Source organism: Rattus norvegicus, chromosome 15 (assembly GCF_021556685.1).
Source record: "Rattus norvegicus strain SHRSP/BbbUtx chromosome 15, alternate assembly SHRSP_T2T, whole genome shotgun sequence".
Taxonomy (NCBI): domain Eukaryota; kingdom Metazoa; phylum Chordata; class Mammalia; order Rodentia; family Muridae; genus Rattus; species Rattus norvegicus.
The window spans coordinates 25,206,371-25,350,549 of NC_141548.1; the positions used below are offsets into that span (position 1 = coordinate 25,206,371).

Sequence of the window (144,179 nt, forward strand, 5' to 3'; positions counted from 1 at the left end):
TCTTTCCCTCCTTCATCTCTCACAGCCAAAAGTCAGGCCCTACAGTTTGAATCCTCTTCTCAAGCAACGCTTTCCTCAGTGACCCTGGTCCAACCCTGGACTTTTACAAACTCTTACCTAGGCTTTTTTTTTTTTTTTCAAACTGACGCATGTTACGGTTTAAAATGGAATAGCCCTAGCTCCCTTACACCATTACTATCTCATTTTAGCCTTAAAAAAACTGGTTTATTTGTTTTAATTTTATGTGCACTGGTGCTTGGGTTGCGTATATGTCTGTGTGAGGGTGTTGGAGTCCCATGAGTTGAAACTACAGACGGTTGTGAGCTGCCATGTGGGTGCTAGGAATTGAACTTGGGTCCTTCAGAAGACCAACCAGTGCTCTTAGCCACTGAGCCATCTCTCTAGCCCCATCTTTGCTCATTTTTTTTTTTTTTGGAGCTGGGTACCGAACCCAGGGCCTTGCACTTGCTAGGCAACCGCTCTACCACTGAGCTAAATCCCCAACCCATCTTTGCTCATTTTTAAAATGCATTTAGAGAGTTATTATAGTAGACATATAGTTCTCTGGACTGCTTAATTAATTTCTACTTATTTATATATATATTATAATAACAACAACACATAATGTAATTACATATCTATTATCATATCAATACTATATTATTAATATGTAACATAATATTATATAACATTATAATTATATAATTATACAATATATGATAGAATTATTATTTATTATATATTTATATTATTTTATATACTATCTATATAATTATTACATATTATACCCAATATATAAAAATAGTAAATACATGATATTTTTATATTATGTTATATAATGTATGATAGAATTATTATTTATTATTTTATATACTATCTGTATAATTATTACATATTATACCCAATATATAAAATAGTAAATACATGATATTTTACATTATATTATATAATATATGTTATATCATATATTTACTCATTTATATTTATTAGTGTTGTTCCCTAGTGCTTACAGCCATATTTCAGTAGCTGTACAATTTTCTATATCCAATTTACCCAAAAGCTCTAAGTTAGCTGTTTTCCTCAGCATCGCCTTTAAGATGATTTTTGCATGCTGACAAGTAACAAACGAAAAGCTTAATTTATGTAAATGTCCTAAGCTGGTATCACTAATGTTTAATGATATGAATATTTTATAGCTCTCGTTACATAATATTAAGTACTTTCCAAATCAGTGGGACTGCTTCGCCATTTATTTTCAAACCAGCCAGTTTTCGCAAGTGACATATGAATGAAGGCCTATCTTCTGTTCTAACTATTAATTATCAACCTTTTTGTGAATAAACAGCAAAAAGTGATATCACCATTTCAGCGCATATTCTCTTGAAGAACAGTGAGGCAAATGTATACATTTGCTTACCAATTATACTTTTTATTTTAAGAATTACAAACCCATGGCATTCCCCTTTCTTTACTGATAGATATTTTGCTATGCTACAATGCACATAATGAGTGTAAATTAATAAGCGATTTACACACCTGTGCTGCGGTCTGAACCTGAAATCTCCCTCACAGGCTCATTTTCAGACTGTTTCTCCCCCAGTTGGTGCTGACACTTTGGAGGCTATAGAACCTTAGAGAGGTGGGGTCTAGATGGCAGAAGTCGGTCACTAAGAGAGGGCCATTGAAAGTTAGACCACCCATGGCTCTAGCCTGCAGGCTCTGCTTCTTAATCCAAAATAACACACACACACAGCCTTCCATGTTCTCTGTCAGGTGTTGGTCACAGTGATGTACTGTAACTAACGTGAACTGACAGAACACAATTATAAGAGTTACTATAATGGTTTTTCCTGACAAGTCCAATATCTACATTACCTTGGAGTTGACATGGACACATATTGATTGTCCTATACCTGAGAAATGGGTCACAGTTTTTAGCTTCTTTGTAAATCAAGATACTCGGTCTTTAAAATAATAACAACAACAGTAACAATAACACAACAACAGCAACAATGTAGCAAAGTGATCCAGACACCCACATCAACCTCCTACCTCAGCACGTGACAATGAGGCCTAGTGCCCCACCCCCATGCATGTTCACACACCCATACACATCCCTCCCAGTGCCTCATTGAATTCAAGCTTCATTTCTCAGACAAGTGCAACATCTGCTTACTGTGGTCACCCCTTGGGGAACATGCCTCCTGTCCCTTGAACCTGAGCTGGGCCTGTGAATTGCACCGAGCAGCAGAATGTGTTGGCAGTGACGGGATTAAGCCCTGAGGAGACATTTGCTCTTTAGGGAGTTCTCAGAATTCCCAGTACCCTACACAGACACAGGGAGAGGTCTGAAGAGTAGATGGGGAGAGACCCAGACACCCCTGGAGTACAGCTGAGCCCAACCTTTTAGCTTGTCCCCAGCCAGGTGTTAGATGTGACCATGAGCCATCAAAAACATTCCAGCCTCAGCCACCATCTGAGGCGGCTTCATGATGATGTCCCAAGTGACGCCTGCAAGAGAACTGTCCAGCTGAGCCCCAGTCCACTCATGTGATCGTTTATTAAAAAAAAAACGGGTCACTGTCACACCATGGGCGTGCTGTGGATATTATGTAGGACTAGGTAACCGAAACACCGCATTAGTCTAAGAATCCACCTTACATTCAGCTTCCTCTCCTGGGAAACTGAGTAATAATTAGGCCTCCATCATACAACTGCAATGGTGGCCAAATAAATGGTGGTTATGAAACTTCCACCAAGATGGTCCCACCAACTAAAGACAGTGCATGACCTATATCTAAGATTTGAAGGATTTGGCTTACAGCATTCTCTACATACACGGTATTTCTTGGAAGGCTTGTGGTTCCATATTAAATCTTTCAGCCAATCTTTCTTTCTACACACACAGAGTGTCCTTGTAGTTACACTTTTAATAATTTTCTTTTGCAGTCACACACACACCCTGGTTGTCGCGCATCTCCATCCTTCTACAGTGTGCTGGTGAAGTCCTTGGAATATGAGTACCGCATTTGAAAGATGTATAAGCAAGGGAATTGCTCGTAAGAGGAGGAAGCCGTGGAGTGGTCCAGAAAGTCAAGGAAGACCTAGGAATCAGGAGTAGACTGGTTAGCAGTCAATTGTTACAAAAAGCCTGCCTTCGAGCACTTTCTATTGTTGTACGAGAAACCACGACCAACGGAAACTTGAAGAGGAAAGGGTTTATTCTACCTTACAGTTCGTACTCCTAATGGTAAGTCAGGGTAAGAAGCTCAGGGAGGAAATTGGAGGCTGGAACTGAAACAGTGGCCAAGGACGAAGGCTGCCTACTGGCTTGCCCTCCATCGTAGGAGAAACAGGCTTCGGCCACCTTTACACAATCGCCTGGGGCTGCGCAGCGGCAAAGGTGTCTCCTGCAAGAGGACCTAATCGAGGGCTGCCTGAGAGACCAAGAATTGCTGATGCAGACGATGCCAGCCAATCGGGAACTGCTGTTTAGAAGAGCTGCTTTCTCGGGACCAATGGGACGCGGGTGGAGGGTATTAAAGGGGCTTGCGGCAGCATTCCGATGAGTTTGCTGCAGTGGTTCTCGTCTGCTCCTAGTGTCTGTGTTGTTGATTCCAAGCTACCTCACCTCCAAACGCCAAGGGTAGGTAGGGTCGGGCAGGGAGTAGTCCAGGGCACAGGCAGCAGTCCATGGCTTGCTCAGCCTGTTTTCCTATACCACCTAGGATTACCTACCTAGGGGGTGGCACTACACCAGTGAGGCCGTGCAGACTCCATGCAAGCTGAGGTATTTTCTTAATTGACGTCCCTCTTCCTATTTGAGTATAGGTTGAGTCAAATTGGCAAAAACCTAAGCAGGACAAAGCCATTGGGTTGGATGACTTGTAGGTCATGATACTCGAGGCAATGGTGTGTTTCCAGGGAGAATCAAGGAACCAGGGGCTGATAAAAGTATGTAGATTGGTCCCCAAGGATATCTCATAGGAAAACAGAGCTTCTGTGGGAATAGGAACATGAAGAAGGTGTCTGTTCTCTTGAACGTCTTTTTAGAACAGAAAATGTTGCTTATAGTTTTAAAGACAGAAAGAAATGTAAAACTGGAAGAAAAAACTTCAAAGACATAAAAAAAGAGGAGGAGGAGGAGGAAGAAGAGGAAGAAGAGGAGGAAGAAGAGGAGGAGGAGGAGGAAGAGGAGAGCTCTAAAGACAGAATCGTGAGATAGTTAATATAAGTATGGGGTTAGCTTCAGGGGGTAGGATGAAGGGATTGGTTATGTAAGTGGAGAGAAAGCAGAGTATAAGAGAGAAGACACGGGGGCCTTTAGAAAGAGGAGGGAATGAAGAGAAAGCTCACATCCTGTGGTCTCAGTCTGTGTAACGCCAAGGTGTTAGCCTGAGTTCTGCCTGCCTCAGGGCTTGGCCTCTTGGGAGGCAAAGAGTGGAGAGTTTGACTGTGCTTATCGTATGCCACCGCCAGATTCAGAGAAGCACAGAGACACCTCTTCAGGGGTGGGACAGCAGTCAGAGATGTGAGAAAGCGGAAGCTGGTATTCCCTGGCTTCCAGGCCCCAAGCTGTTGAAGAACTCCACAGAGAAGTAGGGAATGAAGTATTGGGGATCCACAGCCTGAGAGGAGACCAGCACCAGAGGCCTCCAAACTCTTGGACATCTAGGCTCCACTGAGTTGCAAGGAATTGGGACCAGGGGCAGGGCCCCTGCAGGCTGAGGACGTTGTCTAGCCCAGGGCCAGGGGAAAGGGGAGCCCTGGCTTACCTCAGCAGTGATTGTCCTTAGCTTGACTACGGTTGTGACTGGAAGCTCAGAGAGGCCTTCTGTGGGAGATTTAGGCTGCAGGTGGGTAGTTGAAGACCTCCTCCATGCTCCCCAATGCGATTCTTGAAGAAACAGTCCATGGTTCTAAACTGTTTAACAACAGCTTCTCAGGGTGGACCCAAGATTAAAAAAAAAAAACGTTTCAGAGAGGAATGTCTGGGAAGGGAAGATTATTGGCTAAAGCCTCAGAGCCTGTAGGTACCTCATGAGCATGGAGAACTCTGTTCTGGGCCTGTGTGACCACAGGTCACGTTTCCTTATACAAGGAGTATGGCGCATGTTCCAGGCTAGGAATCTGGCAAGGGGGAACGAGTCACCGAAGTCTCAGGTGTGTACCCACTGAGTCTCTGGGTCTCAGACCTTACTAAGCTTCCTGGCACCACACCGTCCCACACCAGGGCACCTCGGAGAAAAGAGGCTTCAGGATTGACACATGGATAGGAGTCACTGGGAGTTGTAGAAATAAGTATTAATAAATCCCGGCGGCAGGCTCGCCACCTGCCTCAATGGTCTATGATAGACATATACTCAGCCTTTATATTTTAATATGTCTTAAACATCACAATAGCTGGGTCACTGCCTAACCTCCATGCTGTTAATCCTGAGTTATTACTTATTAATGTTCTATCTTGGCTGCTCTAGACTCAGTTGGGCAGCCCTCTGGGCCGTGCTTTCCCAGCTCCTTCATGTAGCAGCCATACCTCTCTGTCCTCCACTCCTCTCAGGCCTGGGTCTCTCCTCTCCTCCACACTCTCCTCACGTGGTGGATCTACTCCTTCTCCTGGTCCCAAGACCAGGAAATCCTAAAATCCTGCCCCCGTCTGTCCTCTCCAGCTATTGGCTGCTGACATCTTTATTTACCAATCAGAAACAACTGGGGGCAGGTTCCCCGGAGCTACTTCAGACAGTCTCATGCAAGCAGTTTTTTTTTTTTTGAAAATGATTAGCATTCATCATACAAACAGCTACAGGGTGTAAGCTAGGTGCCAAGCATAGGCAAGAGAGACTGGCTTCCAGTGACAACACACATTTATTGTGGTACCAGTCTTTGACTTCATTTAACAACTTTCTAGGTTATCAAGAGAAAGAGAGGGGGTTGGGGATTTAGCTCAGTGGTAGAGCGCTTGCCTAGCAAGCGCAAGGCCCTGGGTTCGGTCTCCAGCTCCGAAAAAAAAGAAAAAAAAAAAGAGAGAAAGAGAGAGGAAGAAGAGAGCCCTGTAGATACCTCCCAGCAGGGATATTAAAAGACAGGTAGGTTAAGAAGAAGTGTCACAGTGGGCACGCCCCCATTGTGACATCACTAGCCAGGGCAGTGGAGAGTGATTCAGGTTGACTAGATGAGGAGAGGAGCAGGTAACAGGAGCCAAGATCAGAATAGAGTAGTCATGAAGGAACTCTTGGTAGGGATAAGGGAGTAGGAAAGATCAAAGGTAGAGGTGTTCCACAGTCACGGATCTTAAAATGTGAATTGTATTCCAAAGGGCGACTATGGTCTGAATGGCTGAAATAGAATGAATGCACTTAATAGTTTCAGAGAAGTAAGACAGTGAGCTTGAAGATTCCTGTGGATGGTGTGATAGCCGTTTGATGTGTTGTGTCGGCCTGACTTCTGCTCCCGTCACTTGTCCAGACACTAAGGCAGGAGTTGCTATGAAAGCATTTTTTGCCTGCGATTGAAGACCATAATCTGCTGATTTTAGCCGAGCGAGAGAGCCCTAGAGAGGCCGGTTGGTCTGCCACAAGACTGAGAGTGGAGCTGATGCTTCCTCAAGGAGGAAAAAGTCTGCCTGAGCCCCAACACTTCAGCCAGTGCTGTTTGTCCTGATGCTGCTCTCTGGGATTTTGGACCTGCCTGGCTTGCCCCACAGCCACATAAAACATTCCGTCTGGTAAATCTCTGTGTGTTACTCCCCCAGTAAATCTCTTGTGTGCTACCTCCTGGGCTTTCTGTGTCTCTGATTGGGTCCTGAGCAACACAGAAGGGATGATCCAAGGAGAAGAAATAGAAGTGTTTTCTTATCCTGTCCGCCTTGAATCTGGAACTTCTTTCTTTAGCACAAAGACAAAAAGATGGATCTACTTACCCGGCAGGGGAGATACCATGATCATGAAGGTGGTTTTCCCAGGGCGAGGCTTATCCATTGCACTCTGGATGTGCTGACCCCTGCGATTTCCCCAACTGCGGAAAACTCGACTGCATAATTTGTGGTAGTGGGGGATTGCATTCACGCTCTCCCCTGGCCGAAAGAAAAAAAAGATGGCCGTCATTAAAGACAGAAAAAATAAAGGATGGGTTGGTGGGTGGGTGAATGGGTGGATGGATGGATGAATATATGGATGGATGATTAATATAATGATTAATATAATATAATGATGATAAATGATTGGGTGAGTAAAAGAGTTAGTATATAAATGATTAAGGAAATGGTGCTATATGCTACATAGAAGTAAATTCTGTGTAAAATAGAAGAAAAAATTCCTGCCATACACACATCTTGCAAACTTTGTAGCCCTGAAATAAATGCTAAACTGTATTTTTGAAAACTAAAATTTTTGGTAATATAAAACAATTGCTTTCTATGTTGACCATCAGGCGAAAGCATGAAAATCCCAGAAAACATTTTCTGTTTTTGTTTTTTTCCCCCTAATTCACCTAGAGCTGTTCTGTGAACTCCCCAGTGTTAAGCGTGATATGAAGACATACCATAGTGGAAATGCTGGTCTCTTGTTAAGTAGAATGGAGGGTTTGGATTCAGCACCAGACTATGGTACAGGAAACAAAAATCCTGCTCCCTCTCTCCTGTACTCCTTGAATTTTGTGGTAGAGAAATGAACGAGAACTTGGTGTTTTTGTTCAGCAAGTGTTTCTTGCCTGAGTGACTCTGTGATCATGTCAGCCCAACAGATAGGATGATGCAAGCTCAGAGAGAAGCTAGAAGTTTGTGACAACCACCTGATCCCATCCAATTCCCCTTCGGGATATTGAAAAGCCTTTGACTTTTCATCCAAAACTTTGAGGCACCTTCTGGGAAATAGAAACACAAAACATTTCTGCAGCTTGCAGGAACGTTGGAACCGCAGAGCATCATGGGACATCCTTTCTGAGGATTTGAGAAGTCTTCCCTGCTTACAGATGGAAGGAAGCCCTGTTCTACCTGATCCCTGGCTAATGCTAGGGTTCAGATTTATCTGCTCACCTGCAGGATGATATTACAGCAGCCATTGTGCATGACAGGTAAGAGAACCTGGTGAGAGAATGTAGCCTCAAGGAGGAAGAACGGGGCTTCACAAATAAATGCAGCCCTGGAGTCTGAAACCCCTAGGATCCAGTCAGAGAGAGGATGTCTGCTAAGAAACCAGTAATCTCCTCCTCCCCCTTCCTCCTCCCTCTCCTCTTCCTCTTCCTCCTCCCCCTCCTCCTCTTCTTCTTCTTCTGGATATTTTTTTATTTACATTTCAAATGTTATTCCCTTTCCAGGTTTCCTGTCCATAAGCCCCCATCCCCTCCCCCTCCCCTTCTTCTATAAGGGTGTTTCTCCTCCCCATCCACCTCCCTTTCCTGCCCCCCCACATTCCCTTACACTGGGGGTCCAACCTTGGCAGGACCAAGGGCTTCTCCTCCCATTGGTACCCAAGAAGGCTATCCTCTGCTACACATGCAGTTGGAGCCATGGGTCAGTCCATGTATAGTCTTTGGGTAGTGGTTTAGTCCCTGGCCAGAGTTGTTCTTCTAAACACTAACCATTAGACTGCACCATAGCAAGGCGTTAGTTAGCAAACATTGCTGAAACTAAAGGAGAGAACTGTACCTAGCTAATGGCCATGAATCCTGGAGGGTCAGGGTCCTAGGGGTGAGGTAAGGTCCTAGCTCTGGGAAGAACATGTACAGGGCCCAGAGTGAGGGAGCTTGTCTGAGAGTCCATAACAGGTGCTCACAGTGCTTCAGGAAGTGCAGTCTCTGTGGAAGGCATTACCAGCAGGGCAAGCCCAGGTCTAGGCACAGGTAGCATGAGGAAGGTGAGGTCTGGTGAGGATCCACCTAAGGATGGGTTCCTTTGCCACAGAAAACTGCGACTGCCTGTTGTGGATCTCAAGCATCTGCTCCATTGCAAATATTCCTTCTTTTTCCTCAGATGCTTTCTTTCCTGACTGCCCAATTTATTTCCACCTATAGCTCACCAGAGTGCCAGCCTCTCTCACAAGCCTCTGGTGTCAGTTGTCACTTTGAAGAAATCGAATGACAGCTGTTTCCACTGTCTTCTGCTATGAGGCTAACTATAATCCAGTAACCTTAAATGTCCCCGCCAATTCTACCTTTTGTCTTCTAAGCGAGGGTTGGGTAGCCTTGGTGCCCACCCTACCAACATCAGGAAATTGGCCCGAGTGGCCGTCAGGTGCAGCAGATGGCTCTGTGTGCTTTTGAATAGCTGCAAAACCAATGGACAGAACTTTCACCGGAAGTTCTCAAAACCCCTGTGTGTACAGGAATGGACTCCTTCCCTGCTCTGTTAAGTCTTAGCCCTCCTCTGTTTTTAAGGCAGGGATAGAGAATGCCTCCTGGGGTTTTCCCCTACCATAACGAGGTGCTGTCTTCACACCTGCCTTACTGAAAAAGACCTGAGCAGATTTTGAATACGAAGCAACGTGTTCTTGATTTCACCTTCAATTAACTTTCAGGATTTATTGTTCTTAGATTTGTATCCTCACGCAGAAGTGATGCATCCCTAAGACTTGGAATTATCTAACGAGAGGCCAGTTTCCTGCTTATTATACCTTAGTAACAAAGTCCACCGGCTACGATAGCCAGCAAATCAATAATGAATGCTCTTACGGCCTACGTAATGTGATACGTTGGAATTAAGTGAGTGATGCTTGCACGCAGGTGGGGAGAGAGAGGAGGAGCAGGCGGGAGACAGCAGCAGTGTGCTGAGAAAGGCCTCATGCCTTTCAGGTTGACACTGAAGAGAAACATCACATCCTCTCCCAGCTCCAACACATTCCTCGTCTGCGCATAAGAAATTACTTAAAGATGGCGAGAGCTTCCTGCGTGACCTTTGCAGCCACTTCTTTGCAGTGAGTTTTGGCTGCTTACTGAATGAAAAAAAAAAAGGATCCAGAGATGAACGGTCAGGAAATTGGCTGCTCTTCCCATTAGCTTTAGAACGTTCTGTACTTCATGTACTGGAGTGTGTGCTGATGATGAAGTGCTTTGTGGATGCCGCATGGTAACTCATATACTCAAGGCTATGCTTGCCAGCCATCACATTCAGGCTCCAGCTTCTCTGGCCCTGAGAGGTTTCCTTTCGTGCATTGCATTTCCCTGAGAACCTCCCTCCACAGGAAGCTGTAAAACACAAAGACATTTGAAGACCTCCTGAGGAAAACATCCAGCTGCTCTTGCTTCTCACTGATTGGGGAGCTTTGTAAACCAGGATCCTGTAACTATAACAAAATACCAGAGAGAGTCAACATGGAAGGAGGAAAGGTCCAGCACTGTTGGCTTTGATGCTTTGGGTCTGTGCTGAGGCCGCACTCTCCTGGTAGGAGCCCATGGCTGAGAAGGCTCTCACCTTAAGGAAGCCAGAAACAAAAGAGAAAGGAAAAGTAGAGCCCAGTGTACTGATATCCCCTCCAGGACATGCCCTCAATGATCTAATTTTCTTCCTCTATACCAAATCATATCTCCTGAAGTTTCCAGGACTTCTTGGTAGTGCTGTAGGCTGAGAACTAAGGGCTCTAGGGAGCCTATTAAAAATCAATCAATCAATCAACCAATTAATTAATTTATTGATACAGGCTTTCTCCGTGTAACAGCCCTCCCTGGCTGTTCTGGAATTCACTATGTAGACCAGGCTGGCTTCAAACTCACACAGGGGCTCCTCTATATGACTTGTCCTTGTCCCATCTGTCCAGCCACCACTCTCCATTGATCACAGAGGAACGGGGCAGTGCAGAAGGGTGCTAATTCACAATGAAGGCTTGGAGGTTATTATGGGCGGGAGGTAGTATTATGGGGTTGGTACAGTTACAGCAACCAGAAGCTACCAGAAGCTTCCAGACTACTTCTTGAAGCCTTTCTCGTGGAAAGGCTTGAAATCCATAGAACACATTGCTGCTCACCATTCATGAAAATGTTGGTGATCTTTCAACTCCTACTTGGAGATAGCTTGTCCCTTCCCTGATAGGTCTTTTGTAAAAGAGCTCCTTCCAAGGGCAATGTTATAACTAACCGAATGGGAAAGTTAAAAAAAAAATCCCAGTACTGACCTCGGTTGGCAGAAAACCAAGAACCTTGGTCCTGGATCTTTTCTGTGAGGAAAACTTGATGGCCTCCATGATGCTCCTTCACTAGAAAATGTTAAAGTTGAACAGATAAACAGCACTGTCTTTAGCATGATTTATGGAGGAAAATGTTGTCATTAGGGATCCTGTTGGCTAATCTGCTTTGGCCAAGTTCCCCTTAGAGACTATGGTTAATAGAAGGACTGGGCAGGGAATTAGCATACACATTGCTATTCAGAAAAAGGGGTAAAATGTTAATGGGGTACCCTCCCTGTCTCTGTTTCTCCTTATTTCTCTGAAACTTAATTAATGGCCGTGCTCAGCACTAGGAGGAATCTGCATCCAAGTCCATCTCCCTGCTAAATGCTATTTAGACAATTTCTCGGGCTTGGTCTCAAAGAAGCGCAGACCTTGCTTCCAGAGCTGCCATTTCTGTCTCCACACTGTGGACTCTCTCCTGAGAGCAGAGGATTGCTGCCATCCCACAGCTAATTAGCATGGCTACACAGCCTCTGCAGTTAGCAAGGTAATTAGTTTCAGAGATAAGTGGAGATCGGGGAGGTTTGAGACACAGCCTGTTTATTGAACGATGTCCCCTGGACAACACAACCACTGCCTACTTGTTAAAGAAACTTGAATTATTATCGGCACAGAGTTCCAGATCCCTAGGAAGAAGCAATGTGGTAACTGGGGCCTTTATGGACACAAAGGATAAAAACAAATTTATGATACAGGCAATAACCTTTAGAGTAAGGCCAAGGGATGCTTTCTGGGGAACTTCGCTTTCACATAGGAAGGGTAAGGGACTAAAAGGACATGCTGAGGCTTTGGTGGGGATTCCTGACATTTGGGGAGAGGAAACAGCTCAGATCGAAGTAAAATAGGTGGGAGTTGTCCCAGAGGAAAACCATAGAGTTAACCTTCACAAGGTATGCCTTTTCCAGAGAGGAACTGCAAGGCAAGAGGTCGGGTAGATGTCCACGTTCCTGTTTGCAGCCTTCCTCATCTGTAGAATGGGCATGTGATAGTACCTGGTGGTGAAGTGATCAGGAGGAGTGAATCTTATGAAGCACGAGGTGAGTACCACAGATAGGCTAGACACGACGACTACTTTCATTGCTTATCGTTAAGGCATGTCAGAGGCTTTAGGTAAGAGATTAGACTAAATGACTTGGAAATCTCAACTCTTTGGCCAATGACTTAGCAGACGAATGGAAGAAACACTTTGCATCCCAGAGATTCCCTTGTGAGAAACACTATCCGGCTGCTCTTTAAAAACAGCGATTATCTCCTGTGCGACATCCTTCGCCTATTTAGATCAACATGCATTTGTTTTTTGTTTACTTATATCCCCCTTTGTTCCTGAAAGATTTTAGGTAATACGTTTTCTTTTTAACTTTCACATTATGCTTGTTTATTTTTTAAATATTTACTTGGTTTTTTGAGACAGGGTCTCTCTACATAGCCATCGCTATCCTGGAACTCACTTTGTAGATCAGGCTGGCCTCAAACTCACAAAGATCCACTTACCTCTGCCTCCTGAGCACTGAGACTAAAGGATGTGCACCACCGTACCCAGCCGTGCTCACTTATTTTATTATGTGTGTGGTGGCCAGAGAACAGCTTGACAGAGTGAGTTCTTGCCTTCAATTGTCTGGGCCCTGGCGATTGAGCTGAGGCTATCGGGGTGGCAAGCAACTCTACCATCTCCTAGACCTAGGCAACATATTTAAAGCAACTGGGTATATTTTGTAACAAGTACTGGATTAAATACTTAGCTTTTTATAAAAGGGATTTTTCAAGCCATCATTAGATATGTGATAGGTTCTGGTAACTAGATCGACTATTTTCAAAAGCCATTTTTAGAGCTGAGAACCAACCCTTCGAAGTAAGCCAGCCTCTCTCTGCTGACTGTCTCCTCTGTACACCCCACTCATTAACTTCCTGGGGTCATCAGAAAGTGTCACCGGCAGCTGTTGACTGTCTCCTCATCAGGTGTGGGATGCTAGATGCTGCCTCATCCCCATCCATTTTACTGCTTCGTTGTTAACCACCATCTCCACCAACTCCTATGAAGAATAGTGTTCTACGTTCCCTGTAGCATCGCTCAGCTTTGTTGTTTAATCCTGGCCCCTTCCTGATGCCTGCTGTTCTAAAAGAGTCTCTAACTTTCTCAATCTGATGAAGGGCATCTATCTGACATCTACAAACAACACTATAGTCAATGGTGAAAGACTGGAGTCTGTTGCATTTTAAACACTTTGGGAAAAATCTGAAGATGAAATTAAAAACGTTTTCAGTTAAAACAGTATCAAAGACCAGTCACAAATAATAGAAAATATCTTGGTGTGACTCTAACCAAGCAAGTGAAAGATCTATAGGACAAGAACTTCAAGTCCCTGAATAAAGAAATCAAAGATCTCAGAAGATGGAAAGATCTCCCATGCTGATGGATTGGCAGGATTAATATAGTGAAAATGGCCATCTTACCAAAAGCAAACTACAGATTCAATGCAATCCCTGTCAAAATTCCAACTCAATTCTTCATAGAGTTAGAACAATTTGCAAATTCGTTTAGAATAACAAAGAACCCAGGATAGTGAAAACTATCCTCAACAATAACAGAACTTCTGGGGGAATCACCATCCCTGACCTCAAACTATAGTACTAAATAGTGCTAAAAACCTTATGGTGTTGGTACAGAAAGAGGCAGGTAGATCAATGGAATAGAATTGAAGACCCAGAAATGAATCCACACACCTACGGTCATTTGATCTTTGACAAAGAAGCTAATGCCATCCAATGAAAAAAAGGATGTCATTTTCAACAACTGGTGCTGGTTCAACCTGCAGTCTGCATGCAGAAGAATGCAAATTGATCCATTCTTATCTCCTTGTGCAAAGCTCAAGTCCAAGTAGATCAAGGACCTCCACATAAAACCAGATGTGCTGAATCTGATAGAAGAAAAAGTGGGGAAGAGCCTCACATACTTGGGCACAGGGGAAAACTTCCTGAACAGAGCACCAATAACTTATGTTTTAAGATCAAGAATTGACAAATGGGACCTCATAAAATTGCAAAGCTTCTGTAAGGCGAAGGACACTGTCAATAAGACAAAACTGAAACTCACCAATTGGAAAAAGATTATTCACCAACTCTTCATCTGATAGAGGACTAATATCCAAAATATACAAAGAACTCAAGAAGGTAGACTCCAGAGAACCAAATAACCCGATTAAAAGTGGAGTACAAAGCTAAGTAAAGAGTTCTCAACCATGGAGACTCGAATGGCTGAGAAGAACCTAAAGAAATGTCCAACATCCTTATTTATCAGGGAAATGCAAATCAAAACAACCCTGAGATTCCACCTCTCAGCAGTCAGAATGGCTAAGATCAAAAACTCAGGTGACAGCAGATGTTGAGGAGGATGTGGAGAAAGAGGAACACTCCTTCATTGCTGATGGGATTGCAAGCTCTTAAAACCACTCTGGAAATCAGTCTGGAGGTTCCTCAGAAAATTGGAAATAGTTCTCCCTGAGGACCCAGCTATATCATTCCTGAGCATATAAGATGCTCCAATGTATAACAGGGACACATGCTCCTCTATGTTCATTAGAAGCCTTATTTATAATTGCCAGAAGCTGGAAATAACCCAGATGTCCCTCAACTGAAGAATGAATGGATACGGAAATGTGCTACATATATACAATGGAGTACTATGCAGCGATTAAAAATAATGACTTCATGAAATTCACAAGCAAATGGATGGAACTAGAAAATATCACCCTGAGTGAGGTAACCCAGATACAAGAGAACACACATGGAATGCATTCACTGATAAGTGGATATTAGCCCGAAAGTTCACAATGCCCGTGATACAACCTTCAGACCCTATGGAGCATAGAAGGAAGGAAGACCAGGGTGTGGATGCCTCAGTCCTGCATTGAGGGGGGAACAGGACGATTGTGGTAGGTGGAGGGATAGGGGGACCTGGGAGGGAGAAAGGAGAGGAAAGAAATAAGGGTGGCAGCATCAGAATCTGGAAGAGATGTGAGAGAGGTACAGAGGGTCAGGAAATTGAGCAAAAATATGTAGCAGGGAGAATGAGGAATTGGTGATAGTCACCAGGGGGTCCCAGACACCAGGGAAATGTGAGGCTCCCAGCATCCAACTGGATGACTTTATCCAAAATGCACAGAGAAGGGGGAGATAGAACCTACTGAGACCACCTCTAGTAGATAGGCATGGCTCCTGGTCAAGGGATGGGGCCACCCACCCATCTCAAAGTTTTTAACCCAGAAATGTTCCTGTCCAAAGGAAGAACAGGGACAGAATATGAACAGAGACTTAAAGAAGGGCCAACCAGGGACGGCCCCACCTGGGGATCCATCATGTTTGCAGACACCAAACCCAACACTGTTGCTGTGGTCAAGAGGCACTTGTTGACAGAAACCTAGTGTGGCAGTTCCTGAGGAAGTTTGGCCAGCAACTGACCAATGCAAATGTGGATGCTTGGAGCCAACCATCAGACTGAGCTCAAGGAACATGGTAGGGGGCCTGGGAAAGGCACTGGAGGAGCAGAGGGGGATTGCAGCCCCATTGGAAGAACAACATAGGCTGGCCTGACCACCCAGTTCTCCCAGAGTCTATACCACTAGTCAAGGAGTGTACCTAGAGAAATCCATGGCTCCAGATACATATGTAGCAGAGGATGGCCTTGCCTGTCAGCAACTGGAGGGGAGGCCCTTGGTCCCAGAGAGGCTTGACACCCTAGATAGAGGATGCTGGAGCAGTGGGGCAGGAGAGTGTGGGTGGGGGAGCACTCTCATACAGGCAAAGGGGAGGATAGAGGGTAGATGTGGGATGGGAAGTTGTGGTGGAGGCGTAACCGGGAAGTGGAATATCATTTGAGATGTAAACAAATGGAATGATTAAAAATACATTTAATGGGATAAGACAAAAATGCTAACAGTAAAAATAGCATTAAAATAATATATGCTGGGGTTGGGGATTTGGCTCAGTGGTAGAGCGCTTGCCTAGGAAGTGCAAGGTCCTGGGTTCAATCCCCAGCCCCGAAAAAAAGAAAAGAAAAAATAAATAATATATGCTAATAGAATAAGAGTTGGGAAGAAAAACACAATTCTGTTCAAAATTAGAACTTATTCTGATTGAGTCAATTTCAAACCAAATTCTATATTTCTTGTGCATCTGTTATTCCAAAACATTAAAGGTCTGCAAGATTTATGCAAAAGGAACCCCCAAAACAAAATAATGTCAAAACAGAAAGAATAAATTTACCAAACAATTAAAAGCCTCTACAATATAACATGTAATATGTCCAAAAATAATGGAAATATCATCACATATGAAAAGACAAATAAACAACAACACACAACCAATGCAATCTTAAGAAAAAAAAAGGCAGAGGCAATGGAAACCCACCCCTGGGGACCTCCATGTTGGAATTCTCAGGCAAGGAGCTACAACAGCTAGGTATAATAAGTTATGTGTCTAACAGAGGAGATGGAAAAACTCAAGAAAATAGGATGCACTTGTCTAAAGTTAAGTGAAACTTCTAGAGTAGAGCACTACTACATCTAAACCAAAGATGCTGGGTAGGCTTGAAGGATAATGAAAACAACAAACTTGAAGATGGATGGGGAGGGAACTATCACAGGGATAGGTAGAGATTCACTAATGCACACACAGAGACAGCATGGACACAGATCGAAACTATTGGATTATCAAAACAGTAAGGGCAAATGCTAAGATAAAGCGACTAACTATAGAATAAAAGATAGAGATTGGGGGTTAGCAAGATAAAGAGAACTATAATTTCAAAGCATCTACATTTTATGTACAGTGGTAAAGTTAGAACCCTCCAGAGTCGGCAGTTAGATGTGTCTAGTAAAATGTAATCACTGTAGCAATTGTCAATAATAGTGCAAGAAGACACAGCTAAGCATCAATAAATTAACTAAAATAGAATTTGAGGGGATGGCATGATGGCTCAGTCAATGAAGTACTTGCTGGGCAAGCATGAAGACCCGAGCTGGCATCCCAGAACCCATGTACAAAGCTGAGTACCGCTCAGGTGGTGGTGCATGCGTCTAATCTCAGTGCTCTGGAGGTGGAAGCAGGCCAATCACCCGGTCAACAGAGTGAGTTCCAGGACAGCCAAGGCTACACAGAGAAGCCCTCAAACAAACAAACAACACCATCCAAACAAACAAAGACTGAGCACAGACATTTTACCCCAGCACTGGTGGGAAGGCAGAGGCAGAGGCTGAGACAGGCAGATACCTGAAACCCAGTTGCCAGCTGCCTTAGTTAGGGTTTTACTGCTGTGAACAGACACCATGACCAAAGCAACTCTTATAACGACAATATTTAGTTGGGGCTGGCTTACAGGTTGAGCGGTTCAGTCCATTATCATCAAGGTGGGAGCATGGCAGTGCCCAGGCAGGCACGGTGCAGGAGGAGCTAAGAGTTTCACATTTTCATCTGAAGGCTACTAGGAGAAGACTGACTTTTAGGCAGCTAGGATGAGGGTCTTAAAGCCCATGCCCACAGTGACACACCTACCCCAAAAGTCCACACCTCCAAATAGTGCCACTCCTTGGGCCACGCATAGTCAAACCACAACACCAGCCAAGTAGCAAAATCTATGAGCTTCAGATTTACTGAGAGGTCCTGTCTCAATATAATAAAATAAAATAAAATAAAAAAATAAAATAAAGGTAGAGAGTGATTGAAGGAAGATACCTAGACACCTAGCATCAACCATTGTCCTGCCTACATATATGCATACATGTGTACCTATACACACATGTGTGCATACACATACTAACAAGTCCATAAAGTACACACATACATGTACTAATAAGTACATGTTACATACATGGATACATGCACACACACGCCCCCCACTAGGTTACATTTATTACACACATACATACACATGTACCTGCATGCCCTATTAAATATATGTTATACATGTGCATATGCATGCACCTGCACCCACACTTACAAACACATATAAACATGCAATCACATGCCCCTGCAAACATACAAACATGCATGCATGCACAAGGATGTCTGCTCCCTATAGTGTTTCTTGCATATTTTTAAAATGTTTTCTTGGAAGGCAGATCAGGGAGACCAAAATAAACAAAGACTCTCAAGTTTTGAGGACATGGTTGAGCCTGTAAGGCAAACCAGCCATGAAGATCTCTCCAAATCCTGAACTTACCAGCAAGTGTAGGCCAATTACAGTCACTTAGTTTTCCTATCCCCTTTTCGTTCTTTCCTGTCCTTTTTGTTCCGTCCTTGTACTAGGCTATCACTATGTAGATCAGGCTGATGTGGAACTCACAATTCCTCTGCCTCAGCCTCCCGGTTGCCATTATGGGGTTTACAGATGTAGGCCACCAAGTCTGACCTAGAGTCAGTTTTCTCAACTTTTATTTTTCTCAACTGTAAGGATTCCTAACTGGTACTCAGAGTCAGTGTGGTTTAAATACAAACAAAAAGAGAACAGTTTCAGAGTGATGGTCCTCCATCACCTGTACGCTGTTTGAATTCATGTCCGAAGTGAGGTTATGGATCCTACAGGACAGGTGAATGTTCCCAACTTCCAACATCTTTTATCTTTTGCTAATTGACATTCTATTGGGCGCCTTGCCAAACTCCCTGACTATGGGCTCGTCTAGTCTTCTAATTGCATTCTCCACACAGCTGCCAGATTTACTTTTAAAAGAGAAATCACATCATTTTACATATTCACATCACACACACACGCACACACACACACACACACACACACACACACACACACACACACCCTCCCCATGCAACATCTACTTAGTATCTTCCTGTGGATTCTGATTGCTAACGGGACTTCGTTCAAACTTAGCGTGGTCTGCTTGGCCCTTAAGTGCTATCCCAGTCCCCTTACAGTTTCATCTCCGTAGGACCCTCTCCAACAAACTTGATGTTCACTGTATTCTCAATACATAAACTCTTACATGTCTTTTGACCTCTGTGTCTGCTGTTCTCAATTCCCTCAAGTCTTTCTTCTGTTTCCCGTACTGTGGAACTCCTGTTCTTCTCTGCAGACCCTCAACTCAAATATCATTTGGCTAAGAACTTCTGGGCAAGCCCCTAGGACATGCATGCTTTATTGAATGGAGTAGTTAGGCGGTTAAGCAACCCATGTCGGATCACTGTGTCTCTCTTCAGAGCAGGCAGTTGGAGATGGCAGATGAGAAGGCAAATTCAGATTTAGACTAGAATAGCCCTATGAAAATTAATGAGAGCGCGTGTTGTGTCCCATGCATCCAACCTCAGTGAAGCTAAGGCAGTTTGCCACAGCTCCTGGGTCAGAAGAACTAAAGGAAGCCAGCAGGGGCTGCTGTCCTTGTGGAGCTGCCTGTTGTGCCCATTCCCATCAGCATCAGAGGACCAGTGTGTGAGCCAGCAGGTGAGCGATCACATATATGATACTGCACAGCATCATGCCCTGCTCCAGATCGCCAATAAAACAGGAATGTGCCACTTTCACGTCTGCTTTTCATGTTTCCCATAAATCCATTGTGTGGTCGGTGGGAACCTTACACTGTTTAGGGGAAGAAAGCTCTTCGGAGCATAGAAGCGGCTCAGCTGAGACCACGCGGCACAAACCTCCATGTCTTCCGCGGAGAAGAAGAATTATTCTTTATGTCCCATTTACATGGGTGCATCTGTATCGGAGGTATCCAAACTATAATTGGTACTTGATGTTTAGTAAAAACAACAATTAGGAAACATTCTTATGAAATACCAAGTGGACAGAGTTATTAACACTAATTTTACACACATTATTTCTTCTATGTATTTTTAAATTACTATTATTATTATTATTATTGTTATTGTTATTACTTATCTGAATGTGTGTCTTTGTATGACACATGTGTGCAATTTCCAAGGAGGTCAGCAGAGGCCGTCAAGCCTTCCTGGGCTGGAATTTTGGGCAGTTCTGAGCTGCTTGACATGGGCGATTGGAGCCTAATTCTGCCTCTTTGGAAGAGCACCAAGTCCTCTTAACCTCCAACCCGGCTCTCCAGACCTTTTTCTGTGTATCTTTTTAGCAGTTGGAAAGCCAGCGTTTAGCACTTGTTTGCATAACCACCTGAATAGCATTACAGAAAATAAGAGATTTCTTAACATATATGCAGGGGTCGAATTCAGGGGGGGAGGGGCAAACCTGGTTTTGTTTTGTTTTCTCTTGATGTCATCTCCAGTGATGACAGAGCAGAGCCTTTCTTTACAATGCACCTCCAAGTCTCTCAGAGAGGTGGCCAGGGTCAGTTATTTTAAGCATTTGGGATTTGGCAACACTTAGGGCTGGAGCATACATCCTGGCTAGACCCAAGCTTCTGAGTATCTACACAATCTCGGCCAGTGGGGGCTCTCACAGAGAGCACAGCAGATGGCAGGATTTGGTGTTTCTCTGGAATCTTCTGTCAGGACACGAGTTACTGCCTTGTTATACACTCCCATTCTACTCAGGAGGAGGCTTCAGATCCTATAGAACTGGAGTTTTTAACCGATGGTTGTGAGCCACCATGTGGGTGCTGGGAATCGAACTCAGGACCTCTGGAAGAGCAGCCAGTGTGCTTAACCACTGAGCCATCTCTCCAGCCTCACAGTTTACTTTTAAAAAATGATTTATTAATTTTATTTTCATGTGCATTGGTGTTTTGCCTGCATGTATGTCTGTATGGAGATGCCCAGTCTCCTAGGACTGGAGTCACAGACAGTTATGAGCTGCCTGCCATGTGGGCACTATGGAAGAGCAGCCAGTGCTCTTAACCTCCGAGCCATCTCCCTAGCCTGGTAGCTTATTTTTAAAAGAATTAATCTTATACGACCTACAAGATAGCTGTGAGCATCTCTGAGAGACACTTTCAAACAATAAGAAAGGGCTGGTGCCGAGGTAGGACACTTACCAAACATGCATAAGACCCTGGCCTTGCTCTCTGCCCTGAAAATTAACAAGCACAGACCAGTAGCAAGGGATTTGAGCTCTGTATCCTAGCGCTTAGACTTTACATCACATCAAGCAAAGTTTCGTCTTAGAGAAGAGACGAGTTACCGTTCTACTGAAGAGAAAGGGGCCAAGAGAGAATAGCGGGAAGCAATCATTTCAAGTTTCTCTGGGTCTGTGAGCAGCTGCCATGGGTAACACACCACTCAAGAGAACCAAGTTCCTTTAAGCATAGGCCGGCTCTTAAGGACGTGATGGCGCCCCATTCAAAACTACAAAGATTTGATAGGCTGGAGAGATGGAAAGAGTTGACTGTTCTTTCGGAGGACCTGGGTTCAACGTTAAGCAGTCACGTGGTACCTCACAACTGGCTGTAACTCCAGTTCCAGGGAATCTGACAACCTCACCCACACATACACGCAAGCAAAACACCATTGCACATAAAAAAAAAATCATTAAAAAAAGGAAAGTACAAGTCTTTGTAGTTCTGTTCAGCCACGGACTCCTTTAGCTCATTTATGCAAATGATGCATAATTGTGTAGATTTCCATATTTACTCATGACGGATGGCCACCGTCTAGGTCTCTATAAGCAAATTATTTATGTTTGCCAAAATGTAATATTCATGAATTGACACATTAAAGGGTCTGAGGATGGAATAACGTAGTTCTTCTGCTGCGCCTTAATTGCTTAGAAAAGGCTCCTAGTGGGCATAAGACCCTCAAGATAATTAGAATTCTCGAAAAATCTGGAAAGAATGCGTTACAGAATATACACTCTTTGTAATTTCTCAGTGCAGAGTGAGATTTGCTTTGATCGGTTACTGTCCTCAAAGTAATCAGGTTGTACTCACGGCTCTTCCATTAAAAGCTTGCCGTGTGTGCGTGCGTGCGTGCGTGCGTGCGTGCGTGCGTGCGTGCGTGTGTTAAATATTGGTTTCTTTCTCCATTGAAAAGTGGGAATGGATGGATTTCCCGGCTCACAATTTGTTTTACTTAAAAGGACCTCATTCAAGCATGTTTTCCGCTGATATGGAGAGACCACAACCTCAATCATCAGAGGACAGAGCCAGAGCCTTGGCGCTGTCAGGGTGTAGTCTATTTTCACAGCCATCATCTCTGTTGATGCTTTTCTATCTGGTAATTGTTTTTAAGACCAATGCTAGTAATAAAACCATTTCCCAGGGAGGCAGCATTTAGCATCTGCACTCCTGTTCGGCGGGAGCAGGAGACAAACGCCTTCAGCATCTTGTCTCACACCAGGAGAGAGCGCCGGATGGTTTTGAGTAATAAATGCTCTGTCATGCTTTGCCACTTACATATTTTATATCCTTTAAGCTCTGCTAAAGGAAATGATGGTGAGAATATTTAACAGCAATGGCTTCTAGCAATGGCTTCTAGCAATGGCTTCTAGCAATGGCTTCTAGCAAAAGACAAATGACACCAGCCACTTAACTGATGATGGAGAAAGGGAAGGTATTACCACACTCAAGATGGGTTTATTATCTTAGCCCGGAAAATTGGTTGGTTGTTGCTAGAAAGGTGGAGCAAAAGAAGGTAGTTGTGAGTCAACTGAAATATTTGTATCTGGATTTCCTCAGAGGAGAGACGGTGGCAGTTTTGTTTAGTAAATGCCAGTCTTCAATAAGCCTGAAGAAGATCCACTATTCACAGAGCAAAGTCATTCTGTTCCTTCCCCCACTAATTATCTTGTGTGTTGGGTGGTGGGAGAATCATCCTGCACACTTAGCCTTATTTCCAGGGACGCTCTTGGTAGTAAAAGACAGACTTATTAGTCAGCATGGATAAGAGAATTTTAGGGGTTTTAGGAAACACCATAAATTTCTTTTGAAACCGAAGAGGGAAAATCCTCAAACATTTTGTCAAAGAAAATATTTTCATATTTAATATTAATCTTTCTATGTGTAGGAAAGTGGTCCTACTGTTTTGAGCCAAATGCTCACTTTATAGTCCAAGGTGTCCTTAAATTCACGGACATCCTTTTGATTCAGCTTCCCATGTGCTGGGATTGCAAGTATGGGTCACCAGACCTATATAAATATTAGTCATTATATCAACATAGTTGCTATATTTAATTTTAGGTTTTTATTACTTTTAATGGAAGAAGAGGCTCACAGAGACCAGTGTGTTATGGGGGCGGGGAAAGGGACAAAAAATATCACAACGCAGCCATAAGTGAGACTTCACAAATTCTTATTGATTGGAAAATAATGTTTGGACCCTTCAGCGTGAATCTTCATCTGTATTCAGTCATGTTCAAGCTAGACTTCAAGCAGGCTCATGTATCAAGCACAGAAGAGTGGGCAGAGAGGCTGGGATTGACTCTGATCTCTGTCTATCCAACTTTGTGGAGAGTCTCTTACTGCAAAGAAGGTTTCGAATTCTGTTTCTGGTATCTTGCTAACTTAACGATTCCATTATTCTAGGTCAGAGGAGGTAGCAAGAAGGAACTTCATTAAAAGTTTTAGATGTGTAGAGGAAAGCAACATTTGTTTGTTATTTCCTTGCCTTAGAGCAAGCATTCGGTCTCTGGACGTTAGCTTTGGGAGTGCTGGGCTCTCATGAACACACACCTGCGGGGGAGGATGGGAGGTGCGGGCAGTCAGGCTGTCTCTTCTCTCACATTCACATCCCTTCCCAAAGTTGTGATCCCTTTACCGTGAGAGAAGCTTAAAGATGTCAGCTAGCTGAACTGTCGACATTCTGTCAATTAAATTGTCAATACAATGGGCTATTCCAGGGCCTCCTAGAGTGACCATCTGCAGGGCAGGGTTGCTTACCCGGCTTCACAGATACCTATGTCCACAGAGCACTCAACTCTGAAAGCCTTGACGAAGCTCCTGATCCTGGGAGCTGGAGCCTGGGTAGGGCTGAAGATCCACTGATCCTCTGGTTCTTTTGTACAGAACCCAGAGTCAAGATGGGCATAATTACAGGGGGGCCCTTAACCCCAGCACCCCCTCAACCACCTTGGCCACATTCTAAGTCTATGAGAGAATGATTGCTAATGCCCAGTGTCTGTTCCTTCTGTGTTTTCTTGTACCCAAGACTGGGTAATCTACCAGGATGACGGCTTACCCTCCCAGTTCTGAAGGCTAGGCACCCCAATAAAGTGTCACCCCGATGAGGCTACCTTGCATATTTGAAGGGTGTCTTAATTAGGGTCCCTATTGCTGTGAAGAGACACCGTGACCACAGCAACCCTTATAAAGGGAAACAGTTAATTGGGGCTGGCTTACAGTTTAAGGGATTTAGCATGCAGGCAGACACGGTGCTGGGGAAGGAACTGAGAGCTCTACATCTTGTTACACAGGCAGCAGGGAGAGAACTGACACCTGACTTTCAGATTCCCGAAACTAATTTTCTAAAACCTCAGACATGGGTGCGATGTTTAGAGTTAGTCTATTGACATATTATCAGTTGTGGCTGGATGAGTCTTATTCCTCATGGCCATAGAAAAACAGCACCCAAGAAAGGATCTGGTGAGAGCTTCCAATACTATTCCTTCTAGTGTTGCCTTAGAAGAGAGCTCTGGACCTTCAGAAAATGCCTTCCAGAATCCTGTAGCGTGAGGGCTCAGCCGCAAGGCATGCTGGGACCCCAGAGGAGATTTGCATAAGGAGCGCGTCCAGAACGAGGGGATTTGGAGCTACAGGCAGGGTGGTCTGGTTGTTTCAGCAAAACCAGTGTTAAATGTTCTGCGTTATTCCCAAGAGCAGAACCCCAGGGAGAGGCACCAGCTTTGTACAACGTGCTCAGGAGAAGGAGGGACTTTGAAACTGGATGGGCAAAACCGATGTCAGAGTTCGGTGTCTACACCACTACTCCACTCGCTGGTGACGGCGATGACGCCTATGACTTTCTTCTCTGAAGTTTTGGTGTCACGGCCGTTTCGATGACAGCGAAGGCAGGAGGGTGTCGACCCTCTAGAAAGGGAGCTGCCTAGTCCCAGATTTATGCCTTTCTTTCCCAGAGAGGACTTGGGGCACGCCAGGAGTCTCTTTCTACCTCAGCGATATTCTGCATGGAAAACCACCCAGTCTGCTTCTTGGGGTCACACGGGGAACTGTGTGTCCACGATGCGCCATGCTGCGGCCTTGCTTTCGTGGCCAGCCTTTCCGTTTTCACTCTGAGCCTTTTCCCACTAACACTTACTGCTTAGTACAGTGTAACATAAACTGATTTATGCTATCATCGGCTGCCACATTGGCTTTGATAATGTGATAGATCCTGGGAGATCCAAAGCCTAACTGGACATTAACGACAAGAGTCCTTTCATCCCGCCATGCAAGCGTTTTCAAGCCACCCTTCGCCACCGAGCCTTCGTGTTTCCAAACATCCAATTTGATGTGCTTTGCTGTTTCTTTTGAGTCCTGATCAGACAGGGAGGTACCCTGGGCGCTGCGATTGAACTCAGTCAATATTTCTGCTGCTCTCTGCTTCACTACCTTCCATTTTCGTAAGGTCCTTTAGACAACGGGCAGTTCAGCGTTCTACTAATGGTTTCTGTTATGCTCTGGTCAGAGGAGGGGGGGGGGGTCTTGTTTACTGTTCGCAAACAAATTTGCAGGGCCAATAAAGCCGCGAGAAGCACAGGGCGCTCTGTAATGTGAACTGAACAGAGACCATGGGACGAAAACGTGCAGTCTGACTAGCCTGACTAGCAAGCATGCCCAGGCATTTGCCAAATGGATATCTTTTAGAAAACAACAATAACAACAAGAACAACAACAAGAAACACGAATATTGTTTTCTCGTTATGTAGGGACCTAGCCCTTCATTCTTTCTTGGTCCTCAGAGAATGATACCAGTGAGAATGATTGGGGGCAGAAGTGTGTGTGTGTGTGTGTGTGAGAGAGAGAGAGACCGAGAGAGAGAGAGAGAGAGAGAGAGAGAGAGAGAGAGAGACAGAGACAGAGACAGAGAGAGACAGAGAGAGACAGAGACAGAGAGACAGAGAGAGACAGAGACAGAGAGACAGAGAGAGACAGAGACAGAGAGACAGAGAGAGACAGTAACAGAGAGACAGAAAGAGACAGAGAGACAGAGAGAGACAGTGACAGACAGAGAGAGACAGAGACAGAGAGACAGAGAGAGACAGTGACAGAGAGACAGAGAGAGACAGAGAGGCAGAGACAGAGAGGCAGAGAGACTGAGAGACTGAAGGTCAAACCCAGGGCCTCATGCGCTAGTTGGTAAACATGGATCCTCTGCCCTGTATCGCTGCACCCAGAATTTATTGACCGAATGCCAGACACTACACTGAAAATTTGTTGCAATGCATCTAGTCTCACGATCACCTCAAGAGTCTGGTCTTTTCAATGTTAGTTTCTAGGTAAAGGATTGGTTCATAAATATTAAAGTCTTTAAAGTAACATAGTTAGGAAACAAAGGTCCTATTTATCAAATCAGCTTCGTTTTGAAACCTATTCTTTGTTCTCTGTTGCCTCAGGAGAGGGAGTCTAGTCAAATATACATACTTTTTCCAGTAATAAAAGCCTCAGCTCTCTGAATCTTTATGTGAGTGCCATTGTAGACTGTTATATGCCATATACGGTATAGAGTTATGTGTTGTGTAAATAACTTTTTTTTGTTTAATTGTTGGCTGCTAGATGACAATGTGAAGATTAGGGATCAATTGGCATGAATCCCGCCATTTATTAAACATCCAAAGCTAAGAACCAATGTGACACCATCCATAAAGTGGATTCCCAGCGAGGGAAGGGACTGGAGGGAACGATGCCTTTGAGACGAGAGTTGCAGTAGGAGTAGAATCTGAACTCACAGAAACGAGAAAGCAGGGATCCCAGAAAACAAAATGGTTTGGCACACAGTAAGGGAAACCACGTTTTATTGCGTATCCCTGGAGTGCCACAACTAACACGTTCTCTTGGTTAATTCTCATATGAGCCATATGGCGTTGTATTGTTGTTTGTCCAACAGAATGTTCAGGTTGAACTCATCACTTCCTTCTGCTCCATCCCGTCGCAGCTCCAGCATAGCCAGCACGTCTGCGGCTGCACAGCCAGCACCATCACTCAGTGTTGCTGCCTCAGCCTGCCCCTGTTCACGATTCCTGACCAACCTTCATGGTTCAGCCAAGTGGAGACCGGTCGAGTCAATGCTGCTGACATTTCTGGTGTCCCCTTAACCCTTTTCTGGATCCTGCATGGTTCAGGTGTTATCAGCACTGTTGTGACCACCTCCCAGAAGTCCCGCTCCTTCTGGTCCTGCCCACCATCCCTCTCATTTAATCCATTCTCACACAGCATCCAGAGAGATCATCACTGGCTCCAGATTGGATTACACTCCTCCTTAGGAAGGAACCTTGTAGTTTCCCTTCATTTTCCTTTGAACAGGACAGGAATGTTTTGGTTTGTTTGATTGTTTATTTTGGACAGGTCCTCGTGTAGCCTAGGCTGGCTTGGAACATGATATATAGTTGAGGATGGAATTTCTGATCCTCGTATTTCTACCTCCTGAGTTCTGTATGTCATCGGCTTGACTATGCAACGTTGGGAATTGAACCCAGGTGTTCATGCATCTTAACACTTTACCAAACTGGGTTACATGCCAAGAATCCCTGATCTCTCCAGCTTCCACTTACTGGGAAGGTTCGCAGTACCTCTCTGCATAGCCTCTGGTTATTCCTCACTCACTTAACCAGCAGAATGGAGGACATTGCCTCATCCCTCTGCTGCACTTGAGAGGGTGGCTTCCTGGACAGTAAAAACCGTGTCTCTCTCTGCTCAGCAACAATCCTTTTAAATGAGTGATTTAATGTCTAAAAGCTGAGGCTCAGGGAACTCGTTACTTTTACAAAGCAAAATAGCTCCTTAGTAGTGGGGATTGGGTCTGAACCCACTTGTCTGTACCCAAGCCTAAGATCTTCCTTGCAGCATCTCAGTATCTCTTATGGATGAACAAGTGTAAGCCACTTGAACACTGATTGCAGCTAGGTCAAAGCAGGCATACAAAATGTACCCGAGGGCAAATGGTGCAGGAAACATAGTCCTACAGCATAGGGCCTTGAACTCTGTCTAGCTTAAGGAATCAGGACTCTTGTCACGAACACTCTAGGAACTGGGTTTAACCTCTGCCTTCCAAAAGTGGAAATGATCTAAGGATCTGCCTCATGGGCATCCCGGTTCCAGCTACCTATTTCTGCCCAGGCCTTCTGGGCTTTGAATATGTCATTTCCTCTCTCGAATCAGTATAAGGATGATAACAATGACAGCGATAGTTATGGTTTGTGTTAGCTTTCTATAGCTGTGACGAAACTACCAGGGATAATAAATGTATAAAGTGAAAAGGTTAATTTTGTCTCGCAGCTTTAGAGGTCCATTGTTGTTTGAATCTGTGTCAGCACACGTGAGGGACACATGGCCGAAGGGGCTCATCTCATGGTAGATGGAGGGCAAACGGCAAGACTGGAAAGGGTCAAGATCTACAAGTGCTGGTGACCTGAGCTAAGCCCCGAACTTAAAATACACTCAGGTGTCCAGTAACCTTTTCTCCTCCACAACTGATGTTACAGACTGCAATACAAAGTCAGGGAGAGTGGCTTTGAGGTGTCGGGGATTAATTTGTTCCTCTAACACTCTGTAGCACAACAATTCATCCAGCAAATACCTACTGAATTGACTGGAAGTCCCTAAATTGCTCTCCCTGTGACTCAGCTCAGGGCCGAGGTATAGCAGTGAGGCAGAACCCACTGACGTAGAAGTCAATCACTCTGAATTCTATTCCCAGCTCTTCAGAAACCAACGTGAACAATATCTACAAACTAGCCCGCATTCCAGATGGCACCTAAGGGTTTCCCCCACTACCACTTCAGCAATAATTCTGACTCATCTTCTTATCTAATAGGTTCTCTCAAGCAAAATCTGAACATATAATTATGACCCAAACTCTCCCACACAGCCTTTCAGAGAACGAAGTTTAAATGTGCTCTCAACGAGATAATGTCATGTGTGGGCACCACAGGCTAGATCTTCCCAAATACTTAGGAAAAGCCTACATCAATGGAGCTGTTTCAAAATTATCACCATTAGAGAATATCCCAGTCCAATGTGACTTAAAATCACTTCCAGCAAAATAGCTCAGCTTGGCAGTAGATCAAACCTGATGACCCGAGTTTCCTCCCCAGAGCCCACGTGGTGAAAGGAGAGAACCAGTTCCCAAATGCTGTGACTCGAGAGTTAGCACATGCGCTTGTGCTCACACACACTCTCATGCTCACACACACATGCTCACACACACTCACATGCTCACAAATAGGCATGCTCACACAAACACGCATACTCACATATTCACACACAAATGCAAAAACACTTACATACACACCAACACACACCTCAATACACACAAATACACAGATATACACAGAAACACAATTCATATATACACACAAACACATACATTCATACATACACTCAAACAGATACATTCATACATATACACAAGCACATACATAAACACAGAAACACTTTTGTACATATACATAAACACAATTACATAAACACCAACACACACATCAATACACACAAATACACAAATACACACAGAAACGCAATTCATACATACACAGAAACACACACATTCATACATACACATAAGCACACACATATATACAGAAACACTTTTATACATATACATAAACAATTGCATAAACACCAACACACACATCAATACACACAAATACACAAATATACACAGAAACACAATTCATACATACACAGAAACACAATTCATACATACACATAAGCACATACATATACTCAGAAACACACCCTTATACATGTACATAAACACAACTACTTACACACCAGCACACACATCAATATGCACGAATGCACACAGAAACACACTTTCATACATACACACAAACACATACATTCATATATACACACAGTGTGTACATATACACAGAAACACACTTTCATACATATATACAAACACAATTACTTTCACACTAACACACACATCAATTACACATACACATGAACACACACATTCACACACAATATTTTAATAAAACAATTCCATGTTGCTAGGGGATTGGACATTTTTCGCAAATACAACAAGAACAATAACAAAACTGGTCCTTCAATCTATACGTCATGCAAATGATTTACGGAGTCTCTTCTCAGCATGAATACAAGTGTTCCCTTGTACCACATAGTAGCTAGCTGGTATCTGTGTCCAGCAGCAAAACCAGGGGACATTTTCTACTGGTCAGGCCTTGGAAAACTGTTAGCCAAACAACCTGAGTTTTGTCTTTCATTTGGTACACAGTGTGGAAGGCAGGATGCACAGGCATTTGCAGGCCTCTCAGTCAGAATACGATGCCACCTCTGCGCTCAGCTTGCATTTTTGTTGTTCTTTCCTGGTGGGTGTCTGAGAGATGAATCAGGAAAATGCAGGGAACCCGAGGAAGTGTGACCCCGTGAAACTGTCCTTTCGTTAGATCTAACAGGCTTCTTTATGCTGCGTACATTGGGCGCCTGCACTCCCTGAGGGAGACCGGGATTTGGTCTGTGGGTAAAATGTCATGCCAGTCTTTGCTTGCTTGGTGGCTGTTGGGTCATTACAGAAGCCCAGGAACAGAATTCAAAAGCCCCCGGCCTGGAGCCTACAGAGGGGACAGCAAGGAGGTCCGAGGGAAGTCCACCCTTGACTTTACCTGGCCACCTCCAGCCGATACCAGGAACATATTATCTGGGAAAGCTTGCTCTTGGTTAACAGGACTCCCAAGACATTTCGTCTAGACAACTAAGGCTCAAACGGTTAAAGGTTTAAGATAATAGCACTTAAGACATGTGCAGAGTTCTGTAGGAACATGAAGCACAGTCAGGATGAACATCAAGAATGGTGGAATTCATTGCTGCAAACTGGCGTAGCTGATGCTGCCATGTTCTGTCCTGAGGTAATGTGGGTAAAAGGAGAAGGCTGGGGCTCTGTGGAGTGTCTAGATGGGTGGGCTGGGAAGCTAACAGAGGTGATCTTTGAGAACTACAGCAGGTCCCATTAAGTGAAGGGGGGGAGGAGGGAGGAGGAGGGGGAGAGGGAGAGGGAGAGAGAGAAGAAGCGAGAGGGGAAGAGAGAGAGAGAGAGAGAGGAAAAGAGAGAGAGGGGAAGAGAGTGAGAAAGAGAGAATGAGAAAGAGAGAGGAAGAGAGAGGAAGAGAGGAAGGAAGAGAGAGAGGAAAAGAGAGAGAGAGAGAGAGAGAGAGAGAGAGAGAGAGAGAGAGAGAACAACACACAGGGTAAAGACTTGAGGAACTGGGTGAACACATACATATGGATGGGTGTGTGTGTTGGGGGAGGAGAGTAAAGTGAGGAAGTTTCTGGAAAGAAGGTAAGAAAAGGAGGTAGCTAGAGGTCCTGGGAGGTTTCTGTGCTCTGGTGCATTTGCTTTTTATCAGGTAGGAACTGGAAAACGATGAAAGATCCTACCAAGATGGCTTGAGCACATCTGTGTTCTCCACTTGCTCCTGGATCAGAGAACAGTGTGAGCAGGTCAGAGCCGGACGAGAACATTCCAGAGTAGGGTATTTGACCAACCACTATAATTACCCTGGAAAGGTCAAGAAGGGTAATGACTAGAAAGAGGTCACTGGGTTTGGCAGTTAGAAGGTCAGCGGGGACCAGGCCCAGAATAGTGCTCTGGGTACAGCTGATGTCCTTGGTATGAGGGGTAATTGTCAGGGAAGCAAAGGACAGACTCTGATTGTCCAAAGCACAGCAGTGTTTGCGGTTGTCACTCCGTCCGGGGAGCCTTGGCTCTGTGAGGAAGCAGCACGATATAGCAGAGTCTCTGGGCTGAGTATGGGCACTGGATTCCTTGAGAGCTGTACTGTGTGCCTGGGTTGGCAGGAGGTTTGTCCTCTAACTGTGGGAATCCAAGATGATTCCCCGTCACCCCTTACTTAGCTCAGGATTCCTTTCCTGCCTTGGCTGCCATATTTCCTGAGTTTGAAGGGCATAGCTATCCTTTGCCGTCCCAAGCAGAGAGATATGGGGTCTGACTCCTACTTCTCATGGGTTCTAAAGCATAAGGCTGCTCCTGGTCCCTTGTATGAAATGGTGTCATAGCTATGTATAAACTACGTGTATCTTTTCATATACACCAGTCACCTCTAGATGATTTACAGTGCCGGATGTGATGTAAATGTTCTCTAAGCAGATGGCAGCCATATTGTTTAAGTCCATACGTATTCAGTTCATATAAGCTCCCACCATCGCTATTTTCAATACAAAGTTGTTGAAGGAGGTGCCTGTGTGTAGTACTGATGGATACTAAAAGGCTGGCTGTACTCGGACTTTTGAGTTTTTAGCATGCAGCTTACAGAAAGAACCAGTTACAGTCCTCAGCATTTGGAGGGGAGCCCTGGAGCCCCCTGTCAGAGTTCTAAGGGGCAGGGAGGAGCTCTGAATTACTGCTAGCAATCCCTGACACAGGATTGCAAGGTCTAGGAAGGTGGAGTTACACCCCAGGGATCACAGCGGTTTCAAGTTCTGCTCCCCCACCCAGTGACAGAGCCACACTGCTATTTTTTCATGGTCCTGTGACCCACCCAGCCACTGTATAATCAATGTTTCCATTCTTTTCCAAAAGAAACATGTTGATGGTCATTTGCAATCAGGGAAATGAAAGTTTTCCATCTCTCTGTGGCAGCACCACTTAGTTTTGAAAACAAAGAATTTAGCAGAGGAATTTAATCTCTGGTTACTTTGTAATACATCTGTGGCCCTAGACCCCCAAGAGATCCGTTCTTTCCTCATCTTCTATTAGGTTCAGTTCAATTCGTCACTGCCTGGCCCCCACTCCTTTCTGCTTTGTTCAGAAGTATCAAACAGAATGGCTAGAGAATAGGACCGTAACTGTATCCCATTTCAGGATTAAGCAACGAGGAAACGGGAGCCAGACCTGGAAAGGAAAATGTCCTTGCAAATGATCAATCGCAGATAGGACTTAAAACACCCAGCTGTCATCGTGCCACGGGATTGTCTGCCACCTTTGAACAAACTGCTGAGGACTCTTTTGCATTTATATCAGGTTTTAAAGATAATAGATGCCATTCTTCCTGCTCAAATGAATTGTAATTTCACAACTGCTTTGAAGATAGCCCTTCTTTCTTTGTATCTGTGGAAATGAACAACCTCTTGCCCGGACACATCCCCAGCCTCGTACCTGTTTAGTAGAAAAAGGGTTTGTTTGCTCTGGTTGATTAGTGATTTTATTTCAGAAGGACAGGACTGATTCCAAGCGGTGCCGACACCAGGATCAAAGCTGGCTCTTCGTACAATATGCTGGGGTGTCAGAGGCAGGCAAGCTGTTTATGTATCCACTGGGCTAAATTAGTGTCATTATCACTTCGGCAAAGCTTAGATTTTACTGTGTTCTGTGCTAAAGAACCCAATTATGGTATCTGCTGGACGGTGTATTAAATGACACCATTTAATTAAAGCCTAATCTCTCTCTCTCTGGATAAGCAATATTTGAAGTTATTAAACATTCTTTCATTCAATTACTGCAAATCTCTGACCGTTTTGGAGAGCAGGAAAGAAACTCATCTGGCACCCGGAAGTCCCGGGAGAATGACTGCTGTTTTGTGTTGTGTTTAGGACTCGGTACCCCGTCACAGTCACCCAGGACAGAGCTTCCAGTTTGAAAATTCTACAGATTTGCTTCTCAGGTTTTTGAGCAGCAGAGGACCCTGTCTGTGACTCTCACTGGTTTTCTCCAAGGACTGAGGCCTAATAGAGACCTCAGAAAAGAACCCATTCAAAGGCATAAAGCCATTAAAGAAATACAATTCCCGTGCCAGGGGCTGAGCCCTGTGACTGAGATGACAGCAATTCATTCTGAATGAGTATCTCATCCTGAAACGCAAGAATTAAAATGAGCTTCGACAGTGAACTCTAGAGACAACCTGTAATAGAAGAATTTTTTTTTACTTTTAGAAGAAGAAGTGAGCTAAAGAGACAAAGCTAGTTGGTGGGCCATGAAAGGATCCTCATTCTCTTCAGTTACCTGATTTTGCCATGGAGAAACCAGGGACACGCAATTTAGCTAACTGCCAACAGTGGCCACTAGCCAAATACCAACAGCACGCAGCTTCTGAGGCATCGTGATGTCACAGCACATGCGGGGTGAAGGTGTTTGTCAGCCTTTCGGGCCAGCCATGAAATCCCAGCGAGAGAGGAGCCTGTGTGTCACAGAAGCGGGGCAGCCAGCTTCAACCCTAGGACCGAGAACCAAGCTTTGCTCATAACCAGTGTTCTGCTTCAGATCTGAGAAAGATTAATAGTCAGATGTGTTCATGGACATGGCCAAAGTGCAGGCTGGAGGTCCTGTGTGCATGGATTCCCTTGGTTAATGAATAAAACCTCATGGCACTTGTTTTCCTGGTGTTACCCTTTTATAAGGTAACTCCGATATAGCTTTTATGGGCCTGTAGTTAGGGAATGTATGCTGTGTCTGAAGTTCATTGTCACGGCTGAGGTGAATGGGGTAAGTCTAGGAGTCCTTCATTTAGTCATTCAGTTGACAAATGCTCTATGTTCCCACGATAGAGACAGTCCTTTCCCAGATAGACTCAAATTCGGATTCCCAGCCCGTCTTTGTTAACTGTTTGGTACTATGCGTCTTACTTAACTCTCTCACTGTGATACAAGACTAACAACACGCATCTCATGGGATTGGGGTAAAAATTGAGAGTCATTTCGGTGTCTTCTATGTGACTATACATAGAAGTGATAAATATGGGATGACTATTGACAGCGTTCTTCCTTGAACTGTACTCTGGCATAGAGGCTAGATATAGGAAGTTCCAGTTTATTTAAAAAAAAAAAAAACAACAACACTCAAATGAATCAGCGAAAGTTAATGCTGGCTTGTGTGGGGGACAACACACTTCACTACCGACATACACACGTATGCATGTACATAGATACAGATATGACTTTCTAACTTCAAGCATGCATATAATCTAGCATGCTTTCTAGTTGTTTACTGCGGTAAGATGTCTTTCTGTGCTGGAAGAATTTCCAGTATGGGGTGAAATGGCTGGATGTAATCATCAGGTTGAGTTACTTACACGAAGCCAGTTACTAGCTCTCTGCCAACTAGAGCTGTGCCCTCAGGCCCTGCTTGATTGGCAGCCCATTGCTATACTCCAGGGGAGCATAGTTCATCCAAATAACTTGTCTCTCACTTTCCAATTCTAACGTGAGAAGGGACTGCAGCTAGATGGTCTCTTAGTGATAAACGGACAATGGGTATTCACTGTCCTGCTTCTTGGCAGAAACAATGGCTAGGCTATGTACTGTGAGGATATTACAGAGGGCAACCTGAAGAATAGAATACTCAGGAAACTTGAAGCAGACTCCGAGGTAAGGCTGGTAGAAATGTGTCTGAGTGGTCTTGTTTATTGACCCCGGACTGGGGTTGAAAGGCAATAGAAAATGTGTAGAGATTGAAAACCGTAACACAACCTTAAGATGACGAATGAGTTGTGTTGTGCACAAGTCATGTTTACTGGGATAGAATGACTGAAATAAAAAAATAGGCATCTACAGGGAGGCCTGGGCACACTCGCTGGCGAGACGAAGGTGTATTTAGAGTCAGGAAGCTAATGATACAAAAAGCCTTTCCAGGCAGTGGTGGAACCCAGAGTGATTCATGGGCCTAGCTAATCTCTGCGCTGTTGAACTGGATCACCTGCTGTTTGAAGATTCCCACCTGTCCCTGGTTCTCGAGAACACATTTTCTATTAAACAGCTCATATCTCCATCCCTCCCTCTCTTCCTCTAGCCTTTTCACTTTTAATTTATTTGTTTCTTGAGACAGTCTTCATAAACAGTCCAGCTTGGCTTCAAACTCATGATCCTCCCACCTCCCGAGTGCTGGGACAATTGGCATGTGGTGCCATGCATGGCTCCCTTTTTACTTTAGACATTATATCAGCCTAGAATCTTCCAAAGCATGGCTGACAACCTGTTTACCAAGTCTGCTCTGTCCCACCTCCTCTAGCGTGCCCATTTCTCATACCCATCTTTGCATTTTCACTGATATCTCTAATCTAAAACCTGCAACTCCATGTATGAGCTATTGAGAGGGACCCTCAAGCGTCCCAGTTATTATTTATTTATTTATTTATTTAGTTAGTTAGTTAGTTAGTCAGCTTGACATAGTATAGATTCATTTGGTAAGAAGGAACTCGCCCCCATCAAATTGGCCTGTGAGCAAGGCTGTGAGGCCATTTTTTACAAACAGTTGATGTGGGAGGATCCAGCCCATTGTAGACTGTGTCTCTTCCGGGCCCTTGGCCCTGAGCTGTGAAAGAAAGCAGGCTGAACAAGCTCTAGGGAACAGGGCAGTAAGCAGCGCCCATCCCTGTCCTCTGCATTGGTTCCTGCCTTGAGTTCCTGCCCTGACTTCCTTTGATGATGGGCTGTGATGTGAAACTGAAACTATTCCCCTCATGCCCACAAGTTGCTCTTGGTCATGGTGTTTGTCATGCAACAAAAGCCTAATTAAGACATGGAGCTAGGACTTGGCCTCCTCGTCTTTCCTTGTTCTGGCTCAACCATCCATCCATACTGCTGGTTGATTTTTAATTCCTGTAGAGATGCTTTGAATATATCGTCCCCTTTAGCTAAACCTCCAGTGGTTTCCTAGCGCCCGTGGTCCTAACAATGTAAATTTCACCTTGCTCACTTGGGTTATTATTTAGTCCATCAAGAATTGCTTATGACACCAACCTTGCCTTTTGTGAACTTGCAGTATGCACAGAGTCTGCATAACCAAGGTATTTCTTCCTCTATCCAACAAGGCAATAAACCCCTTTGAGAGTGGGGTCGGGCCTCAGGGTTCTCTTCTCTTTCTTCTTCCAGCAGAACTCATTGAACTGGGTGCTGAGGGAGCGCTTCATATTCCCGCATTTGGTTAAGACATGTAGATGTGATCATTGGGGAATGTGGGAAAGAGACACAGCCTCCAGGGTTGTGTTAATCCTAGGTTAAATGATGTCCCCAAAACCCACAAAGTGAGGAGGCATCTGCAGAGATGAGTTGGTAGAAGACTGGAGCAGAAGAAGACACACAGCGGGCATTAGTGGATTTTGTCACATGGGAGCCGGCCCCCTCTCCAGCTACATCGTCCTTTTACTTGGTAATATTTCCCAATATTGTAAATTATTACAACTATGGATTATTATTATTATTACTATTATTACTATTATTATTATTATTAACCATGTCAATGCACATGCTATGCCCTGTATCAGTTTCCGAGTCAAAGAGGAGCACAGCTCAGATTCACTGGGCTCAGTAGGAGCTGGACCCCCAGAGAACCCTCTTCCTCTTGTGCTCCGGAGACTGTAGATGGACAGAAGTTGCTAGCGGTTGGTCTTTCTGCTACCACAGGCCAGAGTCTGTGTTCACGCGCCCAGCACAGAGGGGCGTGGGCCACAGTGGAGTGTTGCTCCTAGACCCAAGCTGCAGTGGAAGACAGTCTGACTGAGGGGTGTCCTTGATGTTGGTGCTTTGTCTTCCGGGTTACCAGACAGTGTACCTACCTCCTGTTTATTTTATATCTTCATATGCCACACACATGATTTTGGTGACTCCTAGAGGCTTTAAAGGTATAATCCTGGTTAACTGGAGAGGATTTTAGCATCTTGTTTCATTCAGTGTGATTTCCTCTAATGTCCGTTCTGCCTATAAGTGACCGGCAGCTCTCATTTGTTTCTTAGATGAACACCCTGGGGTTAATTTCCTTCTATGTGTGGCTTATATTTTACAGAACCTTGAGATAGTATCCACCTCTCTGGGTACCATAATGCAACTGAATCCAGAATCTAGAACCCAGAGATAGACCATTCGCCTAGCTTAGCGGGCAATTAAGCGAAGGGTATTTGGTAGGCGGGGAATGCTCAGGGTAAATCCTCTGTTTACATTAAAATGTAAGAATCACCAAACCATTGAGCTGCTTTACCCAGTGGATCCCACATAGAGATAATTACTGAATTTTACATAGACTACAGGAGGAAAGTATGTCCGGGGAAGTTTGCAGTTGATACTGACCACCATCAAAGGTGATGAGTGGCGATCGAGATGCCCCTTCCCTTCCCTTCCATTGGAGTTTACTGACTACAAGCTTACATGCATCTATGCATGAGTGCGTGGGACTCAGTGTTGAGGGAATACATGTGAAAATGAGATAGTACCGTTCCTTAGCCCCAGTCTTCTAAGAGGCAGAGCCAAGGAGGGAAAACGTTCAGGCATTATCTGAGAAGCACACACCCAGAGTTTTTGACGTGCAGACTGGGGAATGCATGTTTTGATGCTATGAAGTTGTTCAATGGGGCAGTCATCAGAGAGCTTGCAACAGGAAACCACACTTCACTGCCGTTTGTGGTAGAGTGGAAGAACGGAACTTGGATCCTTATGTCTCTGAGTAGTAGAGACTGACCCGATCAGCTAGACACGCCTCTCAGACTTCCAGGTTGCACTGCCTGGCTTTTGGGAATGTCACAGGAATCCTGCAGTGTGCGCTTGTGTCTCCATGTGAAGTAGAAGATGATTCAGGGCCTACACGTACGATGTGAGAGCCAGGCAGACTCCATTGTCTATGTGGACGGCCCTTGTTCAGGAGCGTGGGGCAAGGGTGTTACAGACACACTTGCAGTGGAGACAGCCTATGGGTGTCCCTGAAAAGAAGCAAACAGTCCAGAGAATCGGGAGACTACCAATTCGGTCTACACAGGTAACCCTGGCATCATAATTTTCCAAAACTAATTTACGGAAAGTACTGAGCACCATGCCTGGCATCACGGTAAGAGCATGAATTCTGAAATAGATGACCCGGGTTCCAACGACCTTGTCACGCATTGGCTGGGAATCTCTCTGTGGAAGGTGCAATAATGGTTCTCCTGGACTCTAAGAATTTTATAGAGAACTACATGAGTTACAGTGCCCCTTGGGTGGTAAATTCGTGTGTATGTGTATGTTGCAGTGTGTATGGTGTCGGGGGAAGTATATGTGTTTGACCTGTTACTCCTCAGGAGCCATTCACCCTGTTGTTTTAAACTGGCCTACAAATCGCTGATTCTCACAGCCTGGATGGTTAGCAAGCTGTGGGGATCTGCTCCTATAATCTACAAGGTTGAGATTTCAAGCGCATGATTTTTTATGTGGATTAAACTTGCCCTGGCACTTGTGCCGAGAGCTCTATACCCACTGAGCCATTTCTTCGTCACCAGTGGTCAGTTAATGTTAGCCACAATGACGATGATGGTGATGATGATGGTGATGACATCAGCCATGTTTCCACGGAAACCAGCACTGTCTTCCCGGATTCCCGGATTCTTATACTAAATCTTCTGCCTGTTCTGGAGTTATGTTGGATTCAACCAGACAAAATCAACACATTTGTGGTATTGGGGTTTTCCATTCATTAACGTTATCATTTCTGCGTAGCTGAATCTTTTTTTAAATTGTTATATTTTATTTTTAGAAAGGGTCCCATGTATACCAGTCTGGCCTCAAACTCACTTTGCATCAGGGATGGCCTGAAATTCTGATTCTTCTGCTTCCAATTCCCAATACAGGCATAAGCAAAGTAGCATCCAGTATATCTGAGTCTTTTAATATGGCTCTGCAATTTTCACTCTCCTCAAAACAAAAAAAAGGCTTTGTATACCCTCCACGCAATTTATTCTTATTTACTGTGTTCCCTGACACCAAGACTTATAAGCATATCAATTATATATAACGATCTGGAAGAGAAGCTTTAGCTCGATGCTGTTCTCTTGTCTGCTTCTCTGCTTCTTGTCATAGCCGAGTTATATTAAACTTTGTTTCAGTCTCTCTCAGAACCTTGGTTGATGGAAATTTACCCAGCGGCTGGACACGATAGTATCAAATGCTATGTAAGAATGTCAGCGCCCAGACTATCAAGCAGCAAGATCTCATAATAGACCTTCAGCCTGGCCTGAAGTTTAATGACTTTCAAGGCGGCCATAGTTGGCCAGTCAACCAAAGGCACCGACTTTATTAATAACACGGTGTGGCTCTCTATCTGGGTCTGCATCAGTGGGCACCCTGGCAACATAGCCCATCTCCATGCTGCCTTTACATATTTTTGGCTTTTGGTCTCCGCAATACTTTCTGAGTAGAGATAAATTTGTGTCTTTGACTAGAGGCAGGCTCAGATGCTCATCACTCAGAGATGAGATGTCTTTATGAAAAAAAAATAGCTTATTAAATACACGTGACTTCAGAGGCTTGTGTGTTTTCTTGGGAGAAACTGGGAGAGAAGTCATATAAAAGATTCACATATAGCTACAGGACAGATCCAAGGACTCGAGATGTTAGTGTGGCCTGCGCCCTTATAAAAGTAAAACCTGACCATAAACAAGGGTGAGAAGGGTACAGGGTCCCGGGGACTTGAAGTGGGGAGTAATACAAGTCAGTTCCCCAAGCCTGTTTCTGTCCTTTCTTTCTCCCTACACGCATCCCTGCCTCGTGTCTTGATCCAGGACCCAGCAACTTATAAATACAGACTTTTAAATGTTCAAACAAGCAAACGAAGTGTCTTACTTTCCTGGACCAAAAAGTATAATTCTTCATTTGAAGGAAGCAGCTCTCTCAGTAGACTTACACGGTAGATGCCTCCTGAGAAGATCTAGAGACTGGTTGAAACCATGGATTTAGACTCACAGAGATGTAGAATTCTATTCTTACACCTAGGATTCAAGACAGTGGGCAGCTCCTGAGTGTTTCTCTCTATTCCCCAGTGTGTTTGTTTCCAAAGCTGGGTTGACAAGGAAAAGTATTAAGTAGCACCTGCCTTAAGCATTTATGACACCCCCAAACTCATGCTTTGTGTCCCCCTTACTTCTTCCACCTGTCTCTACCATGATTAGAAATATATGCCGCCCCGCAGACACTGCTCTGTCCATGGTGGTGGCTGTCACACCTGCAGCAAATAGTCACTATTGTCAAGGCAGGGAAAACAGCCCTCTCCGTCCTGCCTCTTATTCATGCTGGGAACAGTTTTGGTCTCTGGCTTCCACAGTACTGCTGGGATGTGACTGATAGTCTCACCTGCTTTTCTTAGGCATGAAAACCTCCTTTATGTTGTAGGCTAGAGGTATCTGAGACACACTAATGGGAAAGATGCTTGGTCCCATCACTCATGCTCCTGAGAGGGGCAGAGCACACGTCACTCCTCCCTGCATTATTTAAGGCTATTGATTGGTCCAACCCCAGGTTTATTGAATGAAAGGACCCAGATCAAGAGCTGCACTACACAACCGGGGTGCTTGCAACAGGATGAATCTTGAAAGATATAAACAAAACCTCAAAGCCACTACATCCCAAGTCTTTCTGACTCGCACTGGATTTTCTTCGACATTGTTAAATGCTGCAGGGTAAGCTTTTCTGTGTCACCGGGGTCACAATGAGGTCTGTTTGGGGTCCAGAGGCTCAGTAGCTCTGATTCATGGCAGGCGATCCACCCCAGAGTAGAATGGCAGCTGCTGAAGACAATGAGATCCATTTCTACCCATGGCTGTAACTTGTCAGTAGTGTTTGAAAAGTGACTTAGCTTATAGTGCATTCCTTTCTAAATTACAGCATACTAAACATTCAGTGAGCGATTTTACATGATTAAACAGGCTCGAGAAGACTTGGAGTGCAGGCTATTGATGTAAAAAGCAGGTCCTGCAGTTAGATCACGTTCTCAAGGCCTAAGCCTGGCACAGATATGTCTGTGTAGCTTTCTCAAAGAAACACACGTATCTTAACTAATGATGGTTTTGTCACTGTTTGATTAGGCATGGCAGTCTCCGGGCCCGAGCAGTAGTCCATTGCCTGGTTATAACACTTTGTTTATTCATTCACTTTTTGGTGACTATTTGGGTTGTTTGGAATGATGCTGGGCACTGGCAAAATGCTTCAGTTGATAAAGTGATTGCTGCATAGGCGTGAGGACCTGGATTTGGAGCCCAGCACCATGAAAGAGTTGAATGTGGCAGAGCACGGCAGCGACTGTCACATTGGATGAGGTGGAGACAGGAGGATCCTGGACCTTTCTGGCTGCCGGTCTGGTTGATGTGGAAACCTCCGGATGACCCTGGGGACCCTATCAAAAATTGCAGAGTAACAGATAAAGGCATGGAACATCAACTTCTGACTCCACATACGTGCACACACATGGACACTGGTACATGCACACTGCGAGAGAGTAAAGTTGCTACTATCATGTACTTTGTAGAATTTCTGTATCCTGTTAGGTGTGCCTATAAGAAGCTGACAGATGTTCCCATGACAATTGTCATAGATTCTTACTTTTTAGCTTCTTACCAGCACTCAGGAGTCCCACTTACTCTGTATTAGCACCAATACTTGGTACTGCCCATCTTTTTGGTTTATCCACTCTAACTGGGATAACTGGTCAGTTGATCCTAGGCTAACAGCACAAAGCCATTGTAAGAGCAGCACTCACTCTGTACATTTGGACGGTGACCTTTTCCTGAACTAGCATGTACACTCTCATTGTCTTGTAATACCGGGAGTGGGGGTGGGGGATAGAACCACAGTGCCCCGACAGCCCTGCAATCGCCAGTGTGAAGAACAGTGCCATGGCAGTGCGCTGTGCCTGGGTGCAATGTTCAGTAGGGTGGGCATCTTAAATCATGTCCCCCTTCGGTTACTGTCCATTCACAATGGGTTTCTAGAGCACAGTGCCAGTGAAAGTTAAAGAACATGCATGTGTTTTGTAAGTCCCTGGATGGCGTTCATGCACATCCAAACCTAACAGCCCAAGACTGAGAAATCGCTCACTTCTCTGAACCCAAGAGCAATTCATGTCTTGAATTCTACCTCACCTCTGGGCCTGCCTCTGTTCAATCTATCCCCACTCTATGTCTGACAAGTAGACTTCCAAACCACCTCTGGTATCTGGACAGCCAACCTCCTCACCTGCCTGCCATGACTGCCCACTGCCTCTACAAGATCAGTCCAGGAACTCCCACAGGCCAACCTCATACCCAGACACCCTGAAACTGAGGTGCACTGAGTAACGAGATGTTAGGGAAGAAGATGGGGTTCGAATTCCAGACTGGGGGACCAGACACTCAGAGACACAAAGTAGTCTTGCACACCTGGGAAAAAGGAAGAAGTCTTGAAGAGTGGGGCTGAAGAGCAAACTTGAGAAGAGTTAGCTGGGACCCAGACTATGCAGGGACTTTGGGCATTTCCCTGGAGAAGGGCAAGGTGATGTGTTGGCTTCTGTTTCAGAGACGTAGGAGCCCTAGTGTCTGTGAGGAAATGAGCTCAATAGGAGGAGAAAGGAAGGATGAGTAGAAACCAACATCATCCTCCAGGTGTGTCTCTAAGACCTAGACCAACTTTTTGTTTTGTTTTGTTTTGTTTTTACTTTTTCTAGACAGGGTTTCTCTGTGTAGCCCTGGTTATTCTGGAACTCACTGTAGACCAGGCTGGTCTTGAACTCAAAGATTTACTTCCAAGCAGGCATTAAAGGCATGTGCCACTACCACTGCCCAACCCAAACCCAACTCTTTCTCACTGTGGTGCCTTAGAGCGGTAAATAGTTAAGGTCTGCTCTTTGCTCCTGGTGCATGTATGACTCTGCCTCTGCCCAAGAGCTCTGGATTCACAAAAGAAAGACATTTTAACATGTTCTGTCTTCCATTTCCAGCACTGACCCAGGTCCTGGATCTTCATCATGAAAATATCCTTGCTACAGTGCAAGCATGACCCATTGCAATAGCCTTTGACAGAGGCTCTCTCCAGGTGTCTCTGAGCTATGTGAGGTGGTAACATCCCAGCATTCCAGGCACGGCTGCCCCTACTCTCCACCACTCTGGCCTCCTCTGTTGCTCCCTCCCCTCTGCTCCAAACCCCATATTTCAAGTGCCCCAACTTTGCCGCTCAGCTGGCAGCTCTGTTCTATCTAGTCATGTCCTGCTTTGCTCTGAAGACCCAGCCTGTATCTTCTGCAAGATCATCTCCCTGGACCTTTCACCCAGGCACAATTAAACTTGCCCGCTTTGGGCTCCTAGCACTCCGTGACCCCTTTGAACACCTGGCTCTTTTTAAGCATCCACTTCAGTGTTGGCCACATAGCAGTTTCTCTGTAGTTTAATGAATTTTCAAGTATCAAGACCCCCTTTTATTTATAAAATATAAATATAATATTGTAATGCCTTCCTTTATTATTCTCTGTTGCTAGTTTCTGTGCTGTTGTGCTCCTATTAAGTTTTAAATTTTACCTGCAGATATGGGGTCTATACTTCAGTACTGGCCTCTCCTTCTTTCTGACCAAAGGTAAGTGTTCACAGCTCATGGGTGCTCTGGCAAGCAGGCTTCAGATTGGAACAAATCTAACCAACTTGCCTTGGGGAAACCACAGTGTCACCAGGGCCCTGCTGGTGTTGATTCTTCTGTTGACAGATGAGGTGACTGAGACCTCAGAAGGATGGTTCACCTTGTCCAAGGATACTTGGCTGCTAATAGCAAACTCATGACAGGAACTGGCTCCCAGTCCTTAGTATTACCGTCATTCTACCTGAGGCCATGTGCAGGTGAAAGGGCTGTGCTTTGAGTGTGGGCTTGCACTGTGGTGAGCTCATGGTGGTGGTGGGTGGTGGCTTGGGGGTGTGTGTAGGAACTAGGACATGTCTGCAAGGCTAGGGGGAGGGCGACCTTTTGTGCTCCATGTTCTCTGAATAGGATTCCTTGTTGGCTGATGTTCAACACCTCTTCTTGTTCCTTTAGTGTGTCAATCATTTCCTTAAAACAGGAGCACTCATTATAGCTTCCAAACAAATGGCCAAGGATTAGGCAACTCCAATTAGTTCACTCAGCATGTGAGGTCATTTTATGGGAGCTCGCAGGACTGAGGGACAGTACAGAAAAGGCACAAGCCCCTGGAATGAACTCTTTTTGGGGGAGAAAGAGCTTGCATTTATTGTGGCTGGGAAAGATACACTGTGGTGTATAAACTGGGAAAGCATTAGAAGGTGGGAGTGTGGAGGCCCCAATCCCCCTTGAACATTAGTTCTGATTTGTCTTTTCAGCTCAGCTAAGGAACAGCTACCCAATTACCTTGGACCTCATTTTCTCAACCAAATACCCCTGCAATCACCTCGAATCTTTGAGGATTTCAGTCCCGCTGTGGAACCCGCCTCGGTATCATCTTCACCATGATGTTTATCTGGGCAGTTGCGGTTTTTGAAACACCAAATGGGTTCCCATAAAGAAGTGCTTTCAGAGGTTGGGAATGTGGCTCAGTAGCACAGAGTCTGTCTATTTAGCTTCTGACATGCCCTCAGTACTACGTCTAAGGTTAAAAAAAAAATACGGTCGCAGCCACAGGATGTATACCACAACGACAGCTCTAAAATGTGCATCCGCTTTAAATGCTTCGAAGTCAAAGGCACACATTTAAGGGTAATTTTGTGTCTGCCCTCAGTTGCCCTTTTATTTTAGCAGCATAAGCTGCTTTTTGTTATCTATGAGCTTGCAGGGGATGGAACATTGCCCGAGAAACGTACTAGTTGGAAAACACATGGAAGACGGAGCCAAAGAGACGCTGCAGACGACAGTCGTCATTTCTAGCCGGGGAAGACTTCCAGGGCCAAGTGCGCAGGTGCAGGAGGCTGCCGGAAGACCGGCAGTTTCCTCTCCAACCCACCCTGACACCAAGCAAGCTTGCCCAATGGCTGGTATTAGGTCTTCTATGAAGGTCTGATAGAATTCTGCACTAAACCCATCTGGTCCTTGGCTCTTTTTTGGTTGGGAGACTTTTAATGACTGCTTTTATTTCTTTAGGGGTTATGGGACTACTTAGACAGTTTATCTGATCCTGATTTATCTTTGGTACCTGGTATCTGCCTAGAAAATTGAACATTTCATCCAGATTTTCCAGTTTTGCTGAGTAAAGGCTTTTGTAGTAGGATCTGATGATTTTTTTGAATATCCTGTTTCTGTTGTTATGTCTCCCTTTTCATTTCTGACTTTGTTAATTTGGATACTTTGTGCCCTCTGGTTAGTCTGGCTAAGGGTTTACCTATCTTGTTGATTTTCTCAAAGGACCAGCTCCTGGTTTTATTGATTCTTTGTATTGTTCTCTTTGTTTCTATTTGGCTGATTTCGGCCCAGAGTTTGACTATTTCCTGCCATCCACTCCTGTTAGGTGTGTTTGCTTCTTTTTGTTCTAGAGCTCTCAGGTGTGCTGTCAAGCTGCTAATGTATGCTCTCTCCAGTTTCTTTTTGGAGGCACTCAGAGCTATGAGTTTTCCTCTTAGCACTGCTTTCATTGTGTCCCATAAATTTGGATATGCTGTGCCTTCATTTTCACTAAATTCTAAAAAGTCTTTAATTTCTTTATTTCTTCCTTGACCAAGTTATTGAATAGAGCGTTGTTCAGCTTCCGTGTGTATGTGGGCTTCTGTCATTCTTGTTGTTATTGAAGATCAGCCTTAGTCTGTGGTAATCTGGTAAGATGCATGGGATTGTTTCTATCTTCTTGTATCTGTTGAGGCTCCTTTTGTGGCTGACTCTATGGTCAATTTTGGAGAAAGTACGATGAGGTGCTGAAGAAAAGGTATATATATGGATGAAATGTTCTATCGATATCAGTTAAATCCATTTGGTTCATAACTTCTGTTAGTGTCACTGTGTCTCTGTTTAGTTTCTGTTTCCATGATCTGTCCATTGATGAGAGTGGGGTGTTGAAGTCTCCCACTATTATTGTATGAGGTGCAATGTGTGCTTTGAGCTTCAGTAAGGTTTCTTTTATAAATGTGGGCGCCTTTGCATTTGGAGCTTAGATGTTCAGAATTGAGAGTTCATCTTGGTGGATTTTTCCTTTGATGAATATGAAGTGTCCTTCCTTGTCTTTTTTGATAATTTTTGGTTGAAAGTCGATTTTATTTGATATTAGAATGGGTACTCCAGCTTATTTCTTGGGGCCATTTGCTTGGAAAAATTTTTCCCATCCTTTTACTCTGAGGTAGTACTGTCTTTGTCACCGAGGTGTGTTTCCTGTATGCAGCAAAATGCTGGGTCCTGTTTACCTATCCAATCTGTTAGTCTGTGTCTTTTTATTGATGTTGAAATATATTAGGGACCAATGGTGGTTGTTTCCTATTATTAGGAAAATCATGGAATATCTTGGTTTCTCCATCTAATTGTAAGTTTTGCTGGACACAGTAACTTGGGCTGGCATTTGTGTTCTCTTAGGGTCTGTATGACATCTGCCCAGGATCTTCTGGCTTTCATAGTCTCTGGTGAGAAGTCTGGTGTGATTCTGATAGGTCTGCCTTTATATGTTACTTGACCTTTTTTCCCTTACTGCTTTTAATATTCTTTCTTTGTTTTGTGCATTTGGTGTTTTGACTTTTATGTGACGGGAGGAGTTTCTTTTCTGGTCCAATCTATTTGGAATTCTGTAGGTTTCTTGTAGGTTTACGGGCATCTCGTTCTTTTGGTTAGGAAAGTTTTCTTCTATAATTTTGTTGAAGATATCTACTGGCCCTTTAAGATGGGCATCTTCCCTATCTTCTATACCTACTATCCTTAGGTTTGATTGTCTCATTGTGTCCTGGATTTCCTGGGTGTTTTGGGTTAGGAGCTTTTTGCTTTTTGCATTTTCTTTGGCAATTGTGTCAATGTTTTCTATGGTATCTTCTGCTCCTGAGATTCTCTCTTCTATCTCTTGTATTCTGTTGGTGATGCTTGTGTCTATGACTCCTGATCTCTTTCCTAGGTTTTCTATCTCCAGGGCTGTCTCCCTTTGTGATTTCTTTATTGTTTCTATTTCCATTTTTAGATCCCAGATGGTTTTGTTTAATTACTTCTCCTCTTTGGTTGTGTGTTCCTATAATTCTTTAAGGGATTTTTGTGTTTCCTCTTTAAGGGCTTCTACCTGTTTCCCTGTGTTGTCCTGTATTTCTTTAAGGGAATTTTTTATGTTCTTCTTAAATTCCTCTAACAGCATCATGAGATGTGATTTTAAACCCAAATCTTGCTTTTCTGGTCTGTTGGGGTATCCAGGACTTGCTGTGGTGGGAGAACTGTGATGCCAAGTGGCCTTGGTTTCTGTTGCTTCGTTTTTTGCACTTGCGTCTCAACATCTGGTTCTCTCTGGTATTGCTGGTCTTGCTGTCTCTGACAGTGACTTGACCCTCCTGTAATCCTGTGTGACAGCACTTCTGGGAGACCAGCTCTCTCCAGGCGGGATTTGGGTACAGAGAGCTGTGGGACTGGGTCAGCTCTGGGTACAGACTCTCTTAGACTCTCTTTCTGTTTTTTTTTTTTTTTTAAGATAGGGTCTCACTACATAGCTCTAGCATTCTTGGAACTCAGTATGTAGGCCAAACTCATAGACATTGCACTACCTTTGTCTCTGCCTCTGCCTCTGCCTCTGCCTCTGCCTCTGCCTCTGCCTCCTGCCTCTGCCTCTGCCTCTGCCTCTGCCTCTGCCTCTGCCTCTGCCTCTGCCTCTGCCTCTGCCTCTGCCTCAAGTGCTAGTGTTAAAGGTATGAGCTACGTCTTAGTCTCTTGATACCTCATGAGCCAGGCCTGGAAGGATGGTAGACTGGTGGAGATCTAGGGACAGCAGTGGGCAGAACTGTGTTAATTGCAGTCACATGACTGGGCAAATAGAAAAATCACAGGATCATGGTGTCATGTGATTTTATTTCTTTCTGCCTGTTTCTTTTTATTATTTAAATCTCAATTTCTATTTTTCTTCCCCCCCTTAAAATATTACATATGCAAAAGACAGGTTTTAAGGCCTCCAAACCAAGAAAAGCCATTCCTAGTAGAAACCATACCAAACCACAACTTGATTTTAGGCCTGACAAAGGCAAGAAATGGCCTTTTAAAATACACTGCGTAGGGGCTTGGGAAGCAGAAAACGTAAAATTTCAGCCTCAGAAAGTGTGATTAATTCCGGGCGGGTGCAGTGGATCTAGCCATGTAGTAATTTTAGGCTTTCTAATTGGCACTTTAAAAATAGCACTAGGCCTCTGTTCTGCTGGTCTCTTTGTTCTGCCCTGGGCTGTGTCTTATGTTTAAGGAGCTTGCAAGGTTCCAGGCAGGCCTGGGAACTGTAAGTCCTAATGCAGATCTCCTAGGGAAACTCCGTTAGGTAACTCTGCCCTGAAACACCAAGGGGTGAGACAACCTTGGTGCTCTTTGGAGATCCTGCCCCGTCTTCAGCTCACAGACCAATCTTCATCGTTCCCTAACAACTAGATGCTTAAGGGATGGCTTCAATCGTGTCATTCCCTTCAAGCCACTTCTGAACTCCTTAAGTTGCCAGCTGAAATGTCATCATTTGCTTGCCGGGTAATAAATGGTTTAGGCTGGCACCAGGCAAAGGAAAACCGAGTATTTACCAAATCCTTTCCCAGATCTGAGTGAGCCCCGTTCCCGGGCAGAGGTAAATGTTGGCTTTCTGTCACTGTTTCATGTGGCAACAGAGACACCATGGCAGAAGCCGCTGTGTTTACCCCCTTCACACTTGCCAGGGGCTCCGAGGGTCTCGTCCTGTAGGTGTAAAGTCCCTTATCATGCCTGACTTCAGTCTGAGTGTTCCTTCTGGGGGATGCTTTCAGTTTTAGCAAGGGAGCCAGAAGAGACAGCCACATAGAGCTGTCCCCAGTGATGCAGGAAGTGGGTTTTCAAGCAGTGTTGGGGGTCTCCTGGGAAAGTCTCACATACCCTGCCTTGAGCATTATTTACATGGAATCCTGCCCAACTATTAAGGTTGCAAACACAGATTATATTAAATGGGCCAGTTCTAGACTGCCCTTGTCCTGGTCCAGCAACTGATGAGAGTAACCTTTCTCAAACCTGCCATTCCCAAATGCCCCATTGGAAGGCAATGGGGGCTGTGTCAGGGAGAGCCCTGCTCCATGAGAGGACATCCTGTTAAGCCATAGCACCTCCCTGCAGGGCCATCCAACTGCTACTTCTGTGCACCTTAGATCCTCTTAGCATGCAACATTTTAAAATAACAGGAACGGTTGTTTTGACTACTATTTTGCAGTAGAAGGCAGAGCCCACTGATACGATTTTGTCTTTCCTTCCAGGCTCTCAGAAATACATTAGACACATGTGCCTCTGTAGAGAGGCAAATGCCCTCTCTTCTGTTCCTGTGGAGCCAACAAGGAAAGAATTAGCCACAGGCTAGGCCAGTCTCTTTCCCTGGAGAGTAACAGTGAGGAAGGACCTCAGATCCAGGAAGGACAAGCCAGGCAGTCTCGGCTCTCCTGTCACAGGGCTAGACTTGAGGCATTTTGAATTGCCTGTCGTAAGTGGGACCAAATAGTCCTGAGTGATGAAGATGACGGGAGAATGACTCTGAAGAGCTCACAGGGAACACATTCTAGTGACTCTCAGTGGGCCAGGGCTGTGTGTGGCAGAAAGGACGTAGAACAGCCATTGAACCATCGTTGGTGATTGGGACTCATTTCCTTTTATGATATACCCAGGTGAGGTCTGAGACACCAGGAGTCCTATACTGCATGGATGAAGAGTAGACAGTGAGTACGTCTCTCAGCCCAATGGACCTGAACTCTGTTCCCGGGCTCTTTATGCCATCACACCGCCTGGGCTATGCTCTCATGGCTTTTCTCACCCATCCCTCCTGCATGGGTTGCCAATGAATCCTCCTGCAGGCATGTGTGTCCTTCCCTCTTCACCTTTTTCATATTTATTTACTATTATCATTATTACTATAAGTATGTACCTGTTCTCTCTCTCTCTCTCTCTCTCTCTCTCTCTCTCTCTCTCTCTCTCTCTCTCTGTGTGTGTGTGTGTGTGTGTGTATGTGTGTGTGTGTGTGTGTGTGTGTGTGTGTGTGTGTATTAAATTACCAAAGAAGAGATCAGCAGATAGGGTAAAGATAGGGTAACAGACCATGATTTGATATATACTAATACAAATTCGGAATAAAAGGACCCACATAAACTACATGTTTGTGAGCAAAGAAAGGAGTGACAAGTTGCAGAGTCCTCTCCCCCACTGCCGCCCTTCCCCCTTCCTAGTTTTCCCTCTGGTTGTTAGCATCCAATTACTTATGAACACACAACAGCCAGCGCGGAGGAAGGCTGTGGATAACCCAGGGCGCTCACCTCTGTTATCTCATTCAACAGAGACTGTTGAGCGGAGAGCCTTAAGGCATGACAAATGTGCATGTCAGCGACGATGCAGGCCCACTGCACCCCGCCAGGCCAGTTCTCAGGGACTCCGCCCATCTCAGAGTAGAACATCCGAAGAGTGGGGCTCGAATGGTCTCCCCGGTTCACAGAATGAGGGGAGTGGCACTATTTCCCATGTCCTTTATAACAAACTATAACAATTGCTCCAAACGTGGAGGGCTTGAAGCCACATAAATGTGTTATAGTACTATAGGTATATAGTACTATATTAAATTAAACGTATAGTTCTGGAGTCAGATGTCTGAAAGGCATCTCACTGAGCTAAAGTTTTTTTTTTCTTTTTTCCTTTTTATTAACTTGAGTATTTCTTATATACATTTCGAGTGTTATTCCCTTTCCCGGTTTCCAGGCAAACATACCCCTCCCCCCTCCCCTTCTTTATGGGTGTTCCCCTCCCCATCCTCCCCACCTTGTCGCCCTCCCCCCAACAATCTAGTTCACTGGGGGTTCAGTCTTAGCAGGACCCAGGGCTTCCCCTTCCACTGGTGCTCTTACTAGGATATTCATTGCTACCTATGAGGTCAGAGTCCAGGGTCAGTCCATGTATAGTCTTTAGGTAGTGGCTTAGTCCCTGGAAGCTCTGGTTGCTTGGCATTGTTGTACATATGGGATCTCGAGCCCCTTCAAACTCTTCCAGTTCTTTCTCTGATTCCTTCAACGGGGGTCCTATTCTCAGTTCAGTGGTTTGCTGCTGGCATTCGCCTCTGCATTTGCTGTATTCTGGCTGTGTCTCTCGGGAGAGATCTACATCTGCTGAGCTAAAGTCTGAAGTACTTCCATGGCTAAGCTGCTGCTGGGAGCTCTTGGGGGAGAAACACTTTTCTTGATTCTCCCAGATTCTGGAAGCTACTGAACTCCTTGGCTTGTAGCCCTCTCCTTCATTTGTAAAGGCTTCCGTGGTCGTTGAGACTTTCTTGTATGAGATCTTTCTGAGGTAGACTTTTCTGCCTCTGTCTTCTACTTCTAAAGACCATGGTGATTAAATTAAGCTTCCGTATATAAGTCTGGACAACCTCGTTTCAAGGCCAGCTGATTGGAAATTTTAATTCCATTGGCAACTTTAACTTCTCCTCTGCCAGGTTCTGGGAGGTAGCGCTCTGGCGTTGTGACAGCTCATTGGCTCATCGTGGTTGTCAACTTGACAGGCTTGGGAGAAGGAGCCTCAGCTGAAGAGCTTCTCCAGCCAGACTAACCTGTTGGCTTGTCTGTGCAGTTTTCCTGATTGCAAACTCATTTAGGAGGGACAAGCCCACTGTGGGCAGTGCCAATGCTGGGTGGGTAAAAAAGATAGCTGAATGTGAGCCTTGGAGTAGGCTAGGAAGCAGCATTCCTTCATGGGTTCTGCTCAAGCTCCTGCCTTTAATTATTGCCTTGGTGTCCCTTGATAATGGACCATGACTCGTAAGCCCAATAAGCCATTTCCTTCCCTCGTTGCTTTTCGCCATGGTGTTTATTTATCACAGCAACAGCAAACACGATAAACAGGCATCTTCAGAAGTCATTCTTCTGTCGAACCTAGGGGCTGCATTCCCGAGGTCCTTCCCTTATTACCTGCTAAGAAGTTGTACAAGAAGTCATTCCAGGATTTGGAGGTCAGAAAGAATGGGCACATCATGTCCCCTGGAACTTGGCAGCTCCACACTTCAGTTCCCATATCTCAGGCATCAGGCTAAGTGTGCACGTTTAGAAAGAAAAATCAGAATTTGAAGTAAAAACTCACGTTAGTCCATGACTCCAAAGAAGGAGTTCAAATAGTCTCTTCAAGGACTTTCTTAAAGCCACCGGTAGACCCTTCACTTTTGAGCATGGCGCTGAGGGCTTCTCAGTCGGGTCTGTCCCCATGCATGCAGGCTCTGGGAAATGGAGGCATCTGGCAAGGATTGCCTAGTTTCAATCCAGTGGTGCTTACGGGAGGGGTCCTGGTGACAGTGCCTTGAACACATGACAAACTTCTCTTGCACATTAGAATTTGGAAGCGAATACAGATCAGATGCCAGAGCAGAGGTCTCTGGATTCTGTGAGCTTCCCCTCATTGTCTCCACTGGTTGCTTCAGCTCTAGCTGTTGCAATCTGAGCCTCAGGAAGCCAATAGATGAGAGAAGAGATCCTCTGGGAGTCTCAGCCACTGACACAATCTGATTACGTCACCCATGCCACACTACATGTAAAGGCTGCTGAAAATGTTGGTTCTGTTTTCCCCCTGTTAGGCACTTTCGGTCCCCAACAAGAGAAGTGGAAGATGAGGAGTGGGTAGAAAAGAAGTTTCTTCAAATATTCACAGCTGACACCCAGTGCCGGAAGCCTGTCTGGAGATTCACATAACTGAATTCACATAATTGTGGGTTTCCGGAAGCTTTTCTATCCACTGCATTTCTCACTCGTGCTTCTGCATGCAGCTCTTTGCCTTTAAAGCTCTTTGGGGGTCCAAAGAGACAGCCCAGTGAGTAAAACAATCATTGCGCACGTGCAAGGAGGAAGTTTGGATACCCAGCACCCACGCCAAAGCTGGGCAGAAGTGGTGGCCTGTGTGTGTGGCCCCGGGAGGCACAGGGGATCCTTTGGGTAAGCTGGTTTGCCAGACTCACCAAGTCATTCTGAGCTTCGTTTAGAGACCTCACCTCAGTAAACAAAGTAGAGGACAACTGGGGTAAAGACCAGACAACAGCCTCTGCCCCACATATACCTGTGTATAGCACACACATGCTTGCCTGAAAACACTCATGCAAATGTAGCCTTGCGTGTGCATGCACACACATACCAACAGACATATACATGCAAAACAAGATAGAATTAAAAAGTTTTTAAAAGACATAAACTACCCTAGGGCCACCTGGATTTTAGTAGGTTCTAGACAAAATGCGCTTTCTGAATTTACCCTTGCAATGAACAGTAACTGTGGGTCCAGTGACCTACCAATCTTTTAGGAATACTATGCAAAAAGTATGTGTGTTGAGGGTGGGGATGTCTTAGCTAGGGTTTTCCATTGCTGTGAAGAGACACCATGACCCAAGCAACTCTTGCAAAGGCAAACATTTAATTGGGGCTGGCTTACAGTTTCAGAGGTTCAGTCAATTATCATCCTGGCAGGAAGCATGGCAGACATGCTGGAGAAGGATTTGAGAGGTCTACATCTTGACCAAACTGCACCCAAGAGGAAATGACTCTTCCACACTGGATGGAATTTCAAAGCCCACCCCACAGTGATGTAACACTTCCAACAAGACCACACCCACTCCAACAAGGCCACACCTCCTCCAACAAGTCCACACCCACTCCAACAAGACCACACTTCCTCCAACAAGACCACACCCACTCCAACAAGGCCACACCTACTCCAACAAGGCCACACCTCCTAATAGTGCCACTTCACACGGGCCACCACAGGGGAGGAGGGGCCTTAGCAAGCGCCAGGAGCACAGTCATTTCCCAAATGTTCAATGGCGGTGGTGACAACTACTAAGTACAAGTGTGACCACTGTTCACCAAGAGAAGCGTAGATACTGGAGAGAATCCAAGGCCCAAAGCACATCTCTAACCTTGGCAGTGAGAGTGGGAGCGTGGAGGCATGAGTTTCCGGTTTTCCCATAGGCATGTATTATAAAAATATATAAATCAGGGCGGGTGTCGTGGCACACATACCTTTAATCCCACCACTTGGGAGGCTGAAGCAGGAGAAGTGTGAGTTTGAGGCCATCCTGGGATACACAAGGTAAGCCTGCCTCAAGCAACAGCTGTCTAATAAAGTAAGCATTGCAGATTTCTAAACGTGGCTTTGTATAAATTGTTAAAGGTATACCGAGAAGAGAGTTGGTAGTCAGTAAAGCGCTTGTCGTGGTCACATAAGTACAGAGACCCAAGTTCATCTTCAGGGTCTATTTTTTAAAAAAGCCAGGTGTGCTAGCAAGACCTTATAATCCCAGTGATGTGGGATTATAGATGTGGGAGTAGACTGATACCTGGGGCTACTGTCCAGCCAGTCCAGCCCACAGTATCCTCCACGACTGCCTCAAGAGGAATCAAAAACTAAAAAGGTGATGGTGCCCAAGGAATGACACTCGAGGTTGTCATCTGGTCTCCGTACACACCTGCACACGTATACAAGGCGCAAGCACACTGAGATTCGCATCCAGTGGCACCATTCCTTGAGATGGCTCAGTAGACCTCTGCTGCACAAAAATGTGTTGTTCTGGAGCCCTTTGAAAATTGCTCTGTCCAGAGTGTGTGCATGGGTCAGCCTGGAGAGCAAAAGGCCCAGTTGTCCTAGTCACGGTGATGGCTGTGGACGGGGTCCTGAGCTTTCTGGCTCTCTCGGGTTGCGGGGTGAGGGTGGCTCTGCTCAGCCCGAAGCCACTTTCAGTGAGGGGGAATCTTTGCCTCTCAATCTGTGACCTGCTTGTTCAAAGCCCTCTCTTCTGCCAAGGAGATAGAAGGCATCTGGCCAATCTCTCTTGATTGCCACATGGTAAGCCTTAGCTCTCACAGCGGTTGCTTGGTCTGGAGTGATCCTGGACATTTGAAAGTGACATTGATATTTCCAACAAGCTGAGAAGACTTCCAGCCAAAGGTAAAAATTTACATTTCAATGGTCAGCAAGTTTTAGCGCATTTAAGAAACTGGCCTGGGCGCTCAGCGCTGTGCACAGGTTTTGTTAATCAATTTGGCAGGAGGCGTTGCATTCCTAGGTTAAGACTGAGAACAAAAAGGACCTGTTTTTCCCTGTGTAATGAATTGCTGAGAAATGACTTGGAAAGCCTCTAGCCAGCGAGCTCAATTCCCTGGGCCATGAATTAGATAAAGGACTTTTTTTTTATGAGCTCACGGAGGGAGACCTCTGAGGATTTATGTGGGTGAGGAGAGAATGTCCATACTGTGCCACCACCTCCTCCCAAGGGCCCACGCACAGTGCAGAAGCCCAGAGACCTCACAGGCCATTGCCAGGGCCAAGTAGAGCCACAGCAGGGATGGACTGGGCAGTATACATTACTAGTTGCTCCCACCTCAGAGCTACAGGGCACACGGAGCCCAGTAGGGCACTGAACCTGCCCTGTGCTGGGAGTCAGAGTTTCTAGGAGAACAGGACAGACTTCCTCACAACCCATCACCATCAAAGACATGTCCCTGTTTCTTCTCCCCAACATTAATTTAACTGGGAAGCCCCGAGCCTTCGGTGCCTCTAGAACTCTGGGATAAATATGGAGGATGTTTGAAGATGCTTTCACAGCAAGATCAGAATCCTTTGCACACACAGAACTCTAAGAATGACAGCTAAGGAACAGTGAAGAAGGCAGCAGACCTGACAGTCCTTTAACCAAGCTGTCCTAAGGATAAGGCTATCTATAGGCATGTGGAACTTTTCAACACAGTGATCTTTCCCCTCTTCCTAAGTGTTCTCTGGTACAAGAGACGTAGCCCATCTTTTTATGAGCAAACTGGATGACTTAGCCTTGATTACCAATGAGGCTGCATGCCTGCTGAGAGCCGTGAATGTCTGGATTGACTGGGCCTCGTGCTTACGGACTGCCTGGGTGTGCGTGTGCCCTTGGATTGTGCTTGGTGAAATGACCTGGCTCCCTCCAACTGCTTAGGCAGGAGGACAACCTGGTTGTGACATCTGTCAGTCCAATGATGGCCAAGACAGTCTGGCAACACCTACCTTGTTCCCCAACCCCCAAATGTTCCCCCCAAAAGACTAGCGTTCTCATGTGACTGGTGGGCCACGAAAAATACAAAGGATTTTCTGTAAACCTAAGCTATCTGGTACGAGGAAGAAATAAGCAAGTAACAGACAAGAGAGAGAAATGCAACAGGCAAGAGTGTTCTGTAGTATTGTCTCAGGTCACCCCAGTACAATAACTAAAAAAGATCAAAATCCTTTTCCTACCTGTGTGGGGATGTCCTTATTCAGATGACAAACATCTCCATCTTTGATATTCTATTATCTACCTGGCCAAAGCATAAAGAAAGCATACACTTAAGAATGCATGCTACTTTCTAAGAGCTAGAAGGGCAGATTAATACCAACAGGAGTTCTGGTAGATGAATCATAGAGGTGTGGCCCCGAAGCTGAGAGCTTAGAATCTTGCAGTCCACTGATTGACATTTGAACTGCCACCAGCCCCTGCCAGCCCCCTTTTCTTCCTTCCCTCCTTCCTTCCCTCCTTCCTCCCTTCCTTCCTTCCTTCCTTCCTTCCTATCCTTTTTATAAATATCTTTAATTAATTTTACATTCCAATCACTGCCCCCCTTCCTAGTGCCCCCTCACAGGTCACCCCCATCACCCCTCCACATAAACAAGAAGAGTGTTTCCTTTCTTCTTTTCATTCTAAGAATTTCCCCTTCACGTCTGATGCCTTTTACGAGAAAACTCAGCCATGTGTTTCTCTGCCATTGCTACCTCAGACACCAATGAGTCAGTAGCTCTACAGCCTTCCCTGGAATCTGGGATTCACCTGGCATCTGCTTTCCCTAGAACGAAGTCAAGGCCAACTGCCCAGTCTTTGCTTACTTGTAACATTATTGTCCTTGTTTCTTTATTTGTGCCCCACCCCACCCCAATTGCCCATAGGTGTGATGTTTTCCTTTAAATGCTAAGTCATTTCTTTGAGGTCTGCAGGGTTCACTTGGATTTTCCCACGGGGACTGGAACTTTCTAGAGTCATTGCTTCAGAGTAGAACCCCTATCCTACATGGGAAACAGATACAGTTTCTTCTTATGCTTTCTGAGTGCTGCAGACTGTTGCTACCCCCATGCCTGGAACACCTGGCCACTGAGTTTGTAGCATGCACCGAGGGATGATGGACCACCTGCCATTTTTGGCCTGTCCGTATTCATGCCATGCCCTGGCCTATTCTCTCAGCATGGCTCACAGGGCTCCCTTGCCTAAATTAGAGCTGAGAGCTAGGAGACACTAAATCTCGTGACAGACAACCTCCATCATCTTTTCCTGCTGTGATATTCCTTCCCAGTGACGATAGCTGCAGGACTGTGGCCTCCCAAGGTGACTTCCTCACTCTGCTCTTCCCCCAGATTTCCCAAACTTTCAAATCCAAGCCATCATCTAAAGCAAAGAGTTCAGCACCCACCCCATTCTCCACTGTCTCTCCCTGCCCAGTCCATTCACTTCGAGGTTGCAACATCAAGAAAGTTTCAGAAGAATAGAGAAAATAAGAAGTAAGTGTGTGTGTGTGTGTGTGTGTGTGTATTTGAGGGGAGAGAGAGAGAGAGAGAGAGAGAGAGAGAGAGAGAGAGAGAGAGAGAGTGTTTGGGGTAGAAGTTAAAAAGAACTCAACCTAGGAGGCGTCAAGTGATATTGAAGGAACCCCATTACTAGTCCTTGCTCTTAACTGGCCCATGGCAGGTATCTTGTACCTTTTCTGGTTAAGAATGTTATGTTATGGTGAACAGGCTTCCTCTGTATTCTATTCTATTCTATTCTATTCTATTCTATTCTATTCTATTCTATTCTATTCTATTCTATTCTTTATTATTACGTGTGTGTGTGTGTGTGTGTGTGTGTGTGTGTGTGTGTGTGTATGTGTACATGCACTCATACTCTGGGGTAGGAATGTTAACATTAAAAGGAAGGAGGTCAGAAAGTTAAGGACATTTGGTTGTTCTTCCTGCAGACTTGGGTTCAAGTGTCAGGACTCCAGTGGCGACTCACAGCTCTCTGTAGCTCCAGTTCCAGGGGATCAGACACCCTTTCCTGACCTCTCTCATCACCAGGCACATACAAAGTATACATACATGCAGGTAGGCAGAAAGTCACCCATGCATATAAAATAAAAATGAGTCATTGGGTTTTCTGGGAAACTATTTTGCTTACTTTATGTAAAACCTATGCCACCAAGGAGGAACGCCAAACTTGAGAAGAGACAGAACAAACTTTAGATGATGTCATCAGCCCCAGACATTTCCAAAACATCACATGCCCCGGGCTATTCAGTCCAAGAGCAAATACTGTAGGTTCTTACTGAGTTAGCTAGAGTGAAAGTCCTCTCCTCTTAGATAAGAAGCATTCCCATAAATGTATGCATTACCATTAGGATAATGAAGACTATGCAGGGACACAAAGACATTGTGGGGGAGACAAGTGTGGGTGTTGGCATGCTAAGGGACACTTGTAGTGAGTGACACACAATGCAGGCTCACAACAATCAACAGGCTTAGCTTTTCAAAGTATTTATTCACCCAGAGGGAGGGTGACATTTAAAAACAAAGGAGTTCTTTTACCATAGAGCCCAGATAGTTATGACATGAAAACAACAGTTTTCAAATCTGCTGACTAAGGCTGTTGGACATTGCTATGTGACGAAGCCTCTTGAAGGAAACCCAACTGTCTCTCAAGCATTGGGAGCCAAAGAGGAAAGAATAAACTACAGAGGGACGGCCTTACTGTTGACTGAGCATATCCCATCGTGATCTATGATTTCTTTTAGGTTGGGGCTGGTTTGTAGGGTCCATTCATTGTCAGCCCCAAAGAGACAAAGTAAAACTAACAGCGATTTAAGAAGGACAGGGACTTCTGTCTGTCCTCAAGGGAGCTGGGTCTCTTCCAGCTCTCTGCTCTACCCTCTCCTGGAGCATCGGGTTGGTTTCTTGAACTCCAGTTATCACTGCTCCTCTCTATAAAGCTAGGGGATGCATACTGCTAGCCAAGATTGTAGCTCGCCCTATTCAGAGACTTCCCCCAAACTCACAGGGAACCCTACGACCTACACTTAGCATGGTTACCCTAATTATTGTACGGGTCAAAAGTCCTCTTTCAAAGATGGCAGCCTGCCCAGCTAAGGGTCAGAAATTATATAATTAAGAAAAAGCACAGTATTTGGGAAGCCAAGTAGAAGTTGCTGTATGCCAAGACCTGGGGCGATAGGTAGGGACCAGAACGAAGGATCCTGAAGTTTTCAAGATGGAAAATGTCACTGCTTTCTACACTAGATACATCTTAGCAGAACCTGGTAAACTGCATTTGACGATAACTTGATCTCTGAAAATGGTGCTGTTCAAGCTCTCTCTGCTTTGTCCTTCATAAAAACCAAGTTCCCCAAATATACTCCCGAGAGCAGCAGTTCTCAACCTTCCTAATTCCATGACCCTTTAATACAGTTCTTCATGCTGTGATGACCCCCACCATAAAAATATTCCATTGCTACTTCATAAGTGTAACTTTGCCACAGATATGAATCCTAGTGCAAATATCCCATATGCAACCCTGGGGGGGGGCATTGGGGATGGTCATGACCCACAGGTTGAGAACCCCATACTCTAGATGTTTCCTCTACCCATGGCTTTTCTATCACTATATCCATACAGCTGCTAATAACATCTACAAGCGACGAATTTAATAGCAAAAGTAAAATATGAATATAATACTTTCCCTCCTGGTATGCATCTTTTCAAGTGTGTTCTGATCAATGTAAAAAAAACAATCATAGCTCTTGGACTACAGGACTGCACTTAGCTTAATTGTGTGGATGGCGGTAAGACCAACGCATTACAGAGGAGGCTGGCACACACAACGCTTGCTCCCTCTCAGCTATTCCAAATCCATCGGTGCTCACTTCCATTCGCCCCTCCTTGCTGCCTTCCAGCAGATAAGAAGGGTTAGAATCCCTCCCCAAAGTTCAGGGAACCTCAAGAAGATGGATAGACCGTAAGATCCAGAGGTCTGGGAAGACAGGAGCGAAAGAGGTTCTCCTGGCCATGACAGGACCACAGCCCTCATGAAACCATCGCAGCTGTGGATGCCTGCATAAGAGCAAACCAGTCAACCGTCTAACACAGTGACCATTCCAGCTTTTCTACGCTCGCCCTTGTTCCCGAATAATGACACAGAGGCTTATATTTATTTACAATTTGGCCTTAGCCTAGGTTTGTTCCCCATCTAGCTTGTTCCTCAATTATCCTGTTTATACTAATCTATGTCCTGCCTAGGTCATATATATCTGGTTACTTCTCAGTTTCATATGTCCGAGTTCTTCCGCACCCTCTCTCCCACACTTCTCCCTCCCTTCCTCTCTCTCTCTCTCTCTCTCTCTCTCTCTCTCTCTCTCTCTCTCTCTCTCCCTCCCTCCCTCTCCCTTCCTCTCTCTCTCTCTCTCTCTCTCTCTCTCTCTCTCTCTCTCTCTCTCTCTGCAGGATGTCCCACCCTATTATCCTGCCTTTTGCTATAGGCTATAGGATTTTTAGTTTAAGCAATCAGAAGATGCCTTAGGCAGGCAAGGAAGGTTAGAGACACATCTTCATTCAGTGCACAAAAGCACCACTCCAGCATAGCACAGACTAGGAAGGCATGCATGAGCCCCTTCCCCCAAAGAAGGAAGAACGGACAGTTGATGGTTTGGGGAGGGGCACAGCAGAGGTAGTCAGTTTTCCTGAAGGGTGTGTCCCCTTGTAGGCTGAATGTGCTCCAGTGGTGACTCCATATCCAGGAGCATATGAACATCAGAAATTGGGGTAGATATGTTATTTTTCTTTTAAAAACCAAGTTTGGCGGAGACTGGGGAGGTGGGAGTGGACCTTTGAGGAGCTGAGGGTGAATATGATCAAAATACATTGTATGAAATTTTCAAAAAAATAAAAATATTTAAAAAGAGCACTGGAGTTTATAGACCTTCAGTCCAGATGTCACCTTGCTCTATTCTTCGAAGTACTCATGTGCAAAGCACACAGCAAAAAAATAGATTTTAAAAATATGAACCACATACAACACCCAGTAGTTGACCATTTTGCCAATGAACTGGCAATTTCATTTGACAAGAAAGAAATCAAGTAATAACGTATCCAGGGTCAGAAATATGATGAGCCAACTTAAGACTAGATCTGGAAAGGAATCATGAGTTGGTCGAGAGTCAAGGTGTGCCCTTACGCTCGGACTGTGGCAGGCAGGGATTAGCTCTTGTGATGTAGTGAAGCACCCCAGTCTCAGAGATTGAATTCATGAAGCTTCCTGATCATAAGGGAGTCTGAGAATTCCACATTCTTCCCAGTGGCAAGTGGTAAATGATAGGACAGGAAGTCACAGACCCAGTGGTTGACCCAGCAAATCCACATATTAGCAATGTCACATCGGAACAAGAAAACGATACTACCCTTTTGGCCAAACCTGGGAATGGAATAATCGTACACACGAACCCACCCTCAAGGAAGGCTGCTGCTAGAAGGATGAAGAAAAGAAATCCAAAATGGAGTGAAAACCCTAACTCCAAAGCACGGAGAATCTCCTGCTATCATAGCCATCTGCTGAGTCTTTAACATGAATTTATTCTAGAGGGGAGGAGCTTTTAACATGATTGTGACAAAAACTTTAAGCCTTGCCTTCTGATGAAAGTTGAGTTAGAGAATAGCAAAAACTAAAAATTTTCAAAAATTAAAAAGTCATTGAAGTAAAATACAATAAACATAATTTAATTAAGATCGAAATGAAATAAGGGACAAGGAGTGAACTGGTAAATCACCTGGAGAACAGCATAGGTGTAGATTGTGTTTAAAAATCACTAGTAGGGCTGGAGAGATGGCTCAGCGGTTAAGAGCACCGACTGCTCTTCCAGAGGTCCTGAGTTCAATTCCCAGAAACCACATGGTGGTTCACAACCATCTGTAATGGATCCAATTCTCTCTTCTATGTGTCTGAAGATAGTGACAGTGTACTCACATAAAATAAATAAATAAATCTTTTTTTTAAAAAATCACTAGTAAATAGGATAGACAGGAGGAACTGAAAATCCCTAATAGATACTTGATAGGAGTTCTATAGAAGGTGGTGGGCGCCATTAAAAATGTATTCACTGGGGCTGGGGATTTAGCTCAGTGGTAGAGCGCTTACCTAGGAAGCACAAGGCCCTGGGTTCGGTCCCCAGCTCCGGAAAAAAAAATGTATTCACTGCTGTCGCTTTCCGGGACTTCACTACAGGACACTAAAGGAGTGAAAAGTCAGAGACATGAAAGTGTAGATCAGAAACCAGAAAATACAGGGAGGGCCTCAGGAACCGGGAAGTGAATAACTCAGCAGAAACTTAATCCTGGAAGAGAACTTCACAATAAACAGCTGGATCAGCACCTCGGGGCACAGGAACATCAGGACGCAGAGCTCTGGGTCCTGGCTGAGCCTTCCTAGATGCACACCTACGTCTCTCTCACCAGGTACATCTACCGGCGCTCTCCTGCTTGCTCCCTGAAGGAGGACTGAAGTTCTGAGGATCTCGTGGGTCAGAGACGATGGACCTAGATGAACTAAGTAAAGCACAATTTTGGGTGCTAAAGAAAGTACATTTGAAGCTCGAGGGGGTCCATCAGAAGCCCAGATTTAAAAAAAATCCCATCTAAATATATGTCATTTAAAGTTTTCAGTTTGTGGAGATTAAGAAGAGTCCCTGACACATTTTGAATGCTGTTTCTAAAAATCTAAGGACAACACACCCAAACTAAGATTTGGACTCAGAATAGAGACTACCTCAATAACACTTGTCACCTCCTCTGTCCTCACTCGAACACATGGAGTGACAAATGTCACCGATCAGGATTGCTGTGAGCCTATTAGCGACATTTGGTGACGCCCCTTTTAAGGGGGTAGATACAAAGAATGGGTTGAAATTCTGTGCCACAAACGCTCTCCATGTTTTCACAATTACACTTGCAACCTGTGGTCAGCAGCCAGAATTTAGGGATGTGATGGGACAGGGTCGGGGAAAGAAGGAAAAGGGTAAAGGAAAGACAGCACGTTGAAGTCCAAACAGCTCCAGGAGACTATCTGTAGAAATAACATCAGACCATGAGGAGAATTGATATCATTGTTTTCCAATGGGTATCGCCAAGGGAACTTTCCATCTGATTAAAAATAATTACTGCTGGCACTAAATCCAATTGGAAATGCCCCACACAATTTATCTTCCACTTCATGCTGCTACCATATGCCTGACGTGGCGGAGCAGAAGCATTCCCTCCCGTTCTGATAAATAGTACTTTGTAAATATTTGGAGACGGGAGCTCTGGTGACAGGGAACACGTACAAACCGGCCTGTTTATCATGTTCCCGATAGAGGCCCTCTTTGACGTACAGGACCCCAAAACAGTCAGGATGCTGTGAATTTCCTTCCATGAAGCCTTGTTCACAATTAGCAACCATTGGAGGAAGCAGGCTGCACTGTCTACCACAAGTGGCACTTTCCAAAGAGCACACATATATTGGAGCAAGACATTTTGCTGGCTGACTGGTGCTGTGTAAGCTGATAAACTGCTATATTTATTAAACTGGCTTTTCTTTGAACACCCCACTCAAGGAAAAAAAACACACTTAGGGTGACATTATTTGGAGATGAAGTCTTTATAGAGACGCTTAAGTTTAAACGAGACTTTTAAAGCCGGCTCTATTCCATTTAATGAATGGTGTCCCTACAAAGGAAGAAACTGGGACAGAGGTATGTACACTTGTGTGTATGTGAGAGACAACGTGAGGAGCTGAAGAGGAGCACGTACAAGTCAGAGAAAGGCTGACCCTTATTCACACTGAGCAAACCAGTCATGTGTGGGTCGATAGATGAGAGTATCCCCCAAGACTCACACATTCGAACGCTTGGTCCCTGATTGGCGGTGCTATTTGGATGAGGTTTAAGAGGTGAGATCTTGGAGGAAATGTGTCACCAGGGATGGGCTCTGAGATCTCTAAGTGCCATGCCATTCCCAGGGCTCATGCTATCTGCTTCATTTCTCTGACTCCGGATGTAATCTCTCAGCTACATCTCTGGCTGCTGCCATCTGGTGCCATGATGTCCTGACATTGTGGACTGTAACTCTCAGGAGTCATAAACCCAAATAAACTCCATTGTTTCTATAAGTTTCCTTGGTCATGGTGTTTCATCACGGCAACAGAAAAGGAACGGATACACACCGAATACACCAGTCACTACCTTGCATTCAGACTTCCGGCCTCTTGCCTTGTGAGACGGTAAACTCGGGCTGGGAAAGCCACGAATTTGGAGCCCTCTGGGAACACAGCCTTAGCAAATCAATGCAGAAAGAAATAATTGCCAGTGATCTTGAGGAGGATTCTAGGAGGAGAAGTTCCACTCGCCTGAGAGAGAAGACTCAGAGGAAGCTTTGCCCCCTTTCCTTCTCAAGTGCAGAGATGGGGCCAGCATGTGACACTAGAAATTGGTCATTGATTCTGGTGGCCCAACCTCGCTGTCACTAGGCCAGCTGCCCTCACATTTAGCCTTCTCTTTTCTCTACTTCTGCACCATGTAGCAGAATTTTCACACCATGCTAGCTTCCCTGGGGGAAGCCATCCATTCTGTAGAAGGCTATTTGGGTTGTGAAACTCAGGGAAAGCGAGCACAAGAAGTCCTACTTCTGACTCTCTGAAAACAGGCTCTCTATCCAGCATCTAGGCAAACAAAATTAGTAGTTTGATATCTGTCTTCTGGAGCCCTGCTAAGAATATTCCTTCAGTGAATGCTAGGGGACTAAATACCTACCCTTGAGTTTGATTTAAATGTCACACCGTGAAGGTCCCAGGCTCTTCTGAGACTAAGAATGTGGCCTCTGGTGCAGATCTTACTTGTTTATTCATGTGCAGTTGTCTTCCTTAAAACTGGAACTTTTAGAAGAAAGATTAAAAGTAGTAATTGCATCTGGTTCTGGTGGGACCTGCTTATAATCCCAGGTGAGGCAATCAAGAGTTTGGAGCCAGCCTGCGCTACATACACAAAAACAACCACCACATCCAGCTGTATCTGGTCGTACTCCTCTGCTTGTGCCATTTGTGGACGTGTCATGGTGTGGATTTGTGATGTGTTCCCAGAAGGAAGGAAACTGCCCGATTAGCAATCCTTCGATGTCGGCCGATAACATTCCTAGAAGAAAAGATCATTGACAACTTCCAGATCATTTCCAATGGGTGTTTTCCGAGTAGCGCCCTGTGGGCCAACCATGGGGAATCTGCTTCTTTCTGAGGACTGCAGCTCTAACTGAGCAGCCAAGAGCAAGGCTGGGCATTTCAGGACACCAACTATAACCCTTCCCTCGCCGGCTTCTTGTTAAAGGTCGTATGTCCATTCTGACTATGCTTGGCTAGGCATGTGCTAAGTGAAAAGATTTTTCCACGGAGCAAGGTCAGGGGGCTTGATACAGCACCTGGATGGGATAGGAAAAACGATGTCATTAGAAACTGAGAACAAGATGTATAAATACAAGAAAAACATAAGGCCAGGCAGAAACTCCACTGCTCTCCCATTTCAAAGATGCTATGGAGGACCAAGGGAGCCTGTTTTCCTCGTTCTGACGGCGTGGAGCAGAGACAGGAAGGCAATCAGAAAGAAGGGCAGAGGAGAGGACAGAATTAAAGTTTTGAGACACCGGGGTGGGGGAGGGGGGGAGAAATAGAGGAAATGGTGTGCCTGCATGTATTTTCTCCGGATTGAACACGCACGGGTAAGTCTCAGGACTTTTCTAAATAGTCACCAATTTTTAATAGCTAAGTAGTAGACTTAACGGTATTTTAAAATAACATTTATGTAGAATGCAGGTTCTCTGTTCTCTATCCTCTACCAAATAAAGCAATACTTTACATAGAAAAATTTGAATTTTATAGCTTATGTACCCAGCAGAAATGGGCTTAACACCTTTTTTTTTAAAGCAACAGATGATTTGAAAACAGCAGTCTCTGCATTTTTTCACCAAAAGAGGAATTAAAGCTTCCTTATGGTAGCAAAAAAGACCCCCACAGAAGGGCTGCAGCCCATGCTACAATGAAAGGGTCCACAGGCCAATTCCAGCTTGTCAGGACATCAGTAGTGCTCACCATGGGAGACTGAGAGAGAAGTTCAGTTCAGGGAAACCCAGGGAACGTTGGAAGGTATGATGTACACTGTGGGTTCAGGTGATTGTGTCTCAAGAACCATCTCTGAGTATGATGGCTACTCTTGATTTTTAACCTTACTACCTCTGAGATTAACTAAGTCACAGATGGTTGAGTACACCCATATGGGACTTTTTCTTGATTAAATCATTTGCCATGAGAAGACTAATTTTAACCCAGGTCTTCGAGGTGGAAAGATTACCTTTAATCTGGACCAGCTTCGTGGGATGAGCAACGACTGTATTCCTGAACATTCCATGGGTAGACAGCCTTTGTTGGACTAGCTGGACCACAGCCTGTGAGCCGTTCTAAGAAATCACCCTTGAATGTATAGGTGTGTGTGTGTGTGTGTGTGTGTGTGTGTGTGTGTGTGTGTGTGTGTGTCTGAATATATATTCTCCTTCATTCTATAAGTTCTAATATACTGAAATCCAAAAAGAACATATTGTGGGGTAGGGCATAAAAAGCTGATGAATGCTGATAAATTAAACCAGGAGCTCAGATCAGTTTAGTGAGAATGAGTATCAGACTCATTAGACACAAAGATGGACAGCTCTTGCTTGGCACTTCAGGGGCACCTCAAAGACACCACTACTAGCGTGTACTTTTAATTGTTCTTTTGAGACCTTTTTGGCACCCAAAGGATCTGGTCTCTAAGAATGGAGGCTCCACTTTGTCTCTCTGCCTATGCCAATGGAGTCTGTCTGTCTGTCTGTCTGTCTGTCTGTCTGTCTGTCTCTCTCTCTCTCTCCCTCTCTCTCTCTCTCTCTCTCTCTCTCTCTCTCTCTCTCTCTCTCTCTCTCTCTCTCCCCTTCCTCTTTCCCTTTCTCAGCTTCATGTCTTTGTTTTATTAATCTCATTTTTCCATAAAACTTCTGGACATATCTAGGCAGATGTTATTCCAATGGTATCCCAAAAGAATTTGTATTCATACAGCCTAGAGCACTGTCATCTATACATTTCTAGCTCTAGCTTGCCAAGGACTACCCAATAACCACTCCTCTGGGAGGTGGCATGAGTCTCTCTCATGTCTTAAGAATGGGGCTGGGCAGGATTGCTAATCTCTTCACTTTCCTGTTCCTTGGTCATCGGATTATACTCATACAGAATCTAATAGCTACTGTCTCTTATCTTTTCAATATTAATGTCTGATCCCTCCCAGGAGACGGTTACTTTCCTGAAGACATTGGCCATACCACAAACTTTAGTTTCCCTTACAATGCCAAGCATACAATGTTGTTCTAATTAAAAGATGGGAAAAACCAATGTTTTTGTCGTAATTGTTTTCCTGTCCCTCCTATCCTTTTTTTTCTCTTTGCTGATGGCTAGTCAACTTTTTACACATCTATGTATTGTGTGTGGTGCTAGGAACTGAACACAAGGCCATGAATACGTTAGGTGGGCAAGGTATCTATTCTGAGCCCGGTGTTTTGTTTAATGGAGAAAGAGACTCAGAACATTTGTATAGCTACTTTGTAGAATACAGGTTAATTCCATCCCTACCATGACTTCATCGTGTGTGCACTAGCTCTCTTCCTATCAACTCTCAAAATATTTTAGCCTTCTCTTTATCTTGATCATCTTTAGATATAAAGAAGTCAAAGTGATATAGCTAAGGGCACAGACTCTGAAGCGAGAGTTCTTGACTGCCAACATCTGGCTATGTCCCTTTCTAGATGGAAAAGGCTAAGTAGAATGATTATCCACACAACAATCGTATGAATTATATACAACAAATGGTTGGGCAGGGGTTTGAACATGCACTGCCCTGACTGATGTCTGAGTGTTCATTACTAGGTGTCCCTCATTGTCACTGTAAAGTGACAACGGTTTGGAGTCAGTGGGATGAAAAGACATATACTCACTAAAATATAAATTTAAAACAAAATCATCAATAAAACGAAACTGGTAATAGGCCCTTGCATGGTCTCTACCTCAGGGAATAGAATGGCTGTAGTTACCACACAGATTTCTGTACTGTGCTTCCAAAGTGCTCTGTCCAAGGCCTGCTTTAAACTGCTTTAAACAAAGTGTACTAGAAATATGCACAATGTTTTACAAGCCAAACAAAAAGGTGTGTGTATGTGTGTGTGTATGTGTGTATGTGTGTGTATGTGTGTGTATATGTGTATGTGTGTGTATGTGTGTGTATGTGTATGTGTGTGTGTATGTGTGTGTGTATGTGTGTGTATGTGTGTGTGTATGTGTGTGTGTATGTGTGTGTATGTGTGTGTGTATGTGTGTGTATGTGTGTGTGTGTATGTGTTTGTGTGTGTGTGTGTGTACACAAAAAGATGACACCGTAGTGTTTTAAATCAGCTCCATTCATGACATCTAACAGATGACAGACAAACCCCGATGGCCCAAGTCAATAAAGTTCTTCTATGTCGTGGTTATTTATCTGGCTATACCAAATGCAAATAACCCAGACTCTGCCAAGAGATGAGCTATGGCCTATTTTCTTCTTCACAGGATGGCCGGGCTGTAGCTTAGCTGGGTTGTTCCTGTAGGAATGAACTTCAGAGGTGGAAATTTATTTCCTGAAGGTTTACTAGGGGAAGGCCAGGGAGCCGAGGAACAGGCTAGTCAGAAGACAGAACAGAAGGAAGAAGTTCAAGGATGCCATGGCAACAGATGCTCTAACATCCAGGGAGGGGATAAGCCATTGTGCAACCTCGACTGTCTCCACTGACCAACCTGAGGGAGGAGGGGCAGAACAATGAGGAAGTAGCTCCTCTCCGCTGTTGGCAATGCCCAAAGGCACCTTCAGCTTGGCGCCTTCAGGAGCCAGCACTCCAGAAGCCAAGGGAATGAGTATCTAAGTCCTGAAAACAGGTTCTTGGTACCAGCCCTCGCCTTTGTTAGATCACACACGAGAGTCAACATGGCCTGCATTGACCATTCTGATTAATGAAGCAGGTGACATAGAGCTGGGCAGTGGATTCTAATTCTACTGTTCAACAAGTCCCTCAATCCCAGTTACCCAGAGTTCTTCTGTGGAGATTAGATCTACTGTAATAGAAAATACCAGACTGGGTCAAGGTGGTGGTAGCATACGCCTTTAACCTCAGAACTTGGAAGGCAGAGGCAAGCAGACCTCTGTGAGTTCAAGGCCAGCCTGGTCTACGAAGCAAGTTCCAGGACAGCCAGGGCTACAAGAGAAAATGAGAGAGAGAGAGAGAGAGAGAGAGAGAGAGGAGAGGAGAGGAATTTCCAGTTCAGGTGAAAAGAGTTTCATGGAACAATTTTGCCTTCAATATCCACAGGCAGCCCTTAATTGGGGCTGATTCAAGCCCTTGAGTAAACTGTGCATATTAACTAATCCATACGGTTAGGTGAATAATAATTTCAAATTGTCAGATTGTTGTGCCCCCCCCAGCTGGACAATGAAGTGACCAAGCCCTGCATCACTCATCACTGGCCGACCAGTTCTGTGTGTAAGTCAACACAATCGCCCTGTTTCATGTGTCTCCTCCGAGATTATAGTGGGCTGGTTTGAGGAGAGATCCAGCTTTTAGGCAGCGTCTGGCTTCACGCCAAGACTCTCAAAGAGTTGTGTCTTCCTGCTTGCCAGAGGAGTAGGAAAATGGAATGGGGCAGACAGTCTGCACCCGACCTTGGGAAGAAGGCGGCAGACCCAAAAGAAACCAAGTGGATTTTCACCAGTGGCATGAGTCATTTCCCCCCCCCCCATGAGGTTAATTATTATTAATGATGTTAATTAAGAAATCGTGTGAAGTAGTTTTTTCTTGGAAAATGTGGACCGTGTGGGCCATTGGATTTTTAGCTGTCTGCTGTGATGGCGGTCTTTCAAAGCATCCTATCAGGGTTCGGTTTCTGGAGCTGTGTGCTAAGACAATGAAGACGGGGTCGGGGAGGGGTTTCCACAGCAGTATCTGCCAAGTCTAGGCTGGCCTTTAACTAATTGGGGAGCTAGAATTATTCTTGTTCACTTGAGGCCTCCTACTTGGTATTTGTAAGACAAATGAGTCAGCTGCATCATTCTCTAGCAATTAACTAGTAATTGGGGCATTTAATCAGAAACCAACTTGAAGGACTTTGGCCTGACTGGATGCCGTTGGCATGGAAAAAACATTAAGCTAGTTAGCTAGTTCGTTTCACTCACGCTATTTTCTCACCCTAAGCCCAGATCAAACACAAATTGAGCTCACAAATGAATAACTCTATAATGTGTTCAGTACTTATAAACGTGTTTTACAAAAAAAATTAATAGAGCTAGAAGCCATTATCACACAAAACACTCATGTCAATATATTCATATCCTGAGTATGGTAGCACATGACTATAATCATGAATACTGGAGAGGCTAAGACAGAAAGGTTATGAGTTCAAAGCTAGCCTGGGCTACATGGTAAAACCAAGAGAAGTTGCTTAGAGAGATAAATATAGTTGTTGAATCCAAGAAATCTCAACGGCCATACTTTATTTCTACAGAGTATAAATCAAGTGAGTAGTTCCTTCAGTTTCCTACCTAAAAACCAGAAAGCCACCTAACCTCATAACACACACATCGAAGATACAACAGAAAAGCAAGGTTTTACGATTTCTATAAAGTATAATCAGCAAAAGTCAGTAGTTAAGCCTGAATATGCACTAGAATCACCTGAAACGTCCTCAAAAGCAACGTGATTCTTTTTTTTGGAGCTGGGGACCGAACCCAGGGCCTTGTGCTTCCTAGGTAAGGGCTCTACCACTGAGCTAAATCCCCAGCCCCAAGCAACGTGATTCTTAAGTGAGCTTCATTGTGATTGAAATATAGTGTAAGGAGGTCCCTCAAGTTAAATGTTAGAAGCTGGGGTTGGGGATTTAGCTCAGTGGTAGAGCGCTTACCTAGGAAGCACAAGGCCCTGGGTTCGGTCCCCAGCTCCGAAAAAAAGAACCAAAAAAAAATGTTAGAAGCTTGGTTCTCAGCGTGATGAGGCTAAAAACCAGCAGAATCGCTAAAACATGGATCTTAATTCAAACTAATTAGGCAATTAACTGGGATACAACTGGAAGCTCTCATTGGATGCAAGTTAGTTCCCCCAGAAAGGACTGTTCTAAAAATAAGATAGCCATTGCCTTCTCTCTGGCCCCCTGCCTTGCTGTGGGATCAATTCTGCAGGCATTCCTGCTATAGGGACACTATCCACCCATGAGTTCCCATCACCAGAGGCGATGACTCTGCCTTGTCCTTGAGCCTCCTAAACTCAGAGCAAAATAAGTCTTTGTGCTTTTTGCATTACTCAAATGTTCAAGTCTTGCTCCTGCTGCTGTGCTAAAACATCCCAACCAAAAACAACTTAGGGGAGGAGGGAGCTCATTTAGCTTACAATTCCGGGATACTGACAGTCCATCACAGAGGGGAAGTCAAGGCAGGAACTGAACCGACTAGTCACATCACGCCCACAGTCAAGAGCAAGTGCATCCGTGCCTCCTGTTTATGGTGTTGCTTATGCTCAGCAAGCTTCTTCACACACACACACACACACACACACACACACACACACACACACACACCAATAGTCCTGCACCGCCTTCACAGGGAATGATACCACTCACAGTGGGTCTTCCCAAACCAATCAACCAACAAAACAATTCCTCACAGACATGTATACAGACCAACCTCCAACCTGATCTGGGCAATTCCTCAGTTAGGACTCTCTTCTCGGCTCAGGTGTTGGCAAATTGGCACTTAAAAACACCAAGAAGCACACCAGCCTTGGAACACTTAGATTAATTAAATGTGAGCATTTGGTTGTTGGACCATTGCATCAATTTTTATAACAAGTTGGATTAAGTTAATGTGTCAAGAAGTGCTAACGTCAGCAATAACATTTTTTTTTATTTAACTTTAATTGATGGATACGAAATGTGGGATCTATAGATGTAGGTGTAGAGGGATGAGCTCACCTTGGGTGTGTAAGAGGAAGAAAGCATCTTAGAGCCAACTGAATTTGGCTCTATGAGTTCTTCTATACTGAGAAATGGACGACCTTTCTTGCAAGCAGACAGAGCCATAGAAGAGAGGCCTCGGCCTCTTATCAGCCCTCCTAACCTTGAACATCATCATCCTTGTCCTGTCACAAGGCAGACTAGGGAAACCCCAGACGAAGAATGAAGCAGAGTTTGAACTGGGCGTTCTACCCATTTCTCGTTGACTCCTAGTACAGTTCCAAGGCAGGAGCTTAGTCAGTCCACCAGTGTATTTGGCTGGTTCATGTGTGGTCCTTTCAAGGCCTTGCCATCTATCTGCCCCATACTGAGGTTGGTAAGCCCAGGCTAACCTAAGCATTTCTTGCCCAGCAGACCAAGAGCCATCTCTGGATAACATTCCTTCTCTTGGTCTTAATTACCATGGAGTGATGCTGTCTCGGTTCTTTGTCTGGGGCTTTGATAAAATACCCTGACAAAAGCAATTCAAGGCAGGAAAACCTTTCCATCATAGAGGGAAACCAAGTATCAGGCAGGGACTTGAGGTGCTGAGTACGTTGCATCAAATCAAGAAGCAGAGAAAGATGGATGCGAGCCTTGGCTCCCTCTCCCTTTCTCCACATGTACAGTCCAGGACCTGAGCCAAGGAAAAGGCATGACGGTACCCACAATGCACAGGTCTTCCCACCTCAGTTAATACAATGAGGATAATCCACAAACGCGCCCAGGGGCCTATCTCCAGGTGAGTTTTTCAAGGGGGAAATAACACTAGCCATCACTCAAATCGGTACCTGTGGCAAACACTGCTCTCTTCAGTTTAAAATGTAAGTATTTAACTGCTATCAGACCTATCTAAGTAGAAAGTGTAGGTAGTCTAAAGTTAATGTATCATCAAGACAATAAATATACTCTTGCCTCTCCCAGGTTCTTCTCCATCCATTGCGATGGCCTCAAACATCAACATTTACTCTTGGAAGGCCCATCTTAGGAGTTTTTAAAAGCATCAATGCCCATGACCCATTTCAGATCAACCTCTCCAGTTTGGAATCAGTATTTTCTAACTCTCCAGTTGATTTTAGTATGTAGGTAGTGCCTGTTAGACCAAATCCTGCCTGGCAATCTACTTCTACACAACACGAGTTTAGTTCGGTAATAACTTCTTCGTTTAAAACGACCGTCTTAGTGCGTTTTATGGATGACAAATTCAGATCGGGTTTACCTGGGCTGTCTTTCTGTTCCACATTACTTGAGGTCACTTGGTGATATTCAGATAGCACAGAATCCAAACTGGCCTCAGTGAAATTAGAAAGGCTGGGGTCCTCTTGCCTCCTAACAGTATCAGACAGAGTGCTCATAGAAGACCTCTCAACATACAGCCACCCCAGACAGACATGGTGGGACAAGTACGCCATATATCAGCAGGGTAGACATCAGCATCTGGGAGTGTGTAAGTAAATGTGATCTTTGTCCACCACACCCCACCCCATACCTTCTCAGCAAGTAATTTATATGCACGCTGATCTTATCCAAAAGGCAGAGACACTATTGGACGTCATTAATCTGGCATATGCTGCTTCTCTCCATGTTTGTAATAGATGTGAAACAATCTAATAATGATTCAATAGGCGTATGATGGTTGGTGGTAATGGTCAACTTGAAAAACTCTAGAATCGTCTAGGTGGTGATGGGCCTCTGGGCGCCCTGATGAGGGATTATCTTGATCGTACCGTTGAGGTGGCACCATTTCCTGGATAGGATACTGGGCTGTCTAAGTGGAGAAAGCAAACCGAGCCACCGTCGGGTGTCCATTGCTCTCAAGTGGCCATGGACATAACATGACCAGCTGCTCTAGGCTCCCTACGAACCGTGCAAGCACTGTGAGTTAGAGATGGCCTTTTCTCCCTTCCGTTGCTGTTGTTGGAGTATTATGTCACGTCAACAGAAAAAGAAACTAAGACGAGAGGTAAGTGACTATCTGTGCTGTACTCACGTGTACTGGTTAGTTGTCAATTTGATACAAAGTTTCTGTCACCTGGTAAGAGAGAGCCATAGTTATGAAAATGCCTCCGCTCTATTGGCCTGTAGGCTACTCTGTGGGAGCACTTTTGTAATTGATATGGGAGGGCCCAGACCACTGTAGGGCATCCGTTGGCAAGTGGTCCTTAGAGAGGTAAGACAGCAGGCTGAGCAAGTCAGAAGGAGCAAGCCTCCTCCATTGTCTCTGTTTTCAATTCCTGCTTCTAAGTTCCTGCTTTGCCTTTTTCCCTCAGTGATGGTCTGTGACTGGGACATGCAAGCCTAATAAATCCTTCCCCTCCCCCCAGGTTCTCTCAGTGATAGAAATAGACACTATGCAGTGAAGTTACTTGTTATTTTAAAGAATGAACTGCTAGTCTGCGTAAGGACATGAATCAATTTCTGAATTATTATGGTGAATGGCAGACACGCTATACTAAAAAGAACACACACGACCCAGCTTCTGTAAAATTTAGAAAATGAAGACTAACTTATGGTTACCCTAGAGCAGTAAGGGTGGAATTTGGAAGAGCATGAGAATATTTGGAATGGGGCAACACATTTTTCCCGTCTTGAGTAAGGTAACGATTTCAAAAGCTATGAACGTCCAAAACATCAGGTTGTATGTACGCTTTCTATATAATGTAACAATGGAAAGGTACCCAAATGAATGGCCATCAATAGGGCGACAAGTATATTGACATATATTTAATGTGTCTGTATATAAGACAAGTAAATTCTGGTGTCATTAATGGAATACAACACGACGGGAGTCATATTGTTTTCTTTTTCTGACTTTAATGGTGGAAAATGTCACCTGAGATCCTTCCGCCTTGGAGTGGGTCTTTTTGTTACTTTCCTATACTGGGTCTGTGTGTGTGTGATTTGTGTGTCTGTGTGCACGTCCCATGACACATACATGACATAAATCGATGCCTGTCCCTGGACAGGTGCTAGCCTGAATATGCTTCGTGTCTCTTGCCAAGCTCCTAGGAGGCCAATCCATGAAGTCTCAGGTGATCGGTATTAAAAGAAGCCCTGACTGTGGTGCTTAAGGTGGGGACTGGGGCTAGAGAGAGGCCTCAGGTTAAGAGCACTGACTGCTCTTTCAGTTGACCTGGGTTCAATTTTCAGCACCCACGTGGTAGTTTACGGCCATCTGAAGCTCTTCCTTGTGGTAATCCAGTGCCACCTTCTGCTCCCCTGGGGGCACCAGGCACACAGATGGCGCACAAACATATGTGGAGGTAAAACATGCACGGGCAGAGTTTTTAAGTGGAGGTGGGGCTCTGGAAGTGATTGGATTAAATTCCTGAAATGACACCCCCGGATTCAATCCCAGGCTTTACAGAAAGAAGAGAGTCTATCTCCATAATGTTGATATGTGTGCAGGATTCAATCCCAGGGCTTTACAAAGGAAGAGAGGCTATCTCCATAATGTTGATATGTGTGCACTTCTACCATGATGAGAGGCAGCCAAGGGGACCACTTACCAGGGCCTACACCATGGCCTTTGGATCTTGTATGAATATAACTGAGTCAGAATAAACCTCTGTCTGTATGATGTGGCTTTCTTTGGTTACTAACTTAAAGATTTAAAAGATAGAGGGGAGAAAAGTATGTTGCCAAAAAGATTTATATTACATGATATATTTGGTAGAAAAACACAAAATGATATTATAATATATGTTGTTCATAAATAGGCATGGATAAAGCAAAAGAATTTAAAATAGACATGAGCTTAATTAACAGAAAAGGTTAACTATAGGGAAAAAATAATGAGAATGAGTAAAGGTGGGAAATTAAATTATATTTCAACCATAATATCCATATATATATATATATATGCCTGAGGTAAAAATCCAAGGCCATAATGTCCCTTTCTTTTACTGGATATGTGATGTGTATACAGTTGTTTTATATGGTTCTGTTAATATTCTCATATTTCAAAGCTTACAGAACAATCCTGAAGGAAACCAACACCCAAACCCAGCCTGTTAGACAGCTCCACCCCCACAGGAATAGACCTAGGTCTCTACATACTCAATGTCAAGTTCATGTACGCTGCCCAGGGCCCCAGCGAGCACCTCGACCGTGCCTCCTGGTTATGTGTAATGCCACAGCAGGCTCCTAATTTGCTCCCACTTTTGTGGCCTTAGTCTTGTCTCAGTCGGTTTTGTTCTGCTGTAATTGAACATACCCCCAAACTGGGTAATCTATAAAACACGAAAACTTCTTTTTTTCACCCTGTACAAAATCAGAAACTTATTTCTTCCAACCTGTACAACGAGAAATCTAAAATCGTGGTGCCAGCCACAAGCGAGAGCATTTCTGCTCTTTCACCTCAAGGAAGAAATATGGAGGACGTGTGAGGTAGAAAGAGTGGGAAGAAAGAAATCTGAATCACCCCTTTGGTTAGGAACATGTTCCTGGACTAGCATCCCCCATTTCTAAGATGACTGCATCCAGCCATTTATGAGGGGACCATCTCTGTGACCTAGTCACTTCTGAAAGCCCTTTCTCCCAACTGTTACAATGGCCATTCGATTTTGACACAAAATTTTAAGGGCATTCAAACCATGGCAGTCTCTCTAAGCAAATGCCACTTACTGACATTTTATTTATTTGATCACTAGACTGTGTCCCAGTAGTCTCAAAGTTAATGGGATAAGCTTGTAAGTGTCTAATGTGTTTGGACTGTGTGTGTGCATGTGTCACCCTGTGTGCCAGTACAGGCACAGGGCAGTCGTGTGAGGTCAGAGGGCAACTGCTGGGGTTGGTCCTTGATCTCCACAGACAATATTAACTTTATAAAGAAGGTAGCAACGTGATGTGGATGTGGGAATTACCTTAGCTGTATGATTTCCAATGTTACCGCAATCTGGCTACCTGTGACAGGACAAGACAGTCTAGGCTTCATGAGTGACAGTTTTCTGTCAGAGATAGGTCAGTAATGACTGACCCCTTTCAAAGAAAGACCCTAGAGAAACTAAGGAGTCCCCTAAACTATGCTACAACTGTTACAACTCTCAAGACCTTTTGGCATTTGGCTATTTCATCCCCCAAATGAACGAAGGACTAAACTTCCCAGGAACTCACAGACCATCAGAACAACTTGTTCTTCACTAGATCATGTAACACCTTCCTGAGTTCATGAGAAACCAGTCCTATGTTTGATATGACTCCTCCCTACTTTCCTCACTGGGTCAGACAAGGACAACAGAGGACATTAAAGAACCCGTGTTTTTAGTCTATCCTCTGAATCTGTGCTTTTGTGTGGAGGAAAAGATTCACATTTCACTTCTGGAACTAGAGAATGCCCTCAGACACACACAAGAGAGACCTTTGGTGCAAAGTTCCCTATGGCGATGACAAATGAGCCTCAACCTGCAATTTGGCCTTCTACTCATTCACAGAGACATTGTGGTCAGCAGCAGAGTGAGCTGGGGTTCGGCAGCTCAGGGCCCCGGCAGCACAGAGATGCCTCTGTAGAGATGGAACTTGGCTCCCGGTCCTCTGGCCACCTGTAGAGGTAGGAATCCATTGGTCTTATTGTTGGGAAATTGGAGAGATGCCATTGTACCTCAAGGCCAGAGATCTTGTCATTGTTCTGGGGAAAAAAGAGGAGGAGGAGGAGGAAGAGGAGGAGGAGGAGGAGGAGAAGGAGGAGAAGGAGAAGGAGGAGGAGGAGAAGGAGAAGGAGGAGAAGGAGAAGGAGGAGGAGGAGAAGGAGGAGGAGAAGGAGAAGGAGGAGAAGGAGAAGGAGGAAGAGGAAGAAGAGGAGGAGGAGGGAATAGGGGGTAGAAGGAAAGAGGAGGAATGAGGAGGAAAGAGGAGGAGGAAGAAGGGGAGAAGGAAGATGAGAAGGAAGACTACAAGGAGGAGGAAGGGGAGGAGAAGTGAGGACAGGAAAGGAAAAAAAGGAGAAGGAAGAGGAAAAAGGAAGAGGAGGGGAGAAGAAGGGAGAGGAAGAGGAAGAGAAGGGGAGGAAGAGGAAGAAGAAAGAGGAAGAGGAAAAGGAAGGAGAAAGAGGAAGAGGAAAAGGAAGGAGAAAGAGGAAGAAGAAGAGGAGGAGGAGGAAGAGGAGGAGGAGGAGGAGGAGGAGGAGGAGGAGGAGGAGGAGGAGGAAGGATTTTCTATATCTCTATATTTCTCCCAGGCAGAAAATGGACATAGAGAAGTAGGGTTTATTGAGCCTGTAGAATGACAGTGCTTAAAATACAGCTTGTTCTGCTTCATACAACGACCAACTAATGCCAGCACCAGAGCTTATTCAGGAAGACTCTGGTTATTAGCTGTTGTACCATATCCAGAATCTCTCTCTCTCTCTCTCTCTCTCTCTCTCTCTCTCTCTCTCTCTCTCTCTCACACACACACACACACACACACACACACACACACACAGTGCCACCCCATAGCTTTCTGAACCAGACTTCTGGTTCCCTGTGATTGCTTGTCTCTAGCATATACTAAGGTCATCCCAACCTATCAGTTCTTCCAACATGTCTCTGTGGGTGTAAACACTGGATAAGATTCAAGTCCCTTGTGTTTCCCTGGTCACTTCAGTCCCCATATAAATGAGTAGATAGGAAGAGAAATGTCAAGAGGGGATGAAAAGTCTACATCTACTGGCCTAGGACCGCAAAGGCTCAGTTTCTACCTAAACCTAGTGGGGCCTCTGTTGTTAGGGCATTTCTTTCACTTTCCTTCATGTATTTCCGTGTGGATAACAGTTCATTCCATTATCACATGCACTGTTACAAGATATTCATGTGTTACCTAGACACAGCAGTCAAAACTCAGTGAATTCCAGTTGAATCCGCAGTTTATAGCACAGAGAATTTAGTTACAGAAGGCAGGTGGAAGGTGAAGCTTTAGTGACTGTGAGAAGTGACCTGGCAGGTTCTGAGTCTTGGAGGAAAGTTAATGACCCAGGCAAATGATTCAGAGACAGAGTGGGCATGGTACCTACGGGCAGGGATTAGGGAACTGGCTCCAGGGCAGAGTTTGCAGTGGAAACCTACTCTGGTAGGTGGAGCAGAGAAGTTCATAGTCCAGAACATTCCAAAGGGAGGCAGAGGAACCAAGGGAAGTTGTTTAATGAGTATAGGAAGATCTGCCCACTATGAACATGATGTGAGTTTATAACCAGGTCAAAAGAGTGAAAGACAAGAGAGAATTATGGAGAAATAGGTCAGAAATTGCTACAGCAACTCAAACAAGACAGTCTTTATTTGAGATGAAGAGAGAGAAGGACAAATTTAAGAATAGCCCATTGTACGGGGTTATTGAATAATAAGGTTGAAAGAGCCCAAGAAGCCTTCGAGATGAAGCCCGGTGCAGATGGTACAGTTGAAGAGAAAACCCAGTTTGAAAGCAGAGACAGGTTCTTCTGGAACATGCAGCATTTGAGGTGGTGGTAGGGTTTGTAATGTGACCAAAGACAACGAATTTAAAGAAATGCATATGTTAAGTGCAAAGCTGGAACTCGACTTGAGAAGAGCAGAGGACCCACATTGTCACTTAAGCTTGAGGTATCTGGGATTTCCCATAGGCATAAATAAAGAGGTGTTAGGAACTAGAAATAAGAGGGGACACCATTCTGCCTTGTGGGAGTCTCTGTGGCAGCTGATTGGTTTCTTTCTCAGTGTATCTCATCTACATCACATCAGCATCAGGAGCGTGGACCCCACAGATAAGAATAGAGGAAGCTACCTGGGTCCCCAAGGCTTTGCATATACTCTAGTCAAAGACAGTGCTTAGCTAACATCCCATCATGCTGCTGGAATGCTTGGGTCATAAATTTGAGTAGACTCAATCATGTAAAGAGGAAACTATTTTAATCATAACTGTGTTCTAGGAGACCCTTTCAACTAACTGGACATCTTGTGAGTTTGAGTCACACGAAACTGAGCTTGGAGCTTTAAGGGTTTGACTTTAAAGATTTGACTTCCAGGAGGAATTTGGAGAATGGGCATTAGAGTTGGGTAACCTGGGCTGTGTGATATGGGCTGAAACGTGCCTGAAATATCTTTACAGGGAATGGGCAGTATGAGACTTTTATAGCGTACCATCCTAGAAGGCTAATGTTCAACAGTCACTGAAATCTTAGGATCTCCTCCACTTTAGAATAGAGAGCACATGTTAAAATACAACTAAAAACCATATAGGAATCATGCAAGAGAAAATTTGGTAAGTTTGACTTATAGACATCAAAAGCAGCATCGGGCCAGCAAGATGGCTCAGCAGGGCAAGTCTGATGACCCGTGTTCAAATCTCCAGGACATATGTGAGGGTGGAAGGAGAGAAGTGACTTCCTCTGACCCCCCCTCCTCTCTCTTATTTTATCTATCTGTCTGTCTGTCCGTCCATCTGTCCATCCACCCATCCATCTGTCCGTCCATCTGTCTGTCCATCCATCCATCCATCTATCTATCTATCTATCTATCTATCTATCTATCTATCTATCTATCTATCTATCTATGTGTGTGTGTACATATATACACACATACATACATAAGCCAACCACACACACTAATAATAATTACTTTTAAAGTAAATTTAAAAGATAGCCTGATAGAAATAGGCAAAGTGAGAGTCTGAGACAGGGTTTGTAGAACATCTTTCTGATGGAGGACTTCTTTCATTTAGAACAGATAAAGAGAAAACGTTTTTCAGAACATCCATCTGATAGAGGAAGCAGCAGCAAGCAGATGACGCAAAAAAGCACATTGGAGATATGGACAGACACCTCAGCAAAGAGAAGTATGAATGTTGAATAAGTATCTGCAAAGACATTCAGTGAGATGCACCGTAAGAGGAACATGTGCTATAGTCCCAATGAGACACGCGCTACCATAATGGCTTTATTGAAAACATTGTCAATACCGAGCATTGATGCTGTACACAGGTACTACCTACTTACACATCGCTGGCTGGATTCCAAAACAGCACAGTGATTTTTGGAAAGGAGTATGTTGGCTTTATGAAACAATTATACTCACTTAGGGTACAACCATTCCCGATCCTCCTATTTCGCCAAGAGAATTAAAGAAAACTACAGATCCACATACAGACTCTTAAATAAATGTTCACAGTAGACTTAGCTATAATTGCTAAGACCTCAATGATATGCAGGTATTTAGAAAGAAAGGAGTGAACGCTTTGCAGTATAAACATACAAAGGGCTAGTACTTCTGAAGTCACAGTCATTAATAACTGATCGAGGACGTGTCTTAAGAGATATGCGCCACCGCCGGAACCTGAAGGAAACAGACCGGATAAACAGTTCTCTGCACCCAAATCCCGTGGGAGGGAGAGCTAAACCTTCAGAGAGGCAGACACGCCTGGGAAACCAGAAGAGACTGCACTCTGCACACATATCTCGGACGCCAGAGGAAAACACCAAACGCCATCTGGAACCCTGGTGCACTGAAGCTCCCGGAAACGGCAGCGCAGATCTTTCTGGTTGCTGCCGCCACAGAGAGCTAGTGGACAGCACACCGCAAGCGAACTTGAGCCTCGGGACCACAGGTAAGACCAACTTTTCTGCTGCAAGAGACCTGCCTGGTGAACTCAAGACACAGGCCCACAGGAACAGCTGAAGACCTGTAGAGAGGAAAAACTACACGCCCGAAAGCGGAACACTCTGTCCCCATAACAGGCTGAAAGAAAACAGGAAAACAGGTCTACAGCACTCCTGACACACAGGCTTATAGGGCAGTCTAGCCACTGTCAGAAATAGCAGAACAAAGTAACACAAGAGATAATCTGATGGCGAGAGGCAAGCACAGGAACCCAAGCAACAGAAACCAAGACTACATGGCACCATCGGAGCCCAATTCTCCCATCAAAACAAACATGGAATATCCAAACACACCAGAAAAGCAAGATCTAGTTTCAAAATCATATTTGATCATGATGCTGGAGGACTTCAAGAAAGACGTGAAGAACTCCCTTAGAGAACAAGTAGAAGCCTACAGAGAGGAGTCGCAAAAATCCATGAAAGAATTCCAGGAAAACACAATCAAACAGTTGAAGGAATTAAAAATGGAAATAGAAGCAATCAAGAAAGAACACATGGAAACAACCCTGGATATAGAAAACCAAAAGAAGAGACAAGGAGCTGTAGATACAAGCTTCACCAACAGAATACAAGAGATGGAAGAGAGAATCTCAGGAGGAGAAGATTCCATAGAAATCATTGACTCAACTGTCAAAGATAATGTAAAGCGGAAAAAGCTACTGGTCCAAAACATACAGGAAATCCAGGACTCAATGAGAAGATCAAACCTAAGGATAATAGGTATAGAAGAGAGTGAAGACTCCCAGCTCAAAGGACCAGTAAATATCTTCAACAAAATCATAGAAGAAAACTTCCCTAACCTAAAAAAGAGATGCCAATAAGCATACAAGAAGCCTACAGAACTCCAAATAGATTGGACCAGAAAAGAAACACCTCCCGTCACATAATAGCCAAAACACCAAACACACAAAATAAAGAAAGAATATTAAAAGCAGTAAGGGAAAAAGGTCAAGTAACATATAAAGGCAGACCTATCAGAATCACACCAGACTTTTCGCCAGAAACTATGAAAGCCAGAAGATCCTGGACTGATATCATACAGACCCTAAGAGAACACAAATGCAAGCCCAGGTTACTGTATCCTGCAAAACTCTCAATTAACATAGATGGAGAAACCAAGATATTCCACAACAAAACCAAATTTACACAATATCTTTCTACAAATCCAGCACTATAAAGGATAATAAATGGTAAAGCCCAACATAAGGAGGCAAGCAATACCCTAGAAGAAGCAAGAAATTAATCGTCTTGGCAACAAAACAAAGAGAAGAAAAGCACACAAACATAACCTCACATCCAAATATGAATATAACAGGAAGCAATAATCACTATTCCTTAATATCTCTCAACATCAATGGCCTCAACTCCCCAATAAAAAGACATAGATTAACAAACTGGATACGCAACGAGGACCCTGCATTCTGCTGCCTACAGGAAAAACACCTCAGAGACAAAGACAGACACTACCTCAGAGTGAAAGGCTGGAAAACAACTTTCCAAGCAAATGGTCAGAAGAAGCAAGCTGGAGTAGCCATTCTAATATCAGATAAAATCAATTTTCAACTAAAAGTCATCAAAAGAGATAAGGAAGGACACTTCATATTCATCAAAGGAAAAAATCCACCAAGATGAACTCTCAATCCTAAATATCTATGCCCCAAATACAAGGGCACCTACATATGTAAAAGAAACCTTACTAAAGCTCAAAACACACATTGCACCTCACACAATAATAGTAGAAGATTTCAACACCCCACTCTCATCAATGGACAGATCATGGAAACAGAAATTAAACAGAGACGTAGACAGACTAAGAGAAGTCATGAGCCAAATGGACTTAACGGATATTTATAGAACATTCTATCCTAAAGCAAAAGGATATACCTTCTTCTCAGTTCCTCATGGTACTTTCTCCAAAATTGACCATATAATTGGTCAAAAAACGGGCCTCAACAGGTACAGAAAGATAGAAATAATCCCATGCGTGCTATCGGACTACCACGGCCTAAAACTGGTCTTCAATAACAATAAGGGAAGAATGCCCACATATACGTGGAAATTGAACAGTCCCCTATCAATGATGACCTGGTCAAGGAAGAAATAAAGAAAGAAATTAAAGACTTTTTAGAATTTAATGAAAATGAAGGTACAACATACCCAAACTTATGGGACACAATGAAAGCTGTGCTAAGAGGAAAATTCATAGCGCTGAGTGCCTGCAGAAAGAAACAGGAAAGAGCATATGTCAGCAGCTTGACAGCACACCTAAAAGCTCTAGAGCAAAAAGAAGCAAATACACCCAGGAGGAGTAGAAGGCAGGAAATAATCAAACTCAGAGCTGAAATCAACCAAGTAGAAACAAAAAGGACCATAGAAAGAATCAACAGAACCAAAAGTTGGTTCTTTGAGAAAATCAACAAGATAGATAAACCCTTAGCCAGACTAACGAGAGGACACAGAGAGTGTGTCCAAATTAACAAAATCAGAAATGAAAAGGGAGACATAACTACAGATTCAGAGAAAATTCAAAAAATCATCAGATCTTACTATAAAAGCCTATATTCAACAAAACTTGAAAATCTGCAGGAAATGGACAATTTCCTAGACAGATACCAGGTACCGAAGTTAAATCAGGAACAGATAAACCAGTTAAACAACCCCATAACTCCTAAGACCAATGGAATAGAATTGAAGACCCAGAAATGAACCCACACACCTATGGTCACTTGATTTTTGACAAAGGAGCCCAAACCATCCAATGGAAAAAAGATAGCATTTTCAGCAAATGGTGCTGGTTCAACTGGAGGTCAACATGTAGAAGAATGCAGATTGATCCATGCTTATCACCTTGTAGAAAGCTTAAGTCCAAGTGGATCAAGGACCTCCACATCAAACCAGACACACTCAAACTAATAGAAGAAAAACTAGGGAAGCATCTGGAACACATGGGCACTGGAAAAAATTTCCTGAACAAAACACCAATGGCTTATGCTCTAAGATCAAGAATCGACAAATGGGATCTCATAAAACTGCAAAGCTTCTGTAAGGCAAAGGACACTGTGGTTAGGACAAAATGGCAACCAACAGATTGGGAAAAGATCTTTACCAATCCTACAACAGATAGAGACCTTATATCCAAAATATACAAAGAACTCAAGAAGTTAGACCGCAGGGAGACAAATAACCCTATTAAAAAATGGGGTTCAGAGCTAAACAAAGCATTCACAGCTGAGGAATGCCGAATGGCTGAGAAACACCTAAAGAAATGTTCAACATCTTTAGTCATAAGGGAAATGCAAATCAAAACAACCCTGAGATTTCACCTCACACCAGTGAGAATGGCTAAGATCAAAAACTCAGGTGACAGCAGATGCTGGCGAGGATGCAGAGAAAGAGGAACACTCCTCCATTGTTGGTGGGATTGCAGACTGGTACAACCATTCTGGAAATCAGTCTGGAGGTTCCTCAGAAAATTGGACATTGAACTGCCTGAGGATCCAGCTATACCTCTCTTGGGCATATACCCAAAAGATGTCCCAACATATAAAAAAGACACGTGCTCCACTATGTTCATCGCAGCCTTATTTATAATAGCCAGAAGCTGGAAAGAACCCAGATGCCCTTCAACAGAGGAATGGATACAGAAAATGTGGTACATCTACACAATGGAATATTACTCAGCTATCAAAAACAACGACTTTATGAAATTCGTAGGCAAATGGTTGGAACTGGAAAATATCATCCTGAGTGAGCTAACCCAATCACAGAAAGACATACATGGTATGCACTCATTGATAAGTGGCTATTAGCCCAAATGCTTGAATTACCCTAGATCCCTAGAACAAATGAAACTCAAGACGGATGATCAAAATGTGAATGCTTCACTCCTTCTTTAAAAGTGGAACAAGAATACCCTTGGCAGGGAAGAGAGAGGCAAAGATTAAAACAGAGACTGAAGGAACACCCATTCAGAGCCTGCCCCACATGTGGCCCATACATATACAGCCACCCAATTAGACAAGATGGATGAAGCAAAGAAGTGCAGACCGACAGAAGCCGGATGTAGATCGCTCCTGAGAGACACAGCCAGAATACAGCAAATACAGAGGCGAATGCCAGCAGCAAACCACTGAACTGAGAATAGGACCCCCGTTGAAGGAATGAGAGAAAGAACTGGAAGAGCTTGAAGGGGCTCGAGACCCCATATGTACAACAATGCCAAGCAACCAGAGCTTCCAGGGACTAAGCCACTACCTAAAGACTATACATGGACTGACCCTGGACTCTGACCTCATAGGTAGCAATGAATAGCCTAGTAAGAGCACCAGTGTAAGGGGAAGCCCTTGGTCCTGCCAAGACTGAACTCCCAGTGAACTAGACTGTTGGGGGGAGGGCGGCAATGGGGGGAGGGTTGGGAGGGGAACACCCATAAGGAAGGGGAGGGGGGAGGGGGATGTTTGCCCGGAAACCGGGAAAGGGAATAACACTCGAAATGTATATAAGAAATACTCAAGTTAATAAAAAAAAAAAAAGAGATATGCGCTTGGGTGATTTAATCATTGCACCAACATCACACAGTACAGTTACACAGATAAAGGTGTCTATGAGATTGCTGGACAATATAATCTTAGGGAGTGGAGCTGTTGTATGTGGGTTCCATAACTGACACCAAAACATAGCTGTGCAGTGTGTAGATATGCACACAATAAAGATGTGTCTCTAAAATATGTTAACCAGCCCAGGTCTTGTGGAACACCCCTTTCATCCCAGCACTAGGGAAATAGAGGCAGACAGATCTCTGTGAGTTCGAGGACAGCCCAGTCGATATAGTAAGGGATAGGAATGGAGAGATGACTAAAGTCAGACCAGCGATTGTCTAGAACTGAGTGTGTGGCCTGGTGCCCATGAGGCCAAAGGTACTTTGCATGACAATAGGAGTGGTGTGTGACAATTTTCATGGTGGCATTTGCAAAACCTCATTCACTGACTGGACACTTAGGCATGACTCTTTGGTTGATTTTTTTCCCCCTTCTCTTACCCTAAGTACTCAGTAGACTATCTCCTAGATATACAGCATAATGTAAGTGTTTTGGAAATTAAAATAGTTCGCATCGGGGTTAGTGTGTTATGGGATAAAATACCACATGCGAATCAGTGAGAAGAACCAGAAATTGGATTATTTACAAAGCGAGCAGTGCCTTGAGCCAAGAGTGAAAGCCAGAATATAAAATGGGGTCCTTCCACATCCCCTCCCCTCCTCCCCCAGAGCACTTCCTTAGCATAGCAGAAATCTCAGCATGGGGCCATTTGGACCTGCACAAGATACAGTAAGGGTAGAAGCCAGACTTTCTGGGTCTCAAGGGGACCAGCAGATTCTAGCCACCATATGTGCTGAGTTAAGAAGAACCTTCATCCCGGCAGTTCTGATATGGCTCACTGGACGTGAATAAGCATTGTTGACAACATTGTACCCAAGGACCTTGAAGAATTTTTCAATCACTTCTCAGCAACTGTTCTCACCAGTGATGATACTCAGCTTAGCATGCTAAACTTTTTTTGTTTCTGCTCTGTGAAGGCTTACAAGTCTTTTTTTTTCTTCCTTCCATTTTTATTAATTGGATATTTCTTATTTACATTTCAAATGTTATTCCCTTTCCCAGTTTCCTGTCCATCAGCCTCCTAACCCCTCTCCTTCCCCCTCTATCTGGGTGTTCCCCTCCTCTTCCACCCCCTCACTACTGCCCCCCCAATAATCCCCTACACTGGGGGTCCAGCCTTGGCAGGACCAAGGGCTTCCCCTTTCACTGATGCCCCAATAAGGCTATTCACTGCTACCTATGGAGTTGAAGCCCAGAGTCAGTCCATGTATAGTCTTTAGTTAGTGGCTTAGTCCCTGGAAGCTCTGGTTGGCTGGCATTGTTGTTCTTCTGGTGTCGCAGGCCCTTCAAGTTCTTCTAGTCCTTTCTCTAATTCCTCCAACGGGGGTCCTGTTCTCAGTTCGGTGGTTTGCTGCTGGCATTCGCCTCTGTATTTGCTGTATTCTGGCTGTGTCTCTCAGGAGCGATCTATATCCGGTTCCTGTCGGCCTGCACTTCTTTGCTTCATCCATCTTATCTAGTTTGGTGGCTGAATATGTATGAGCCACATGTGGGGCAGGCTCTGAATGGGTGTTCCTTCAGTCTCTGCTCTAAACTTTGCCTCCCTATCCCCTCCTACGGATATTTTTGTTCCCCTTTTAAAGAAGGAGTGAAGCATTCGCATTTTGATCATCCCTCTTGAGTTTCATGTGTTCTAGGCATCTAGGGTAATTCAAACATTTGGGCTAATAGCCACTTATCAATGAGTGCATACCATGTGTGTTTTTCTGTGATTGGGTTACCTTACTCAGGATGATATTTTCCAGTTCCAACCATTTGCCTATGAATTTCATAAAGTCGTTGTTTTTGATAGCTGAGTAATATTCCATTGTGTAGATGTACCACATTTTCTGTATCCATTCCTCTGTTGAAGGGCATCTGGGTTCTTTCCAGCTTCTGGCTATTATAAATAAGGCTGCGATGAACATAGTGGAGCACGTGTCTCTTTTATATGTTGGGGCATCTTTTGGGTATATGCCCAAGAGAGGTATAGCTGGGTCCTCAGGTAGTTCAATGTCCAATTTTCTGAGGAACCTCCAGACTGATTTCCAGAATGGTTGTACCAGTCTGCAATCCCACCAACAATGGAGGAGTGTTCCTCTTTCTCTGCATCCTCGCCAGCATTTGCTGTCACCTGAGTTTTTGATCTTAGCCATTCTCACTGGTGTGAGGTGAAATCTCAGGGTTGTTTTGATTTGCATCTCTCTTATGACTAAAGATGTTGAGCATTTCTTTTCTGTCTCCTTTCCTCTCTTCCATCTCTGTGTGCTCCCTTCCTCTTATGTCCTGATTCTCCATACATTTTTTTTTTACCCTTTATTGACTTATTTCAAGGAATGACCCTGGTAAAGAGTCACCATTTGAATAGGTTCGGCTCGCATAGACTCCTGTATTTGAATGCTTGGCCCATGGAGAGTGGCACTTTGAGGAGGTGTGGCCTTGTTGGAGGAAGTGTGTCACCATGGTCGCTTTGAGGTCTCTATGCTCAAGCTATGCCCAGGGTAGCATTCCAGGGCCTCTTCCTGGCTGACAGGGGAAGGCTAGCCCCTTCTGCTGCCTTTGGGACAAGAAGAAGAACTCTCAGCATCTCCAGCATCATGCCTGCCTTCGCGCTGCCCTGCTCCCCTCTACGATAATTATGGACAGAAACTGTAAACAAACCTCAACTAAATGTTTGCCTTTATAAGAGTTGTCTTGGTCATGGTGTCTCTTCACAACAATGGAAATCTAAGACGACATTTATTCACGAATCAAAATTAACTCTGGGTTTGATCCTTAGCAATGCCCACCCCGACACACACACACACACACACACACACACACACACACACACACACTATTATGAGGGCTGGGACAGTCAGTGGTTCAGTGCTTGTCTAACTTGTACAGGGATGTGTGTTTGAAAACAATAAAATGAAATCTAAACGGCCAGGCATAGTGGTGCATACCTGTAATCCTAGCACTTGGTAGTTTAGACAGGGTCATTATAAGCCGAAGGCAAGCCTAGGCTACAAACAGCCATCCTATCTAAATGACAATAAGAACAAACCATTCTGCAAGTGTAGGCGCTGGTTTATTTAACTACCAATCTCACGCGTACGAAAGAGCTGACCCTCAGTCAGTGTACTGCAAGGGCAGCATCGTCGAGATGGCTTGATTCATGGATTGAATTGTCACCTCAAGTCAATACACACCAACCAAACGGTCTAGCTAATTCATGAATGAACGCCTTGAATCAACTCGCCCAAAGAACACAGCTGTCCTCAGATTGTCCTCCCGAGGCACCTTCAGGTTTGCGGCTCTGAGTAGTGAACACCAGCTAGGACCAGTCCACCAAGCAGTCACAGTGCTGAGTAAACTAGCTGATGAGGGAAGAAGGGTAGATGATAAGGGTCGCCTTTGTGTTTCTTTGGTTGGGATTCTTAAGTCAAAGGATGGTAAGACGGAAAGCACAGTCAACTTTGAGACAGACATAAAAACTCTGCAACTCTCCAGAGAGAGAGAGAGAAAGAGAGAGAGAGAGAGAGAGAGAGAGAGAGAGAGAGAGAGAGAGGAAGGAGGAGGAAGAGGAGGAGGAGGGAAGAGGAGAGAGGGAGGGAGGGAGAGAGAGAAAGAGAGAGAGGAGGGAAGGAGGGAGAGAGAGAGAAAGAGACAGAGAGGAGGGAAGGAGGGAGGGAGGGAGAGAGAGAAAGAGAGAGAGAGGGAGGGGGAGAGAGAGGAAGGGAGAGAGAGAGGGAGAGAGAGAGAAAGAGAGAGGGAGGGAGAGAGAGGAGAGGAGGAGGGAGGGAGAGAGAGAGAGGGAGAGAGAGAGGGAGAGAGAGAGGAAGGAGGAGGAAGAGGAGGAGGAGGGAAGAGGAGAGAGGGAGGGAGGGAGAGAGAGAAAGAGAGAGAGAGGAGGGGAGGAGGGAGAGAGGGAGAGAAAGAGAAAGAGACAGAGAGGAGGGAAGGAGGGAGGGAGAGAGAGAAAGAGAGAGAGGAGGGAAGGAGGGAGAGAGGGAGAGAGAGAAAGAGAGAGAGGAGGGAAGGAGGGAGGGAGGGAGAGAGAGAGAAAGAGAGAGAGGGAGGGGGAGAGAGAGGAAGGGAGGGAGGGAGAGAGAGAGAGAAAGAGAGAGAGAGAGAGAGAGAGAGAGAGAGAGAGAGAGAATATGGATGGCTTCCAATGCATAGAGTAGCTGTGGCACAGAGAAGGTTTTGACTCCCAGTTTTCCCTCAGCATCTGAAGGCTCCCAGAGAAGCTTACAATTAGGGAGAGAAAAACCTTTGAGAACTTATTCTAAAGGGGTTATTTTGGGGAAAGTGTAATTGAAAGAAATCGCGGCCAGTTGGTTTAGAATTTGCTCATGTAAAATGCATGCCTTCCGCAATGCACAAAGGGTTCCTGTTATAAGCCTCTCTGGTACCAGCGAGGAGAATTGGTCCACTGGCAAATTTATTGAGGGATTTCTCAGCTTAAGTACTATTTGTCTGTGAAATCTTTTGCAGATGGTAAAGTTATTTTAGTTCACGGCGATGTCCTCCGCATTTGTAAAACAGAGAGAAGGAAAATCCTAGGCATGTGAGGCCAAGAAGTAATTACACACTGTCCAGAGAGTCTGAAGGAAGCCGTAATATCCAGTCGACATCAATAACCCTTACTTAAAAGTAAAAAAAGAATATATCCCAAATAAATAATCTAATGTTTCAGGGCATCAAGAGGGAAAACAAAAGAAGGGAAAGAGAAAGGAAGGAAGGAAGGAACAGAGGGAGGGAGGAGGGTAGAGAGAAGCAGAAGAGGTAGGAGAGAAGGGAAGAGTAAGGTAAGACAGTACTCTCACTTTAAAAGGAGATGTTCAGGAAAATAGAGCCCACTCATCTGCCACCAAAAGCATCAACTTTCAGCACACAGTCACTGAACCTGGGTAGGAGTCCATCTGTGGGCCGTACGTACTGTTGACCAGAAAAAAAAATGTCATTCTGAAACCTCAGTTTGATGTCTCATCACCAGGAAACCAACTGACCTGGAGGGTCAAGGGTGTCATTTGTCTTAAGAGACTCCAAGAGCCGTGGAGGGAGAAGTAAGTTCCAAGCCCCCAATGCTGAATGAAGAAAGGAGAGCGGAGGATCTGCCTCTCATCAGGAACTACAGGCTCAGAGTTCCAGGAGCTAACAGTGACATAGAGCATGCGGCTTGGGTGCTCATTCCACTTCAGAGACAGCTCCCGGAGGTCAGGGGTCAGGGGGTGGACACACCATTCTCCCTACTGGCAATGAAAACAATAGACAAGAATTAAAGGGAGCTTTACTTTGGGAGGCTAAGTAACGTGTGGAGGTCAGAAAAGCAGAGGCAGAGTGGGATGGTACCCACCAGAAGACCACGGTTCTCACCTCTGCCGTCCCGTGTATGGGCAGAGGCAACAGATCCTCTTCCCCATCTTTCACAGAGATGGTTAGCTGCTTTTCATTCCCAGAGTCCCTTGCAGTTCACTTCTCTTACTTTCTCCCTGCCCCTACATGACAGTGTGAGAGCGGCAGCTCCTCCATGGATTCTGCAGAGAAGTAAGTAAATCAATGCCTGTCATCCCAAGAGCTTTTTCCTGCAGCAAAGGCCCAGAGCTCTGAGACGCAGAGGGGATGCAAAGGGTAGGTATGGGAGCAGAAGCGAGCCATTAGCATGTGAGACGCAGGATGCACATCTCTGCTTACCAAGGGGTTTCTCTGTGGCCTTATCTTGGCAACTCTTCTGGGTTTCTTTTAATGTAGAAAGAAAGTTGTTGGAAGCAGAGAGCTAAAGAAGACTCTGAAGTGATTGGACATAGCCAAGAGGCTAAGAGTTTTCAGCTAACAGGAGGGACGGGGAGAGAGACATTATTTACACTGTCCCAAACCCTAGGAGAGAATCTGATCTATGCATTTGTTTCTATCTGGATAGATAATGCCTCAGTCTGGAGAAGGACGAATCCAACAGTAATGTCTTGGAAGCTAGACCATTGCAAAGCCAACGGAAAGAAACCTTGTTTTACTCTATTGTCTGAGTTTGTAGTTACACACGGAGGAAACACACCTACTACCCATTAGGTAGTTGCAAAGGTAAACGGACTGTCATGGTGCACGACGAGACACAAAGCCTGTCAGCCATTAAACATAAGGAACACATGCACTGACATCAGATTCCTCCTGGAAGAGGGTAATGGCTGACTGTTGGTCAGAACTGACCTGAGGGCCCAGCACAAGCTACTAGAAGCCTGGAGCTGCTCAGCCCTTGTCTCTGTCCAACACTGCGTCAAGACCTGGCCCCGCCCCCATGTCTCAAAATTCCCTTCAAGCTTTTTTTTTTTTTTAATTAACTTGAGTATTTCTTATTTACATTTCGAATGTTATTCCCTTTCCTGGTTTCCAGGCAAACATCCCCCTAATCCCTCCCCCTCCCCTTCTTTATAGGTGTTCCCCTCCCCATCCTCCCCCCATTGCCACCCTCCCCCCAACAATCACGTTCACTGGGGGTTCAGTCTTAACAGGACCCAGGGCTTCCCCTTCCACTGGTGCTCTTACTAGGCTATTCATTGCTACCTATGGGGTCAGAGTCCAGGGTCAGTCCATATATAGTCTTTGGGTAGTGGCTTAGTCCCTGGAAGCTCTAGTTGCTTGGCATCGTTGTTCATAAGGGGTCTCAAGCCCCTTCAAGCTCTTCCAGCTTTAATGAAGTGCCCTGTGCTGTTTTAAGAGCTCACTGAGCCCGTTTGCTCAGACCTGTAAATTGTCCTTTTCACGCATCATGTTGGTAGCATTGTCTTTATAATGAGGTCCACCTCATTCGTTTGGTAAGCCTCAACCTTTACCCAGGTATTTGGTTAACGTTCCTCCATAGGAACATCCTGGGTCAAAACAGGATATCCAGTGCCTTAACTCAACCCAAAGCAGTTCTTCATTCAAGAAACCAACTAGTGGGTGGGTGAGGAAACGGCTTATGTACTGCGGTTCTTCCAGAAAACGTGACTACAGTTCAGGGCACCCGTGTTAGGCAGAACACAGCCACCTGCTACCTGAGCGCCAAGAGCTATGGCGCCCTCTTTTGGCCTCCACAGGCACTGCACTCAAGTGTGCAAACACATAGACACATATATGCATAATTAAAGAGTAAAACAATCTCTAAGATAAAAAAACTAGATTTTTAAAAAATGTTCTTAAGGATGTGGAGTGAAGCATGTTCCTCAAGTAATCAAGCAAAACCAGGTAAAAGTTGGGAATTTATTCGTGTTGGCATCCAAAACTTATCCAGTAGTCCTTAGCACAGTACTTTCCATAGGCTTTCTTCCTTCTTTTTTTTTCTAAAGTTTGTGTAAATCTAAGAAAGTCTAATAGAAAAAGTGAGAGTAGCTGAGGTTTTGGGTTAATCCTTGTATGTATCTCTTGCCCATGTCATACATGATACACTACAGACGCCCTAAAGATCACAGCCTAGGCTACGCCCTTGTTTTCAGATAAGTTTGTGATTATGTATTAGCATCTTAAAAATTGCAAACAGGAAGGAAAGAAATGCAACACATCAATGTTTCTTAGATGCAGTAAAAGTAGCTGTTTATCCAGTGTTTGCCTCTGCTTTGTGCATTGATTCTTCTATAAACGTTTTATTGATTCCTCATGGATTTCACAGTCCCACTCATCTCCCTGTCCCTTTAAATCCACCCTCTGCCCTGGCGGCCTCCCCCTCAAAAAAAAAAAAGATAAAATTTAAAAAAATCTTGTCATGGAAGCTGTAGTGTGCCGTGCCTTGTCACACGGTATATACCCTTTTGTTCACTCCTCTTTGCTTGCAAATGTTCATTGCAATGAGTCGTTGGCCTCGGTTTCAACACCTCTGGCTTCTGTTACACTATCAACACTGAAACCTCACTGGGAGTCCTCTTGGATATCCTGTTGCTGATTGTGTCATGGAGATCCTGCCGCTTTGAATCTGTATCACCAGCCCTTACACATGTTCCAGCAGTTCATAGATGGGGTAGATGTTGGGATGGACTAATTCAAAGCCCTGGCCAGCCTACCAGCTCGCCCACACCCACACCACCAGGGCGAGCTCTCCAGCACGGCCACAGCTAGCACACCCAGTACCACAATTGGCAGGGGGCAGGGGCAGTGCTCCTGATTTCATGTCCTCTGAGCCAGCTCGCCCACACCCATGCCACCCATGCCACCCATGCCACCCATGCCACCCATGCCACCCATGCCACCCGTGCCACCCGTGCCACCCGTGCCACCCATGCCACCCATGCCACCCATGCCACCCATGCCACCCATGCCACCCGTGCCACCCGTACCACCCGTGCCACCCATGCCACCCATGCCACCCATGCCACCCATGCCACCCGTACCACCCATGCCACCCATGCCACCCGTACCACCCGTGCCACCCATGCCACCCATACCACCCGTGCCACCCATGCCACCCATGTCACCCATGCCACCCATGCCACCCATGCCACCCATGCCACCCATGCCACCCGTACCACCCGTGCCACCCATGCCACCCATACCACCCATGCCACCCATGTCACCCATGCCACCCATGCCACCCATGCCACCCATGCCACCCATGCCACCCATGCCACCCATGCCACCCATGCCACCCATGCACCTCTGCCGCGCTTCCAGGTAAGGTTCAGGAAATGTTCTTTTGAGTGCCGCAGCTGGTGAGGGGCCGGGCCAGCTCTCCCGTGCTCATGACCCAGGGCTGGCTCACCGGCTCCCTCACAACCAGGGTCAGCTATGTGCTGCCCGGGCAAAGGGCGGGGCCAGCTCTCCCAAGTGTGGTGGTCAACAATGGGCAGGACCGGCTCAGTAAAGTGCGTTAGGCAGCAGTCCAGCACAGGGACATCTTCGTGACCTGTGATGGTAACACAGGCCTGAGACATCCACACAACATGGTTCTGATGAGATAGAACCATGAACCCAGACATGGACCCTGGCAGAAGCCTGGGCTAGGACACCACCATGGGCTCAGGTGGTTGTGCAGGTTCCTTATACCTGCCTGTTCCTCACAGCTGTGTGGACTCTCCAGTTCCACCTCTCTCCTCAGCGTATAAACCCCTCAGCGTTGCTCTCTCTCCCATCTCTGCACTGAGGTCTCCTTCTTTCACATCTGTCCATCACACATTCACCCATCCTCGTGATGCCTGCAGTGGGCCCTTGAGTGTCTTTCTTCTAGCCTCCTTGGGCAGATAGGCATTGGTTCTTAATATTGGTGTTTCCAAGATAGTCTAACTTCTTCTTTTCCTTATATTTCAGAAAATGAAGAATGGGGTACAAATAAGGGATTGTGCTTTAATGTCCCCAAGGACATTAGGCAGCAAGAAACTGGTGGTGAAGGGAAGGGCACTCTTTCAAGTTCTGGAATAACATAAAAGAAGTCAGGAAACGTGCTGATGGGTTTTTTCTTTTCTTTTCTTTTAAGATTTATTCATTTATTATATATAAGTACACTGTAGCTGTCTTCAGACACACCAGAAGAGGGCATCGGATCTCTTTACAGATGGTTGTGAGCCACCATGTGGTTGCTGGGAATTGAACTCAGGACCTCTGAAAGAGCAGTAGGGTGCTCTTAACCGCTGAATCTCTCCAGCCCGCTGATGGGTTTTAAATCCATTCAAACACATTACTTTTGTAATTTTAAAAACCTAACAAGTCACTTCAGACTTCAGTTCAAGCCCACACCCCAGTGCTTGCTGATTCTGGCTACCAACAGGCATCAGTGACTGCAGATTACATTCTTCAACTGTGCTTACCCCAGTCAAAGGAAAAGAAGAGTAAGCCAGCTGTCTAGTTTGATCCAGAAGTCAGAAAGGCGCATTGCACTGGAGGACCCTTACCCTGGGTGATGAATGATAGAGAGAGAGCTGTCGGTCTTCCTTACCTTCCTATCTCTGAGTTGCACTCAGAGCCCTGGTTTCTCACCACAAGCGAGAACAGGAGGGCGGGCCCCTTTCAGGTTCCCGTGGATTGCCTGCATACTACTCTATGTTTAGAAGTTGCTCTGTAACTGCTCCATTAATGGACAGTTTGTCCTCAGTCAGAGGCCTAGCCTGCCTCTAACTAGCCCTGTGACCTTGGCTACTTCACCTTGGTAATCTTACTTTAAGGAAAGGAGAGGACACGGAGCAAGCCAAAACCTTACAGTCTTCTATCCCGCTTTCATGGTTCTGAAATGTTATGTACCAAACTGTTTTGGTGGGTTGTTTTGTGAAACAAATAAAAGTAATGTTAAAGATGTTGATGTTGTTGTTGGAATAACTATGGTAAAGTCTTAATGGTGTGTGAAGGTATAACTCCTCCTTATCAGTTCAAGCATTATCATCAAGATAACCAAACCTGATTGTTTCGAGCTATGGGAGGATGCTGCTCTTGATTGATTTGGGGGAATCCAACTCATCAGGAGACAGGGGGTTGGCATCAATCAAAATCCCAAGCCAGGGAGTGGGAAAACTAAATAAGAAACATTGACGCACACACGTGCAACAAACACGCCTTCTGCCTTGTGTGGGCAGACAGAGTAGCTTCTGAGGGACAGAGATGCACATGTACTGAAACACTTTGCATTGTGACTTCAGGCTTCCACCTAACAGGGTTCTAGAAGCCTCCATCTGCCCCCATTTTGAGCTCCACATCCACCTTTGGTTCACTCACTGCGTTCTGCAGCCTTAAAGCCAAGTTTGGGGAAGGAAGAAGACTGAACTTGAACTGGGAACCCCAAGAAAGGATACAGTCCCCCTCAGCAGCAACCATGAGGAAGTTACCCTTTGCCCAGTTGGAGAGGTGAGAGAACAGCAAGCAGGCTCAAGGGGGGGCGCAGCTCTCCAGAGTCAGTACATGTCTCCAAAGGAGAAACAATAGGGACAGACCAGAATACACATTGCAGGTGTTGTTGTTGTTGTTTGTTTGTTTGTTTGTTTTGTTTTGTTTTGTTTTACCCAGAATGCAGTGCAATGTCTTTGTAGCCTGCTTTAGATCTAAAAGCCAAGATGGAGCTCAATACACCTAACGGTAGCCACTTTCAAGCTCTAAATGGCTCTTCCTCTTCTAGCAGGCTGTGAGTAAAGAGGTGGAGCAATGCTAAGCCAAGGAAACAGTTACGGGTGTCTGTTGAGGGGCTCACGGCCAGGTACTGGGTTTAAGAGCTCAATATGTATTGACTTTTTAATATGCAAGGCAACTCTCTGTTGTAGAAACTTTCTTCTGGATTAGGAAACTGAAGCACAAAATAAATAACTCATTCGAGACCTCAGGCTGTACAGTGGGGCCAGGATCTCTACCCAAGATAAAGGATTCAACAATACACACCTTAGCTACATGATCAAATGACTCCCAGCCTGCAGCCAAGGCATCTAACACATCAAATATTTACACACAGATCACTGGGCGTACGCCCTTGAGCAGGCTGACATAGTAAAGATTAGTCAGTCACAATAGCTCCCACCTTATACGATTTATACGATTTTCCTTCCTTCTTTTCCCTCTAACTTTTCCGTCTTTATGAGACAATTTAACTGTGGCCCAAGCTAACCTGGAACCATGAAGCCCAGGCTAGCCTAGAATCTGCAATCCTCCTGCCTCAATCTTGAACCACCACACTTGGCTCCCCTTTTAGTTTTAGGAATAACAGAAATGCAGAGGAAAATAGGGAGAACATTGATATAGGATCATGGATCAGTTCTGGAATGAGATGGGATGATTTCTGACTGAGGAAAACTTTTATCCTTTCCATGACTGATGTTTGGGGGGTCTTAATAAACAGGAGCCAGGCAGGCCTGAGATGTGGGGTACAATTCTGTTAGCTCTGTAATTTGTGAGTCTTAGACATCTGAGTCTTATCTAACGCTCGCAGCTCCAGAAAAGCTCGGGTTCTTCCTTGAAAATGCAGGGGTGCTCCCTTTCTGAAGAGCTGCTAAAAATAGGCATGCCCTAGCTCGCCCAGCCCGGTTTCTTCTGAGCAAATCTGCTAGTGTGGGACCTAAACATCTGACGTTCGCTCAGTTCCCTGGGTGATGGGCAGATGTAGCCAGGATTAAAACATGATGTCTGACACCAACGCTGTCATTGTTTTCTTCTAACGGATCTGGGCATCTATATTGTTCAATCACTGGGTCAGGAGAGAGACCATTTCACATGGTCTTTGGGGGGTAGTTTGTGTCCAGAACGCAGATGCATTGGAAGTTAAATGCTTAGGTGTGTGTGCACCCACACGTATATGACTCTGAGGGAGATGTCCGTGTTAAGCACCGTGCCATTCTGGGCTGGCAGATGCTGGCACAGGGGATCTTTCAGTTTCTGCTCAGCTGTTTTCTGGACCTGAAAACACTGTGCTTTTCATTCTCTCAAACCTGACAGAAGGAAGTTAACTGTAATCCCTAAGATGTTCTAATTTGATTTTAGTCTGTGGTGGAGACTGTGTAAGAGCATTGTTCGGAGCAGAGCTGAGGGCTGAAAGCACCTCTCAGTGCGAGCTGTGAAAGAGCTGGAGAGGAGGCGGGAACAAAGTGTTTGCTTTAAAAATACATGGCCTGAGAATGTTCTGTCTCTGAATTAGGACAGGTCCGTGGTTCTCTTAGAAACGGGGGGTGTAGCAGACAGAGGACAATATTAGCACAATGAGTCAGGAGCGTAGGCAACAGCACAGGGATGCTACAAGTATGCAAATATCAGCAACACTTCTAACCCCAAACACTGCATAAGTGAGACCCAGTGTACACTAGGAAGAAAACAAACAAGGAATCATGGCAAAGGGAAACAGAGGGAATATAACCTTAGAACGATCAGGAAAGACCCAAATACAGGGCAACCTAAGCCTGAAACAAACAGAACCTCTAATTTATAGTATTTGCCAATCTTTCTGGTTTAAACCTTTCCTGGGTTTTACTTTAAATTTTGCATGCATGTGATACTGGGGCTTGGTCCATTATGGATCCTGGGCTTGCCAGGCAAACATTCTGTGATTAGGCTACATGCTCAGCCCTGGGTTTTTAAATCAAGAAAACACTCATTAGATTTTCTAAATCAGCAGGGAGGCACAGTGGCCAGGGTTGTGACAGTGACCATCTTACTGGTCAAGTTTAGGGGAAGAATCAGTGATTAATAATTCTATTTTAAGAAGAGAAGGAAAATGAAAGGCTCCAAACGCTACAGTCTGTGCACAGAAGCATCCTGCTGCTGTGTTCTTGTAGAAGAGGCCGCATCCTTATGTGTAAGAATGTAACTATAGAAACATTGCAAGTGTGACAAGGCTCAGACTTCTTTGGGCCAGTGGCCTTTATTTGGAACTACAAAACAAAACAAGGGCAAACCCAGCTCCCATTTCTTACTAAAATTATTTGAAGAGAAACCTAATTCGTAATTTTGTTTCACACTGCTGTTTGGTGACAAGGTGTTGCACAATCCACTGCTCAAAGCAAACACGGCGGTCTTTACCTAGTCCATGTCAGTTCACTAACAGTTCCTGCAGGAACAGGGAGGGCGGTCTTCTAAAGTTTCTAAGTTTAATCTCTCCTAAGTGTAACTGCGACAGTGGTCGATGCTCTGTCACAGCAGTGAAGACCGTTCACTCACTCGCTCTTTAAATGTGTACAGTGCACTGTCACAGTCCCAGCCTTGCCATCCTAGAGATATGACAGAGAACAAGACAGGAGCAGCCACTCCATACGTTCACTTAAAATCAGGAGAGTGAGAGGCTGGCAAACCAGTGGTTACCAGTCATAGCATCATAGGTTAACCAATGGTTACCAGTCCTAGCATCATAGGTTAACCAATGGTTACCAGTCCTAGCATCATAGGTTAACCAATGGTTACCAGTCCTAGCATCATAGGTTCCACACCTGGACCCAAAGTTCTGTGCTCTGAAAATGGACTCAAGCACAACTTCTGAGCCCAGGCATGCTTCTCAAAAGTTTCAGAATTCCCGAACATTTAATATTTGAAAATTTTGGATTAGGGTTGTCCCCCATTGGCTTCCTGTTGCCGTGACAAAACCCTAGCACCAAAAACAACTCAGAGAGGAAAGGGTTTATCTGCTTTACAGTTCCATATCATCAACACACACACACACACACACACACACACATAGAGTCACTCACACACACAGAATCACTCACAGACACACACACTCACTCACACACATATACTTAGAGACACACACACTCACTCACACACACTCACTCACACACACACAGTCACTCACAGACACATACACTCACACACACACTCAGAGACACACACTCACTCACACACACACTCACACACACTCACACACATAGACACACACAGACACACACACTCACACACACAGACACACTCACACACACAGAGTCACTCACAGACACACACACTCACACACACACTCAGAGACACACACTCACTCACACACACACTCACTCACACACATAGACACACACAGACACACACTCACTCACACACACAGACACACTCACACACACAGAGTCACTCACAGACACACACTCAGACACACACACATTCACACACACACTCAGACACACACACTCAGACACACAGACACACACTCAGACACACACACACTCACACACACTCACTCACACACACTCAGACACACACACTCACTCACACACAGATACACACTCAGACACACACACTCAGACACACACAGACACACACAGACACATACTCACACAAACAGACACACACACTCAGTCACACACATACACTCACTCACACACACTCAGACACACACACTCACACACACAGACACACACTCAGATACACACATATACACACATACACTCAGACACACACACACACACACACACACACACACACACCTCACTGAAGGAAGCCAGGGCAAGAACTCCGGACACGAACTGAAGCAGAGACTGTAGATGGATGCTGCTTACTGGTTCACTCTCCATATCTCCCTCAGCCTGCTTTATTACACCACCTAGGACGCAGAGGAAGCACCATCTCCAGTGGTTGGGCCCTCTCACACTAATCATTAACAATAAAAAATTCTCTACAGACTTGCTTACAGTCAATCCAATAGTGATAATATTGAAGCTTCTTCCTAGACGACTCAAGCTTGTTTTACATTGACAAAAAAACTAACCATCACAGCCATGCTCAACTGTGCCGATATCAGCAACACTTATAACTCCAAACACTGCATACGTGATACCCAGCCTAGACTAGGAAGAAAACAGAAGTGGGATCAGGACAAGCCCCAAATACAGGTCAATCTAAGCTGGGACGATGAGGAATCAGTTAAGCCAGACACCGGAGAAGGGAGTATGGGGCTTCAGAGCCTTGGAGTTCAGGGAACAGCTCCTTTCTAGGATGTAATGCAAGAAAGAGTTTGTTGTGTTGGGATCTAAAAATAAGGCCGATAAGTGTATGAAGTCAGAAAGTAGATAAATGGTTGTCTTGGCAAGTGAGGGGAATCGCTAATGGGCACAGGATGGGGGAGTGATAAAACGTTCTAAAACAGGTTACGATGATGGTCAAAGCACTCTCTGAACTCTAAACGTCATCAAGGTATATACTTTAAATGCATGCTCAGTATGACATGTGAATGATAACTCAATAAGGTTGTTCTCAAAGCACCGTCATTTATGGAACCTGGTGAGTGTCAGAAGCCAGAGAATGGATGAAGCTGGAATCCTCAGGCAGTCCTAGGGCTCCTGGGACCAAAGCTGGATTTGAGGAGCCACCCCGATCACACAGCACTGAACGGATTTGGGGTGAGAAAGCGAAAGAAGGAGAGATACTAACTGGAAGGTATTGCGACAGTCCAGGTAGGCTGTGATGACCATGTGGTAGGACAGGTGTGGAGAAGGACAGTGCCAGCTTATTTCCCTCAGTCGTGACAAAAGTCCCTCACCATCAAAGCAACTTCCTGGCGAAAGGGTTTATTGTTACAGCTCCAAGTTACAGCCCATCCTGGCAGGGAAGCCAAGGCAGCCAGGGCTTGATGGAGTCCATCTCATCCTTCTCCTGATGGATTTGTTGACGCCCACGAACCCCAGCAGCTCTTGCTATAAGAGGGATAAATAGGTGACTACACTTTTCCCCTGTCCTCGTGAACCCATGGCTTGCCCATCACCTACATTGCCATCCCACCAGCTGAAGTATGGCGGGCTAACTTCTCCTGCAGTAACTACCGTATTTCTCTCCTGAGCTACTCAACCCCTGCACTTGGAAAAGTTTTCCTAGCTGCAGGTACACAATAGCTGTGGCCATGTAGTGACCGCAGGGGCAAGGAACTCACAGCACATCCCAGTCGTGCAGGCAGCTCCCAGCCTCGACATCTTGCTGTCTCCTCAGCTGTCCATTTGGGTGCCAGAGTCTTGCCTCATGTCCCTGGCCACACCTCCATTTCTCATCTGTCTCTCGATATAGTGGGGAACATTGAGATACTGGTTTTTAGAGCCAGACTTTGGAAGCAGAAAGAAGACTCCTTGCTTTATTGACCAAGACTCTTATCTGAACTTCAGTGTCACAAAGAACTTCCCAAAAGAAAGATGGGCATAAATATAATTAGCACAGGGTGCAAAGCCGGACATCTTTCATTGTTTATTCAGTAAATGTTCATCGTCATCTGCCCTAGGTGATCAGGCTATGATGAAATGCACGGAGCTCTCCCAATGGACACTATATGCTTTCCCCTAGCTCTGAAGAGCGTGTGATACGGGGTGGTGACATGGCTCAGTGAGTAATCGTGCTTGCCACACAAGCCTGACTATCTGAATTCCATCTCTAGAACCCACACAAAAGTGGACGGAGAGAACCTATCGCAGAAAGTCGTCCTCTGACCTCCACATGCTCTCTGGCAATCACAAACACAGATGGCGCATGCACAGCAATCAGGAAACAAAAATTGTGAATAGCTGGAAAATGTGATACAGCACACACATGGAGATGCACACAGATCCTAAATGCACGTGATGTGTGTGTGCATGTATAGCAACATACACACCACCCAGGCAAATTCCCAAAGCCACAATCAGCGCCATGCCCATTTCACACCTGCCTATACAGTGAGAGTAAGCCCTCTCCTCACTTCTTTCCCTCAGACTAGTTTGGCCTCTTCAATTCCTATAAACGAAATTATTTGTACCCTTGTGAGTTGCTTTTTTTTGTAGGTAGCCTCTTTTACAAACAAGTAAATAGTTAAATAAATAAATAAATAAATAAATAAATAAATAAATAAATAAATAAATTTTGTGAGGAAGCTTTTCATACTGCTGCACCTGCTGCTGTTGGCTTTTTCTTTTAACCATTATATAATTTATTTTTGTAGCATTGGAGACTGAAACCAGGGCCTTCCACGTGAGCTACCGCCACCCAAACAATTCGTCGTCTGATATTTCACTAAATGAACACATATTACTTGTCCATCCATTTCACTTTTGACTAATAGTGAATTGTTTCTAATTTAAGCTTTCGAAAATGAAATTCGATGTGAACATTTTTATGCGCCCACGCCTCCGATAATATTTAAGCGAGGCTTGCCTGGCAGCGTGGAAGCTTTGATAACCTTGGGACACACTGACATATGGCTTTCCAGAGCGGCTGTAACAATTTACATATCCATCGGAAACATATCCAGATTCCATTTGCCAGCCGAAACATGTTGCCGTGGCGTGTTAAAGGCTATGTACAAGTAAAACCTGGAGGGAACGGATTAACTCTAAACAACGAGTTTATATATGTATCTCTCTCTATCTTTTCAAACCATTTCATAGTCTACATACTCAGAAGTAATTTGACTACCATTTAAAAGGGAAAAAAAAATCTTTATTGAGTGTTTGCGCTGTACCCAGCGCCCCATCAGGGGGCAGGGAGGGGGAGGCGGAAGAGTAAGCCAGTAGGTAAGCAGGCTGTCAATCAACAGGAAAGCACCTCCTCCGGAAGTGCAGCCTCATTCGCCCACCATAAGTGATTGTGCTTATTACAGCCTCTGTTAGTCACAGTTAAACCTAATCTTAATGGATACAGAATTGTTTTGATTTAGAAGAGTTTTCTTGACAAATTGAAATTTACAAACCAATTACCAGGTGATTACCATCGCACGTGACGGGAGCTGCTACGTTCACTCTTAACAACTGCGTTTTAAATCATGAGACTAACTTCATACTTCGAAACTGCATGAAGATATTACCGCGAAGACTGATAAATTCTCTTTGAAAGTTTTGCCCTCCCCCGTCTCTTTTCCACTACGGCTTCCGATATACACACTGTGAAATGTGGGCATCATTTCATCGATCTTGGGGAGACGTTTCTAAGCATCCTTGAATCCCCATACAACACACACACACACACACACACACACACACACACACACACACACACACACTTTCGTTGAAAACATATGATCCTAGTAGGCATGCTCTCCTGCAACTTGGTGGTGGTGATGATGATGATGGTGATGGTGATGATGATGATGGTGATTTTTTATTCCGTAGTACGAATTCTGTCTGGGCTGGGGTATATTTTTCAGACAACTTGAAGCATTTGGTAAGCATGAATAAACTAAACCCCTTTAACCACTTGTCCCTGTCCTCTCCCTCCAGTGAATCTCACCACACAGCCAAGACTGGTTTCTAACTCATAACCCTCCAGCCTCAACTCCCCACATGCTGGGATTGCAAGCCTGTGCCACACACCTATGTCAGTCGTCCCCAGATACATCCTCAGGTTGTTTCCAGTTCTCATAAATGGTGCTTTGAACAAGGCCTCTGTGGTCAGATCATTTTACCATACGGACTTCCAGAAGTGAGTCTGCAGGCACTGGACTTTCTGAAGAGGACTTCTGTCGTTTTTTAATGGTTGGAAGCTCCATAGCCACTCTTTATTTCACCTCCACAGAGCAGATACAAGATCGCAGAACTACATGGACAGACGGAGCCAGTGGAAAGACTCGGTGCCCATTCAGCCTTAAAAGGCTGGACAGGACACGCTCTGTGAAGAGAGATACCCCGAGAGTCCTGGAAAGGACAGAGCCTGTGGCCACATCTGACTTTGTGTCCACTTGAGGAGAACCCTCCACCACTCCAGCTGTCTCCTTCAGCCATCGAGTGTTCTTTGTGGCTGATTTCTTACTAGGCTGGATTCAGGAAATTACCCCAGAGACAATTATGCACTCCTGCCACTTGTTTTGCAATTCATATATCATAATCTGATTTTAAACAAACAAAGGAAACAGGGTCTGGCTATGCAGCCCCACCATGCTGGGCATATTATATCTGGTGTTAACAGGGCGAGCATTGTGAATGATCAGTTTAAGAGTGCCTCATGACTCTGGAGTCGGTGCATACCGTCACATTAGCTCATGATTTCCCAAGAACATCCAAAGAAACCTCCCAGGCCTGTTAATAGAGCAGGAGACTGCATCTATTAAGGCCTATCTTGGGAAGGAGCCAGAGCTCCCTAAGCAAACAAGCCCTGCTTCCTCTTCATTTGCAGCTGACCGTTCCCTTGCCTTTCCCATCTATTTCTCCAGACCCTGGAATAGGTTACCTCCTCCTCAGCGTATGGTTGCTCAGCAGAAAACAGTGAGTTATTAACCAGGCTCGCGGCCCTCAAACTCTGGACCAGAAGTTCTCGACCTTTCTCTGATCCATGGCTTCATTTGGCAGCTTTTGGAAACCCGTAGACCTCTTCTCGGAATAACATTTTGAAATACTTGTCATAAATATGTGGTATCACAGATGAACCAATATCCAAATAGAGTTATTAAAATATTAAAAATGAATGTGTGGTGTGATACATATGCTTTCTTGTCCACATTAAATAAAAACATTTAGCAGAAGATCTAATAGTTAGCATCATTTTGAAGAAGTAATAAGGGGGAATAGTATTTTAAGATGCTTGCAATGATCAGGGCCTAATATGAGCTGTGATTTCTATATGTCTGTGATTTCCATAGGTCTGTGATTTCTATATGTCTGTCTATGATTTCCATAGCAGGTAAGCCCAGGCTGTTACCACACTCCTGTGCTCTGCTGCCCATCCCCATAAAGGAAGCTCAGAATTTGAGTTTGAAGAGAAAAATATGCTTTCTCCCCTGTTTTTTTTTTTTTTTTTTTTAGTTCTTTTTTCCGGAGCTGGGGATCGAACCCAGGGCCTTGCGCTTCCTAGGCAAGCGCTCTACCTCTGAGCTAAATCCCCAACCCCCTTTCCCCTGTTTTTTAAAGACCTTGGTCTATACTTTAAGAACCCCTGAATGAAGACCAAGAGAGCCAGGCTTTGTAGCGCCTGGGAGGTGGAGGCAGCTGGATGGAGACCAAGGCCAGCTTGGGCTATGGGCGATCCTGCCTTAAATCAGTGACAATCAGAAGAGCAAACCCAAGGATCCTTAGATGTCTCAGGAGCAACGCGAGAAGCAATCAGAGAGTAAGACAATGTCTGCAAACACTGAACCAAAGTTATTTTCAACCTAGGATTTTACGATTATACATTGCGCAACCGGTAAACTATGATTTACTGCACGGCTGACTTGGGAATAGTTTTTACATAGTCATAGCCTTTTGTGCACACAGCCCCGAATGCTGAACAAAACTTAATGCAACAGTTTGGTGACCATAACGTCAGGAAACAAATATTATCTTATCATTTATATTAACATAACACCAATAGAAAGCATTCTAGGCATTTGCTTGCACAGTCCCTTCTCCGTCTGCTGGATCTCCCACCCTGCTGTTCCATGAGCAGCCTTAATTCATAGTGCATGAATTATCCATTCCCCACATTCAGAGAAGTACTCCCTCTTCCTCTGCACCCCTCCTGAGCCCTCTCCTCTCTACACTGCTGTTCTGTCCATTTGGTTGTGCCCGTGTAGACCTCACCCCTTCCCTCAGACCTCTGGACTGTTGTGGCAGTGATGGTTTCAACACGGCAATATGTTCACAGCGTCCATACGCTTGGAGTCTTCTATGACATCCAAATAGATCTCGGCCTTCCTGATGTGGCACCGGAGACCTTCTGAGGTCTGGCTCTACCTCATTAACGCCTCTGTCACGGAGTTTCCTTGAGAGCATTCCAGGACCCAAGCAAAGGAAAAACTCCATTTCTCCAGTTCAGGAAGCCTAACCCACTCCACTCTGTTCCCCAAGTCAGTACCCACTGAACTTGACTTGCATAGCAAGACTATTATATATGTAGTATACAATAATATATATATTCTGTCCCCCTAGATGATTCTAGAAACTATGACCAATACACCAACAGTGACTTACAGCCTTCATCTGCAGCAGCTCAGGTAAAAACTTACAAACACACACGTAAATTACTTTTTAAAAGCACCTGCTCACACACACAGCTGTTCATCCTCACCCACTGCCTTGTTTTGCAACCAGCCACTCAGCAGGACTGATTTACCCATGAAGTTACTAATGCTGCAGAACTTTACCCACATGGTGTGTAGTGGGGATTGGTAGCGACAGCAGTTTTCCAGAATTCTTCCAAATGCAGAAACGATTTTGACCTTTTTCCTTTATCCAGTTCTGTGGTTAGAAGACTCCATGGACCAGGAGAGATGCTAAGGAACTTTTATGATGGCCCTGGGGGCTCGTCCGGCATCATCACTGCGCATGTCCTGTATCACCCATGCCCCTGGCCACTGGACTCTGGTTTGGTCGTCAACTCTAAGTGAAGCAGCAGAGCAGGAATCACCAGCTCTGAGAGCATTCGGCGCTCTTGTTAGGAAGACCTTCGTTATGACAGACTTGAGAATCGCTGCCAGGTACAAGACAAATGTGATGGCACCAGAGTCATCCATCACATAAGAGTGAGAGAGTGACCTTTGCCATCCATTAGGACAAGACGGTAACCTTGGCGGTAGCTCCTTTGGAACGGTGTATCCATCCATGTCTGCCCTTTCAGATGGAATCATGGCATCCCTAGAAGCCATTTGGCTGGAGCGTCTGCTCCTATACGGATGATATTTTATACCATGCAGTCTCTCATTCCAAAGCCCATCGCTTCGTGCTGACCAGAGTCGTCATCTGTGAAACAGAAGAAAGTCTCCCACCAGAACTGACTATCTTTAGTGTGGTCTCCCCCTTTTTTTTTCTGGGTTCTTTTGTTTTTTACTTTTTATTTTTGGAAACACAAAGCAATCATCTCTTTGACTAATTAGTATTCCAAAAGCAAGCTCGGGAACAGGGCGAGGAATCCAGAAAGTCTTTAATTTGTAGGAATGTTTTGGTGTTGATGTAGCCAAGGCAGTTTAAACATATACTCGATCAGAAGCAAGAGACGAGTGGGAAGCGGCTACGTGGGCTCAAGAACTAATGGGCGGTGAAGAAAAGGCTGATCATAAAGAAAGATGGGGGGAGACAAGGAGGACTCGGGGGTAAGTGAGCATTTGCAGATGGCTGGGACCAAGGTACATTATGTGCACCTATGGACACATCACGAACTATTTAAAAAATGTTTGTCTTTGAAATTCTTATCCTACCCCCACTTTGTGTGCGTGCGTGCGTTCGTGCGTGCGTGCCTGTGTGTGTGTATGTATGTGTGTGCCTGTGTGTATGTATGTATGTGTGTGCACGTGTGTATGTGTGTATATGTGTGTGTGCACATGTGTGTGCCTGTGTGTGTATGTTGTATGTATGTATGTGTGTGCACGTGTGTGTATATGTGTGTGTGCACATGTGTGTGTGCATGTGTGTGTGCGCGTGTGTGTGTGCCTGTGTGTGTATGTATGTATGTATGTATGTGCACGTGTGTGTGTATGTGTGTGCACATGTGTGTGTATGTGTGTGTGCACGTGTCTGTGTGTGTGCGCGCGCGCGCGTGCAGAGACACACACGTGTGCAGATACCCATAAATACCAGAGGCCAGAAGTGCTGAGTCCCCCTGGAGCTGGAGCCACAGCTGCTTGTGATCCACAGCTGCTGGGAACTGAACTCCAGTTCCCTGTAGGAGCAGCGCACGCTCTTAGCCACCTCTCCCACCCTGAAACCCATATCTTATCATTAATATATACGAGTTAAAAAGAATCCTGGTGAGCAGACCTGGAAGCACCTAGTCTCTGCACCTGGTGTTCGGGGCTAAGGCCATGGTCTTGGCAAGAGTGGTCCCAGTGGACCCTGTCAACTGAGGCTCCTGTATCTCCCTCCATCTTCACAGTCGTTTACTTCCTCCTGCCAATATCTCTGAATTCCTCACTCCACCCAAAGAGCTGCTCGCCCTGGAGACAAAGCTAGGCCAGGAGGAAGCTAATATCCCTACCGGCCTGAATACTCTGAGACAGGGAGACGTGCTGAGCCGTAGGCTGAAGCTCTGTGGGACAAAGCTACCGCTAGAAGTCTGTGCAGAGAGGAGGTCGAGGGGCACCAGGTCTCAGGAGCCAGAGCCAAGCACTAAGAGCTTTGCCCAGAGCCACCAAGCCAAAGGGCGAAGAGAGGATCTCAAGTCACTAACTCCAAAGCTCTGGGACAGAAAGTCTTCTGAGAACAGGCTCAGATCCTACAGAGCAAGGGCTTTAATGGAGGAAGCTACTCTCTAGCTTTACCTACCTGGCATGTACAAACACAGGACACCAGTCCAGAGCTAAGGCCCCCAGTGTGTGTGTGTGTGTGTGTGTGTGTGTGTGTGTGTGTGTGTGTGTGTTCTGCATTGCACATCCCCCTACAGTGGTGGGGACCACCATTCTTTCGTCATAGACGAGTGACCTCCAAAAGGCGGGTGTGTCAAAGGTTTGATCCCTGTGGTAGAGGATTGTAAGACTACTTTCTCCTCTCTCTTATTTCCTGATATAAGTAGGTTTTTTCCACCATGTGCTCTTTGCCATGATATCCTGCCCTCTTAAGAGGCCTAATGTAACAGGCCCACTTGATCTTAAATGGAGAACTCAAGAACCATGAGTTAAAATAACCCCCTCTCTCTTTCTAAGTTAACTGTCTCTGGTTTTTATTCTAGTGACACAAATCTAATGCACACAGCTCTATATTATCTCTAACCAAGATGTCTCTTTATTGTATCTAACTGACGTGACTGTATTTCTCTGTATCCCTAGCATCTTCAAGTTGTCTCTCTCTGCTGGATCTTCACAGCATCCTGTAAACCTACTCTGTTCCCTCCAACCTCAGGGGAAAAATAGTTTCCCAACAGAGAAGAAACGGGGGAGGGGAGCAGGAAGAGAGGAGCAGGCAGAAGAAGAGGAAGTCGTTTTCTAGGGCAGTGCTTCTGAACCTTCCTAACACTGTGACCCTTAAAGACTGTGGTGACCCTCAACAATAAAATTATTTTGTTGCTACCTCATAACTGCAATTTTGCTACTGTTACAAACAGTATGTATGTATCTGTGTTCTCCTATGACCTTAGACAACCCCTGTGGAAGGGTCATTTGATCCCCAAAAGGGTCAAGACCCACAGGTTGTGAAACACTGGTCTAGCCAGCCTTAGCAATTAGGACCAGAAGGTTCTAACACAACAGCAATCCTGGAAGGGAGAATTCTGAAGAATGAGAAAGGCTTGCCTATGTCAGACTCATGTTAGCATCTTTCATGGTTCATCGATTGTGAAGCAGTTCATACACCATCACTGTGAAAGATGCCCACAGATCAAGGAGTTAAGACAAATGATTCACATCTCATGTCCAGGTGAGTACCTCCTTCTTATTTCATTTATCATCGAACGTGTCTCACAGTTATTGATTTGGGGGATGTTATGCTGCATCTGTCTATGTAAATGTGCTGGGGTGCGGGCTACAAGAAGCTGGTTCTGTGGTAAATCTGGCATTCCTTTCACTCCTGGGATGTTACCGTGCTTTGTTTGTTTGTTGGAGTTCTGTCTTGTTTTAGTTTTTTACATGACTTGGCCTATGAGTGGCATGGCCTTTGATCTCAGTGTTTCTCATTTGCCAAAGAACACTTAGGTACAAGAAACAAAGAGTGAGGTCTAACAAGATGACTCCATAGTCACAAGTCAGGGCTGCTCTTCACACGAGCCAGAACTGGTTCTCAGCGCCCATGTCACACTCATAACCTCCAGTAGCCCTAGATCTAGGGAACCCAGTGCTCTCTACATACATACATACATACATACATACATACATACATACATACATACACACACACATACATACATACACACATACACACATACACACACATACATACATACACACATACATACACACATACATATATACATACATACACACATACATATATATACATACATATACACATACATACACACACATATATACATATATACATACACACACATACATACACATACATATACACACACATACATACACACATATATACATACACACATACATATATACATACCTACATACACATACATATATACATACATATACATACATTTATACATACACACATATGCACATACACAGAGACAGACAGGCATAAAGACAGGTATAAAGACAGACACAGGAGGGAGAGGGAGAGAATAAATTTTTTAAAAATTTGAAAAATGTTTGATTTCCTGTTGCTCTGGTTTCTGGGACACACTTGCTTCTAGAGGGGTAAATAAGTCAAGTAGGAGATTAAGTAGAGAGAACTGATTACTAAAGAACGAAGGCAATTAGCCAAACCAGCTCTCTGTCTGTCTGTCTGTCTGTCTGTCTGTCTGTCTGTCTGTCTTAGACACACACACACACACACACACACACACACACACACACACACCAAAAAACAGCACAAAAACCAAGGATAAACTATGAAACAAACACCAAATCCAGCTGAGGTGTTGTACAGAAGCTCTCCTTCCACTGCAAGTTACTTGGAAATTCAGAGTTTTAAAGGTTTTTGTTTTGTTTTGTTTTGTTTTGTTTTGTTTTTTGTCGTCCTAGTTTTTAATTCCCAAGGTTTCTTGACTTTAGTGTTAACATTTTACCATCTTGCACATGAAAGTGGAGGCCATCCACATGCCTTGATTAAGTTCCAAGATCAAATACTTGAAAAGTAAAGGTGACCTTACATGTGGGCGGGTCTTACCCCCCCCCCACAGTAAAGCTATGACCAGAGTGTGAAATACATGGGGCGGGTTGCTCTTCGCCCTTAACCCCATACTCAAGGTCAACAGCAGCAGAGTTTCGCAGCCCTCAGTTCTGTGGTCCGCACGTTGGTCTTCAGGTCACCAATGTAGCAGGTAACATCGTAGCCATCAGCGACTGCTCACCGCCGCTAAGCAGTCTGTCAAATCAGATCCATGCTCTCACTAGGAATGATGGTGCTCCCGGGGACAGAAACTGTGGCTAACCTTCAACATGCATAGCCCGGCCGGAACAATGGGCTGCTGGAACCTGGGAATGGCTGTGTGGAGAATGAGTCTGACAATGGGAGCCTTTGGTACTGAGAAGCAGCTGAGCCTTTGTGTTCGGGAACAGAAGGAGCTGGGGAACAGAGCCCCCAGACCATGTGTTTCTCGACCTCTGACCTCCCGACGGCGTGTGCTATCAGTCAAGCTCCGCGGCTCATAGTCTGTCCCGAGCAGCCTCTGGCTTCACGAAGCAGAGCAGAGGGTCCCTCCGAGGGGATCATGGGAAAATTCCACTTGATATCAGGTCGGGAGGACAGCGTTGGTTGTCCTTCGATTCACTGCGCTTCTTCTGCAGTTAGCACAAAAGCGAATCAGAGCAGGGTGAGCCACGCATGCTGGGGCCACAGCCTTTTCCATCCCGCTTTTCCCAGCAGTTAGATGGGAGCAAGCCGCAGGCCTCTCAGATGGATGACGCAATCTCCATTCCAAGTTTAGCCTTCTAAGGCCGCTGGATGGTTTGGCAAGAGAGTCCCAGCCAGTGCTGTTAGAGACTGTTTTGCTCCTAACAAGTCTGAAGTAGAACACCCGAGGAAAATTTCCTCTCTTCTTCTAATCTGTCTACAGATGAGGTTCTGTGTCTCTCTCTGTCTGATCCAGTGAACTTTCGAGAGCATTTCTTACTGTCCAGTCTCTGTTTTTGACTGAAGCCAGACATTTTGGCTTCAGTGTCTCCTGATGGCCCTCACCCACATGTATTTTTAAGGTTTCATTCCACTGCTGGTTACCGGTGCCACAAATAGGAAGCTGGGTTTTATTGCTGCTGTGCTGTTGTTATTGTTGTTGTTTTTCCCTGTTGTGAAAAAAAAATGTTTGCATGCCGATTTTCAGAAATAGGTATTCTAAAAAACTGTCCATGGAACATTCTAGAAGGGACCCGAAGAATGAGAAAGGCTCGTCTAAGTCAGATTCATGTTAGCATCTGGCCTGTATTTAAACGATCACATTAGAGGAGAAGCCCGTGGGAATTCAGCTTAATTAACTAAAATATTTGCTGCTGATGTAAAGATGAAAGGGAGACAGAAAATAAATTTATGTTAAAAATGCATTTAACATATTATTGCCTCCTCCCTTGGATGCGAGAGCAAGCAAAGCAAGGAGAGAGCATCCACATTCTCTATATATAATTTATCACATTCCTCATCCAGTCGTTGAAAACCCATTCAGTATTTATAGTCAGTGTGGTCAGTGTGCTTATTTATAACGTGACGTATTTTCTAATTGTGTTTAAAGACATTTGCTCACTTTAATATTTAAAGCCTGGTTACAAAAAAAAAACCAAAAACAAACAAACAAACAAAAAAAACCCCAAAGCCCTAGTCTTTGTATTTTGTGTTTGAAGATCTTCCAAACGTTATCAACAATAAACTTGGAAACAATCTTATAAACATGTTTTGATTCTTCCTGCATCCGGGAAGCTGTGTAAGAGGATCCAAGGTGCAAAGCCCGCCGCCAGACAAGGAGAAGAGAACGCTGCTTCCCCTGGCCGTGGCTCTCTGCCTCCGATGCCCTACCCTCTCTGTACCGGCTGCTTTTCTCATTGCTGAGACACGCCCGACTGACAGGGACTGAAGGAAAGACGGTTTATTTTGGCTCCTGTCAGACTGTCAGTTGTGGCAACAGAAACAAAGCGCAGGACAACTGCTCCCATCGAGTCTGCCACCCGGAAGCAGAGAGTGATGAGCGGGTGCTGGTATCCATGTCTCTTGATCAGTTCAAATCACTAGCCTGTGAGACACTATCACCCACTTCGGGCCACGTCTTCCTACCTCTGAGCTAGTTGTGGTCCAGTTCAGGATATAGCTGTCTAATCTATTCAACAGGCTTCATTCGTCTGTCCTGTTTCTATGCTACTCATTCAACTTAAATCTTTTCAGCCTTCCATAGGGAAAGCACACCACTCCATAAGGTCTACGGCAATGCTTCTCAACCTTCCTAATGCCTTGACCTTTTGATACGGTTCCTCATGCTGTGGTGACCCTCCCCAGCCATAAAATTACTTTCGTTGCTATTTCATAACTATAATGTTGCTACTGTTAAGAATCGTAATGTAAACATCTGATATGCCCGATGATACAGTTTTCACCAGATGGTCCTGGTGAAAATGTTGTTTGTTGTGACCTACAGGTTAAGAACCACTCATCCGGGGTCCCTCTATGGCACTGAACCTTAAAGTCATAGGATACATGATAGTAAGTGCAGAAAGGGGGATCTGAGGGCTGAGACACTCCCCATGGAAGACCTAATGTTGGCCGAGGGTGCATGGGTCTGAAAGGCTCTCTGGAGGAAGTAGACTGTGGATGAGCTCACATCCTGCTACATGTTCTAGTACCTCCTCCCTTTATAATGTTTTCATGTGATAGTGAGGGTCAAACCGAGGGCTTGGCACACCCTAAAACTTATCTACACCCCTAGTTGAGAAGGTCAGCCAATCAGATCAGCCACAGCCTGAGCAAAAAACATGAGCTACTCATCCAGGGGAGAGGGAGAGGCAGTGGAAATAAGAAAAGAAGGAAAAGTTAAAGGCGAAGGCCAGGAGGCTGGACACAGCTCAGAGAAGAAGACCAGAGGAGGTTACGAGGAGATGGAGAACTATGAGGGACTGGAGGGGAAGCTCAATGCTCAGTAGCAGTAAAGCTTTGAAACAAACACACTTTATAGGAAAACACCCAATCAACAAACCCAAGGCACCAATTTTCTCTAGCTGAGCTTGTAGCTCCATTGGCAGCGTGCTTGCCTGCATAGCTGGGAGTGTTGCTGCTTCGCTCTGATCCCACATTCTAGAGGCAGAAGCCAGAGGATCACACGTTCAAAGTCATCTCTAGCTGTATGGCAAGGCCAGCCTGGGCTATCAAAACTCTCCCTCAAAAATAAACAACCTATTAACAAACACAATAGAGCAGTAGTTTTCAACCCGTGGGTCACAACCCCCTTGGGAAAGAATTGAACTACCTACCCTTTCGCAGGGGTCACCTAAGACCAGTGGAAAACACAGATGTTGACTTTATGATTTATAACTAGCAAAACTACAGTTATGAAGTAGCAAAAAAAATAACTTTATGGTTGAGGGTCACCCCCACGTGAGTAACTAGTAAAGTCTGACAGTATTAGGAAGGTTGAGAAGCTTTACCATGGAGTGTGGTTACTGTTATGAAATATAATGTGGCAGCAGTGAGAGTAAAGGGGGCAGCCAGGCCAAGGTGCTCCCCTGAGGAATCACACCACGGGACAGACCTGATATAAGGGAAGTTTATTGTAGGGGAAGGAGAGGGAGCAGGGACCTAGAAAAGAGGTAGAGATGGAGGAAGGGGAGACGGAGAAGTCAGAGAGAGAAAGAGAGGCTGGCCCGGAATATGTGGGAGCTAAGAGAGAGGGGGGCAGGAGGATGCTGGCAGAACTGAGAGCACAGAGTAGGAGGGCCATTGTGCTACAAAAGCTGACTTAGTGAGAGTGGTAGCTATCTGCTCAGAATGATGAAGAAGGCTGTTTGGGACAGAGAATGCAGAACAGGGAGTCAGTCCTGGAGAAGGGAAGAGGGAAGCTATAAAAGAAGCCATCCCCAAGACACGACAGCAGACTGTCACACCAGCAGCGCCACAGCTGCCTCCCTTAAGGGTTCTTGGCTGAGGAAGCAGTAGAGCAAATAGTTTGGATATCACTCTCCCAGAGAGACTTCTGATAAATTAAAAGCCACCTTGGCAGGAGGCAGCGCTCTGAAAGCACACGGTATAACAAAAGGCTCTTTGTAGCATAAACAGGGGCTTCAGGTAGGAGCTTCTGAGTGAGCTCAGGGAGGGACAGAAGCGCTCTGACTGGCATCTCAATTGCTCTCCTCATCGTGCACAGAGCAAAGTACGGTACAAAGAGCATGGCTGTGGGGCTCTGTTGGCCCAGAATGGCGTGTCTGGGTCTTCGTTCTCCTCAGAGTGTGCACATTGTAGTCATAGAATGGAGACAGGAGTGCCAAGCTCGGGAGCCTGAGAGAACCGGCTGGCCTAACAATCTATGTATGTGCATGTGCATGTGCATGTGTATGTGAATGTGTGTGTGCATGTGTGTGTATGTGCATGTGCATGTGTATGTGCATGTGCATGTGCATGTGTATGTGTATGTGCATGTGTATGTGTATGTGTATGTGTGTGTGCATGTGCATGTGTATATGCATGTGTCTGTGTATGTGTATGTGTATATATGTTCATGTGCATATGTATATGCACCTGACTGAACACTTTGAAAATCTCTAATTTTGAAGTGTGGGAAAGAGATGTTTACCATATTCATGGAGTTCTGCGGAGACCTCCACCAGAGATTTAAATTTGAATGTTGAAAAGTCGTGAAAGCAGAGAAAGGAATCAACAGAGACAATTTCCGTGTAAATGTAGAAAAATGTGAAAAAATGCAGGGCCAATCTGGAGTTCCCTGGCACTTTTTTTTTTTTTTTTTTGGTCCAATCTTTGCCACTTTTGTCCCTGTAGCATGCTCCCCTGAATGTTAGAAAAGAAGTTGACAGAGAGGGCATCGTATGACAGAAGGCGGAAGCTGGCCCTCCTGAAATCAAGATGGTGGAATGTCTGGGCCTCCTTCCCCTAGCAGTCACATGCACACTGTCTAACCTGGGCTAGACTCAGAATTCTTAGAACGACAGCTTTGGTCTGTCAAGATGGCTCAGCAAGCAGGTAAAGGTGACTGCATCCAAGCCTGATGACCCGAGTTCAATTCCCCAGAATCCATATGGTAGAACGGGAGGGACCCTGTCCCCTCAAGTTGCCCCCTTGACCTCAGCACATGCCATGGAATTCTCCCCTCCACACACACATAAGGGATAATTAAATGTGAATGGCGGAGGGCTAATAGCACAGTGAGATCCCTTATACTGAGTTTCCTAAATTAGACACAAAACTAACAGTAGTTTTTAATCCCAGCACTGGGGAGGCTGAGGCAGACATCACAAATTCAAGACACTGTCTGAGTGGGGAGTGGGGGGGTAGGTGGGGGAACTAAGAGCAAGGAACTTGTAATACGTAGCTATTTTGTGTAAGTCTTGGTATGCTTCCCAGTCACAAGACTCATAACGTTGACATTCTTTGACTTTGCAAGGATGCTAGAAACTCTGTGTTGTTAAAGTACACAGTGTTCCAGCAAAAAATAGAGATGACCTACGCAGAGTGGTCACAAGGTCTTTCAACCTGCTCGTGCCTGGTCCAGCCTCTACAGCAGCCACTGAGAGCTGGGCCAGTAGCCCTGTGCTGCTGTCCCACTCAATGACACTTGCCCCCAGGAATTCCCCCAACTTCTCCTCTTGCATCTTCAAGCTCTCTCAGCAAGCTTCGCCAGCTTGCCAACTTGCTGCTCACAGCTTCTGTCATCTTAAAAATTTGTCTGAGGCAGAAAGAGCATAACGGTAAGAAGACCAGGAGGAATTCTGGGTAATAGTGTCTTTTGGAAAGACCAGAGAAGTTACACCCATGCTCCCTCATTATGGAGAGGACCCGTGCAAGACCACATGAGTCAAGAGGGGGAAGGATCACAAGGCTCCAGTCTGAGTGGAAAAGCCACAGCCAGTTGATGGTTATCAAAGGAGAGTCAGTTTTCTTCTGGATGGAGCACCTCAATAAGTTGCCCAGGCAGTTGGTCATACCCCTGTGAGCATATGGGCAACACCGAGTGGCCCCAGGAGGATGTATGTCACGACAATAGTTAGAGACAGAGAGAACATGGATTTGAGAGGGAGATGTGAGGGGGACATGGGATGGAACGGTGGCTGTGATGAAATACACGATACTAATGGACAAGATGCCTCCAAAGAACTTCTTTACTGTTCTTCCCACATCCCTGGAGTCTGCTTCTGCCTTTGGGACTTTGCATTTGCTCCTCTGCCTGGACCCGTTGGTCTCTAGTTTATGGTGTCTGGATCTCTCACTTCCTCGGGTATTCAGATGTAAACAGTTCAACAAAGTCTGTCCTACTTTCTTGCTCCATTTTCTCCTTCTCCTTAACATTTATCACGATGCATTTTACCTTCTTGTTTGTCTTTTCTCTCTGTCCATAGAATGAAGGTCCTGGAGGGGTGGATGATATCCCCCAGCTCATGCAAAATGTTATTCCAGAACCCAGCACAGTGCTTGGAGCATGCTATTTGCTGAATGATTGAATTTATTAATTCTAAGTGTTTGGATACATGGTGTTTGGAGGGAAAGGTGGTAGAAATCTACTCTTTAAACTTATTCCAAACCACCCAGCAGTAACTTTCCCCACCCCCATCAGGAGTAGTATCATTTCTTTTTAGCTGTGTACTAGTGGCCAGCCAGAGAGCTGCCCAGCATTTGGAAAGGGCCAACCACATGACTCTAGAATTAGCAATAAAACTACAATGACCACACGGCCAAGCAAGAGAGCCTAGCTGAGTGAAATCAGTCCTCAGTGATTTATAACATCAGTGGGGTAGGATAACACATCAGGCAGTGGGGAAAAACACTCACAAAAAAGTATATGGACTTGCTTGTGATTATGGTTATAGTTACAGCCACAGTAGTTATGGATGGGAACATATGTTCTGCCATGTTTGTGACCTAGTGACATTTCATGAGCTCAGGGGCCTGAACTCAGTTAGGGTTAGTGTCCCTTTTATACAAATGAAACACGACCTGAAGGCCCTCAGTTTCTGGAGGATGGAGGCTGAACTTCAGCACCAAGGTCTAAGAGATTTATAAAGAGTGAGCCTGTAGCATCTTAATTTACGAAGACCTTCCAGGAAGCTCTCACCCCAAATATTATAATTAAATGATTATCTGTGAGATATTGATAAGTCTTTCAACTGTTTGAAAATCAATGTCCACATCTGGGATCTATTTTGCTCTTGCCTTTCTCTCTGCTGTGTCTGTCTCTCTCTGTTGTCTCTGTCTCTCTGTGCATCTCTCTATGCTCTATGTCTCTGTCTCTCTCTGTCTATCCCTATCTATCTATCTATCTATCTATCTATCTATCTATCTATCCATCTAATCTTATCTTATGTAACTATCTGAGACAGGGTCTCATTCTGACTCCTGTTTCAGCCTACTGGGTTGGGATGACAGGAGTAAGTCACCACTACTCGTTCCTTATATTCATTTGATATAATGTCATTGTTTCCTTTCAAAATAAAGGAATAATTATTATCTCACATACTTAGTACTTTGCTTATGAGAAGAAAATGCAATATTTCTGAAAGTTCTGATTAACAAACACATTGTCCACACAAAGATTATTCTTACTATTCTCTGCTAGATTTTTTCCTCTCTCCCACCCTTCCTCTGCTCCCCCTCCTCTCCCTTCCCTTCTCGTCCTCTCTCCTCTCCTCCTTCCTTTTTCCCTTCCTTATTTTATTCCAAGACAGGGTATCATGTAGCTCAGGCTAGCCCGAAACACCCTATATAGCCAAGGATGACCATGAACTCCTGCTTCTGCCTCCCAAAGGCTAGGATTACAAGTGGTGAGATATTACTGTGCCCCAAATATTATAAAACCTCAATTAAGGGCAAATTTCACTATTCTAATACATAAAATACTTGATAATTATCATATGAGTTTTTATAAAGCAATCCTTCTCTAAAAATCTCTCTTGGTTATGACTGTTGGGTGGAAGATGCTGGATGAGATAACTCCAATGAGATTAAGAAGCTTGACTAGAAACCGAAGAGTTCAGAATAGAGTTCAGCTTCAAGAGTAGCTTAATCAAGCTGAAATCTCATCACCAGAATTGAGTGGTCTTTCTGTCGGTCAAATTCCTTTCTATCCGTTATCCTTTATATGGGGTCTGTTTTCCAGCCTTGTATCTTGTGGCAGCTTCCCAGACTATCTTCTTCCAAGTTAGAAAACTGGAATGAATTATCAGACGTTGTCTCTCTTGTACTAGTAAACACCCAACAAGTCATGCACAACTCTCTTGGACCAATTCTTGTGGTCAAAGGCAATACGTCATTTGACTTAGCCTGGGGCAGATCCTTGTCTTCCCCATCAGTTTTAAGTGTGGAAGGAGTGGATCTTTCCAATCTGTGGTCCATGAAGAAAGGAGGCCAGAGAAGCACCTGGCCCCTGACTGAGATGACTTCTAGTTAAGGATGCATCCCCTAGAACATCTTCCCCAAGAATGAACCGGAAGCCCCAGGAAAGAGTAAGATAAGTTTTTTCTTTTGTTTTCTCAATACTTGGAAAGTTCCAAGTTTTTTTTTTAAATGGAAGAGTATTTTTTCATAAGATGTATTCTCCTCCCATCTGAATCCACACCCTTTCTGTCTCCCATTAGAAAACAGGCATCTAAGGAATAATAATCAGATACACAATAACATAAAATGAAGGAACAAAAGTCATATTGGAACAGGACAAAATGAACAAACAGAAGAAAAAGAACCAAACAAAAAACATAAGACACACGTCTGGACACAGAGGACACACACATTTCACACACAGGAATCCCATAAACACAAACAAAAACCCCAGAAGCCAAGCCACACTAGGTGTGGTAAGAGAGCTTTTAATGAAGTAGAAGCAAGAATGTAGACCATGGAGTCTCAAGGTGGGCATAAGGGAGACCAAGAGCTAGGTGCTAGTAGTTATCCTTTGGGGTACACATGAAACCCATGTTCTTCCCATGATAACGTGAGTCTTGAGCATGAAGACTATGCTGTACCTTCAGACCCAACTGAGGCAGAAATAATAACATTTGATTATTGTTAGCTTCAGACCATGAAGACTAACTGCATTTGCTGCTGTCATACTCTTTAGCTCTGTGACTAGTTTGGGGGCAAAGCTACTTTTCTGGTTTATTTTGAATTTAAATTTGTATTGGAATGTGTGTGCGTGCTTGCATTCATATGTGCGTGTGAGTGTGTGTGCACCTGTGTGTACGTGTGTACGTGTGTGTCCATGCCACAGTGTGTATACGAAGGTCAGAGGACAATTTCCAGGAGTCAGTTCTCTCCTTCTACCATGGGTTGGAGGGATCAAACTCAGGCCATCCAGTTTGGCAGCAAGAGTCCTGCCCCACCGAGCCATCTTGCAAGCTCTTGGCTTACTTTTAAGCAATGACAGATTGAGGGCTACCTGCTGGAGCATTAGCATTGGAAAGTGTTAAGATACCTTTCTGGGACTCTGGACTAACTCCTCGCCTACCCCAACACATGCATATATTTCACAAGAAAAACACAGTCATTGGCTCTCACTGCTATTTCGTGTAAAGTCTCTGATTGCCAAGAAAGCAATGCGTCCTTTTACAAGGCAAATAAGCAAGCTGCCTGGAGACCAGAGCGCATTAACTGGTGTTAATAGAGAGCTTTGAGTTTACAGAAGGAAGCCAAATTTCTCTCAAGAGCTGGTGCAGCCTACGGTGTTTTTCTTGTTCTCGCTCTGAGGGAAGGCTGACTAGAACAGACCAGCCATGCCACTGACAACTAGGAGAAGGGCTGCGTGTCCTGAACATCAGATATTTTCTGGGGCACCACAGAGAAAGGTTTGCCCAGTTCAGGGAGAGCCCGGTCCTTCCTCCAAGAGCAAATTAAATACAACTTTGTGGGTTTGGTGGTTAGCTGCCAATGAGAAGACTGATCTCTGAATTGATAGTTCCTGACAGGATGACTCTGGAGTTCTTGGCAGAGAGCAGAGTCTCCAAGATGAACGCTCCGTATGGCAAGCAAGGCACATGTGCTCCAGGGTCCAGATTTACCGGTAGTATTTGCATAAAGGATTAGACCCGTGATTCAGTTCAGTGCAATGTTTCCCGAGTGGAGGAGAAGGGAGCACCCCCAGCATGAACATGGTAGCTAGTACCACTAGGAACCCTATGGACGAATTAGCTGTGGACGATGCACACCACCGGTGTGACAGGTTTGCACGGGAGGCTACATTCTGCTGTGGACATGATGAAGATTCTCTGAGGCATCAGAGAGCTGAATCTTATAAGGAAAACTCCGCCACCAGAAGGTTCGATTAAACTGTCAGGCCGTTAAATGAATGTCTCTTACCATTTGTTTAGACTTCTACTGAGCTCAACATTTCAGTAAGGAAGGGGAAATTTCAACTGCCAGGGGGAGATGGGAAAAGGTTACAAAGTCTACCATGGCGACTGGTATTCATGTTATCTTTATTTTTCTAAACATAGAGGGGGGGGAAATACATCAGTTAAAATAGCTACGTGAGCCCTTTGCTAGTTAGTCAAATTTACGCCTTTCCTATAGTAATTTCTACTGAGAACTGGGAATCAAGGTCTGCAGTCACAAAATTCTGACTTCTTATGTCCTCTATTGCTTTCATTGTGACGCCCGTCGATGTTATGGGACAGTAAACTGATACCTTGTGTGAACGCAGGGCTCGGAAATGGGAAAAGGGAAATACACTGGAAGGTTCGAGGTTTGTATTATCTTAGTTGCCAACTATTTTCCTGTCTAAATCGCTTTGATTAATTTTTCTTGGTTTGGGCGATTGTTAAATTTTATCCCATAATATCTGTCACCAGAACTACTGACAGTCAAGTTTAGTTAACAATGCCATACCCCAAAGCCACCATTTCAGCCATTTCTGATACTTCCACTCGTCCAAACCAGCTGCTGTCCATGGAGGCTCACACCTGGCCATCCCTATACACCAGACACAAAGTGGTGGAAAGAAATCACTACACAGGACAGTGTGGCCTTTATTTATTTATACCACGATTGGCAGATATATCCAAGGCGAGTTATCCCTGTCTCTAGAGAGACAGTCGTGTAGCGTTTAACAGAGACAGGTGGGTAAGTGTCATGATGAAGCGTGTAGATGCTGGGGGCAGGTGCAGAGGCCTACGCTGCCTGGTGGCCTTGTGAATGCATTCATGGTACCAAATCTCTGATCCAGTCTTATCTCCAGTATAAGAGTAGTACTAGTGTCCAATTCTGTAGTGCTTTGAGAATTGAATAAGGCTGAGGACATAAAGTTCTTAGTGTAAAGCTCCCAGCTGGTGAGCAATAAATATTGATGCTTATTATTATTACTATTATTACTTATTATCTGAATCACCTGAAATACAGACTTTCGGTCTTACAAACTGGCAACTGTAAAAGGAGAACAAATCTATAATAGCGTCTGCAGATGGTTATCTCCATGTATTCAGAGGCAAAGGTAGCCACTCTCATCCGCTAAAAATACTGAATCTCAGAAGCCCAAAGTTTTTATTCCAAGGTCGAGTAGGAACAGTAGGAGATTTGATATTGGGAAGTAACCCAAAGCTTTCTCTGGGATCACCTCAGTGGGACACTTAGTTTTATGTTGAATATGCTGTTGCAGGAAAAGCTTCTAAAAGGTCCCGGGCAAGCTGTGAAGACAAAGGAAGAGTGTGCAATTTCCCCAAACATGACACGCACACAATGCAGACTCTCACACACGGTCGGAAACAGAACTGAATTTCTCTTCTGAGCAGCACAACTAGCTCTTTGTAAGTCCGGCCTGCTGAATTTGCTGGAATGTTCCCATTCACTGCTGTAGCTTTCAAAGAGGGGTGGAAGGGGGAGTTAAAGGGGGAAGGTTCTGTCCTTGTAGCCTGGACTGAGCCAGACATATGCTAGGGACCACTGGAAGCAGTCAGGGGCTTTCACAGCCTAAATGAGTCCCCTGAAGACCCTGGGATCTACTGATCATCTGTCATTGCCAGGGACAGGGACAGAGAGGAGGCCAGGTTCCCAGGCAGCTGCTGTGGCCACATGGGGTTATTTTTGCCCGGCACAAACAAAGGTCAATAACACATCTTTTCCTCATGTGGTGTCAATCCACAAACACAATGTGTGTCCCCATTTTAAGAGAAAAAAAATTTGTGTTTGCTTTCTGTGAAAATAGATGGTGAGCCCCAAATTATGTACATTTTCTTCTTGCTTAGGCTGATGACCTGTGAGAAATTGGAATTGCCTTTGGTGGAGTTAAAGTAGAAATAAGGAAACCCTAAGCTGGTTTCCGGAGGCCTTTGTCACCTGACACACTGGACGCCTCTGCCAAGGTGGCCACGACAGTAGCATTTATGGGTGTCAATCATGCCCTGGGCTCAGGTGGTTTATGGCTGGTCATCCAGGCTTTGGCCTGGAAATGGAATAAGAAGGCCATTTAACAGCATGGCCGTTGCTAATGAGGGGCAAACGTGGCCACTTCTCTATGTGAGGATGCTGGCCCCATCTGTTCTGCGGACAAGGATTTAAAGCCAAGGCTCGGCTTGTGCAGGGGTCCCCGACTTGTGCTCTCAGAGGATGTACCACACGGATCTCCTCATTGTCGAGGTTGCTTGCTACTGGTGTTAAGGGCATCATGGATATTTCTCATGTCATTGTCGTCCCGGGACTTATTAGGGCTAAGGGGATCTCCAAATCTGAGGCCCCTCTCTGTTTTTCTTTTTTCTTTTTTTTCTTTTTTTTTTTTTCCGGAGCTGGGGACCGAACCCAGGGCCTTGCGCTTCCTAGGCAAGCGCTCTACCACTGAGCTAAATCCCCAACCCCCCTCTCTGTTTTTCTTACGAGACTAAACCCACAGCAAACATTCTAGAATATTCTGCCTGTGAGTGTGTCTGCCCGGTGGAACAGCTTCTCCGTCCCCCACCTGCCTCAGCTCACTTTCAGCTGAGGAACGGAAATCAGACCTCCAAAAGCTGACTTATTGGAGGGGTTTGTTTTACATTAGCTCCGCCAACTTAATGTTTCTAGTAGTTTCTGAATCAGGAAGTTCACTTTTTCTTGTGTTTTGTGTGTGTGTGTGTGTGTGTGTGTGTGTGTGTGTGTGTGTGTGTGTGTGTGCGTGCGTGTGCGCGCGCGCGCACGCGCGCGCGCGTATCCGTCTGTCTGTGGGCTTGTTTGCTTTTTTTGGTCAACCATCAAGACCCTGCTTTATTATTTTTTTTTCATCAAACTTGCCCAAATTTAAATTTAAAATTCGATTCTAATGTACCTAAAGTTAAAGCCTAGTTGGGGGGGGGGGGTGTGAAAAGAAAAGTAAGCGCTAAAAGGAAAATAAATAATGGATTAAAAAGGGAGGGGCTGGGGATTTAGCTCAGTGGTAGAGCGCTTACCTAGGAAGCGCAAGGCCCTGGGTTCGGTCCCCAGCTCCGGAAAAAAAAAAAAAAAAAAAGAACAAAAAGGGAATGCCACCTGAATCTTTTTCTCAGATTCCACAAAGTAAGCAAGCAGAGGCAGGACCCTTCCCGCCTGTCCTCCCAGCTCATGTTCTCCCCAGAGACAAGTCCACTCCATTTCTGTTGCATCTTCAGCAATCCCTGGGTGATCATGGAGCTTTCCACGAGCGACCCTCGATACCTGCACGCTTCCTCTAACTCCCAGCAGCTCACTCCCAGCATAGGTTTCCTAAAGCCAAGAAGAACGCAGGTACCGGGCACCATTTGCAACAGACACTCAGTCTGTGTTAACAACGTCCTTGGGGTTTTATCGCTATGAGAGGGGTTTCCGCCTCTGTATCCACCCACTCCGTTGCTATGGCTAATGTTATTGCGGGGGGTTGCTACGCCCCTTGTCGACTTTAAATATCTATTAGGGGTTTCCTACCCACTTCAGACCATATTGTTCCCAGATAAAAGACACAGAAACCTTTAGGTTTATAATAAGCATTGAAGCCCTGGAGCTGGGCATGTGTCAACCCTCTGTGCTATTTTGTCTACTTCCCTGTGGTAATCCCTGTGATGTCACTTGCCACATTCCACCTGGGTCAGGCATCATGGACATGATCCCATGAGTCCATGGTGACCTCCATCTTCCTCCTTGCTGTCCTCATTGTCCCTGCCGGAGACTTCAAGCCCTGGGAAACGTTCTCCACTCTCTCTGCCCAGCCCAGACTGTAGGTAACTTTATCAGGATAACATGGGTCAAGGTTACACAACAAACGCTGGCGTACACGGGGATTCGCTCCTCGGGGCAACCAGATCTTGGACACAGAGTATTTAGTGTTTGACTATGTAGCAGCACCAGACCAACGACCTGTATTCCGTAGCCCCCATAATGAACGCTCTGTAAGAACCTTTGCTGGCGGGCATACCTTTGAGTTTATAGAGATTAATGACTGTAAAATGGACTCTCTAGGCCACTAGTAACGAAATTGACCATATCCAATTCCGAAAGATCCAAGACCCCAGAGAAACGGCAAATCAGCAGTGAGAAGGCGGTGCTCCCGGCAATGGGAAACCCAAGCTCATATCGGCTTCCCGGTAAGGTGTTGCGGAACTGGGTGGGTAAGGCTGACATTGTCACGCTGGGTGAAAGGTCGGCCTGAACATGCACTGTGTGGGTGGTTTTAGGCCTAGCGGAGAACTTTCAGTTCCTAAAGAACTGAAATCTTTATCAAGATGTTTACTGATGCCCTAATTGTGTAAGACACAAGGGAAATAGAGGCACTGAAGGCTGGCCCCTCCTTTTTTTTTTTCTTTTCTTTTTTTCAGAGCTGGGGACCAAACCCAGGGCCTTGCCCTTGCTAGGCAAGTGCTCTACCACTGAGCTAAATCCCCAACCCCTGTCCCCTCCTTTTTGATGAAGAAACAATAGCCCCAAACACTAGTGGATGAGCTATAAATATTTACAGAGTGTTTATTAGGCTCCTACACAGTAAGTCACACACTTACTACACACCATTGCATGACTTCTCACTAGAAGTCAAACAGGATTCATTGTTATTACTGTCTCCATCATAACAGCCACAGATACTAAGATGCTCCAAAAGGGGATCTCAGAGTGGACCCTCCTCCAGGCCCAAGGCAGCAGCTATCTCTTATATAATCACTAAACGGAGAGGAGAATTAAAAGGCTGAGCCTTTCTTTGTCTGGGAGTCTCTTAAGTAGCATAGCTAACTCCCTGGCACATTGAAAAACTTGTTTTTGGAACCAAGATCCCAGGTATCTGAGGCTGGCTTTGAACTCCCTATGTAGCAAAGGAGGTCTCCTACGTCCACCTGCTGCGTGCTGGGATCACGGTCTCGTAGGAATCTGCCACCATGCCTGGTGATGAGCCCAGGGCTTGGTTTGTAGGAGGGAAGCACAGTACCAGCTGAGCCTAACCCCGCCCACTATTAGCAAGCGGCTTAAATCCCACCCCCCCTGCCCGTTCAAGCCCTTAGCCACCATTTCTCCTGGTGCAATTAGAAGCTTTATCAATACGAGCCTTTTCCCCTCAAAGAACACAGAAGCAAAGGCCAATGCAGCTGTCTTTCTTGCCTCTACTTTCTTGGTTAGCATCTTCAGGCTCCCATCAAACCCTCAGGGGCTGGGGTTTTAGACTGAAGCTTTGGGGGCACCTTCCTGGCTGACACAAGTAATCTGCAGTACCCGAAAGTTGGACCCATAAGCCCAGTGACTCAGTGCTAACGTGTGAAGCACCGAGGGGAGATGTGTGTGACTCCTGTCTCCTGTTCTCGCGAGAGTCTCTCTCCCCTCACACTGCTTGCAGGGTGCCATTTAAAATCCAGCTGAGAAAAGATTGTCCATGCATTTTCTCAAGCGGGAGCTGCACATGTCGGGGCATGAGGGCATGGGGTAGTGGAGGTTAGGGGACAGGGGGATGCTCCCAGTTGCCAACAGTTTGATGGCAAATGCCTCTTCAAAGGCTGACTTCTGGGAAGCCTGGTCTTCCCACTTTCTCCCCTATCCCCATCTTGTTGACCATTTCTTTGTGGCCTTACTCTCAGCATTGCCACTTTTAAATCGAACATGTGCTTAACAATACCAACAGCTAAAGAGTAGTGTGTGTTCTCGATTGGTTTTTAATGTCTTTTCAAGGGGAAAAAAAAAAGATTAGCTCAGAAGGGCAATAGAAACGGAATGTTCTGCCTCCTTTTCTCCCACAGACACACAGGGCTTGGTTTGGCTCCTTGTTATTTTCTTTTTGGAGCCTTGGCATATATTTTGTGGGCTGTCTTCCCCCCCACACACACATACACACACATACACTATCCATTTGGCTTAGCATCCTCGGTTTGAACAGTTTCCAACTGATGCTTGTTTTCGTGATGCGTTATTAGAAAAACAAAAGCAGTTTGTCCTCACAAACACTTGAATCATAATATGTCCTATCACTCACCCCTTCATCTTCCTCCAGGACTCCACCAGCTGTCAGGGCAGCGTGGATACCGAAGGTTAAGAGTCACACCAAACGAAGCTTCCTAAGTCGGGAGATCATAAAGTAGGACACATGCATGGCTTCACCTGGCCGCCTTATCAGTTAGGGAGCCTGTTGACATGGGAGGTTTGCACTTCTGTCCCATGGGAAATGGCACCTTCTTCCCCCACCCCCTTTCTCTAGACATGCTACCTATCATCTAAATTTGAATATGTGAGACATAAGCACCCAGAGTTACATTCCCTGCCGCATTTCTATAGCAACTGGAGTGAAGTGCTATCTTCAGGAGAGCCGCTCAACATGTGTGTGTCAGCACAGATGCTGGAAGGCTCGGGAAATACCACAGACGGGGCCGAGCATGATGTGCAGGAGAAGGAAGCAGCAGGTTCTTGCCGAGGCCTGGGCTGCCGGAAGCCCCCACACAGCACCAGGATACAGCCCCATGCCGGCTTCTGATTTCTACAGAAAACATAAGGGAGAATCCGAGTGAACGAACCAGAAAGAGAATGTTCCTGAAAACACATTGAATTATGTACCCAGGAGTGTAATCGCCTTTGAAAATGAAAGAACGGGGGGGTAGGGGGGACTGTGATCCAAATTTGATATCATTTCATTTAAAAATATGCTTAAGCACGCACGGCCACGATGGAATGAACAGGACGGAGGAAATGTTTGCTTCGCAAGGGCTTGGGCATGGAGTGAGTTGATCTCAGCGAAATGGGAGGAGGGGATACGAAGGCCACGTTCCTGCTCTGTAGTCCTTCAGGCAGCCCGGAAGCCTTGGCACCTCCCTGCTTGTGTCTAAGTCTGCAACGCTGCAGGAGTGCAAGCTCGAGGCCCCCAGCTCTGGGGGCAAAGTAGCAGCGAGGGAAGCAGAAGGAAAATGGGAAAAGGGTTTTACGAATTAAAGCTTGCCCTGTGAACCGCAGGCTCCGCTTTCAAAAAAAGGCCAACGACTCTCACCGCTTAGGGAAACCACTGGAACAGAAGGGCTGCAACTATTGTAACTGGAACAGGAAGGACGCCACTGTTGAAGATGTAGCCAGGACAAGATGGCCGACTACTGCCCAGCTCAGTCTCCTCAGCTGTCGGCTGCTGCCCTCCCTGGGAAGGTTCTTTGGAATAGTGTAGGTGACGTTCACAGCGCAGAGTCCCCTGAGACTGTGGCAGCTGGATGTACCCCTTACTTAAGCATGCCATAGCCAACGGTCACAAACTGTGGTTTGTAACAGTACACATGTATCCTCTAGTGATTCTAAAGCCATAGTTTACAACCACACTGTTGGCAAAGCCAGGCTCCCTCTGGACGTTCCAGTCTCTGGTTGTCTATTGATTCTAAATATACCGTGGACATCGGGTTCTGATCTAAGCGTTCCCATCTAAGCGGGGTTTTAGAGTTCTGATGGCATGTTCTCTCATCCTCACGGGACTCTTACAAGGGCAGGGATAAAGTCTTCTCTTCCTTTAAGACAAAGAAACTCGTGATTCAGGCATTTATCTGACTCCTCCGGGGTTGGTCACTAGCAGGCAGGAGATGAGTCAAACCCAGGTGTCTCTGTGAGGCCCATGCCTACGGGAGGTCAAACCCTGCCAGGTTTGTGTAGGAGAGGGAAGGGAGGAGGGAGCCTGTAAAAGTACCTTTTATTCTGCTGATGCAATTGTCCTCTCTGAGGCTGACTGCTTCCGTCTGCTAACGCAGGCCCGGTCCTTGAAGCTTCTAGCTTCTCAGAATGTTTTCTGAGACTGGGTGTTGAATAAGATCACCCTTTCGATCCCTTTCTGGATTCTGTCTGGCTGATTCAACTCAGCTCTTCTGGTTCAAACTCCTCTCCAAGCTAACGGATTCAGTCTGGCTTCTCTCTTGGCCTCTCCTGAGTTGCTCCACTTGGCCTCATACTAACTTTGGCAATCTGTTCTAATCTTCTGGCTCCTTCTCTGGCCCAGTCTGTCTTCATGTGTATCTAGCTTGCTCTCTCTCTCTCTCTCTCTCTCTCTCTCTCTCTCTCTCTCTCTCTGCAACCCATCTATCACTGTCTGGATCAAGCTGCCTTCTTCATCTCTCTGCACTGCCCCTTAAATAGCTTCCCTGTCCTCTCCTCGTGAGAGTTGGGCATATCCTATTGTGTCAAATCTTTCTCTGATTCATCACTTTGCCTGCCACTCAGTTAGGTGTCATTTTCAATCATGGGTGCTTCCTTCTACAAACTAACTTTGCTTTTATTGTTTTGGATTAAATGTGTGTGGTAAGAACGTGCCTGTATTCCAGTCAGAGGGATGACAGGTGTGTGAAGCCCTGAGCCACACTATAACTAGAAACAAGTATTTTCAGCAAACAACACAACCTTGGGGTTCATAGTGAGATCAAATATCCTGCAATCAACAGGAACCAACAAAGAACAGCTTCTTATCAGGAAGAAGGGCTTAAGGCCCTAACAACATGTGACCAATGAAAGATCCGTTGTTGCCCCGCCCCCATCTTTCCTGTATCCTTCTGTGTCAGCACAGACCCTCTCTCAAATGCTGATGGACAGGCTGGATCTGTCTGCCCCGGAGAAGGTGGTAGAAGCTGACAGGCCTCAGGACAGCTTTTCCTAAAGGTCTGGCTTGTACGCACACACTAATGCTCTCATGCCCAGGTCTCTCCTCTGTATGGCTGTGGTTCTTGGGTAAGGATTCCTGTGTGCATAGTCATGTGACAGGAACTTCTCACTTGCAAGCTGCATTGAGGAATTCTGCATCCAAGACCACTAGCTACTAAAAATACTCGCCAATCACTGCCTGCAGTTGCTTAAATATCCCTAAGTTATTTCTACTTCAGTTTGGGAATAATCAGTTAGAAAGGAGAAAAGTCTAGGTCAAGAAGAACAATTGTACTTGTGTTAAGAGGAAAATGATGCATGGTTTTTGGATATGAGATGTATAAGCATTCATTCCAGGCCCTGCCGCAGAGCTCATACAAGAAAAATTCAATTTAAAATGTCTATCCTTCAAGTTATTGCCACAAGTAATCATGAAAAATACCGTGTTCTCAGTTCAAATGTGTGGTGTGTGCGTGTGTGTGTGTGTGTGTGTGTGTGTCTGTGTGTATGTGTGTGTGTCTGTGTCTGTGTGTGTGGTGTGTGTGTGTGGTGTGTATGTGGTGTGTATGTGTGGTGTGTAGTGTGTATATGTGTATGTGTGTGTGTGAGTGTGTGAGTGTGTGAGTGTGTGTGTATGTGTGGTGTGTATGGTGTGAGTATGTGTGTGTGGGGTGTGTGTGTGAGTGTGTGGTGTGTGGTGTGTGTGTGTGTGAGTGTGTGAGTGTGTGAGTGTGTGTGTATGTGTGGTGTGGTGTGTATGGTGTGAGTATGTGTGTGTGTGTCTGTGTCTGTGTGTGTGGTGTGTGTGTGGTGTGTGTGTGGTGTGTGTGTGTGTGAGTGTGTGAGTGTGTGTGTATGTGTGGTGTGCTGTGTATGGTGTGAGTATGTGTGTGTGGGGTGTGTGTGTATGTGTGTGTGTGGTATATGTGTGTTTGTGTGTGTGTGTGTGGTGTGTGTGTATATGGTGTGAGTGTGTGTGTTTGTGTGTGTGGTGTATGTGTGTATATGTGTGTGGTGTGAGTGTGTGTGTTTGTGTGTGTGTGTGGTGTGTGTGTATATGGTGTGAGTGTGTGTGTATGTGTGTGTGTGTGGTGTATGTGTGTATGTGTGTGTGTGGTGTGAGTGTGTGTGTTTGTGTGTGTGTGTGGTGTGTGTGTATATGGTGTGAGTGTGTGTGTTTGTGTGTGTGTGTGTGTGCACATGCACGTATTTGCACATATTACTTCTGAAAGAGTGATAATAAAGGAGCAGTCTCGGAAGGAGATATAGTATTTGTTGCTGTATAAACATCCCCAACTATTCTAGTCATCCATAGTGACTCAGAAGCTGAGACTGGAATCCAGGGGCTGCCTGCCTCTTGCCTGGCACCATAGCTGAAGTATTTCATAGGATCTGACTCCCTGACCAGATATTTGCACATAGCCTCTCTGTGAGGTCTGCCTTCCTCACAGGACAGTTGGGCCTCCCAGCTCAAGGTGAAATGGACTCCCATCCAAGCAACTATGAAATCACTTTCATCAGACTCTCTTCGACAAACTAGTCAAGAGCCCACTGGGTACAGGGGACAGGGACAGTGCCGGTTGATGGAGAGGGGACAGCTTCTCACTGTAGAAGAACAAGCACTTGAGATGGGAGTTACTGTTGAATCGTCTTTGTAAAATGAAGTCACTACAAGAAGAGATTGCTTCTTTTAAATGCCAAAATTGTTTCCCGTGTACATTATTTGAGTTGTGAGTTAAAAGACAGAGGAAAACACTCCATGTGAATGAGCTGTTTGATGGAACATCCATTTTACCTAGTGTACAGGTGATAACAGCAGTAATAGCAGCAGGTACTAAGTTGTACAGTGTTCCCTATGAGCCAAATGCAGTCCGGTGCCTTGGCTATGTCAGTCAGTCCGTAGAGACTTACACAGAGGTTAAGAAACCACACACAACTGGAAAAAAGCTCAAGGTGTGAGCTGAGGGAGTCTCATTCCCTGTGCTGTGTGTTCTAACCACTTCACCACATAGCCAACCCAAAGGAACACATAGGAAAAAGACAATGAAAAGCAAACTGTGTGATGACACTTAGTCTTAGGCCATACGTCTGGTCCTATGGTCCACATACGATTTCTGTGAGTTCTCCTAATAACCCTGGGGGGTAGCTATTGTGACGGCCATGGCACATAAAAGAGAATCAAGGTTCAAAGATGTGAACTAGCTTACCCGAACTCACAGAGATGGAGATTATCGTGAGACCCAAAGCCAAGTCCTCTGACCTCAGTCCTCCAGTTCTTCTCATAGTGCCTCTCCTCCCAGCACAGGGCTTCGGGTCAGCTCCACCTGAATCCTTGCTGAGATAATCCTCTGGAGTCTTTCGTTTCTGATCACTCCATATTTGAGGCTGTAGCAACTCAGAGTGACTAGAACTTTCCTTTAATTATGAGGTAAAGGGGCTTCTCAACCTACATTTATGTTTTGCCTCTATAAATTCCTGCTCCACTTAAACTATGGCTTTTACCTCAGGTAATAACTCTGATTTCTGGAAGGATTCCCCCATTCTTTCTAAGAATATACCTTATTGAATGCCTAACATTTTCTATGATTGAACTTCTGCCCTACTAGGCCATTAAGGAAACAGAGTCTGCTCTAAAAAGGGCTCTGTTTTCTTGGTCCTTATCTCTAACTCGATGGGCATTCGGCCATTATGACTGTCGTGCACTTAGGCAGAACTACATTGCAAGGTATTTTCTGGGTATTTTTTGATCTTGTGTGTCTCTTTGGAATGGCTCTAATCGCAGCTGTGTTTTTGTTTTTGACCAATTCTGAGAAAGCTCCTTGGGCTGCTGTGGAAGAAAGAGGCTATTTGGTTTGCAAATGTAAAGATAGATAGAGAGATAGATAGATAGATAGTAGATAGATAGATGATAGACAGACAGCAGACAGATATATACAGACACACACACACACACACACACACACACACACATATATATATATATATATATATAAAATCTTTATTCTACTCTATCAACATGGCTGGCAATCTCAGCTCTCTTCCACATAGCTTTCCTGGACTTACTTCTTGGGCTGACAACTCCTGTTTTAACTCCCTCTTGACCTCATATTGGAAGAGTTAAACTGTCTGCTCCTTTCAACAAGAAAGGAATGGTACCTGTTGTTGCTCGAAGTCTGACACCTTGCTTTCCAGGGTAGAGACCTCATAAACTTCCTTAGACCTTGTCCAGAAGGCAAGCACAGACTCTTGAGTTGTTAATAATACCTTTATCCAGTTCTAATGCCATTATTTAAAGGTCATGCGTGTTCCTAATTCACAGTGAATGTAGATCATGCTGAGTGGCAAAGGTCTTAGACAATTGCAGAATTTACCAAGACACCTAAGAAGACAGCAGCATAAATGGGAAGCTGATGGGCCAGGGATATCTCGCCTCACAATACACAATCTATTCAGATGTGTCTTAGTTAGCTTTCTAGTACAAAAGTTTTTGATGAAACCTTTTTCAAACTCTATTGATTCGTTCAGAATTACCTCAGAAACTCGTTGATAGCACTCCGTCTTCATTTGGAATCCATTTTCCATGAAAGTCAAGAGAGAGGGGGACGGAACCCATTTTTACAAGTGGCTGGAATCCATCAGCACTCGGTGGACCATAGTAAATGTCGAGGTGGTTGTGATTTATTGAAAACCTGACTTGTAATTCACCTAATGTCCTAGGGGATCTTGAACTGTTGGCAGTGTGTTGCTTATACGGTAGACACCCTCAGTATAACTTACCGATAACTGAACCATGCCCCTCATTGGGAAAACTTTCCTACTAAGTTGCATCTGGGTGGCAGAAGTTGCTCATGAAATCCATCCCAGACAAGACTGCTAGTCGTTGCAAATGCGTACCAAATGCATGCTTTGGTGCCTGCTTTCGGTCACTTGTGGAGAATGCCAGGAGGGGTGGAAGCCATTTCTTTGTGTCTTTTGACACACCACCAAAAGCAGGCTTCGTCCTGATTAAAAATAGGCACAAGTGAAGCAGACTTACCTTCACGCCATCACTCACTCAAGCCCGTGGAGAAGACTGTATTGTCCGAGCTGGAAGGACCTTCTGCCCTCTCATGATGCAGCTGGCGACCTGAGGAACTCAGCATCTCTGGGCAGATAACTTCCAGTCTTTCTCTCCATACTGTCTTCGCTCCTCTTTTTATAGTCTCTCCAGTTTCCCATGAAAACCGGGGTTTTCTCTAGACCTTCAGTGTCTGTTTGCCTGTAACTCCAGCTACATGGAATTTGGGGTGTTCTACAGTTAATCCTGATACAGGTTAGGGATCTAGTATGAAGACATTTAAAAAAGATGTGTTTAGAGTTCAGATTTGGGGAGATTTGTTAATTTTTGCATACAAAGTGGCCTTAGGTAGTAAACCAAGTATAAACATAAGATTCATCACTTTTAATATTATTTTAGTATTGTATGTACCATATATACATAGCATGGAGATAATTTTATATAGTATATTTTATTTGTAGCATATAATAATTATATATAAAACAATGGATTTTATTGTGAAATTTCCATACTTGTGCATATTGTATTTTAATTGTATTCATCCTCTTATCCTCTCCTTTCCCATTTCCAATAAATTTCTTCCTCTTCTCAACTAGTCAACTAGTCAACTAGTCCTTTTCTATTTACTTACCTTTGTGTGTGAGCATGTGTGTATGTGAGGAAGGGAGGGAGAGAGGAAGAGAGAGAGGGAGAGCGAGAGCGAGAGAGACACAGAGACACAGAGACACAGAGAGATATACAGAGACAGAGAGAGACAGAGACAGAGAGACACAGACATATACAGAGACAGAGACAGAGAGAGGGGGAGAGAGAATTGTTTGGAGGAACACAGACGAGGGCTGTTTTATGAGCACTCAGGCATCTTAACAGTGGCTACACCACTGTAGGTGTTGAATAGTCCTGCCCGTGTCCCAGATCTCATGGAATTACTCGAAGCGTGAGTCAATCTTTTCAAAATTGTTAGAAAGAAACTTTCTTAAGAAGAGAAAAGAAATGGGCAAAAAGAAATGATTACTCTATCTACGTAGGGAATCTTTAAAAATTACCATAGAACACCGATTGGCAGTGGCGACTGCCTTTAATCCCAGCACTTTGGAGGCAGAGGCAGGTGGATCTCTGTGAGTTAGAGGCTAGCCTGGTCTACAGAGTGAGTTCCAAGACAGCCATGGCTACAAAGTGAAATCCTGTCTTGAAAAAAAAAACAAAGCAAAAAGGTGGGAATTTAACTTGGGAAGGAGTATGATACTTTTGACTACTTGGTTATGAGACCATTTAAAATAAAAATGATGAAAACAAGCTTCAGTCTTTGTACCTAATTTTTTTTTTACTTTTTATCCCTAAAATAATATGTCGTTCTCTCAAGCTCACGAGTTCTCTCCCCAAAGTTATCCTGGAGGGGAGTTTAGAGAACTCTGACCTTGCAGGTCCTATATTAGGTGTTAAAAAGCAAGGCTAAGACCTTTGAACTCTTAGTGTTTCGTCTAGCAGCTTGGTTCGGAGGACCATTCACCCTGAATGAAAGTGAGGCTTAAGAGGGCGGGTCCCACACTAGGGAGGAGGTTGGAGCAGCTGGTGATGCTGTGGAAACTTAAACCGATGAATGAGACTGTAATCTTGAAACATCCTTTGATAATTTGCTAATGATCTTTTTTTTTCTTCTTCAAAATAATACATGAGTTTGTTGAATCATGAATTTTGGAAAATACACATCATCTTATATCTGAAAGATGGCTAGGAAGAAATGCAAATTGAAAGATTCTAAATTTTTATGGCTTCATTTTAATTTAATGTCAAAGTAGATGCTGGTAAAGATGTCACAAAGATCTTGTTTCATTTTGCCCCAAATATCTTACCCGTAGTAGACATGCTTATAGCACCTGCTAGACTACACACATGGTCCTGGTAACGTAATTTCCATCACACACACACACACACACACAGAGAGAGAGAGAGAGAGAGAGAGAGAGAGAGAGAGAGAGAGAGAGAGAGAGAGAGAGAATACGAGTGCTTCTAGCCTCGTTTTTTTCTTTTCTTTTCTTTTCTTTCTTTTTTTTTTTTTTTTTTTTTTTTGGTTCTTTTGTTCGGAGCTGGGGACCGAACCCAGGGCCTTGCGCTTCCTAGGCAAGCGCTCTACCACTGAGCTAAATCCCCAACCCCCAGCCTCGTTTTTTTCTAACACTTGAGTGGCTCCCAGCATCCTAATGATTGAAACAGGAAAGACCGCTACCAAAGTTAGTCTGCAACTCCTTACCTGACATTCAAAAGACATCTGTGGAGTCATGCAGGGTCTTTCTCTCAGGGATGTAAACTAATACATGCACAGAGAAGGAACTTAAGAGTCATTATTAGAAGCAAGGCTCAGCATTATGTCACACAGGGACTGGGTTTCCAGTGAGCTGTGCAAAAGCCGGTGAGAAGAAGATGGGAGCCAACAGAGGCAGCACACGCCTGTAGGAGGAAGGGGAAAGAAGTAACAGCTTAGCCAGCAAAGCCTAGAGGGGAGTCAGGCAGCCGACCAAGCAGGCTCAGATCTTTCTCACAATCCAGGTAAAGGCTTCAGCAGGAACTCTTTCCTGGAAGCAATGCTAATGAATTTCTCTGTCTCTCGTTATTCAAAACAACCTAACTTCAGGGTCTTCTCCAGAGTTCATGTAAACGGCTCTGGGCTGCCAACTTCCATTAGGCAATGGAATTTGATAATTTGACATTAAGGATACTGACATTGATCTGCCCAATAATGAAATTAGAGAAAATTTGGCAAAGCATTTGCATGTTGGCCTGCCTTCCTGGAACAAATTTGTCTCTCTTTCTCCTCCATACAAATGTAAGTAAACCTAGTCATTGAACGATGGAAGGTAGGACCCCAACAGAGGACATCAGAGTTATTGAAAGCAGTGTGGGATGCGGGAGGGCAGAAGTTGTCTTAGCAAGGATGTGACCTCTGTCCTCAGAGAAGGGCACTGAGATTGAAGTCTGAAATAGCAGAATTACCCTGGTAAGGACGCTGGAAGTGATTTGCAGATAAAGAAGAGACTTTGAGGAGATGAACTTGCTCTCTCATGCTCAATGGTGTGGGTATGCATGTGTGCATGCATACATACATGCGTGCAGGCATGTGTGTGCATGTATGTGTGTGTTGATAAGCAAAGGTTGGACCTGTGGTTGCTAGCCTTTATCAGGAGAGAAACGGTTGTCATGTATGACAAAAAGAGTGGTGGAATTTCATCTAGCTTGGAGAGCGTAAAGCTCTTACCGGAAAGTCTCCACCACAGTTTATGATTCTCCCCCATAGTACCTATGAACAGACATATTCGGTCCTTCATTGACTGTTGTCTCTTTAGGACAGGGAGGCACCTAAGTTAAGGTCTTCCTGCTAGAAATACATTGTGACTGAAACTGTTGGTCCTGACATAAAAGGATCTCACATGGCATTACTAATAGGTATAGAGTAAAAAATATAAAAAAATAACTGTCCTTGTTAATTTCCCATTGCTGTTATAAAACACACTGACAAAAAAACAACTTAAATGAAACAGTTGATGTTTTCCAAAGAAGTCAGGGTGAGGAAGACATGGCAGAGGACAGCAGAGTGGCCTCAGATGGGACGCTGGCTTGTCACGGTGTCTACAGTCAGGAAGAAGCTAGGGGAATGCCTGCAGCTACTCAGTTCTTTTTCTTTGTTTATCGAGTCCAAGATCCCAGCCCCCAGCCATGGAAAGGAGGCAGAGTGTGTAGATCTTATCCACATACATATGATCAAAATTAACACACACACACACACACACACACACACACTCACACACACAAACCACACACACACATACACACACACACCACACACACACACCACACACACACCACACACACACACCACACACACACACCACACACACACCACACACACACATATACACACACACATACACACACATACACACACAACACATACACACATACCACACACACACACACACTACACACACCATACACATACACACCACACACACACACCACACACACACCATACACACACACACACCACACACACACACCACACACACACCACACACACAACACCACCACCACCATACCCAGAGGATGTGAGCTCTCAGATGATTCTAGATCACTGACAACATTAACCATCACAGTAGTTAAGGGGTAACATGGCATCATTTTTTAAATGCATGGATTCTGGAACCAAATGTTTTGTATCTAATGCCCACCTGTGCCACTTACAAGCTCTCGAAGCCTCAATTTCTTCATCTCTACCATGAGGGTGGTGATGACAGTCTCAAATTCATTCTTACTGTGAAAATTAGATATGGTCGGTGTCTGTGCGAAGTCTGTAAGTAATGCTTGCCACAGGATAAACACTGTTATTATTAGTGTCTGCTGCAGGTCAAGAGGGGAGGCAGGCCAGAAGGAGATATCTGGTCAGCCACAGGGATGGAAGGAATCAAGCTCTCTGACTGTAGACACCGTGACAAGCCAGCGTCCCATCCAGAGGCCACTCTGCTGCCCACTGCCGTGTCTTCCTCGCCCTGACTTCTTTCCTTTGGAAAACATCAACTGTTTCCTTTGTTTTTCGTCAGTGTGTTTTATAACAGCAATGGGAAATGACACCGGTGTGTGTGTGTGTGTGTGTGTGTGTGTGTGTGTGTGTATGTGTGTGTATGTGTGTGTATGTGTGTGTATGTGTGTGTATGTGTGTGTATGTGTGTGTATGTGTGTATGTGTGTATGTGTGTGTATGTGTGTGTATATGTGTATGTGTGTGTGTATGTGTGTATGTGTGTGTATGTGTATGTGTGTATGTGTGTGTATGTGTGTGTATGTGTGTATATATGTGTATGTGTGTGTATGTGTGTATATGCGTGTATGTGTGTATGTGTGTGTATGTGTGTATGTGTGTGTATGTATGTGTGTATGTGTATGTGTATGTATGTGTGTATGTGTATGTGTGTGCATGCACACACATGCAGACCCTTCTGAAGGAAGCGTAGAGCCATTAGACTTCATCCTCGCTTACCGGTGCTGATCTAAAGAGCAAAGCCTGACGCTTTCCTGCAAAGGTAAAGAATGCTGAGTTGTTTTTCTGTGTCACAGTGGAGCTCTGGCTCTCTTGTCCCTTTCCGGTAGCATGTCTTTCCTTTCAGCTACATACACGAGAAGAACCACGTGCCACTCCCCGGGCAGTGTGTTCCCTCTGTGCACTCCAGACCCTCCTATTAAAATGATCCAGGGTTGGGGATTTAGCTCAATGGTAGAGCGCTTGCCTAGCAAGCGGAAGGCCCTGGGTTCGGTCCCCAGCTCTCCAGAGCTCAGCGCGGAAGCCTGGCACAGAGACACTCGCTGAGTCTTTGAATGTCAAATTTGCTCCCACCTCACACCTCTTCTCCCTGACTGACCGCTCTCCTCCAGACTCAGGTTACTCATCCGTACTTCAGTCCCTTTGGTGGCCTAACGTTTCCCTACACCTTCTGCTCAAGCCGCACTCTTCCCGCCCCCCGTGTCTCTCAAACCGCAGCAACTAAAACTCCTCCCGCACCTCCAACATCTGTTTATACTCCCAAAGTCTCCCTCCTCGCCATTGGCTTCATCTACCCAGTCACACACGGACTTCCCTCAAGATTGCTCCCATACCAACCTTAGTTGGACCTAACAACCTTGTCTCTCAGCCCCAGGAATGGCCTCCTGGCTCAAGCTAAGCTAATCAGAACCTCTTCTGCTAGAATTTTGAGTGGGATTTGAGAGGGGCCAAGCGGTTTTTATTTGTCGCCCTGGCTAAAATCATTGTCTTAGTGAGGGTTTCTATTGCTGTGATAACCGTCGTAACCAAAGATGAAAGGTTTCATTTCAGCTTCTGGCTCTCAGGTCACACTCCGTCGGGGCAGAAACTCAAAGCAGGAACCTGGAGACAGGAGCTGATGCGGAGGCCACGGACGGGTGCTACTCCCTGGCTTTCTCAGCCGGCTTCCTCACAGCACCGAGGACCAATAGCCCAGGGGTGGCACTGCCCACAGTAAGCTGGGCCCACCCAATCAGCCATTAAGGAAGGAAAGGCTACACAGTCGTATCTCCACACGGCAATCTGCTGAGGGGATTTTCTCAGTTGAGGTTCCCTCTTCCCACCCGACTCTAGCTTGTCTCCAGTTGATTACATAAAACTAGCCAGCAGAGCCCTATAACTTAGGAACAGCACTGTATAAAAGCTACCCTCTGAGAGGGGGAGACCATGTAACTATGATTCTGGCCCTATCCTCGAGGAAGCCCAACCGTACTTCTTGCCCTGGCAAAGACAAGACAAACCCTTGTTTCAGGTCATCGCCTTCATTTAAGGCTACTGGTGTAAATCTTGGGTATTTGCAGCTAAAAGTCTGTAAATAAGAAAACAGTAAGTAGGAGGATAGGATAGTTTAATTCATCTAGGGTAACACAACTAGCATACAAAGTTAGCATATAAATGCCCACTCCTGATGCTGAGTGTGGGCAGTGGTAGACTGCTTTCCTAGAATGTGGGAGGCCCTGAGATCAATCCTCAGAATGAAAAAACAATTCTGCAGACCCATAGCAACAACAACTCATCTGGGCATCTTCTACAGTTGGTGCCATATGGGAGTCACTGAGCAACCCCCAACATACACACACACACACACACACACACACACACACACACACACACACCACTCGATAAATGCCTGGGACTGGCTGATGGCTGGGGCTCAATTCTTTCCTTTACTGAGCCAGCCCTAACTTCTGCACACCACAGTAGAACCACTCCGGAAGGACAGGTCCCAGCACACAGGTACATAAAAACAGTTATCTGGCGACATGTGACCATTGAACACAGTCCATGTAGGTACTGTAACTAAGGAACTGCATTTAGTGTGTGCTTAATATGTACTTAATATGTACTTAATATGTATTTAACATGTATTTAATATGTACTTAGTATGTATTTAATATGTACTTACTATGTATTTAATATGTAGTTAATATGTACTTAAATGTATTTTCATTTACATCTGATTCCTTTCTGTTTAAATGAAAAGGAACAGAGGCTATGTAGTTTTTAAGACTGTTTAAACAGTCTGATTAACGAATTAGAGATTGTTGGAGTGGTATAAAAGCAAGACAATATTATTATACTGCACATAATTGACATACTATTGCCCCAAAACATGTTCAAAGTAACTGGATAGAAAGAGGGAAGCTGTATAAACAGTAGGCCTAGAAGAGTGGATGGATATTTAGAGATCATATTTTTAAAAAGACTGAAAAATAGGTTCAGTGTTCTTGATGACAGATTAAAATGTGAGGATTTCTGGTAACTAAAAAGGAAAATTCATCAGGAAGACAGAGTGGGTATAAACGTCTGTGCTTAATGGTAGAACCTATGAAGGAACCTGTCAAACCTGAAAAGGAAACAGACAGTGTGTAGCTAGAGTACACGCTCAGTAACTGAGAATGACTAGACAAAAAAATTCATTTAAAAAAATTCAGCACTACCAAAGTCGCTTGACACTTAAGGAACACTACACAAATGACTTCAGAATTCAAGAGTTAACACTCCTTTCCCAGGGCACATGACGCACAACAGAGCACATGTGGCTTTCTATAGCAACTGAGTGCTGTACACCAGCGAAGGGCCAAGATAATATACTTTCCCAAATTACAAGTAAATTCGATTAGATAGAAA

At 44.9% G+C, this 144,179-nt stretch overlaps 2 long non-coding RNA genes and 1 other non-coding gene across 4 annotated transcripts; 2 read left to right on the forward strand and 1 right to left on the reverse strand.

Annotated features, from left to right (window-relative positions):
- Positions 1 to 6,911: 6,911 nt before the first annotated feature.
- LOC120097291 (U1 spliceosomal RNA) lies at positions 6,912 to 7,075 on the forward strand. The gene has a single exon (XR_015639245.1). It is a non-coding gene; the product is annotated as a U1 spliceosomal RNA (small nuclear RNA).
- Positions 7,076 to 9,581: 2,506 nt separating this feature from the next.
- Positions 9,582 to 103,786, reverse strand: LOC148000909 (uncharacterized). Its single transcript, XR_015638733.1, has 3 exons — positions 103,717 to 103,786; positions 11,103 to 11,183; positions 9,582 to 10,179 (listed from the first exon to the last, which is right to left on the reverse strand). It is a non-coding gene; the product is annotated as an uncharacterized LOC148000909 (long non-coding RNA).
- On the forward strand, positions 98,069 to 107,202 carry LOC134482091 (uncharacterized). 2 transcript variants are annotated; one of them, XR_015638721.1, is made up of 2 exons: positions 98,069 to 98,246; positions 106,022 to 107,202. It is a non-coding gene; the product is annotated as an uncharacterized LOC134482091 (long non-coding RNA). The 2 variants fall into 2 exon arrangements; XR_015638722.1 differs by having other exon boundaries at positions 106,951 to 107,202.
- The last annotated feature ends 36,977 nt before the right edge of the window (positions 107,203 to 144,179 follow it).